The 144179-nt window shown below is 44.7% G+C and overlaps 1 protein-coding gene across 4 annotated transcripts; it reads right to left on the reverse strand.

The window, feature by feature from the left end:
- Positions 1-23146: 23146 nt before the first annotated feature.
- Positions 23147-103697, reverse strand: SERTAD2 (SERTA domain containing 2). Of its 4 annotated transcripts, none has more exons than XM_030447731.1 (2): positions 103250-103697; positions 23147-24949 (listed from the first exon to the last, which is right to left on the reverse strand). In XM_030447731.1, exon 2 carries the CDS (start codon positions 24943-24945, stop codon positions 24001-24003), a length of 945 nt encoding a protein of 314 aa, XP_030303591.1. In that variant the 5' UTR covers positions 24946-24949; positions 103250-103697; the 3' UTR covers positions 23147-24000. The 4 variants fall into 4 exon arrangements, 3 of the variants coding, with proteins under 3 accessions (XP_030303591.1, XP_030303589.1, XP_030303590.1); XM_030447729.1 differs by lacking the exon at positions 103250-103697 and adding an exon at positions 42234-42556; XM_030447730.1 differs by lacking the exon at positions 103250-103697 and adding an exon at positions 42301-42526.
- Positions 103698-144179: the final 40482 nt, after the last annotated feature.

Here is a 144179-nt window from a genome sequence, read left to right on the forward strand (position 1 = left end):
GAAAAAAAAATTAAAAAACAACAAAACAAAAAGCCCCATGAAAACACACAGGTTCATACAAGTGGTTTTGCCCATTTCTTAGCTAGGAATAAAAATGTAGAAGTAACATTCACTTCAGTATCCTAACATGTTAGCTTGTACCATAGCTCTTCCAGCAACCACTCTTCAAAGGATATCAGTGAACTGCCTGCAGGTAAGGCATGCTCTGGGTACTGATATATCTTGTGGGTGCTTTGCATGGGCACAGGCTCTTCTGTATCTGACCTTTACTATGTACACAGCTCTTTAATGTTTGGTGGTCACCACCAGTTCATCACTTCACATCTAGTCATGAGAAATCTCCAATGTGTTTTCTTACTTCTTCTTTGAACCCTTTATCATCTGACAGTGCTTGGGTCAGAAAAGTTAAAATTTGAGTTTGGAGTCATTAGCTGCTGAGCTGAAATGTTGCCCTTGCAAAAGGAAGCTTTTTTTTTTTTTTTTTTTTTTTTTCAAGGGAGTCCTCTTGAAATGTCCTTGAGAGTTAAGAGATGCGTGATGGAGTTCCACTTACGTGAACACAGAAGTTTCAGTGAGCGTTGGCTACTCAGAATTGAGGGAGCTGCTCCTGCAGTTGTGATAAAGCTAATTTGTAAAGCCTAAACTGGCTTCTTTGCCCCCTAATTAGCACTGCAGCATACAATGATGTGGTACAAAACTGCACCGTGTTGTAGCTGAAAAGGTTGATGCAAAAGCCATCTGCTTTACCATATATCCCCAAAACCACTTACTTCTCTTTGCTCCTCCTGCAGATTTTCCTTACAGCACTGACTTAATGCCTGCTTCAAGTCAAAATTAGCTTTACTAATCTTGCAGGTTTAACATGGTATTCTTTCGTGCATGCTTATTGTATCATTCCCTTCTAGCCTTGTGCTGCTGTAGGTTAAAATCAGTTCTTTTGTTTTCAGAAGTGTGGCGTGTCCCTAGGAGCCAGAGTAGCAGTATAGCTGCAGCAGAGAGCTATAGCTATTGTTTCAAGGAGAATATGTTTAGGAGCTGACTCATGATCCCTGTCTGGCAGCAAGTGGACTGGAGTATTAAGGGGGAGGTGGGGGTGGAAGTGCCAGCTGCAAGTTGATCTTTAGTCTCCTCACAATTGCCTCTAGAGGCAGCTGCCCATTTGTCTTCCAGTCTGCAAGTGCAGTACTGGTGGCCTGCCGTGGCTGGGGGAGGGGGGAAGAAATGGCAGGGGGAAAAGGAGATTTCTATTGTGACTGATGTACCAATCTGAAACTTGTGAAACCTGGTACTACCTAGAGTGTGTTTATGGAGTTTTTATGTTCTTTCTGCCAAACAAACAAAAAATTACATCCCACAAACCTTCACGCTGCTGAAAGGCATAAGTTTTCCATCTAAATTCAGCCCTTTGTGGTGGATACCGCTTGCTTTAAAGCATAATGTTCTTGCTTTTTGTCTCCTCACTTAAGCTCTCTTCTTTCTTGCCAGTTGTGTGGACAGACAAGCTCCTCTACCTCTTCCCTCCTGCCTTATACAGGCAGCTTTGTTTTTATGCAGAAAGTTTTGTCAAGCAGCTCTGGCTGCTCTGGGGTTGCCTTTCCATGCTGTTCCCATTGACACAGCATGCCTTATCTAGTTTAATCTTGCCAGTAGGTTTATGGGCAGGATGGTAATTTATACTTTCTGCACATACATGTTGCTGTGCATTGTCATCAGGGATGTCACTGTGCATCACATCCACTTGAGAATGAGTCCTCTTTAACAGTGAGGAGCTTGTGTGCTCATCCGACAGAAGCAGCAGAGGACACTGGGCTCAGATGCAATTGCCTGAGTTGGAACGTGGCCACGAAGCAAAGTCCAAAACTCCCACTGTGAAGCGAGCTGCAGGCCCCTGAAAGACTGCTAAGAAGGGCTGGACTCTGCTTGTATTATCCACAAGACTGCACTCCAATGCTCAGCAGTTCAGCGCTGTCTTAAGGGGAGCATTGCCACCTGCTGCAGGTGTTAGCAGTGCTGTACTGCTTCCCACAGCACTTGAAATGTTTAAGCCACACCAGAATATCATTAGCTTGACAGATTCAGTTTTGAGATGCCAAAAGTGAAGCTTGCAAATAATGTATGTACATGCAGTTAGCGTATGTCGAAGTTACCCCTTCGTCATATCGGATTGTTTTGCAGAATTTTAGCTGGTAATGAAGTCAGCACGTGGAAGGTTCTGTTGTCGGACTGTGGAGCTGCTGCACTTCAGCTGAATATCCAGTAGTGTCTGTAGGGTGCAAGGGATGCTTATCTGAGTGCATGTCAGATGCCTAGATCAGCCTTGGCCCAACCACTTACATCTAGATGCAGACTTTCAGTACCAGTTCTGAGCCTCTACATCTCTGCATGAATCTCTGCATCTGTGTGAACCTTTTAAATCTCAGAGCAGTCTGAAAATACAGGATTGTTGCAAAATACATTTGAATATAATTTATAGAAGCATATGGCATCTAATAATTACGTAGCACCTGTTGGGAGTGTCTAGAAGTTTAGCACCTTCTGTGCTGAGGAGGGCAGACACTTAACAGCAGAAAGCAGCCTGATCTGCTCCCTTAGGTGAACCTGGAGCATGAAAGGAAATGGGGAGAAACAACATATTCAAATTCAGAGCGCTAAAACAAGGGGAAGAGGAGCCGGAATAAAATATAAAGCAAGAGCTCAGGAGAAGCTCTGAATAGGGAAAATAAGGAGGTGAAGCAGGACTCGGGGTGTGGGCAGCTGGGATAGCTATAGGAAGAGCAGGTGGTGGAGAAAGTGGGATACAAGCATGAGGAGCAGGAGCATTTGGAGAGGAGAGAAAGCCTGGGATAGCTTACAGGCTCACACACTGTGCCCACTGGCTGCTTTTCTCCAAAATCTGGAACAGTCTTGGAGACACAAGTCTCTGTGTTACTACACTGCAGAGAAAATGTGTCAAATCCATCGGGTGACTGCGTGCATTGCAACAGCCAGCTATTGCTATCAATTATTTTTGGTAGAGAATTGGGCTGCAGATGCAAGGAGTTTAAAATGCAGCTGCTGGTGCCTCTTCTACCATTGATACAAGCCCAGATGTTAGAAAAATTTTTTTTAAAAAAAATTACTTTTGAATAAGGAGATACATTATAATTCCAGACTGTAGGTATAAAATCAAATCCTCGAAAGCTAAGCCTCGCTGCCATGATTTGGATCTGCAGCTTCAGTTCTGTCATGCATCTACAATGTGACAGTCATTACTTACACATCATCCTGTCTTCACCCCCTCCATGCCTCCTGCCCTGCACGGATTTATTCTCTGAATCAGTGTAGTGTGTTGAAACTCTTCTCTGCAGGGTCCCTGCTTCATATGGCTGAAGAGAAAGGATGGCCTGATGTGGAAACTATGGAGAAGGCAGAGAGGAGTGTGGTGCTGTCCTGGCTTGAAGCAGCTGTCCATGCTGGCTTTTTTGCTGGAGGTCACTTGTGCATTTCTGTCATTTGGTGCCCAGCGTGAGTTGACTTATTGGGATGTGCAGAAATGCTAATTTCTCTGGGATGTAGCTTAAGCAGTCAGGAGCTTTGCTGGTCTGATAGAGGAACAGGGCTCTGTGACACCAAGGGTCAAATGCATGTGCTAAGCACCTGAAAGTGCTTGAGCTCTTGTTTTCATCTTACCAACCTGTTTTTAAACCTGCAATGAAGGCTGTTAGCCCTGCATTACAGCAGGGTTGCAAAGATCAACCCTGAAATGTCGTGTTCCTCTTTGTAGTTTGTCAGCAATACCTGAGAAGGGCTCAGCAGATACAGGTATCACATACATCTGAAAGGCCCAGGGGAATGCTCACTGTATTACATCTGGATTCGCTATATGGTCACAGAAGAAAAATACATTCCTGATTTAGGAGCTCTGAATCCTCCTCTGCAGATATACTGGGTTTGTCAGGGCTATACTCAGTTAACTAACATTAGGAAGTATGTCTGGAGAGGTTCCTAGTACTATACTCCATTGTATTGGTTTTGGATTGGATGATCTCCAGAGGTCCTTTCCAACCCCTAGCACTCTGCGATACAGGAATTGGACTGTGAGTCTTAAATAGGTTTGGGATTACTTGTAGAATGCAAAGGGGCAAATAAAATACTTGTCATTGAATTAGAAGACACTGTGGTCCTGTGGAAACTGTGAGACTCTGTAACTAATGGCTAATTCAAAGGAGAGCCAAATTAGGTTTTGGGTTTTTGTTTGTTTACTTGGTGATCTTTCTGAAATGGTTTTCTATGTACTTAATGATCTTTTTGGTGTAGTTGATGCTCTGCTGGGCTTCCACTTGTGTCTTCACTTTGTGTGACCACAGTGGTGTTAGCTGCTGACCTGCCAATGTTGGCAGTCATGTTGTTGTGACTGATCCTTGCTTGTTACAGCTGGACTACATGCACAGTCCCATGCTGCAGGCATTTGCATGGTTGACACAAGGTCTAGCAAGCAAATCCCCTTGGAATACAAGTAGGTTTCCTGCTGGGATTGTTGTGTGAGCCTCACCTCCCATATTTAAAGCAGTGAAGTTATTAAATGAGGGGGGGGGGAAGCAGGGAGACAGTTTCAGCTCAGCAGCCTTGTCTGTGCTTTTCCAGTGAAATGTGTCCCTATTGTTTTGAAATCTTTAAGTGATAAAACACTTGGTGTTTGTTTCCCTCAGACAGCAAAGAACTGCAGTGGGGGTAGCTTACTGAAGCCAGGTGTGGTTTTCAAGAAGGCCTTAATCTTATAAATGGCAGGAAATGTGGTCTAGCCTGAGCTGGTCTTCAGGAGGCATTACCACAAGCAGAGAAAAGAAAGTTCTTTGGATCAGACCTTAATCAGTTGGCTGGACTCCAGCTGCTCAGGAGGATGCCTGGTAAGGAAAAGGAGTTGCCCAGCAGACCTCAGGTAGCTGCAGCCTCGTGCCATCATGCAGAGAGCACTGCAAACCTTGCTGCAGTACAAACCATAAAGACCACTGGGGTGTTCTGCTCTGTCCTAATGAGCCGAGCTGTCAGAACTGGCCTGGCTCTGCAGATGGTTAGACCTTTTGGACCCGTATCCCGGGTAGAACAAACCCTCCTGTCCCACCTCAGCCACTTTTCATGCCTCTTCAGGGAATTTCTCTAACAGAGACCAGCATTAGTCATAAAAGAAACAGGCAAACTGGCTTCTCCAGTGCTAGTCTCTTGACCTGCTCATATAAATGATCAAAAGAACAACAGGATCTGCCCTGTTGATTGGGATAGCAGTAAGTGCTGGCCACAGAAATACAAACCTGCTGCTTCTGCCACATAACTTCATCCCAGCATGCTTTTCTGAAGTCAGCAGAGATCTGTATGGTCAGAGCAGCAGGTTAATGTGTGGTGGGATGTGCAGAAGATGTTTGTGTGGTCATGGCAGAACTGGCTTTGTCTCGTGTCCCCTTGAGCTGTCACTTAGGTCTGCAGAGCTGTGGTATATCAACTGAATTGTAATTTTTGCTTGTGTGGTTGAAGCTGGTTTTTCAGGTCTCTTTCAACTGGGGAAAAGAAGCTTGGAAAGTACAAGTGGACTCTGGCAGCTGTGTGCAGGCACACCAGGAGTAGTTGGACTGCAGAGATCCAGCAAAACTTGTTGCCTCATCTTCTGTAACTCTTGGGACTGCTTATTTCCTATTCCTTCATGCTCACCAGTCCAAGCAGTTTACAGTAGACAAGGCAACAAGTTTTGCTGGATCTCTGCCTAAGGTCCTTCAGTTTCTCACAGCAGCCTCGGAGCAGCTTCCACAGGAGTTCAGAGCAGAATTATCTAGAAGGCTCTGTCAAACATGTAAAGGCTGGCTCTGGGTCCATTGGGCCTTCCCGTATCACATTTGGGCTTTTAAGCTACAGGGAGCTTTAGCCCAAATACAAAATTGTGTCTGTTTTGGAAACAACCCACACCTTCAAACCCTCTCTTTCCTCTCCCTCCCCAGCCCCAAATCTCATCAAACGTTTCGTCCCAATCTTAGCAACTTGGACTTGAAACCTGTTTGCACAGGAATGCTACTAGCAAGAGGGCTTTTTGTAGTAACACATGTAACAGACGGCTGTGTTATTTTACTGAGTGCAGGGACTGTGTTTTCATTAGGAGCACTAAAGCCTTTTGTCACTCAGTTAATGCTGAAGCGAGTTAAGAATCAACACGCAGCTGGTGACGGGTGTTTTGCAGCTGTTGGGACTGTTGCAGGTTACTTACTCTGCTTTCTCTTGGACTGAGCTGCTTCCCCCTGACAATGGAAAAATGAGCAGTTGTATAGCTGCTTTGTGCTCTTAAAGGTATAATTTTCCCTCCTTTTCCATTCTGAAGGGATGTCTTCTTCTTTTCTCTCTACCCTTGACCACCTAGATGAAGCCTGTTCTGGCAAGTTTCCTGCTCCTTTGGCCAGGGAGGCAGAAGCAGGGTTGAAAGGGAGGGGAAAACAGCTGTCCTTTAGGTTTCAAATCAATGTAGCTCCTTAGCAGGCTGGCAGTGTGAGCTCAGTCATTAGGAAAGCTGCTCTTTCATTCAGGAGGTGGCCTGAGCCAATTCAGGCTCAGGCTGGGACCAAAGAGGTAGGAAGTTCAGTCCTTTCCAGCTTGTAGGATGATTGCAGCTGGCACAGGCTTCTGTTCCCAGTGTTTCATTCATACAGAGCACTGGAGGACCACGTTGGCACTTCAGAGGTTAGCCTGTCTCAGAAAACCAGTGGCATATTTTTCTGTGCGTGCTTGAATTCCCTCCTCTTCGTGAAAGCCACCTTCCCTGGAGATGAGGAGTGCCTGCAGGAAGGAGATCAGGATGCTCAAATTGAGTTAAATGGCTGCATTGAGCAGGTTTTAAGAAAATGAGATGGATGGGGGTCAGCCCTCTGATGCTTTTAGCACCAGAGTACCCCAGTGCTACTACTTCTGTAGCAGCTCCTGCATTCAGTGATGATGAATACCTGAAGCTCTGAGTGATACCTGGAGGACTTGCAGGCCCCACCTCTGTGCTAGCAGGAAAAATGGTATTTGCCTCCTGAAACATGTGCTGATCCCTTTGCTGAAAACTGCATGTGGATTGTGGCTCTGCTAAGCTGCTGTGTTGTATCTTGGGTTGTATTGTGTCATTTATACGTGCTGAAAAACACACTGAACCCCCAGGAAAAAATAGTCAGACCTGAGTTGGAGCGATGCTAGACCCTAACTAGCACTGGTGAGGTGTAGCCCTACCCAGGCCAGCCTGATGTCACCATCAAAGCATTAGGGGAGATAGTTCAGGGTTTGCTGTCAACCATTTTCTGAGAATTCTGATCTCTGAAGTGTGTTTTGATCTTAGGAGATAGCAGTGGGGTGCATAGCAGCTGAAATCTCATTAGCAAATAATAGGCCTTACATGGAGAATCTGCCTCGCTGGCATCTTGATCTTACTCCATCACTTCTGATCAGCAGGGTTGAAAATTCATTCTTGTTTTGCAAGTGTGAACACAGTATCACTGCTCTGGTTTACAAGTGACAGTGTAAAGAGCCCCGGTGTGCAGTGGCAAGGGGGATTTTAGCATGTTTAAAGGAGGAGTTTCACAGATTTCCCAGTGCTGCTGCTAGGGAAGTTCATTTTTTGAGGGATACAGAAAATACTGCCTACAGCTATGGAATTTGAAGGACAAATACCCCCCTAGTAAGGCAGCAGTTCTCGTTTAACTGCAGAAAGATTGGTTAGAAGGAAAAATACTTCTTTCTCAGGTGCTCTGTTGTTTTCTCCATGAATTTGGTTGGCCAATACACTTCTTCCACCTGGCACACTGCAAAGTGGTCCCTAAATCAGTAACAGTCCTCGAATCTGAGAGCTCACAGGGTGATGACATCGCTGGTGGCAACAGGTGAAAAATGAAGTAATGCAATACTATACTAGGGAATAGTTCCACCTTCAACAGAATGGCCCTACTAATTTTAAAGAAACCTTTCAAGTTGCTGTTGTGCCACAGGGAGGGAAGTCTGCAGTGTGCTCAAGCAGCACAAAGCAAGCAAGGAACTCCAGACTATACCTTACTTAGTGTCCCCAGTGCAAAGTGGAAGGAAAAGGTGTCCAGCCATGGGATTGCATCATGCTGCATACAGGCACCTGATTTTCTGGCCTTGCAAGCCTCCTGATCATCTAGGCTTGGAAGAGTTACACTGCTGAAAGGCAGGTACCAATAATGCTGTTAGCTCTGAGTAGGCTTTCCCTTGGGTTTTCAGGATTTTAAGTGAAGGTGGACTCTGCAGGCACTGAGGTTAGCAGGACGGTTTTGATTGCAAAGAACTTCTCTCAGCAGCTGCCCTGAACATTTTTTTTATAAGAAAGAAAAACGACATGCCAAAAAAAAAAAGAAAAGGGGAGCCTGTTGTTTTTTTTTTTTTTTCCTCTGCAAGGGCTGGGTTGGTTCTGCAGTGACAACAGTGTGACAAGCAGAACACAGCAAAGCTGCACTAAGGGTTTCTTTCAGCCTGCTTCCCTGCAGCGAGCTCAGCTCTGACTTCCTTGGAGCCAGAAGCATTAGGGTACAGCTAAAGCATTGGGAGGCTGGGGAGGACTTTGATTTATGCACTGGTAGGGTCTGTTCAGTCTTTGGTCTGCCTTGTTCTCTTATTTTCTGTCTGCGTTGCTTATTTTTGTATCCCTGGGTACCTCTCCCAAGATTTCGTAGCTCGTTTGTGTTTAATCTTCCCGATTTGTCTACAGCCTCAGTTGCTCTCATCTCTGCAGGTCACTGTGCAGTTTGCATGTTTGTTACTCTTTGGCTGTTTGCTGCCATCAGCACATTTGATCATGGCTGAATTTACATCAAAGAAGCACCTGACAAAGAAGCAGGCCTGATAATAGACTCTAGTTTCTTCTCAGCAACCCAGACAGGTAGAGGTGGACGAGGGAACGCTGGCGGGACCACAAGGGAGTTCGTGCTCTACTTTCAGCACCACGTCCTCTTCTCTCCTGCCTGATGGAGCACTGCAGACCCCTCTGCTGCTGTGAGTTCCCCAAAAATAGAGCTGCCACTGGAAAAGAGGCAAACAAGACAGAAGTAGGCCTTGCTCTTCTGCAAAACAAACCCATGAGGGGCTTGAGGGGAAGGAAGAGGCTCTCCTGCAGCTGCTGTTGTAACTGCAGAATTACAAATGCCCTTTTCCTGCAAAGAGTGTTGGCTCAAATGCCAGGGTTGAGAGAGAGGCTATGGTTCCAGTGTGATTCCTGCTTCTCTGTAGCTGGCCAAAGAAGAAGCTAATAAATCCAAGACCCGTAGCAAAAACACTTAACTTAAGTGTCTAAATAGGGATTTTGCATTCGTTTTTCTTTGTGTAATTTATGCTGCCCAGACCATTTTCCCTGTCTAGAGTTTGCTGTTAGAAGCTGATTTTACATAGTCATAAACAGTTATATATGGTTATAAACACACGGAGTGATACATAGAAATAGATGTATGTGACATTTGGTGCAGTTGCTGTGATCCTGTGTGATATCAGATGCTGTTTAGGTTGGTGCCATGGTCCACTACACAGGCACCTCATGAGTGCACTGCTTGGGGGTTTGCAGAACATGGGAGATGCTCAGTTTCAGTGTTGCAGTAGTGTTTGGGGTGCTTACCCCAAACCACAGCCTTCTTCCTCTGCTGAAAGGAAAACCAGTGGCACCACATCACCTTTTCTCCTGTAGATTTTACCTGGTGTGGTGTTCAGAAGGTGGTAGTCTCAAAGCTTGCAATTTTCCAAGATATGAGACAGTCTTGAGGCTCTGGTCAATCCCAGGGGATTGTGTGTGTTTGCCCTGGGCTGGAAACCTCTGACAAGGGGAAACCTCAGCTTCCAAAAGGCTGTGATGAAAGATTTGGAGCCAAGGACATGTCTTTGTTCCTCCAGCACAGCATGCAGCAGCTTTACAATAGGAGTTGTGAAACCAGGAGTAAACGCAAACCTGTCTGAAGGGGCAGAAGTCTTGTGTGCCGGGAGCTTCCTGCAACTTCTCCTGGGACATGGCCAAGGACCGCAGAGATCCCGGTGTGCAGAAACCCCACCTCCTCGTACCCTTCTGTACAGAATCAAGCCTTGTTCTTTCATTTAACTCAAGCTAGGAAGCCACCTGTTTTGGTTTTTTTTTTTTGTGGGTAAACTGGGCAGGGATGAGATCCTGTCTTTGGCTGCAGAAGTGGTAGCTAGAGCTGTGTGGTGCTTGAGCTCCCTGGGCTTCCAGTCTTGAGCGTGCAATGCTAAAAGCAACATCCCCCTGGGAGGGATTTCCAGCTCCTTTCATTCAGAGCAGTGTCAGAGGTGGCTGATTCCTTCCTGCTTCCCAGGAGGGCTGAGGATAGAAGAGCAGAACAGCCCTTGGCACCTCACACACTGGAAATAACATTGCCCAGTGGTCCAGAGGGGCTGTGCTGCCCAGCTGCTTGCCTCTAACCCCGCTGTGCCCCTGTAGTGCTGATAGCAGCCCTTCAAGGGTTAAAGGTGCTAGTTAAAAAATAATAATAATAAATCAAGCCTGCTTGCTGTGTTATGTAGGGGCTGTGGTATTCAAATGAACTCATGATAAATGGAGGTGCTGGCTCATTAGATATTGCGCTGGAGTTTGTCCTTGGAAAGCTACAGTTTCATCGTGTAGTTGTGATTTGAGATGGTCCAAGTTCTGTTTTGTTTTGTTGGGGTTTTTTCTTCCAAGGATTCTCTGGGTTCAAAGCCACTTGCAGTCGCGAGCTGTTAAAAAAATTTCCCAGCAATCTCTTGCTGCCTGTCCTTGTATGCTTATGAAATAGAAAAAACACTTTTATTTTGCTTTTTACTCTTCTAAACCCAGGCTTGGGTGTGACATTTGGAATATCTGCTCTTTGCTTTCTGCCGTTTCCACCAAGGAGCGTGGTGAGGCGCCTGGAAGCTGCAAATTACGAAGGGAGGCTGTGCTGAAGCCTGGCTTAACTTTGAGATAAAGCAGCTAGAAAAACACATCTCCTCACTCCCACTTCTTCCCTGGCATGTGAAGCAGCCGCATGCTGAATGAAAATGGGGATAAATCCCATCTATTTCGTTGGGGCCCCATGGCAGGCACTGTTCCTTCTGTCCCAGCCAGCCAGCCTGAGTCCACCTTTGAGGCATCGGAGCCATGGAGTGGTCTGTATTAATCTCCCAGCAAAAGGCAAAACCCAGGGGGGAGAGGGAGGGAAAGGGACGAGGCCATCCTACTTTCTGGAAAAGTGTATGGATGGATGCCTTTTCTTCCTTTGTTACCCCATGGGTTTAAGTCCTGGCTGCCCCAGGTCCTACCTTTGCCTGCTGCATAGGTAGATGCAACTACAGAGTACAGAGTAGCAGAAGCTTCAAATTAAACAAAGTAGGGAAATGAGAGCCTCGCCGTGGTGTGGCATGAAATCCTTGAATGGCATTAGTCTGGGTGGAAACTTGCATCCCAAGATTAAAAATAACTCCACCTTTATTAGAACAGTGAGAGTGCCCGCTCTAATTGTTGGTTTGCAGGAGAAAAGCAGAAATGCACTGAAAAATTGGCTCACAATAGCAGCTGCTGTATCATAATCTCCTGGTTCCTTTCTTGCCTTGCTAATAAGTAAGACTAATTTAATTTTTACAGCGTCCCAAATCTGTGGCTATATGATTGAGAGACTTAATAAGATTCTTCTGCCAAGCCAAGAAAAAGCTTAGTAGTTTTTAGCTTACTTTCTTCTGGATTTCAATTTTGGGACATTTGTACAGTGGCTGAGACTTTTTTTTTTTTTTTAAATGCCTGTATTTCATCAGGATTAATAGTGTCTCCCTGAGTTATGATAGGTGTAAATTGGTAGTGCTGGAGCTGTGTAAAATCTTGAGGGAAAGAAAAAAAGAGAAATTTCTGGCAAAAGGAAAATACCTTGAGTTGTTTTGATTTGCCAAACTTTTTTTTTTTTTTTCCCCTGAGAAAAAAGGAAAAAAAACCTAGTCAGGTTCAGCATTTTTCCAAATTAAAGGCTTTTGAGTTTTTTCCATCTGAAACAACTTTTCACTTTGAATGATCTTCAGAGCTAACTTTTATAAAGGGCTGAAGAGTCAAAGCGAAACGTTTGTTTCAGCCGACCCCAAGTGATTATTTTTTCTTTAAAAACAAAACAAAACAAAACAACTTTTTTCAGGATTGCCAGTGAACCGAAAAATCAGTTATTCACCCAGCTTTATATCCCATATACTGACAGAAACTTCAGAGCACCCCAGTGACTGTTTATGTAGTGCAGCTGCCGCTAAGCCCCCCATTTGTATGTTGGTAAATTATTCTGCTTCTCGGGGTTGCGTGAGACAGTAAACCCATCAGTAAGCGCCTGGTTTTTCTCCCTAGGGTTAAGAAGGAGGCAACTGTGTTATAAAATACATTCCTAACTTTTTTCTTCTTGCATGGCAGGTATTAGCTTTGCTGGCTGATGTACAGTTGCGGGACCTGTTTTAAGCAGGAAGCACGTGTTAATAATCCCTTTGGAGACTCAGCTGTGTCAGGAGAAGGATTCAGGTTAGGAGCAGTTGTAAAGCAGCAGAGTTGGGTTTGGCTTCAGGGGGTAGCTGTACTTCAAAAAGATGAGGGCAATAATCAAGGAAAAAATCCCCAATTTTAGAGTTAACCACCGTCAAAAACCGCAGTTAAAATATGCTTGTCTTATGGTTACTGTGTGCAATGGATTTTATATAACGTGCAGCTATTTATTTAAAACAGGTTGTTGTAACCCTTTTCAGTAGGGCGCCTTTTCCTTGTGTAAAGAGTTGTCTGCAGATAGCAGATATTGAAGATGGTAGGAAAAAAGTTTAAATTTATTCCTGCAGCAGAGAGATGCACTGTAACCAGAAGCTGTCTACCCTGCTCACCTGGTAGGGATTGCACTGTCTGCAGGAGAGAAAGAAATCACACAGCACATGTTCATTTATCTTAATTGAAGCTCAAATCTTGATGCCTCTCTGGTGAAGGCCTTAAGCATTTAGAGCAGCACAATGCTCCATGTTCCCAGTGCTCCTGAAGCTGCAGTTTCCCCAGTGTGCCACTGTCCCCCAGGGATGTCCCCAGCCAGCTGGGATGCATCCCAGTGCATCCAGCCAAGTGTGCCAGGATGTGGGTGCTGAAGCCTCCATGCAGGCTCTGAACCTGGCAAGCAGGACCAGGAAGGGACCAGTTGGGCTGGGATTAACCAGAAAGGGGTGTTCTTTATTTTTAAATTGAATTTTTTTTTTCAATCCTTGCCTTTGGAGAGCTGATCCTGGCTCGGGGATAGACCTGAAGGTGGTGGGAGCCAAGCAGATCTGCTCCCCCTCCAGGAGCAGCCCATGAACCATGGAAAGGTCACTTTTCCTCCCATTCCTTCTAAGGACAATTCAGTTCAGCAAATCCTGATCCCTTGGAGCCCTTTTCCTTCCCCAGTCTCATTCACTTTATCCCCTGCACCTCCACTCCCCGCAGGGACCTGTTTTCTAGGTTCCAGTTTGATCTCCAGGTGCCAGCTCCTGCCTGGAGGGAGCAGCCGTGCCAGGAGGAAGGTCGTGGCAGGAGCACAGGGCGTGGGAGGAGAGGCAGGAATAAAAGTTTCTGGCAGGAGGGAGCAGGGTGGGACTTGCCACCTTTCCAAATTCGTCCCCAGGGACACATCAGAGAGCCGTCCCTCCTGCCCAGCACGTTTCTCTCCCTTTCTCCTCCACTCTTTTACCAGGGATTACACAGTCCTAGGGTGTCTTTGCTTTCGGGTGTGGGACCTCAGACTGGTTGAACCAATTCGTAGCAGATGATTCACTGAATGCGTTTCGGCCCTCACTTTGTTCCCTTGTCTGTCAGCAGTTTGCAGTTTTTGGAGACGTGCTGCCTCGTCCTCCTGTATCCCTGCTGTCCTGGGAGCCCCTGCCACGCATCAGGGATGTAACAATTGTAGTTGGGCTCCATTCTGCAAGTAATTCTGGGTACCCTGGTGATCTCTGACCTACCAAGTCGAGGCTTTTCAGTAAGCAAATCTCAGTGGTGAGGGTGATTGGGTGATTTATTATTAATTTTTCAGTTTCATTAGTTGTTCACATAGACTGGACAAATGTAACCACCCAGAATTCGGTTTGTTACAAGTAGTGAGACTGGTGAGGCCACACAGGTTTTGAGGAGTGATCTGTAGGGCTGGAAGGATGGAGGTGTTGGTTTAAACTCTGCTTAGGTCTGCTCTCTGAGGCTGTTGCCACAGGGTGGTGGTGTCATCTACACAGGGGTGGCCTCGCTGCCAGCATCACTTCTGCCAGAGCTGTAGCCTGCATCAGAGCTGTCAAAAAAAGAGCAAACTGCAAGCTCAGCTCTTCCCCAGCTCCCCTGCCCTATTGCTTCCCTGAATCCTTTTCCTTGCCAGGGTGGGAGCAACCTGGCTCCCAGAGCAGCAAAATCCGGTCTTCCCTCCCCAGCTAAGGCAGCGGTGAGTCAGTGTGCTTGCAAGGTTTGTCAGCAGGAGGAACTGAGGAACAGTGACCATGATGCTGTTGGAGCACAGCCAGCTCGAGTCTGTGCTGGTGGTGTAGCCTGGGCTTTGCTTTCTCCACGATTAACAGCACTGGAGGGCAGGAGACAGAGCAGCTGCTGCTTGTCAAGGCCACCAGGACCCACAGGTAACCTCCAAAGGCTTTTATGACCCTGGAGTTGAGCTGCTCCTGTCCTAGCACCTACAGCCTTTCTCTAGATGAAATCTCCACAGCTGGGATCAAGTCTTGCTGCTGAAACTGGGTTACCTCTGGCCTGCACTGCTGTGGTTTTTTGGGTATTGCTTTTGTTTCCATTTGTACGTGTTTCCTCCTGGGTGATATGATCCGGGTCCAGACCCTGTTCTTGCTTTCATCCACTGGGGTCTTGCAGCTCAGCTCACCAGACCTTCCTCAAACCCTGATGCCCCCTAAAGCTATGTCCTGGCAGCCATTTTCAGAGGTCAGTGCCCATATCCTGGAGGCAAGGAAGATGTTCTGGTGTACCCACATGAGGTGGTCTGCTGCTTTAAAGATAGTTACATACAGCACAGACGTTCTCCAAACAGAATGGGTGCTCCTCAGCCCTGAAATTACCTACATCATTACCTTGTCTGTCTTCTCTAGCTGAGGGCAGCCATCAGTGACTAAAGTGACCCTCAGTACCATTCAGGGCAGCAGAAGCAGCTCCTTTACATTTTCTGGAAGGGAGAGGTGGGAAACCAAAGGACTGTGCTTAAAAATGTCTGTCTTGAAATTAATAGCCCCCTACATTCACCCTCTGAACCAACTGGAGAACACTTACTGGAGAACACTGCCATCTACTAAACCAATCAGGACTCGAAACCCCCCTCATCCACCACCACCACCACCAGGTCTGTAGCCCCTAATCCTGAAGTTTCCCTCTGGATTTTTCCCAGTGGGATCTCTTGCTTTTTCCCACCCTCTTAATTTAAAGTCATATTAGACAGATCTACTTCCACCAGGCTTTCCCATCAAACAGGACAGGCAGGGGAAGAGATGCAGACCACCAAGTGTCACCATGCTGAGGGATTTCGGAGGAAACCTTTGGCTGAAGCGAGGTGACACCTTGGCTGCAACAGCATTAACCCCTGGCAGACCTGAGGCAGAGAAAAGGCCCTGGTGGCTGATGACATTGCAGAGGAAGGAAGGGGAGGGGCTCATCCCTCTGTGTCTCCCACCCCAGTGCAGATCCCCCGCAGCAGGCAGGAGCAGGCAGCAGGAGCTGGGTGCCTGCACTAGTTCTGCTGAGGGATTGGAAGCAGTGCAGAAAGCTCCATTTGCAGCAGCCCAAATAATCCCTTCCCTGTGCAAGCACTAAGGCAGCTTTCAGGGACAAGAAGACTGGTGTTACCCTGCCCAAGTATTGTCTTCTAGCAAACTTCCAGGGTTTTGTGGCTTTTTCTTGGTTTTGTGGTTGGTTTGTTGGGTTTTTTTGTTGGTTGTTGGGGGTTTTTTTCCCCCTCTCTAATAAATGCAGAGCTTGGCACGAACACAAACCCTGTGTCAATCCTGCTCACACCAGGAAGGGAGATGTAAAGGCAGGGAGTAAGGAAGGGGGGTGTAGGCCACACTGTGCAGGGGAGAGAAAGCAGGGGGAGGAACAGGGGGAGAGGGAGGAAGCCCAGTGAATAGGTGGAAAAGGAGAGGAAATGGGAGAGGAAATAGTTTGGGGAGAGTAGCATGAGGTGGGTAAGGCAGAGCCAGCAGAATGGAAGGAAATCCACGCAGAACTGGCCATTTGAAACCAGTTCCCTCTGTGCCCTGTGATGTGCCTTCTTGTGGCAGATGCTCCAGATCTGGAGATATTAGGGGAGGGATTGGTTGGCTTCTGGGGACATGTTGGTTGTAAAAGGGAGAGGGAAGGAGGATTAGAACAGAATGTCCCTGCCCATCACCCCAGAGCACCTAGGAAACCTGTAGCATCAGTCCCAGAGGATGAGTTTTGGAAGTCAGTAGGTGTGTCCAGCCCACTGCCATGCATGAGGTCTTACGGCTCCTTCCCTGTCCCTGGCCATCTCGTTATTTGGAGGAGAAGGAGGAGTGGGAGGAAAAACCCATGATCTTGCTGGCCTGCTGCCAGTTGCTAAGGCAATTTCTTCAAAAGGGAGAGGAGCTGTGGAAGGAGGGAGATGCCTGGAGAGGAGGGAGATGATGCACGCAGGAACCAGGCGGAGAGAGGAGCCTGCAGCCACCAGTGAGTGATGGAGGCAAGTGGGACTGGGGGCTCGGTGGGAGCAGAGGTGAAGGAGCCCAGAGGAAAGGGGCAAAGTGGAAAGAGGCTGGGGGGACCAGGGAGAAACAGCTCTGTGTGCAGCTCTGCTGTGGAGCCAGCATCCCTACAGACCTGTCTCATCTGATCGATTAGCTGTGGTTCAGAGCAGATCTACGAAGTGTTGCCTGTGGCTGGAGGGATTTTTTTTTTCCCCCAATGGCTTTTCCCTTCTGTGGTTTCTCTGGTGAGTACAGGATCAGTGTGGTCCAGGGAAGCTGGCTCTGCTGTGCAGGCAGGGCTGGGAGCAAATCTCACTCCTGTAGCCAGCAGTGGGAGGGACACGAATCCCCCTGGGCCTGGGTCGGTTGTGTAGGGTAGAGGGGGGGGAGGGAGCATTATCCCTCCTGGGCAAGGACACCAGGAGCATGATGGGATGAGGGTGCCTTTTACTGATCCCTCCTTGTCTCAGTGCTGTATTTGAGTGTGCTTCTGCCAACATGGCATATACTTGAGCGAGGTTTGTGAAACTGGTGACTGCCTGGCCACAACACCCTAGTCTTTCAATTACTTGAGCTTAGTGGCTGTTGTCAGCTGTGATGTTGCTGCTCTGGCTTGTGGTGATATTGAGCAGCAGCAGAGCTGAATTCAGCCCTGGGCCAGCCCTGGGCCACCACTGTCTTCTGCAAAGAGCCTCTGCTCAGTGCTGAGGTGCCTGGAAACCCCACTCCTGGGGTTTGCATGTCAGCAAATGCATCTCCAAGAGGAGGGGACTGTCCTTCAGAGGGCATCCTGGATTCCTGTCACCCCAAGAAAGTGTCTTAGTCCTCTAGTGTGTTGTCAGTGCCAGATAACTCAGACCTGCCCCTGGTCCCCAGCAGGTCCATTCCTGTGCTGAACCCCAAACCTGCTTTCTGCTGCCTTCTGTGTAGGTGAGACCATTGGGGAGGGGGGGATGCTGGTAGTGGGGAAGTGTCTGTCAGATGCCAGGGAGCCCTCTCGAGGGTACAGGCACTAGAGGGAGATGCAGCTCACCAGCTCCCTACACGGGTACCTCGTTTTAAAAGCCCACAGCAGTGGTTTACCCTAAAAATCTAAAAGGCTGGAGTGTGGGGGAAGGGGCTAAAGGTAAGTAGGGCTCTGCACGGAGCCTTGGCCCTTTGGGCTCGAGGCATCTCTTGCCAACAAGTCACCAGTGAGAAGAAAGCGAGCTCTTAAAAGGTGGGTGATGACAAAACCGGAGCAACTTTGGGCATCTCCCCGTGTCCCGCATCAGGGCTGGAAATGCCTGTGCGGGAGCCAGCAGCCCCTTGGAGCCGGGAAGGGAGCGGGAGCCGCTGGGGGTGAGGGAAAGCGTTCGCACCCTCGTCTTGGGTGCGTTTCACCGCTTTGAGCACGGCTCTCGCTGAGCAGACAGAAATTCAATCCCTGGGCTGGCTTTAATTCTTCTATTTCTCCTTTCTTCGCGTTTCCCCTGTCCCCGCAGCCATTTGTCCCCCAGCGAGCGGCAGCTGGTGCGCAGGGCCCGGTGCCCCTTGCTAGGGGGAGGAGGGTGGGGGGGGTTCTGGCTGCCGCCCCGGTAACACGAGCCGGTTCGGTGCAGCTGAGATGCTATGTGCGGCACGTCGGGACGGGGAAAAAACTCCCTGCTTTTCTGTCTGGGTTTTTGGCCCGCTGTAACTCCAAAATGGAGCACGGGTGTTCCTGGGGGTGTAGGAGGCCAGGAGAAGCGTTTGCCGGGGGAAGGGAGGGGAGGGTGTGACTCGTTTGCAGTGCAGCCCAGCCAGGTCCAGCCCAAACGGTGCTTCTGGGCCAGGCTGGTGGCTCTGTGGCCACAAAAGGCTTGAGGCAAAGACGGGGGCGAGCTCTCCCTCCTGGCTGGCCCTGAAAACAAACACCAGGCACCTAACGGGGAGCGGGGGGAGGAGGGCACTGATAAATGAAGCAGTGGATTAAGGTATCAGATGTTTCCCGCTGCGATTTAATGCCCTAAAGGACAGTGCATTATATGTATTAAAACTGAGGGGATTCGGCTGCTGGCTGGCCCGGCTGTGCCCCTGGTAAGCTGCTGGCACTGCAGGGGCCAGCTCAGAGCTGCAGCTCACACCACAGCAGACCTGAGCATCCCTTGGTGCTCACAGTCCGAGAAAAGCCACGGGCACCAAAGGCACCTGTGTTGGAAACAAAAGCCTCGAACAAGGTGACATTTCTCTTGTTCTGCAATGTAGTGGCAGGGTGAGACCGGGCTGTCCCCCCCCTTGTCCCCTGCCACCTCCCTCTGAGGTCCTCTCCCACAGCCCTCGCACGCTGCTGACCTGTGGGGTCTGTCTCCCGCTCACTGTCCTATTTTGTGGAGGGGAAGAACGAAGCCAGAATTTATTTTTAATTGTTTATTGTATAATATAAAACTACAAAAGTAAGACTGCTCATTTCCATGTACATTTGTCCAATTGTTTTTTTTTTTCTTTTTTTGATTACAGCCCATACCTACATGTGAATACAGTAATCTGGTTTCAGATGTATATGTCTGTAATATTGCATAGAAAAGGCACAGCTCTAAGGTCTGTGGGAGGGGAAGGGGAAATACAGCCTTTTTTTTTCTTTTTTTTCTTTTTTCTTTTTTTCTTTTCTTTTTTTTTTTTTTTTTTTTTTTTTTTTGACAATAACAAGCCCTGTTCAAACAACCATGCACTGAACATGTCACACTATTTACACCTTTTCCAGAATCTTGGCCTTTACAGGCCATATGGATTACACTCAGAACTAGATAGGAGTTGGGGTTGGGATTTTTATCTGCAGTTTGTGTTTTTTAAAGAGGTTCCAGAACTTGCATTAGGCTTATTTTCAGAAAAAAAGAAAAAGTGCTTAAAAAAAAGAACTAATTTCTTTTAAAATGTTCAGTCTCATTAATTAATAGAAGCACCGAAAGCAACTTGCACAGAGCAGGATACCGAAAACCTGATGGGGGTGGGGGTAAAACCCTAAAAAGAAACCCTGTAGCAAGAACAAAAATATATTCCCAATACGCTGGAGGAATCAAACCGTTTGTCAGGCAGGACCCATTGTGATTTACTCAATTTAATGGTGATAAAAGTGTAAACTTTAGATCCAAAACACTGGTTTTAAACATCCCAGGCTCTTAACCACACGGCACTGAGTAATAACCAAATTACCTTCCACAAAGTCCAAATTTATTCTTAACAGTGATTGCTCCAGACAGCAGCTTTACTGCCTTGCCCTTCTAGATGGCTGTAAGGAAGGTGCCAGATTGATGCGTTTACACACGGCATGGCTTGACTGTGTTCTCATTAAGAGGGACATCCCCCTTCCTTTGCTTTTAAGGCTGTGTGGTCCCGGTGGGCCCTGGAGGAGAGCTGTGGATCCCAAGGACTCTCTGGTTGGACGCACAAAACAAGGTGGGAAGTCTGAACTTGAGCAAGCAAACCCTCTGCCCCCCGTGCAGCGTGCGGTCCTGACTTCTGGTCTGGCCTTACCTTCTGGCAATGAGGTGATGCCACCTCTGTCACAACTTCTGGGGCTGGAGGTAACATCTGGCCAACCCTCTTTAGTCCTCCAGCCCTGGGGATTTCAGCTGGGCTTCTTGTGTGTGGTTTTCTTTTTTTTAAAAAAAAAAAAAAAAATCACCTTTTTTGAATAACTACCAGGCCAGCACGATGGAGGTGATTGCGTTTGTAGATTCCATCGGAGTGCTGAGGAGGCTGATGGGGTAGGAGCCTGACTAGGACTAATTTTGAACATAAAACTGTCCCTCATCCATATATTTTTTTTGCATATTTCAAACAACCAGACCCATATTAGAAGAGTAGGGGGGGAAAAAAAGTCATGTGAACCATGCATATCCTGACTGGAACTCAATTAATTTTCTCTGAATCTGACTCCCATACCCTTTTTCATACAGATTTACATTCCTACAAAAGAATACATTCCTACCATACATTCTGTACATGTTACAATCCAGATGTTGTTAGCTTCACAATAAAATAAATATATTTACAGAAGGAAAAAAAAAAAAAAAAAAAAAAAAAGAATAAATAATTTATGAAAAACAAAACAAAAAAATCACTTCAAATCCAAAGCTCTTTTATTCTGCTCCCATCTTGTCACTTCATTGCACATTAATGTCAATCTCCATCCCTGGTGTAGGTCTCACCACATGTGGCTGCTCTTAGGACCATGGCAAAGGCCATGCTAGAGACAGCAAGTGACCGTGTGGGGAGGAAGCCACAGCTGAGCCCTTCCCTCCCCGGCCTGCCGTGGTTACAGCGCAGCACCAGCCTTGCCAAACCGTGCCCAGTCCTGCAGGTCAGCTATGTTTCTGTCCTAGGGGTTTCCCATAAGGTCTCTGCCATAGGACGTGCACTTCAGCACCAAGGATACACAGACGTTGTTTTCCGAGTGGTAAAATGGATTTAGAGCTCCCCTCTCCTCTTCTCTGGTTGCAAAAACTAAACTCCCCCCCCCTTCTCCCCCCACTCCCCTTAGACAACAGCACAGCGCTCCAAAAATGGTATCAGTGTGAACTTTTGCCTAGCATATGGTATTTGTTTAATGCATTAATAATCACAAAAATAATTTTTTTTTAAAAAAAGGGCAGCTCTAGCATACTGCATACAGTTTTTAACCATGGTAAGGCAAGTGCTTGCCCAGTTACTGTGTGATACCCACTGTGATAACACGTGTGTGCACACACACACACACACACACACACACCAACCATTGCATGGCTAATGCTTTCCCAGGTACAAAAGGTGCAGAATCCAGCACCAGGGCTGTTTGTTTTCCTACATGGGCCAGGAGTGCAGCTGAACAAGGTCCAGTCACTGCTGGGGTTGATGAGAGTGAGCTGCCCCCCCTCCTCCCCCCTTTGCCTTCCCCCCCGCTTCTGGTGGTCCCTAATGCTGGGCTGGGCTTGGTCAATGGTTTTCTGTTTTGAAGCAGTAACTTTTTCTTTTCTTTTTTTTTTTTTTTTTTTTTTTTTTTTTTTTTTTTTTTTTTTTTTTTTTAATTCCATGTAAGGAAACAACTGCAAATCCATCAGCATCCTGCTGCTTCACTGAGTTCAGCTTGGAAAAAGGAAGAAAGCAAACCCACCCCCTCAGCCAGTTCCTCCCTTCTCCCCTCCCTCTCCCCCCCGCCTCGCTCCCCCATCTCACCCTGGCAGATGAATTAGGAGCCAGAAGCACGTTTCGTAATTGTAAGTGATGCATTTTCATTTTGATTAAAAGTTCCTTCATTGCAAAATGTATTGGCTTTTATACTGTGTCTGTGTGCATATCTCTGTTACATCTACCTATTTATCTATCTATATACTAATAAATATATATGGCCTGTTTTAAAGTGCCAATTTATAAAAAGCCACCTCCTTAAAAGGCAGACAAGACCCAATTTCATCCATGACAAGAAGGGAGCAGAATCGACTGAATATTGCCAAATGACGTAAAACATAATTTAAAATTTCTTAAATAAATATAAAAGTTATTCCTAAAGAAGCCATAGGCATGTCAACAATATAGGTTGTAACCGGCGCTCAACAGCTAAAGTACCATTGAAAAACTAAAATGCCATAGCAACTTCAGCAATAGGCATGATACATTGCAAACATTATTCTTTTTTTTTTTTTAAATTAAATGTACACCACGATGAGCTTTTAAAAAAAAAAAACAAAACGCTATTGGTGCAGTAATGAGAAGACTTCTCAGGTGTTACGGGGAACAGGACCATGCATAGAAAGCTGTGTCTATATTCGTTGTAAAACGGGTCTATAAAGTGTAAAGCAGGTAACGCAGTTGGATAGAAGAAACCAACCCTATACGAGATGCCAAGTGATGTCAGACGACTGGCTCCAGTTTCAACAGCAATGGATATTAAAGCAAGTCCATCCAGTGCAGGTTAAGAGATGAGCTTCACTGCAGTAATACTGAAGTTGCCTTTTTCAGCACTTAGCACAGTGAGGTGGGGAGAGGGAAGGAGAAATGCTCCAAGAAAGGGTGAGCGGAGGCTGCCAACGCCAGTCTTCTGCCCGCTCCGCTCTGCTCCGTCACACCCGCACCCTGTCGGTCAGGAAGGTTGCAGGAAGGTTGCCACCAAAGGTTGGCTTCCAGTGGGCAACGGGCATGTTCCCCCCTCAAAACCATTCCCAGGAGCTTCGGGTGAGGAAACGCTTGATCCGCCGCAGTGTTAAGGCGCTCTGCATCCCATGGGATGGATGGAGGCCCTGGGTGGGGGGGCTCAGGGGCTGCAGCCGCCGTGGTGCTCGGGACCTCTTGGGGTGAAGTTCCACAACTGTTTCCTGCCAACTGCTTCACATACGTGTTGGAAAAGGACATGGCTCTAAGTTTCAGGAATCACAGTAGTGCGCAGTGGGTACAGCAGGGAGCAAACACTTGTGAAACTCCTACGGAAGCAGCTCCCAGCCCTTTCTTAAAGCACTTTTTTTTTTTTTTTTTCTTTGCATTCAGGGAAACCGACTGCAGGCTTATTTGATCCAATTTTCTCTTTGCACCATACACATATAAAACATTACAACTCTGTATAAAAGTACAAGTGGTTCTTGTACATCTGAATTATGCAGGAACTATGTGAGCAAATCCTATCAAAATAGCTATTTTTTTTTGTGTGTGTATAAACAGCATTTGTTTTTTAGAAAAAACAATATCATAAACTGCAGAATCTGTACAAAAATAGAAAATAAATTTGGGCAGCAGTTTCTAAACAGCCATGTAAATGCGACACTTAAAGAGGAGCAGGTTAATGCCTCCAAAAGGCTGAATTGCTAAGTCAACCTATACAGGGCTAAAATGGTATTGAGATTATCTAAATAATAAAATTTTTTACCTCTTGCAATAAAACTTATAGAAAAAATAGACAAATATGCACATGCAATTTACAGCTTTCCCCAACATAATCCTTGTGCTTAGCTTTTACAATTTTTTTTCTTTTTTTTCTTTTTTGTAGTAACATAACATTGTCTACAATACATATTCTTCCCTATACCAGGATATTCGGTCTTTCTTGAGGAACCACTTTAAAAAAAAAATACATTAGAAGTGGTCATACATAGATGAAGGCACTCCAACTCTGCTTGAAGCAAAAAACTAGTGTGATCCTTTTCTTTTCAAAAAAGGCAAGCAAGAACGCATGCACAGTGCTGTGAATCGGGCAGTGGGAGGGACTATGGAAATACTACTGAGTGTATATACTGGTACTTAAAATTTAAAGGAAAAAAAAAAAGAATAAAAGAAAAAAAGAAAAAAAAAAAAGGAAATTTGCTAGATTTTTATAGTTTAAGACCCAACAAGCACCTCCATGATGTGATCCAGTTCTGTGAGGTCCATTTTGAAAGGCTGATTTGGAGTTACTGGTTGACTGCTGTACGGAGCAAGAGTTTTTAGGAGCTCGTCTGCCGAGACAGGAGCCATTTTCGAAGCAGCCCCCGTGGCAGACGTGCAGGGGTCAAAATCATACATGGACGTATCAATGTCAGCAAAGAGGATATCATCCAGGGTCAAGTCTGTGAGGAAACCCGTGGAAGTTGTTATCTCGAAGTTGCCGGGTAGGGAGTCCATGAGTTTCGATTCGGCCGTTCTGCTCTCTGAGAGGCCCTCGGGCTTCTGAGCGCCGGACTCGCTGGGGTGGTCTCTGGAGTCACCGGCTCCTGTTTCGGCTGCTACTGCCTCTGCGGAGGTAGGTGCTGGACAAAGCTCCTCGATTTCGTCCAAGGCTGAGGAGAAGCTGTCCTTTACTGGTTGGAGAGCGGGAGGCGGCGGTTTCGTCGGACCATCGTGCTGGACAGTCGGGGAAGTGCAAAAAGTGTCGTCCTCGAGCAAAGAGGCTGGGGTGAGGCAAGACTCCAGGGGCGTAGTGCTTACCAAGTCTGTGGGGAGAAGGGGCTGGGAGGAGAGGTGGCTGAAGGCTGGCGGGGCCTCGCGGAAGTTGTCGCTGAGAGGGTCGGCGGGCTGTGAAGCGGTCATGAACATGGGCCTCAAGCTGCCTTCTTGCTTGAGTTCTTCCTGGATTCGCCTCAACATGTTGTTAATTAAAACTGTCTTTTGCAAGCTCGGCTCGGTTAATGGCCTGTGGTTATAAAGTTTCATAAGGGAAATGTTGAAGATAGTCTGACGCTGTAAGGTGTAAGACACCTTAGAGGGACCGTCAGTAGGAGACACCACTTTGCCTTCCAACCCATCTTCATGCTCGTCAAACTTCCGCTTTCCTCCTTTCCCCAACATATATCTGAAAGGAAAAAGAAGAGACCGATGAAGGCACCAAAGCTTGAAGCCACCAGAACCAATACCCCAGCCCACCTACTCCCTTGGGGCAGGTGGTGTGGGCAGCCTGGCTGCTCCTCGCTTGCCCCCGAGAGTCACAAGTGGAAATCTGTCCACAAAAATAACTCGCTTGCCGCCCACAGTGGCGCGAGGAGGAAGCAGAAGCCTCCTTAACACCGAGCTCTGGTCCATCATGTTTAAGCACAACCACGCTGGTAAATTCCAAGCAGGAATCCAAAGAGCATCTATAAAATCAAGCCCTTGCGCACTTGGCAGCAAATCTGCCTTTTGCATATGTTAAGCGTATGGTCCCCAAATATCTGTACACAGGTGCACAAGCTACACACACTCTACTGAATGTTAACTTTTAAATTTCCTGACTGGTGCAGTGCTAGGCCTGGGAATACAAACATAACACACCGAGGCTCTTACAATGAATTTCCCTTTTATTTAGAAGTGTGTTCATGTGGTGGGGGGGAGGAGACGAGTGAGGCTCAAGCAATGGTATGCTGAGAGAAACCTTCCCAGTGAAGTCAGGAGAGTCAATCCTTCAGACACCAGGAGATACGCATATCTGACCTCGTGGGTTTGTTTAACTGATCGCGTAAGGGCTAAACTACTAGAGCAGGAAATCCTGTAATTACACTCAGAATTAGATAAATTGCAGATGAGGAAGATGATCTGTCATGTCTCTTATTCTAATCCCCAAGACCATTCTCTGCACTGCACTCTGGGACTGCTGCAGCCAGGCCCTTCAGTTCCAATGGTGCCAGCGTCCCAGTTTGAGGACAGAGCCATCTGCCCCAGACAGCTTTGAAGGGGTTTAATGCCTCCTGAAGTGCTGAGCATACCCCTCCTGGAGCCAGGCCCCTAGGGAGCACCCCCAGTCCCATACTCTGGGCCCAGGTGGGGGGACGTCTCTTGCAGTCAAGGGATGTGCTGTGTCCCCACCTAAGCTCTGACCCGGGGCTGGGGTGGGCTGCACTCTCACCCCCTGCCCGGCTCTTCTGGGCACAGGAGCTTTTCACATGGCAGCACTGGAAATCTTCACAGCTTCTGCCTGGCAACACCAGCAACCTTTGCTTCCTCCAGTAAGCCTTTAAGGCTTGCTAGCCACAGGCAGAATAGCTTCTGCACCAAAGCAAGGATGCATGGCTCCAGATGCACCATTTGTCTTCACTTCTCCCCCATCAAAGCGTGTCCCCCACTCAGGGCTACGTCCATGTCAGGTTTCATTTGAGAACAAAAGAATGCCGTACAGCTTTCTAAAGAACAAAAAATCAGCATAAACGCACGTGCTTTTCTCCTGGTCAGATGGCAGATTTTGAAGAAAAAAACAAAGGGAATTTTACCAAACTTGCCCTGCATCATAAATCATTTCTGAGCTAAGAGTAAGTAGGGCAGTTCATTCCCCAATGCTGTCTCTTCCAGGGTGCTTCAGAGCACCTGGGAACGCTCCTCTATACAGCACAGTCCCAGCCTCATTTTATCACCATTATTTTTGTGACATGAAGATCCCCCCAAACACAGAGGAATGAAGGAACCACTGTGCTTTGACAGGCATGACCTTATGTTATGTGCCTGAAAGTGGAGAGTGTTAGGGTCAGAAACCCTCTGCCTCACACCATCACCCATTTCATAGTGTAGCCAGGGTTTAGTTTAAAGAAAAATCCAAGATTACTTGGGTGAAACAGCACGGTCCCTGTGACAGGCGCTTCTTGCAGTGCTTGTGAGATGGCAAGTTCCCTCTGACTCTCTCCCCCACTACCCGCATGAACCCAGCTTACCAAACAAGCTGTTTTATCATATCTCAAGCTAGAATGAGCAGAGGCTGTCACTAAACTTCACTTGCCTGTCCCATGGGCTGCATCAAATCAGCCAAGAGAAAGTCCTGAGGAGGTGAGGTAGGACTGCAGGCGTTGCAAAGGAGCACCCTGTGCTCCACCTGCTTCCACATCTCAGGGCAAATGTTTTGCTTTCCTCTCATTTTCCTGGGTAGCACGGTGAGGTGCTGGAGCACCAACCCAGCTGCCCTTTTTAGTAGGCTCACAGAAAGCCCTGTCTTCATCCCTTCGTCCATTTCACAGAACACTAACAGAATGGCATGAAGATTTCTGCCTTTTAAAAGGAAAAAAGAAAAAAAAAGATGCTTTCCACCACCCAGAGAGAAGCTGAAACAAGCATGTAAACAGATTTTTTAACCCCAAAACCTGACTCCCCTCATACAAGCTTTATTATGCAGCTATTGCCTAGATATCGTCTAGGAGACAAAACTTGCCTTCCTTATTTGAGTATAATTCCTACTTCCCCCAACGGGATCCACGCCTGCAAAATGACTGCACCAGGCAGATCTAATACCCATTTGATCATCACACACTGGCCCTGCAGTAGCTAAGGACTTGCAAACATCCCCAAGAATGTCTGAAAAACATTTAAAAGCAAAGAGTCCTTGTGAAGAGGGGGGGGGGGGCGAAAGAAGTCAGGGTTTCAATGCAAAAAGAAAAGAGCTTCAGGAAGTGTTTGCTGGATGTTAAATCCAAAATCAGATTGGGTGAAGTGAGCCTCCTCTGGTTAAAAATAAGTCCCAAATCCAGATCATTTTCTAGCATATTATGCAATTAAAAAAAGAAAGGCAGAGGGGGGAGGGAGAGAGCTGAGGAACGGGTAGGCTGCCATCCAAGCTCCTTGGCCAGCTACCAGCGATCCCCGCGCCTGGAATCTCGGGTGAACAAAACCTCTGAAATTTAGCACTACTGCCTAAGTCTGGTTTTTCTCTGCTCCCTAGTGTCATTTCCATGGACTACTCCAGAGCTGTGCACGTGGGCTTGGGGTGTGAGAGGGGGGCTTTCCTGTTCAAATGTTCATGACAGACAAACTTCCTTACACTTTGGACAGGGCAAAAAAAAAAGGGAGGACTGAGCTAGCAAGAATGGAAACCCCTGCCCAATTCCAGCATGGTTTCAAAGCAGTGACGGGCTAGGAGGAGAGCTGGAAGCCTTCTGTCTCTTCCTACTATCTCCTCCCCCAGAAAAAAAGACAGGCTCTGTCTTAAAGACATACTCATGCTCCTTCCACAATGCTCTATTTAAATGAGAAATTTTTAAATGGCTTGGGGATGAGGAGAGTTTTGAAGCTTGTCAAACACTGCCAGGAATATATAAAAATATTCACTGCACAAAGCAAACCTCTTTCCCCAGGATAAAGAAAACAGACCATTTGTGTGGCCATGCTCTGTTCCCCCCACTCAGTTATTAATTACCATTGTCAGGAGACATGGGCAAGCATTTCCAATGAACCCAACTGAGCCCATTTGCATCCAAGACTGAGGTGCTGGTAGTTAAGACTTTTTTTAAGCTGATCAGTAAGAGCTACGGGATTATCATAGTAAACACAACTATAACCTTACTACGTCATTTTCCAGGAAGCTTAGAAATGATTCAAGGTTTCCTGTATGCATGACTGTCAAGCTTTCACATCTCACTTGATCCTCACATAGCTTGGTTCAGAGTGGGTCCTTTTAAAAGAGAAAATTGATCAGGCAATTCCCAATTTCACCTTTTCAGCACAGCTTTCAGTTTCCTTTTCCCCAGAAATGCTCTCTGGAGGGGGCTTAGCCATTAAAGCAGGATGCCAGTCTAAGCAAGAGGGTATGATTCCCCTCAAACAGGGTGCTCAAATGAACACCACTAGTCTCAGCTGTATAACATTTTATTTTATTCTGTTCTCCCCTAGCAAGCAAGTGAGAATTGTAAAAGCATTTTTCTCCAGTTTCCACAAATAATTTTATTCATCCTAAGCAAAGCAAGACAGTGGTATCTTTTTAGACAAAAACTAGACATGCTTTTGGGTTTGCAAGGCTTTCTCTGGATCTCCATAAATTTTTCAGTTTTTGACCACCAGAGCTTAAAACAATGTTGCCTGTTTGTTCTTTAGAGTTGAAACCATCTCTTCCTTCCTTCAACAAAAAGTTTCATGCCTATATTAAAGAGATCAATGCTGTATGTCTTAAGATACTGAACAACATGAGAAATAAAAAAAGTAAAAAAACAAGCCGAACAATGTCAGTATTTGATCTGAAATCAAATCTCAAAAACTTTGCTCCTAGCCTTTCCAGTCAAAGCTCCTGCTGGGAAAATGAAAATGCCAAACTTAGAGATTGGGTTGGCCAAAGATGAGTGCAGAATGAGACACTTGGGACCCACACCCTCCCAAGTGTCAGAGTTGTCCTACCAAGTCATATGGCCATAGTGGCAACAGCCAGACAACAGCAACCCACCAAAATGCAAGACTGGACAAGCAGTGACAAAGGGTCACATCCATGGAGGGTCTTTTGTGCATCTATTTTGGCTGAGCACCAATCCCAGCCAGATGTATTCCTGCTTCATTTCCACCCATCTGCCAGCAAACATAATTCTGGGGCCAAGCATTGAAAGGTTGAGATGGGATGTCGCTTTGTTGTTGCTGTTTTAATAAAGGGTGTTGCAGGGTTTTGGTATTCAAGTTACTTTTCAGTGTTTCTTAGGGTCTAAGGAAGCAGAAAACTAGAGGAAAACAATGGAAAAACTATTTATCCAGGAGTGTCTTGGAGATCTTCCCCAATATTATCCACTAGTTGGCTCCAGCTCTGGAAGACCCAGACCCAAAGCTGAACCACTGTTACTGAGAAAGATTCAACTTTCTTTTCTGCCCACTTAAGGTGATTGCACACACCTATGAGACAGAGAAACCCTAGCATTGTTTGGGAGATGGCTTTTCTTAATTGAAAAACAAAAGTAATATATATTTTTTTTTTTTTCATTTGCATTTCATCTAGCTTCTTTTTATTAGCTCTGCATGCTCTTCAGAATGAGCTGGAAAAAAAGCAGTTGGAGCTCAGTAGAAGAGATAATCAGCGGGTGGTTCTCTGGAGTCAACCATCATCGATTAAACACAGAAAAGCTTATGCAATGCCTGACTATGTCTCTGAGCCCACTTAGTGACGAATCCTTTGCTCTCCAGAGGACAGAGGTACGTGCACATCGTGAGAGAAGTATTTATTGATTGTACTTAGGATGTTATACCTTGTCACTGCTGGACTATTTTCTTTTAATAATTGGGCATTTGGAATAGGGTAGTACTGGACGTATGAAAATGGAGGGGAATGAGTGATTGGGTTATCACACCAATAATAAAAATACCCTTTAATGTTAATTCTCAAAGTCTTTTAACAGTTTAGTTTGAAATGTCTCTCAAGACTGAGGGCTTTTCTTGGAAATCGATTCTACAACCCACTAGTCCCTCCCTGCTCATCAAGGCAGACAGGAAGGAAACACAGAAAGAGGAACTAAACACTAACAGGGAGATGGAGAAGGATCTTTAAGAAGTCACATTGCCACTCATGTATTTATACCAACCTATCAGCTGGGCTAGAGGATGAACAGCTTAATACAATGGGTTCACCTTTGGAACAAACACCACCTTGCCCAAAAAGGTAAAAGCACCAAACCCCAGAGTCCGCAGGCAACCCCATTCCAGCCCAAAGAAATGTGACAGCAGGGGCATGGGCAATAACTGGACCAGTTGCTTTCTGAAATCTTGGGTAATTAGAACAGCAGGGAGTGAAAAAATTACAAAAAATAAAAAAGAGAGAGAGAGAAAAAAAAGGCAAGTTGAGAGAATTAAAACATTACTTCACACATAGATGCGCAGAAAAAAATTTACAAAAGCCCCTCCTATAAAAGCCCCTTGAACCACAAAGATGGAAATGGATTTGCATTTTTCACTCCCAAAACAAAGTTTCCCAGACCTCAGGTGTAAATGAACCTCACTGGGGTTTCTCAGCTACTTTATCCAGTAAAATTATGGAAGCACTTTCTGTGTTGCTTCTGGTGCATGAAATATTATTTTCCTCTCCTCCATCCCTCAGTCCTCATCCTTGAGGGCTTCATTGGCTGTATCCTGGCCCAACGGTATCAATGAGTGTTTGTTACTGACTTCAGCAGGGATCAGGATTGGCATAGATAGCTGGAGGACCCAAAATAAAAAAGGCCTTTTGTGCCAACTGGTTCAACTGGTAAGACGAGGCTCGATCCCTCTGAACCAGCAGAGCAGGCTGAGCTGCACAAGGCATTTCAGGGCTGCCAGATCCAGCCGAGGGACCACCTGAACTTGTAACCAGTCCCCACGACTTCAAAGCATCTGTTCCCTAAAGCTAGGGAGGCAAACAGGTTAAAACTCCCTCTCCTGCTCCCCATTTCCACATCCACAAGGACACCACAGAGAGAGAGAGAGAGGGGAGAGCAGCTGCGTCTCGGGAAGACCCTGCCTCAGGACATGACCACAGGGATCACCCATGGCAAAATGATGTTCCTTCAACTGGAGGGTCCGGGCAAGCAGAGCAAACCTCCCCAGCAGCTGGGAGCCAGCCCACTCTCCAAGAGCACAGGAATCATCCTCCAATTCAAAGCTAGAAAGGAAGGAAAACAGTGGAGGGGAATGCCAGTATAAACCTGGCCCCCTCTCCCAGCCTTGCTAAAAACAAGGAAGAAAGCTGAACAGCCCAGGTGTCGAGGTTTAACTCCAGGACTGGGGCAAATAAGCAAAATGACTTCAGAAGACTTTCAGAGCTGTGTGATGAAAATCATCCCTCCTTGAAGATTTCATCTGTTGACACCAGGGTCTTTAAATCCTGGCACGGCAGCATCCCTGGGAGCTAGTACAGCTTGTACCACACTCAGCTACGTTCAATATGCTGCAGCTGGCTGGCAAGTTGTACACTGAGGGGTAGTGTAGGGGGGGGTTTGTTGTTGTTGGGTGGTTTTTTTTTGTTTGTTTGCTTTTTTGTTTTGGGTTTTTTGTTTGTTGATTGGTTTTGTTGTTGTTTTTATTTTTGGGGTTCTTTTTTTTTTTCTGCAAGGCTGTCCCTCAGGATCTGATGCAGATTTTAGTTGTTTTAGTGTACTGTGTCCATGTTGCCTGGCTAGAAAGAACTCCTGACAACTGCTGCCTGGTAAGAATTGGGTCTCACATCCCCCATGAATTAGAAAACAAAACCCCCAGCTGCAGACAAGAGGTGCAGTGAATGGAGCTGTGCTGGGGTTTCTGTCCTCACTAGACTCAGTGCTCAAACATTCCCCATTTACAAGATTTGGTTTTCCCTGACACTTAAGATTTTACATTAACTCTGGCCATCTTGTTTATTCATTGGTGTTTTTTTGGTTTTGTTGTTGTTTTTTTTTTAAACCGAGTGAGGTTCAATAAACACTTACAAAACTTTCCTTTAGAGCTATATCAAAAATTGTCCTCCTAGGTAGCTCTGTGCTTCCAGAGAGTACAGGGAATTGTTTTTACATCTGCAAGCTTTTGCTGAAAGGCTGTCAGTGCCAGCAGGAACTGTAAGTAGCAGGTATTTTTGATGTGTATTTTATAGGGACCTAGCTTTTCCCATCTCCTGTGGTGGATGGGTGAATCTCAGCTCTTCCAGAAGAAGCAGAGAGGCAAGCAAAGCTGCTCAGCACCCCAGCAAGAAGCATCCCCCCTTCTGCATATAACAAGAAAGGCAGGCCCCTCTCCCTAGAGAAATGCAGCCTTAGCCCTACCCCCAACTTCAGGCACTCAGGAGTGAGGGCAATTAGCAAGATAAGTGACAGTGGTCTTTTCTAGTCTCAAGCTAAAATTGAAGTAGGAAGGAAAACCACAATGGATGACTTTTGCAGACTACTCTAAGCAGGTATTAGCCAGGGACCAGTCGAGGAAACCTCCTGGCAGACAGGAGATGTCAGAGGAAGCTGAGACTGTCACCTGAGGAGCATCTGAAGTCACGCAGCTCTCGTGGGTCTTGACTTCGGTACCCAGAGGCTGGAGGAGCCCCCAGGTCCCCCAAGAGGCGTCCACGTTAATCACAAAGTAAGGTGAAGCCTTCCCCAGCAAATAAGCAATGCAATTATAAAGCCAGTCAATAGTGTAACACCAGCCAACGTGTTCCAGCGATATTTTGAAACTGTAATCTGATCCTACTGTTTCCATCCTCGTGCCTTGCCTGCTCTCCCTTGTTGCATACTGTACTATTTGAGGCCCAGAGGGCAAAGCAAGCTCTTGCTGCTCCTTAATGATCAGAAACTGCGTTTTCAGTGAGAGCTCTCCCTGCGCCGCCCACACGACTTTCTTGGTACTTTCTTAAACTTGCAGCCCATCAAAGCCCGGTGAGAAGGCTCTCTGAAAACTAAAAGCGAGCGCAAGAACCGAAAGCACAGCTACAAAATCCACTCCTGCCTTCAGCCTCCAGCTCCTCTTTAACCAGGCTAAAAAAAGGCAAAGCCACAGACTAAGGCAATCTCCGACTCGAGTGTGTTAAGTCTTGCAGGAAACATATGCTTCTATTAAATTGGAAACAGTTTCTAATGCTGTCAGTTTGCTAAATGTAACATGTTCCCTTGGAAGCAAGGGAGCAGTTTTAATGTTTTTTGACTTAACACACCAAACAGAGCCACGTCTGATAAAGCTGGAATGGGCTCCAATAAATACCGCCTAGAATAAATTACAGCCTCATTAAGTAATTGTTTGGAAAAAGGAGAGCAGGTTTTCTAGATTATAGCCATGTTATTAAGGGTGTTTATAATATTAGGAATTCTATCAGGGTAGCAGAATGCAATGCAACTCTAAATCAGACGAGCCCTTGTTAACTTGTTAAACCATTAAAGACTGCCCTGGCAGAATTAGAAGCTGAACAAGACAGCACAGGTTCTGTGCATGGAAAGCTAGGTAGGTGTATTTCAAACTGGCTGCCAGGCTAAAGTCAAGAGCAAAAGCTCTGAGCAACTTCACAGTACAAAGCAAGAGGAGGGATATAGCTTTGGAACATACATGGGGCTGGAAAACATTTATTCAAAAGAAGTTTTGTTCATGTGCAGGAAGGCACTCGGGAAAAAAAAGAACAGAAATGACTTCTGCTGGGCAGTCCAAACCTATCGCAAACGTCTCACACAGCCAGAATGTCAATTCTCACATGTTGTGATTCAGACAGGACTTCCCATCAGCATCCTTGCAACAGCACCCAGCAGATGCAAACAAGACCCCAGCCTGCCCTTTTTTTCTTGTTAAGTTTCATCATTTTCCTACGATTGCTAATGCTGCCTCAGCCCTTGACAAGCCTGGTGCAGGCACAGCCCCGCTGACCACCAACCTCAACAGTACCTGCTTTGAGCAGGGCAGAGGATTTTCCCCCTCTTCCCACAACAGAAGCTGTTTCGTTAGGGTTAGTCACTGCAGGAAGAGGTATTTTCAGTGAGATGGCAAAGCTGCCCTCTCCTCGGGTCACCTCTGTGTTAAATCCTCTTTACATCCTTCCCCAGGATGGCTGCAAGCACCATCTACTCACAGCATTGCCCGTGCCACTACGGAGGAGCCTCCTGACCAGAGATCAGCTTGGCTGAGACTCGGTGCCCCACAGACCCACCCACCCACCCCAAAGAGCTGCTGGGGCAGAGGTTATTCTGAAATTCGGGTCTCCACCAGGGTGCATTAAGGAAGCAGCCAGGCCTGCCAAGCACAAATCAAATTATCCTGTGCTGCGTACACAGAGGCTGAGCAATGCTGCTGCCAGTATCAAAAGCTCAGGGACTGGGAGCTGTGTTACACACCTGGGCATCAGTTGTAGGAAATCAGAGCTGCAGTAAATAAAACAAGGCACAGCACTAAGCCAGATCCTCTGACTTTACTGTGTGATTAGCTGATTATTCAGCAGGCTCTGCTTGTTGTCACCAGAAAAGTATGTGAGGGCTTCTACACACAAGCTTCCCCAGGATCAGCCAAAAAGCTTCCCCTGCTCCACATCACGGTTTCTTCTCACAAACTCTGGGCCTCCTTGCACGAGAGCAGGAGGTGCTGGTCCCACAGGAGGGACCACGTCACGATGAAATCTCCCCACCAGTGGGCAAGGAGCAACGTTGGAGCCGGTGCAAACAGCCCCGTGCTGGGAGAACCAGAGCCGTAATCTCTTCAAGTGGTGGAGCAGCAGCAATTAAGAGGGCTGTGTACTGCTTCAGGGCCCAATTCTGCCGAGGGCTGACTGCCTTCCATTTCTTCCCACTGCAGAGCCAGCAGGCATCAGTACAGCGAGAGCACTGGCTAAAGAAAAGAGCACCTTACTTGTAAATTAAATTCAAAACAATCTGCGAGAGGTAGCACGGCCACCAGAAAGTGGCACAGGCCAGCAAACACACGCTCCCTTTTCACTGCTAAAATTACATGCCTGTAATGACAAGATGCTCCTGGGTAAGACTCTAAGGGAGCATGATGAAATAGCAAGACTGGCTATACATCCCTCCTCCCTGGCAACATTGCTCTGAACAATAGATTACAGTAACATTGTCTTCAATTGTACAAGACATCTCTATTGGCACAGGCACGCTCCGGCCTAGCTGATATTTTTAGTGTACGTAGGGACTGTGTATTGCAGGCCCATCTTCACTGGATTTGTGTAATTCCTACAAAGGTTAATGAGAATTGTGCGTGCATCCAAGAGAGACGAGACCCCTTTGTGTATAATAAGAGTTTTTTCTCACTTATATATAATTACTTGGATTGAGCCCTGGCTTTCAAGCGTATCGTAGCATCTTTTCCCCAAAGATACCTTGTTTTTCCCCCTTGTAGAAGACCCTTAATAAACACATGGGGGAAATAAAATACTCACACTACTGTGGAAAGAACTGAATGGTTTGCCTAAAAGTAGGTTATTGCTCTGAAAACAGTGTTGAATAAATTATCACAGTCAAACTGAAATGCAGCAAATGGCAGGGGGGGGGCGGGGCGGGGGGGAGAAAAACCCAAACAAAACAAAAACCTGAAGAAATATTTACTGCAAAATGCAACATACATCCTAGCAATGACAAGTCATTTTAGTTTCTGGCCTGCAGGTTTTATTTGCTAACCATTTTCTCGCTACTGAGAGTTAAAAGAGGAGAAGAGAAAGGTGTTTCCCTGGCATTTTTTAAAGCAGCTACAAGGCATACGAGTAGTTTTCAACATTTTTGCTTAAATGAAAGAAACTCGGCTCTACAAACAAGTATTCTCTGTGAAAAAAAAGCACCCACTCAACCCCTGGTTTCTCTTAAAGAGGTGGAAAAGCTCTTGGACATTTCTCTAACACCAGTGAAAACAAACAAGAAAAAAAAAGTAGTTAAAGTTTGACATAAAAGTTTGCTAAGACGGTGTTAAGTGATGTTAGACAAGATGATAATTGTTGGCCTTTCAGTCCGGTGTGCTAAAGCTCTTGCATTTGTTGAAATCCAGCATGTGTTTTTACATCCAATGGAGAAACCTCCTGAGAACTGATAAAGGGAATTCTGGCCAGGCTTCACAATCTGCAACAGGCTACAAATTAGAGACAAAAAGATCCCATTTTCCATGGCACCCCGCTTGATTTGATAATAAAAATTGTTATACCAAAGTAACTCTTTAACAGCCACTACAGAATCCATGTAATTTGCATTTAGAAATTTAAACATTCTCAAATAACTGATTTAAATAATTTATAAGACACCTTTTTAATGATGTATTTTAACAAGATATGTATCGAGCCCATATTTCAAAGCATGCTTAGTACAGGTCAATTAACACAGAACAAACAAACTTAACCACAAACTAAATCTGGAAACAGGAGTGGAAAATACAGAAGAGATCAAGGAAACTGAAACTAAATGGTCCTAAGTTTCATTTCACATTCAGTCAGGCACAACCCATCCACCTCACCCAAGACAGTATTACACTGACTTTCCCCACAATTAGGAAAAAACCTCCATCAGAAACACGTATGTATCACACATGTTCCACTGCCAGCTACAGGAAGGCAGGGCACCAAGAGGAAGCTTTACACCGAACACTACACACACAGAAAATATACTCACTCTCCTATTCATTCGCAAGTTATTTCTGGAATACTTAAGTTAGGGGAGGAAAGGGGAGTGTTGTTTAGAAGAACCACTTTGGCCAAACAGATGGAGTAGGAGGGCAAGGGAGATTGGTGAGCTAGATCACAGGAGGGTAATCCTAAGCAGGTTATTGTACCCCTGGGACAGCCAGCATGGAAATAGTCCTGGTAGAAAATCCCTCCAACTGCAGCACAGACTAATAAAGTACAAGTCTCTCCTCCTACGACAGTGACAGGCAAAGGCACAAGAACTGACTGGCAACAAATCAGGGCTATTAAAAAAAAAAATTGCTTAAAAAGCGTGGCTTCTCTCTCCTGTGCGCACACATTACAGACACACAGAGCAATAACAAAGCAAAAAAGTTGCCACTGTTTAAAAAAACACTGTGGTTTGTGCATGAACGCCAGTCTCCTATCTTGATGAAATGGGTATTTTAAAAACATTCAAACTATATGCATACACGAGTGTGTTTATCTATTAAACACTTCTTCCAAGGGTGAAAGACTGCCTGTAAAAACACGTGAAAAGTAAAGAGTTTGTGGAGGCACCGGAAGATGGTGATGTATTTCTGAATTAGGTTTTAAAACTTCATTTTGCAGCTACCTGAAGTTAAGACAAAGCTGCCTTAAGGCATCTCAAACTAGTCAGACCTGCTGTAGCAGTTGCACAGTCTGCTTCAAATATGCCCTCCACGCTCCTTTCAACCTCCACCCCAACATATATCCGCATAGTTTACCTCCAGTCATGGGTGGTTCTTTCTATAGTGCAGTTCACTCAACTTCATTGCCTGCCTGGCACAACAGGAGTTTTAAAAACACTAATGTTACCAGCTACTAGAAGAAACTGTAAGACAAGAGCTGTGAATTTTATTTCCATTAAAGGTGAGCATGGCTCAAACAGCACAAGGGTTTCCTGGGAGAATTTAAGACCTGGGATCAAGAAAACAGTTTTATTCATTGCAGATCACCTGAGAAAGTTTTGGGGTGAGTTTAGACCTCTCCACCAATTCAGGGTTCCTTTGAAAAGGGAACTTCTACTTCCATATATTCCACTCGGTTTTAAAAATAAAGAAAACAACATGTACTTGCACTTTCCTCTACGGTTTTAAAAATAAAAAGAAAACAACATGTACTTGCACTTTCCTCTTTGTATTCTACTATATTCAGAATACAATTTTTAGTCTAACTTCACTGGAAGCAGAAGCTGTCAGATGAAATCCAATACATCTTACTAGTGTGAAAGCAAAGTAAACAGGCTTTGGTTTCTGATAATTACACAGACTGAGACTCATGTCATTCAACACCACTTAAAACTCAATTCCAGAGTGATATTAGTGAGAAATTCCCCTTTAAGCCCACTGCTCCCCAAAACACTGATGACATTATATAGGTGGGGACTTCAGATGTTACATGGCATCACCTACAGTTTTACAGAGTACCAAACCCATCCCCATAGCTGGAAGAACAATGGTCTGAACCTGCCTAATGCAGGACTGTGAGCATGGTTTTAATATCACTGCAGCAGTCTGAATCCACAGTCACTCTGATGTGGTGGTGGCTGCTGTCTCACTTGAGACAGCTCAGCCTCCTCCCTCAAAGGAGCGACTCGTGAAAACCAAAACTTGCTCTCTGGTGACTTGACAATTTCTTTGGTCCTTTCAAGCCATCTTGCTCCTTTTCACGACTTACAGTCATTTCTGAAGACAAATGTGGCTCTACCACCCAGCTGCCCACTGCCCCTGGAGACGGGCCCTGTTCTCCCTTGGAAATGCCCCTCAAATCAGCTCTTCACCACCCAGGAATTCCCCTTTGTGCCAGAGCAATCTCCCAGCTGCAGGTCCAGTTTGTCTCCACAGCTCCCCCCGGCCACTTTGTAATGACACTGAGCATCTGACACTTTCATTCGTAGCCATCAGTGAAGCAAAGGCTGCTTGTGCAGTTTCTTTTCTGCACAGTGACACCACAGCTGAATACCCCACGCAGATGAAGGTAAGGGTGATGGCTGCTGTTACAGACAAGGACGTACAGGCCTCGTTATTCCACAACATCCCAGAAACACATTTGCTTTGGGACCTGTTTTGCTCAACTTCAGCTGAATACAGTGCAGAACTTCCCAACAGCAGAGTTAGCACTGCATTTACAGGGCTAGCTTTCCCCCACTGTGCTGAACAGCAGCACTGTCATCTTATTTTTGTTACAGTGTTTGCACTGGTAATGCTGAACAAACCTGAAGCCTCAACTACAGCAACACAAAAATTTTAAACTTTGTTTATAAAAGAATTAAAAATCAACACATGTTTGAGGGGTCTCTCCCCATTTACTGAAAACAAGCACTTCATACAGCACCCTTTCTCTGACAAGATTAAAGTTTTGAAATAAAGCAAGTGGCACAAAACATGCAATTGTATCCCCCCCCTCCCCTGAAGAGTCCTGTTCTCGGATTGGCAAATTCAATTTTTTACAAACCATTAATTAGCAAGAGATTCATCTATGCTGAAGATCTGTGCTTACTGCCAACCTGCTTACATTTAAGCTGGACCTTGCTCTCTCCTCTGGAACACTCCTGATCTTTGGACTTAGGAGCTGAAAGCTGCCATTTCTGGCACTGATTTGTGTGCGTGCTAAGGAATCGCTGCAACTGGAGCTGTCTCCTCCCGAGCCAGTTACACATATAAAGCTGAGTTAAAAAAAGGTGTCTCTCTTGCTACCCAGCCTTTACAAAAAAGTAGATCACCAGAAGACTACTCACACTTTCAAAGCACTGCATTCTCCTTGCTTGACAGATTACAGTTTAAGATGTTACATAAAAGCAAAAATAGTCACAAGTATTTTGGATCACCTGTCTAGTGCTAGCATTGCTGGAGATGAACTGTGCCAGGAGTGTTTTATATCAGTGTGAAAAAAGTCAAGAGTACCTAAAAAAATTTTTTTTTTTCCTATGAATTATTTATTGGAAAAATAAAAGCAGCTTGTGTAAATGATAGCATAATCCTTCAAACTAGATGTTGCATAAGATCCGTTGTACTTCGTGGAAGCTAAAGAAAATTTAGAATATGAAATGTGAGGTTTTCCTTGATATTAGGACATTATCTCAAACTCCTTGTTGCCTCTCAGGCAGACAGTTTGAGCATCTGGATTATTTATATTATTATTCCACAACACTGAGAAACTGTCATTATTTCATCTTTCTCATTAAAAAGAGCAGGTGTATAAAGGAAATCAATTACAATTCTTAACTAATCAGTACCTACAGACGTATTTAATGCTCTTTAGGACTGTTTCATCTGCAGAGAGAACCTGAAGCACCTATGGCTAGCAAGTTTCTTTTTTGTTTGTTTTTAATCAGCTTCAGAAAAAAAAAGAAATCAGCTTGACAGAAAAATCAAAGCGATGTTTTAATATGCACAAAGTCTACCTTCATTCTACAGCAGTCCAATCCAGTTCCTGCAGAAAAGGAGTGGGTGGTTTTTGCTAACCAACTTAAATGGAAGTAGATCAGTCAAGAAAGGTTAGGTTAGATGCTGCAATACTTGCCTGGACAATGGAAGTATTCCTTAGGACACGCTCTCAGATACCTGTCAGGCAGAACAAACTGCTAATCCTCCTGCTATCTCTACCACCACCACTAGCTCGCTACGTTAAATCAGATTCCAAAGATACCATCTTATTATGTAAAAATGTATGCATTTTAACTTCAAGCAGAAAGGGCTAGTTTCAATTTAGCCTGCTTAGTCAACTGCTTAATTTCTTAAAGAAATACAGGTACAAGCAGCAGTAACTTCTAAGAAAATGCAATTCATTTCTACAGTTTGTTTTACCACCAGAAAGTTTCCCTTGCACTTAAATGGAAACTGAGGCATCCCTCAATTTTGTACCTTGTGAGAAGACACAGGCACCTTCATTTGTGCAGGTGAATCCTTAAAAAAAAATTTAAAAATCAGAATAAAAAGACAGGAAGCGTCATTTTAACTCACACAAATAGGAATCTGGTTACTCCATTGGAGAGACACAAGCATAACGCTGATGTTAGGGGGCAGCCAAGCCCTCTACCACCATTGTTTGAGCAACAGCATAATCTACGGTGGCCAAACCTAGTACCCACTGAGAGCCACCCTGCTGACTTCACCGGGCATAGCTGAAAAAGCCTGGACTTTCCCGAGCCGGAGAGCTTTGGACTTGTCCGAACACACGCAACAGCTATGGTTTGCAGCACTGAACTTCGGGTAAATGAGCTGACAACCACCCCCCCCCCAGTGGAGATGAAATGGGCAGACTCGCTTTATTTTACACTGCCAGCTGACCCACAGCTGTAAATCAGCCACCAAGGGTCCCGGGAGACGGCACACGAACTCCTCCAGAGATTTGCAACAAAAGTGGCCCTGGGTTTTCCAGCTGTGCTCCACAAAATGTAAAAAAAAAAAAAAAAAAAAAAAAAGGCAGCAGGTAACCGCACTCTTTTTTTTTCACGCTTAAGGAGAACTTCTCTTTCCAGATCCTGACACACTGACATAAGCAAAGCAGGAAACGCTGTAAATGAAAGAGGCATCGCAAAAGGATTTTTTTCAAGCATTCCCCCACCCTGAAGGAAATCCCAATAAACAGGTTTTTCGCCATTGCTTCCCAAAGATTGAACCAGCCTGCCCACAAAAGCCCCCCGGATGCCTGCTTTTCACCGCTGGTAGTGCTCCCAAGGAAGACCCAAGTGCGCTATTGCTCAGGGAAAAGACACACTAATCCCCTGCCCTGCTGCCGCCCTAACATCAGCCCCTGGAAAGGTCCAGCCAGCCGGGTCCTGCCCAGCCATATGTCAGCTTTGCTACAGCGGAGTGAAAGTCCCCCCCCCAGGCCCTTTTCGCTCTCCTGGCACTACATCACGCGTTCCTAGGGCTGGTACCCTTAAGTCCCCGCTCTTATGGGGAACAGGGAGCGAGGCTCAAGGGGCTCCCCAGCGCACACGGGAACTTACCGGGGCAAAGCCGGTTTCTTCAAGTCGGACGAAGCAAACGCCCGCGCTATCGGGGTCGGCACAGCAGCCTCGATTAAAAGTGTATTCCCAACTACACGCACGCACCTGCTCTGGACAGGGATCACCGTGCACCGACGGCGAGGAAGAGGTATTTGAAGAGCAACTCCGTCGCTCTCCCTCCCCTGCTCATCTCAGCACGATCACCCCCGGAGGAGAGGGGAAGGACACCCACTCCGAGGTTCTCCTGCCGGGCTCAAATTTAAAGGTAGCGATAAAACGAACCCCGATGACTCGCAAAGCCGGGGCGGGGGAGTGGGCGAAGTGGCTGTCGCGGCCCCCTCCGCTCCCCCCACGCCGCTGCCCCCCAGCCCCACTCACCACATGCAGCTCCACCTGAGAACTAACGCATGGACGGGGTGGGGGGGGGAGGTCGCAAAACTCTCGCCTTAGAGCAGCTCCATATGTCGCTCCCTCGCCGCTCCGGGGAGGGGCCGGGTGGGATGCGGAGGAGGAGGAGAAGGAGGAGGCAGGCGCAGGCGGCGTGAGGATTTAAGCCTCCGCTCTGCCCCAGAGGCTGCGATCACGCAGCATTATACAATGGAGGAGGAGGAGGAGAGGGAGGAGGCACCAGCCCCAGCTCCAGCACTTGCCGCCAGCACTGACGACAGGGGCGGCTCCGGCGAGCTCCTCGCCCTCTGGCCCGCGTCAAAGCTCCGCCTCAGCCCCGGCCTTCCTCCCCCTCCCCCCAGCACCCCCTTTCTCTTCCTCCCCCCACCCCCGTCCTCCCACGCCGCTCCTCCCCCACGGCTCCGCGGCTCCTGCTCTGCCCACGCCGTCCCCTGCCCGGGGCGGGCGGCGCAGCCCCCGCAGCGCGGCCGCCGCTGCTTCCCCGGGGAGCGCCGGGCCCCGCGCCGGGACAAAGGCGGGAGCCAACGCGCCCCGACCGCAAATATGACAAGTATCCCGGCTATCCGGCGGCCAGGACCCGGCCGGGGGACGAAGGCTCGGCTGCCCCTGGCCAGCTCGGCTCCCCCGCAGGGATGGACACCGGGTCGTCCCGGTCCTTCCCCCCCGCGCTCAGCTCCCGGCAGAGTTGGGGGTGGGCGACTGGAGGAAAGCCGGAGCACCGCCGGCCGCCCCTTGCCCTGAGACATCACCTGGGAGCCGCGGTGTCCCCCCCCCCTCCATGGGATCCTCGCTGCTAATTTGGGCTGTACAGACACCAACGAAGGAAAAAAAAAAAAGAAAAGAGAGAGGCCAAACAGAGATGCTCGAAGACTTTGGGGAAGGGGGGACAGAGCTCGGCCCCAGGCTCTGTCTGGAAAGAAGACGATTTTTTAAAGTTACCTCCATGACTGTGTTTCGAAAGGGACCGAAATCCCAGCCGGCGCTGTAAAAGGCGACTCAAAACACCTCACAGTTCTGGCTGCAGCTCCGGTGGCATCTCGGATCATTCCGGCCTTTCATGTTTAACTAAACCGGTTGTACTTAGGGACAATAAAGCTTTAAGACCTAACATAAAGGCGATTATTAGTCATTAATATCACGACTCGTTCAGGTATTACACTCAAAATGGTCTGTAATGATTTGTGATCAATCAAGCTGATGGGATTGTTAGAAATTTAAGTTCAATTTTCAGCTAGAAAACCAAAAAAGGAAAAGTATACTTTTAGAGGGAAGATTTCTTTAGCCTGGAAATTCTGTCAAAAATCCTCAATGGAAAGAAAACCAACAACAAACCAATTAAAAAAAGTGAGTCTGCCAAAATGGAAGGAAATTAAGTGATGATTTTATAGCTTCTTAACATCATAATTGAAAAGACCCCATCTAATTGAGGTTTAAACACCAAGACTGGAATTTTTGATAATACTCTGCTGAAGTTGTTAAATGGGAAGAAAGAGCTCTGGAGGCCTCAGCACACCTTTCCCCTTCCACTTCTGCTACCGGCCATTCCTTGGAGGAGATTCCCACTCTCTCATCCATGGCTTGTGGCACAGAGGTAGCCCTGACCCAGATCCATGAAGCAGTTCACAAACTGTTTACTGAATTTTGACGAATGACTTGCAAATTGCTTAGGAGCTGGCAAAAATTAAAACCAGAATTTCCCCTGGCTGGCCACTTTCCAGCAGCCTGGCACTGATATTTGGTTCTCTCACTCAAGAAAACAGGCCTCTTCTTGAAATTGCAATAATAACAATAATAATAATAAAAATATTAAATAAAAGGAAAAGCATCATTTTCTTTATGGCATGAATGGATTGGTTTCTACATGTTTGGAGGGCTTTGGTTTGGAGACCACTCAAAACCCAGCCAGAATATTTTGTACATTTTTCAACTGTTTTGTTGGGGTTTTTTTGCATGCCAGATCCACCAAATTTCCAGGCCTCCTTCACACTGGGTTTGTCAAATGGCAGGATCTGGCCTTGCGTAATCCCCCAGTGGATGCACCCAGCTGAGCAGTGCCTGCCTTATGGGGCTCAAAGTCCACAGCAGGTTTACAGTCCCCATGCCTGGGTGTGTGCACGCTATCACCGGCACCATGGGCAGAACCACATGTATTTGCTAAACAAGCAGCTGGGGTCCAGTTTGATACTCATGGCCCTGATCTTGCCATGTTACACTGGGCAGTAAAAAGCCTAAGTCCGTTTTGTGTGTTTTGAACGCTTTTGACTTTGTTAGGTTGCTCCAATTTTACACTAGCATAAGAGAAGTGTCACCGCCCTTCTGCTTCCTACTGTAACTCCCCTGGGCCTTTCTTGGCAGCAGTTTATAGTCACGCTGTAGCTCAGGCTGTTCCTCCGAACACAACTAGTACAACCTGCATCCACACTTGAGAAGCACTCTCAGCTGAGCACAGGTCACGGTATGAATCGATACGAGTACAGCTCCTTCCCACACTTTTTGCCTACAGCAGCGGCTCCGTTGCGGAGGGACTAGATGAGGCTAGGCAAGGAGCACGATCCTACCTCTGACTGCTCCTCACATTCCCTCCTGCCTGATTTAACGAGACCTTTCTGGACAAGAAACTCTGCTCTGCAGCTCCAGAGCAATCTGACCAGAAGGTGTCTGCGAGGCCTGAACGCAGTTTGCCTGAACATGTTGGGAAGCGTGGAGAAACAGCCTGTGACTGAGCCGCCAAATGCTGCGCAAGGAAGTGTCTCAGCACAAGTTTCCAGAGCCTGCAGGAGTGGAGGGATAAATCTGTTTGTCTGCGAGGAGGAGCCACCCAAAACGCATCCCATTTTGGAACAGTGCAGCCAAGGGCTTCCCAAGCAGCAGTAGCATGGATGTAATTGTGCAACCGTAGCTGTGACACAGGCCCTCGAAACGCTCACACAAGGAGATGACATGCTATATGAGAAGGAACAGAGCTGCATTTTTCTGCAGTGGTGCTGACCTGCCCGAAGTCACAGGCATAGTCTAGTCGCAGCCTTGTCTTTGAGCAAGGATGGTCAAAGCTTGTCTCATTGAGTCCAGGTCACCAGATCATTAAAAAACCCTCCTGTGTTGAAGATAAACAAATGAACAAAACAGAAATCAAAGATTGCAAAGATCGGTGCAGGAGGAAACACATGCCGGACTTCAGAAGGCAATTCATTAAAAATACTATGAACTGCTAGATAATCTCTGCCTATCAACACGTGTGCTAATTAGGAAAGATCAGCATCGTCTGGTGTGCTGGAACGCCAGCATCCCTCCCATTTTTCACAAAAAGAGGCAGTGAACTGCTTCCTATGTTTGTAATTGCATCCTTGGCCTTTTTCTTTCTAATTGCAGTTCATGTTGATACGGTGAGATCTCATCAGGTAATTGTACAACACATCTTCATTTTCTCCCCAGATGTTTTTGCTTCAGTGCATGCAGAAACTGACAGGCAAATACCTAGTACTGACCCCAGAGCACACAACTTTTTTTTTCAAAGAAAGACCCTGTCAGCACTGATAACTCGGGAAAAGCTAAACAAAGGGCCTGCCTGTCACCAAGGATGCTCGTTCCACTAGAGCAGCGCACCCCACGGAGCAACGTGGGTCTCGTGGGTAAGAAGCAAGCACACTACTGGCAAAGGTGTGATGAAACACCACTAAGACCTCATGCCATCTCCATTCAGGCCAACTCAGGGGTCCATAATGACCTTCCAGAGCAGGGCCCTTCTCATGCAAGGCTCAGCCACAAATAAAAGCAAGACCCTCAAAAAATATTGGGGGGCTGCATTACTGCGGTCTGCACCTATATGTTAGCAAGGAGAGAGCTGCACCTGAGAGCTGGGCTGCTTTCATGGAGATTTCAACTGCTTTTTTTCCTTTTTTTGCTGTTGCCAACTCTTCCACTGTAACGAGGCTGCCACACATCCCAAGGCACAGAGGAATCGGTTAAAACCAAAGGAAGGAATGCTCCCTCCATCTCACTCCAGTTTTAGCTCTGTTTTCCCTTCATTTTCTGCTTTATTTCATGTTTTTCTGCTTTAATGTTTTCGTGGCAGTAGGAGAAACACCATTCCCTAGAATGCATAATATGCTTAATTATAATTCTCCGTTAGTTCTCTAGGAAAAAAAAAAAAAAAGAAAGAAAAAAAAAGCTACAGGAGAAATCCGTTTAATTAATGAGTATGACCAAACACAGCCCTTGTTCTAATGCAGTATCATATATTATATGTCCATTTGGGCAGTTGATCTTGGGTAAAATGAACAGAGATGCAAAAATACTGAGGAGCTCATGAATCAATATTCTGAGTGCAACTAACCTCTTTTGTACAGTTATTCTAAGCCTTCCTACAGATTTCAGTGCCAACGTCTGTTCCCAAATTCTGCTTTTGGCTTCAGTAATGCAGGATCAGGCCCGTACAGTCTAGTAATAGAAAGCTGTTGCTTGGCAGTACCAAGGGTTGTACCACATGGTAAATTCATTAAGTAATTAAGGGGAATAAGAAAGAAGGAAAAAAAAAAACAAAAAACCAATCTTAACTCCAAGTGAGCACTCAAACAGTCATACTCACTGAAAATCCCTGGTGTTTGTCAAGGACAAGGACGGAAAGGTTTCATCTGAAAGTCAGACCTGGTGATTTAGACGCTTTTCAAAAGGGATACTCTTCACATACTAAATTATTAAGGAAATATTATGGAACAGGATTATCAGGAAAGAAAAAAAAACACAGCGTGCATTAGCTGGCTTAGTCAGAGGAGGTTTTGCTGCATTCCTCGTGCACAGAGATGACTCCCTCCCTCTGTAATTCCCTGTGCACTCCCAGTCCTCTGGAGACTGCTGGTGTGCATCATCCTCTCTCCAGCTGAAACACTCTGTCCTCTGCCAGAGGTTCATGCTGCCTACATTCTCATATCTTTCTGCCTTTTCATAAACATCCCTGTTCTTTCCCAAATCCCATCCAGGCTGAATCACCTGCAAAATGGGCTTCAATTTTGACCCAAGTCAGACTGTTCATACTGATCCTGCCTGTACAGCACACAGGGCTCCTAAAACACTCTCCCCTAACCACTTGTGCTTCTCGAGACACAGTGGATTGTATTTCACATTGAGCTGAGCTTTAAACAATTTTAGGCTGCTTTTCTTTCCCTTTCAGTGCTCACTCTGCAGTGTCTTTCAAAAGCACAAGTCATTCTTTTCTGGAACACTTGGTTACATTTTTTAAAGAGAGACTATGCTGGTGTCCTGATATTCATCTCATGCTGGGGCCAGTGGATTAAGACGGAAAAAAATCTGCAGATAAAAGCAAAGGCTGTTTTACCATCAAGGAGGGAATATTTCCATAAAGAAAAAACACAGAAACAGTGGGGGAAAATACACAGAGATGGCCAGTCTTCAGGCCTAATTAACCACTGGTGTAAACAGATGTCACTGCAATCAAGTCAGAAGACTTTGGCCACCCACCAGTCTTGAGCACAATCCCGACACGAGCCTGAAAATCCTAACAACATGGGGCTGTCAAACATGTGAGCCACACACATGCCACTGTCTTCCTTACGCTGATGGACTACCTGGTCCTGGTTCAGCTGGGGAGAGAAGCTCTACAGAGCTACCTTTTCCAAGTGTGCTGCATATCCTGCAACCCTTTTCTGAAGCCAAGATACTCCAAGAGAGCTCTACACGGAACCTTACATTTCTGGAGCACAGATGCCCCCTGATTCATGAAACCTGGAAGAGACCTGGCTGCATAGGCAAGTTGGAATATGTTTGGCATGGCTGAGATGCCCAAGGCTTGAGAAACCAAACAGGACCAGAAGCAGGGTGACTAGAGGTGGATGTTCCTTCTCAGATTTGTTGAATGAAAGCTTTGTACAACAGCAGCAATGTGTTTGAGGCTGGGAGGGCAAAACCAAAACAGTGTTGTGGCTACAGTGTTGATGTAGGGTGTTACATAGCATTGCAATATGTTATATAACACTTAAAATCATGACACTGGAGTTTAAAGTATTCAGATACCAGAGGTAAAAAAAAGCCATTGCAATCCTTATTTACATGAAGACATCACTTAATACACCAACATCCAAATGAACGCACAACCTCTTGCTGCTTCTGCTCACTGGAATACAACCTGTAAAACATTAAAACTCCTACACCATGTTGGGGGCTAGGACACTAAATTCAAACAATGCTTACCAAGTAACATAGTGGCATTTTCAAGAGAATTTAAATTTGTAATTATAAATCCTTCCCCTGACTGTCTCAGGTGCAAAATTCTTTACAGATGATGTTTATCTGTACTTTTTTTTTTTAGAGACAGTGGTTTCTGAGGGGCTAACTTTAAGTAAACAGTGAGTGAACAGCCACCAAACCCCAATAAAACAGAAGGTGGATCTGAGGGGCCAAATTTAGGAGAGTTTAAAAAAAAAAAATCTGGCAAAAAACCTAGCACAAGAACATCAAATGTAGCATAAACTCCCACTGCCGTTCTGTTCTACTACATATAAATGAAGATCATATAGAACTGAACTCATTGAGTCAATGAGGTGAATGCACAAGCCTTCCCATTTTAACTCTTCACGAAATGTGTGATTTCTTAGATTATGTGCAAAGAAGGGATTAAAGAGTGAATGAGTACATCAGCTGCTTTTACTGACTATGCCTGTGGCAATGATTCATTTTGGCTCTCTACATTCTCTTGTGCTAGCACAGCTAAGAGTCAGCAAAAGCTCATACAGAATATGCAGGTAAACAGACTGTGGATGGAGTATGTATTTCTTAACCTAAAACCTCCCCTGTAACTGACAACAATCCATTTTAGCTTTCTGAAGGAAAAGGGAACTGCACAAATTATTTTAGACTCTCCTCTAATCTTTTTTTGTGCTTTCTCACTTTAAAGGAAGCTGTTCATTGATAGTGACCATTAGCTAAAGGCTAAAAGAAGTTTACACCTCATTAGCAAAGATGAAACACCCAATCACTGCAAACCCACCCACTACTTAGGATCTACCTCCAGGAAAAAGAACGAAGCTGAGAATCCTCATTTATTATCACAGTTCATCTTACCCTTCCTTTCACACTTCTTATCCTATCTTTCTTCCTCCCACGGTGTTTTTGGGGTGCTAATGGTGACCTTGAAATGTGGCAGGGGGTCTGGAAGAGGGGAGAGGGAGCTCTCCTATCTGGTCACCCCCATCTCACACAGCATATGCCAGAATTCACAGCAAAAAAAAACCCCAAAAAACAAAACCCAAAACGGAGATTGTGGGCAGGGTTGCACATACGGCATGCATTATACTGCTCCCTAAAGCCAGTAGTGGGTTTCTGAGGCAGTCATAAGCAGTAATAATTCTCCCTTTTTAAAATTTTAGCCTTGGTGGGGGATTAAAGTGGAGACATCATGAGAGTACAGAGGGGAACAAGCTAAGGTGACAACATAGACCGAAGAACCAAGATCTGCACCCCCATCGAAGGTGCTGGTACTGTGTCCAGGGCATCCCCTGGTTTGACCTCTGGACAGCAGCAGGAGAAAATACCACAAGGAATATCACTGAGGCTCTCCCTGCTTCTTCAACCACGGACTTCCCCAGCACAAAGAGGTGGGCAGAAGGCTCTCAAACCCTTCTCTCTTTCACAGAGATCGATCACCTTTCCTGCACGGATTCAGGTTGTACCAGCTTTATCTGTAGAAGGAAAGATGAGAATGGCTGTCCTGAGCCATAACTGTTTCACAACCTGCCTGCAAGAGCAGCCAGGTACTTCACAGAAAGGCAGCAGCCTGCTTGCAATAGCTGGGCAGAAACAGGAACCCCTTGGGAGTGGCTCACAGCCACGGCTGGTCAAGTCAAGGACTGATGATTGTCCATCTGCTATAACTCATGCCCCAGGATATTTTCTAATCGTCCACATCTAAGGGACATTCCCAGTGTAATTCCTGCTAAATAAAAAAGTAATTTTAAAAAAACAGTTGCACTCCTTGCTTTCCCACATCTTGTGTCCAGTTGTGTTAGCTTTCAAGTGATTTTTTTTTTCTTTACCCTACCCAACATAATCTTCTAACTTTTAACTGGATGTTCAGCTCCTGCTGTAACAGCAAAAGAGTTGTTAAGCAGATGTCAAACTGCTGACAATGTGACTCAATACACATACACAAATACTATCCCCATGCAGGTTAGCAGACAGAAATCTCCTTTTGCTGGCAGGGCTCTTCAAAAGAAACCTTTTCTCATCTGAGCATCTGGGAAAGTGCAAGTGACCACTCCTACTCTAGTTGTGAAAGATCTGCCCCCCTCCAAACACCAGTGTGTTACCCTTACTAGTGAGAAGAGAGAACTGGAATCTGATGGATTTGCTTTCATTTTAAAACAAGAACAACCTAAAAAAACACACCTCATTGTTTTCCCCTGAGATGTTCAGGTGAAAGACTTCAGCCTTCCAACATATTTTTGCTAGCCATCAGGGCTGATGTGGGCAAAACAATGAGAAGGAAATACATTTGTTGGTTTGAACTTTTTTTTTTCTTTCTTTCATTTAGCAAAGATTCCCCTTAAATAAATGGAAGTGAGGAGATCTTGAAATAAGCCTTCTCAAGTTTTAATCACACTTTTTCTTCTTGCAAGCAAGCCGTCATTCAGTAGCTAGGTGGTTCTAAATAAAGAACTCTAGTCAACAACAGGAAATAACTCCCACAGAAAAAAAAAGGCAGAATACAAACTCTCAGCAACTCTTGTACATAGCTCACAACGGCCTTTTGTTCCATGTTCCATGCACATTAAGTCTAAAATCTTTACTTTTCAGAACATGTTCTTGCTCTAAGTAATTAAAACTATTTTGTTGTCACAAGTGCGGATCCCTTCCTTGCCTTTCTTCCAAAACAGTCACATCTAAGAGTCAGAAAAAACACAAACTATTCCCATTTCATTTAATAAGTAAGGATGTTCTAGGAACACCATGTATTACCAGGATTTTTAAAAGTTTTTGATGGTGGGGTGGGTTGATTTGGTTTGTTTTTGTATTTTTGTGGGGGGGGAGTTTTGGTTTGGTTTGGTTTGGCTTTTTTCAGGGTTGAGGTACACCGTTGTATCCTCAGCTGTGAACAGTTTACATCCTTCTTAACGTTCAGAAACCACTTTGTCTTCAGAAAGTTCAGAGCACCTGGCCTGTGGGGATGGGGAATAAAGGAGAAACCACACATCTCTAGCCACTTAAAAAAAAAAAAAAAATTCAAGCTAGTGTCTACAATCACCAGCTTCTAAATTATACAAGATGTCATAGGTCAGTGCCTGCAAAGCATTACCAGCAAAGACCACCTGTCTTCTTCTGCACATATCTTCCCAAATTCAGCAGAACAGCCTGGCACTGGGATCTGACCCTGCTGTAAGACAAGTGGCACACACGGGAAGCACCAGCCATGCTTTGCAGAAGAAACATTTTTAAGCAGGACCTCAGGATTTCTGGAGTTTTGACAGTTCAGATTAACCTGCCTGGGTTGACGGGCTACTCCTGCCTTCACTGCACAGGTTAGGAGGATAGGACCACAGCATTCTCTTTCTCCTCATAGCCTATGTTTCATCTTCTCAGTAGGAAAATGGCAATAATCCCTGTTTATGGAAGAGAGCTGAGCTGTTAGCAAAGCTGGTTGGAGCTGAATCTATTCAGCCTCTCCAGGCTGCACTTCATTCAGCTCAAGACAAGGCGCTTTGACACACTCTAGAAGGAAATATTATCTAGTATGGATTCAGGCAGAAGGGTGTGTAGGATGAAAGCCTTTTGGAAAAACTGGAAGGCAGACTGGGGACAAAAGCAGCACAGACAAACCTAGAACAGAACATGAAACTCCAATTAACAAGATCCTTAGCCCCAAACCAGCACTGATGGATGAGAAATCCAGAGAATATAAACAGGAGGAGAAAACAAAACAAAGCAAAAAACCCCAAAAACACAAAAGCCTGGTCTGGTTAAACTTCAGGCCATGAAATGGCACCTAAAACTGCCTCTCTGGTCTCTAATACCCCCAATAGCTACACAAACAATTCTATATTCTTTTAACACAGTATTCAGGCAAAACAGCATTAACATTAACAATCTGTTGGTTTTGTTGGCTTTTTGGTTTGTTTACTTTTAAAAATTCCTTAAAGTTTTCACTTGTATTCTGGTACTATCAACAACCAAGCTCTTCTATGAGGGGTCATTTGGGAACATAGCTTAGTCCTACCAAAGCTTCTAGTTTATGCTGAGCAAAGATGATCCCAGGTTTCAGGAAAGGGGATAAATTTCCCTTTCACCCTCAAAGAAACTTAATTTGCAGTCCCTCTTAGAGAGGTAAGAATGCCCCCTCACTGGAGAAAACATGCATATCACATACTTCAGACTTGGGCCAGATTCTCTTATCCCTGCTTGGATGCAGCAGCCACACCTTAGTTTGTAAGAAAAAGGAGAAGATTATTTCCAAACAAAACTGGCAGTATCAGACCATAAGACAGAAACACCTAGCAATCTGTCTTCAAATGAGTCTCTGCTTTGCTAGAGAAGTAACCAGGTTAAGGCTACATAGAAAAAATAATAATAATTAAAAAAGCAGACTGCAGGACTGAGCACAACACACAAAAATGCACAACCAAAGAATACGCTGGTTGACTCCATCTGGCTTCAAAAAAGTGTAGGTTTGGTGTGCAGGGAGGAGTTAAGTGCTGTTTGTTAGCTGCTATGGATAGGTCTCTACAGGAGGTGGAAGAGCTTCCTTAGGAACCTTGCTGTCATTTGTTGCAAGTATCTTCTGGAGTACAAACATGTATATAGCACATGCTAGTGATCGGCTGATTCCAGCATCTCTCCACCAAATCACCTAATGTGGCTTTGTCACATTACAACCTAATTGTAAAACAAATTTCCATTTTAGAAATAAGTCCCAGTTTAACTATACAGTTGCAGGAACCAAGGTTACAGATCTAGACTGGATTTTTGCAGCTGAAATAGGTGAAGTAGCTCAGTGTGCACGTGTGCATACCCGTGTGTTTGTGTGCACATGCACCATCAAATGTTTATAGGAAGAGCAAATCAAATTTGCTTCCTAATGCAAAATGAACACACAGGCTGAAGCAACTCCACACTCAAATCTAGCCCAGAATAAGTTCTGGCTGTTGTATAATAAAGCCCTTGAATCCAAACCTGAAAAAAATCGATATAGCAAAGTACCCTAGAGCAGCTGTCCCCCCATTTCCCAGCTCTCACCCATTAGCTAAATACTGCAACATTTTCAGTGGGACCAGCACACTTCAAAAGATGCAGTCTCTCTGTCTTTTTCTCTCTCTCACTGAATGATATTTCTGCCCACATGCACTGACACATACAGTGTCTAACAAGGCTGTGATTCATTTTCAGTTCTAGTCATGCTCACAAGTGATGTAGCACACTCGCTGTGCCTTCAGGATCTGCGTAATTTAAGCTTCATTTTCTCTGCCCCCACCCTGAATTAAGTGAAGTTCCAACAAAGCCAAGTCATCTCCCACCAACTCACCCTCCCACCTGCTTGGGGATGTGTACAGCAGGACTCTGAATAATAACAATAATAATAACAACATTAAATCAATTTTTAAAAGAGAGAGACGAGGATGAGAGCTTGAGAGATAGCGTGATTTGTTAGAAAGCTTTCTAACATCTAGAGGGAGTGAATAATAATAATAATAATAGTGGGATGCATACTGCCAGATCACTGAAGCTGTATCAATCCTGAATCATCTCCCCTAACTTGTTAAAAGCTTCAATGTGTCTTGTGTTGTATCATGCACATTCATGTTAATAAATGATTGGCTGCAAATCAGAATTCCTGATTTACAGAGGCAAACACCTCTCTTTTCCACCTCAGTGGTAACCTCAGTGACCATTCGCTTGTCCTCTGTCCTGTGGCAGTGACTTTGACCAAGAACAAATGTCAGCAAAAGCTGTTAGTATGTCCCAAACATCTTGTATCCAGTGGCTACCACTCATCATTGTGGTTTTGTGATACAAATTACAAGCTGCTTCAGAGCTAAACTCCATGTATTTGAGGCACGAGGCCACGCTTGAAACAAAGTGAAAGATGCGCATTTTATTTGATAAATCTCATTTTCTCACTGGCATTCAAAATTCATCTTAGACACAGACATGCATCACAAAATAGTTCTCTAGTTACTTGGGAGAGCCAAGATGCTTTAACATGTAACTTAAAAGGTGTTTACACCCCCATCACACTAATGTTTCTAGCCCTCCCCCACCCTCAACCTGGAACTATGTTTTGATGGAAGAGAAATCTTGACTTTCAAAAGAAAAACAAGTCAACTGCATTTCTTAAGCAAAGGTCCCTAGACAAAAGTGAGTCACTGCAGACTCCTTTAAGCAGATCTCAGTGATCTGCATGATTTCCTTAATCCCTAACCAAAGACACACAGAAAGAAAAATAGCACCAGAAGCTAGAAGGTCCTTCAACATTACAGTTTCTATCTGTACTGAGAGGGTTACTGTCACCACAGAGCTACAGAGAACTAAGGGGACTCATGCAGTCTTTCTTCTTTTACATTAAATGTTTGCAAGACTCCCCATCTCATAAGACACATACATCCCCAGCTATGCAGCCTCTCCTACTGCTGATCCACACCCTTGACCAAGCCAGAGCAGAAATTAAACTCCCTGTTTTCTGTAGGGATTCATCTACACCTGCTCCCCACTCAGTAAATGCTCACTCAGTTTGGCCAAGCAGCTCACCAACTCACTCACTATCATGTCCCTGGCTTGGGCATATTTAACCATCCTGCAAAGGCAGAGCACAAGAGGACACCAGAGTTTTGGGCCATGCCTGGCCTACCCAAGCCTAATGGTTGGAGGAAATGGAGTTCCAATCTCTGCCTTCTCACCATCCTCCTCTTTTCAAACAGGACAAGCCTGGGCTGACCAGAAGCTGAAAAAATACACTGAAATTTCCTGATGGTTATTTGTTCCTGATCCCTTCTTCTCCTCAGAAGCTCTCAACTCTATGAAAAAAGAAGGAAGAGTGACAACAGACAGAAAGGGGTTGATGTACCTTTCTGAGGTATACTGTGTATATACTAGGAAAGAACTGGATCATCCAATGAGGCAGATATCATGAAGGGCTCTAGGAGCTCTGAAACATCTGGAGGAGGATAGTTTCTGGGGCTGGATACTCCCCTTAGAGTAACGGGTCAGACAAAGAAAGCAGCGGACTGTCATTTCAGCAGACAGGCTACTGCCTCATTTTGCAAATTGAAGAAATGAAGCACAAGGAAACTACAGGATGGCTTATTGTGGAAATGAAAGTCAAGCCCGTGTGTTTTGATTTCCAGAGCACTCAACACAAGTCCAGCCTTCCTCATCCACGAAGTCACTTTGTAAACATCCTCGGGGCAGGGCCTGCACCTCTCATTTGCTTTACGTCTGTGGCTTCCAATATTTCCTGGTTTGCAGATCCCTTCACGCTTTCCAATAGGGCTGAGCATTTAAACCTGCTGACAACAGGCTTGCTTTCCCTGGCTTTCCTGCACATCTTACACGTAGCCTGTGGATCCCTCTGAGACAAAAACCACAGTCTGTTTACCCTCGCTGTGTGTCCCTCTCTTCCCACCGACCCTGGCACATTGCAAGAGTCAGCAGCATGAATTTTCAAAGTAGCCCTAACTCAGTCTAGTTGCCCTAATTCAAGACCAAAGTGCAGATCTTCACTGTCGTTTCAGTGTTTCCCATCTCAAGGTATGGGAGCTGTTGATCTCCCACATGAAAATGCATTATGCTGTCAGCCCAGCCTAAGGGCTGTTATTTAATTTACTTGAGGAGGTAAGTGAAAGCCCCTTCATGCAAATGCTTACAATGTGATCTGGAAAACAGCAGGCGTAATTAGATAAAATGGCAGCAAAGCCCACCAGGGAAATAATGTTAATTCATGAGGATTTTCCTCTCTACCTCCCTCTTAGCAAGACTTGAAGCCAAGGAGGAAAAAAAACAAAAAAACAAGAAAAAAAAATCTGAATGCACTTCAATGATGTATATCTTGGAGAAGTAGAAAAACAGAACAGCAACCAGTGGGGTCATCTAGAAGATGCCTCAACATAGCACCTCTGGTAGGACTGGCAGCCCAAGCTCCCAAGCAATGGAGCACTGAAAGCAAAAATTGCTCTGTCCTAAGTTACTCTGTGTAGCGACATAATGAGCCAAGATCCCTAAACTTCACACCATCTCCTGACAGAGGCCTAACCAAGCAGTAGAGAAGATTTGTCACGTGGTAACATCATCACTGCAACCCCCTGCTCCCAGTAGTAATAATAAAACCAGAGCTCTTTCACAAGTCTTGAGAGCAGATCTGGCATTTCCAACCCACTGACAAATTCTTACCCTCAGAAGCATCCAGGAAAGGGTTTGGACCAACCTATGTCACAGCATCATGGGATAAAGGAGAGCTCTAAGGCACGATGCTCTCAGCACCCTGGATTCAGCAGCAAAGCTCTCAAACAGCAGCAATGCTCTCGCAGGGGCCTTGGGAAGCCATAGCTCTAAGCTTCTGTAGGCTTTTCCTGGATCCCACCCAGAAGTCAGCCAGGGAAGTCACCTCCTGATTGCTGACCTGCCACTACCAAAATGGATTCCAATTAGCCAACTCACTCACAGCTATTAGGAAAGAGGCATTTTTTGTTGTTGAGTAATTACTCCTCATGAAATGGTTTACATCCCTAGTTGATTAGGTCACAACACACTGTGAACAAACTGATGTAACAGAGATATCTTTAACCTGCTAAATTAAGGCATACTTCCTTGATATAGACAGCTTAATTGAAGCCATGCATAGGGTACTTAACACAGGCATCTAGACACCGAATTGTAACATTCAGAAGCAACAGTTCAGACTGAAAGACAACCCATACACATCCAACTTCCCTATTAATTGGGGGAGGAGGGCGGAGAGCTGGTTTGTTTGGTTACTCTGAGAATAGTAAAAGACTCAAAGTGAACAGTAGTTTGACATCAGCAGTTAAATATGTAATGGCGATATTCAGGTGGCAAATATGGAAGAAAATAAGATTTTTGTTTCCCTATAAAACTTTCCTGCAACTAACAGGAAGCAAGCCTCTCTCTCCCGTCAGGGATTCACTTGTTAAAGCAAACAGAAATATGCAAAGTTATTTTTCATACAGAGCCCAAATAACCACAAAGTGCCATCCCTGCCACGGCAAAGATTCCCAAAACACAGTCCATGAAGCCCCTCAGAAGAATCTTTAACCACAGTCAGCCTGTGTTCCATTGCAAATAAGTTTGAATACATTTTCTCCCCTTTCACAAAATCCCAACCTTCAGTGTCTCTCCACAAATAAACCTTCAGTTGCCTGGAGAAAAGCAGCTCTACCATCATATCTATCAAGTCATCCATCGCAGTACACTGTTTTACTTAAAACCAAACCCAGCTCCCCAAGCTTGTAAATGCCAGTGGCTTCCTGATTTTGGGACTTGCCCATCCATTAAAAAGAAAGCTGTTCACTTCACAGATTGTGGCCCTAATCTTTCAAACAGTTATGCCTGTGCTTAGCAGGAGCACACGAGCACTTCAGTCCAATGTAAGCATTTGTTGAAGAGAGGCCAATATTTCCTGTTGCAGTTAAAAACACATTATACAGTTAGGATGGAAAAATATGACTGTGACACAAAATCAACCCTTCTCTTCCCATTTCAGGGTGGGGGGAGTCGGGGAAGCATGGGCAATGTAAATATATGTGAGAAGGGCCTGCACAGAGCGAGTGCCATGAACAGCTTTATACCGTGCTGGCTTTCTAAGTCGGGAAACCGACTGGGTGTCATTTAATCTCCTAGATTAAAATCACTTAGAGAATATTGTATTGTTTCACTGTTCTTGCTGTCATTTCAGCGTCCAGGGCCTCACTGGAGCTCTGCTGTTGGCTAACGCGCCGCTAATGAAACCTCGCACAGGAGCAGCTGCCGGAATCTGTGTCAAACTGCATCTGGCACCCATCTATCTTCCAGCCATCTAAATTCACCTCTGAAATCATACAAAAGCAGCCGCAGAGCTCCCTGCAGCCACTCCAACACACTAGTCTTTGTCTCATCAAGCCTGTTAAGCAATTTAAAGCAATTTATTTTTTTAATTTGCCGTGTATTTTACAGCAGCAGCTTTTTTCAAAATAAGAGAAGAAGTTAAGAAAAAAAAATTGGGGTGGGGGGGAGAAGAGAAGAAAGTGCCCTCCCCCCCCCCCCCCCCTTTTTTTTTTTTTTTAAAGCCTGTCAAGCTCTCAGTAGACTATCATTAAACCAGTTTTGGCTGAAACTGTATGTTTAGGGGTTTTCCAATGGAGACACTCTGGTGCCTACACCACTCAGACAGGGAGGGGAGGCTGCTATACAATTGTTGAATTGTTGTCATGGCTATTAAATATGCTGTAGCACAAATACCCAACAGGGCTGAAGGTTTGCCGTGTATTGGCTCTGGAGAGGTATCAAAAATACTGGTATTAACTAGCAGATAACTGAGTTATACAAACACTGAATAAAAGATTAAGTCAAAAGTTGTAAAAGGTTTATTAACTTCACTCCAATCCTTTACCCCCTCTCTCCCCCTCGTCCCCCACTTGGGGTTTAAAGTTTTCCATAAATTAAAAATATTTGACATTTACCGTAGTGTTAATTTGACCAAGGCTCCTCTAAGGTTTGGGGTAAAACTGCCTCTTCTCTCTTTGCATTTTCTGCAGAGGACAGGAGTTTTGCTCCACCATCTCGTGAGGCTCACAAGTGGCAGCTTGAAAGAGTGGCAACAGTAAAGCCAGGACTTGCTGACTAAAACAGGTTAATGAAAAACAGGCTAGTGACCGAAATTGAAACTTCTCATTTCTCTCAAGAAAATGGTGTACTGTCAAGATAAAGCAGAGTCTAGCGTGCCTATGAAGCAACTTTCAGAGTGAAGTGCTGCTCAAAACAGCAGCTCCACAGTGTGAGAGGAGGGGACACAGCCCCCGGCGCCAGCGCCCAGCCAGACCTTGCCGAAAGAGACGCCCTACCTCTCCCCACCAAACCCCAGCCAGGTGCTGGGAAGAAGCATTGAAGCTTTGAAGAACATGGTGTGTGGAGGGCACGGGATGTGCTGGGCTCCCCTCCCAGGGCGAGGTTGTCCATCCAGACAAACAGGTCACGAGCCGGGTCGTGGTGACATCCAGCGGAGGGCTCTGGGTGAGTGTGCCAGGCACTGGTGGGCGAATTCAGGAGGCGTTTCCTAGACTGAACGCTGCTAAGTGTGGAAGGAGCAGGAGAAACAGGATCCGTCACCCCACCTAATTACGGTGCATTTTCCTTGCACAGACTCATACACGTCTCTCCAGGCTATAGGGCCCTCATTTCTTGCTTCAGCCCAAAACAGACTGAACGTATTTTGCATTGCCATGATAATTTGTTCTCAGCAAGAAGAAGCTCGACATACATGTCCTACAAATCATAAACACAGAATTTTAGAGGTTGGAAGGGACCTCTGGAGATCATCTAGTCCAACCTCCTGCCAGGGCAGGTTCAAAATGAGCGTTTGCATGCTCACACATCCCTTTGTCTCTGCTACTAATGGTGTTGTGTCCATCCCGTTTGCAGCAAATCTGTTGCAGCAAGTGCCCCTGTTACTCTGCACTAGCCCCACTTGGTAAAAACCTGAAAGTGTGCTTCTCCCCTGCATGCTTTCCAGAGTAACCATGCAAATGAGAAAGCACATTCTTGTGCTACAAGCCGACTCTAAGTACAGCTGCTGGCATTGCTGCTCTTCTACCCACTAAGTAAAAAGGAGATTTATGTCCTGTGTTGGGTCTTCTTGTAAGGATGCTTAAAATGAAATCATCAGCGCTGAGAGGCTAAGTGAGTACGCCAGGTGGTTTCCCTCCAGCCCCCATCTGAGCTCTGCAGCAGGACTGACGATGGTCCCTGTACCGTGGCCACTAGGAAAAGCAACACAGATCAACAACTAATTTTTTACAGGCCAGCTGGCTGACCTCTGGGCAGCATTGGAACAAGTCAGCATAAAGGTGACAAAGCTCCATATACCATTATAAATCACCCAAACCTGCCAGCAGAAAATCTGTGCGCTGATGGAGTTAGCTTGAACTTTTTTTTTTTTTTTTCTTTGTAAACAGAGTTCTCCCTTCCCATCATCTCTGAACACCCATATGGCAGGTATCACGAGGAGTGCTGTCACATTCCACTCTCTGAGGAAGCCAGTCCTGCTCACCCAGCACTCGCACTGCGTGCCCTGCGTCCCGCCAGACGTCACACCAACAGATGACGCAAGCAGTGCCTGTTGCCCAGGTGGTGGTGTGTGACCTATTTCTGGGTTACAGAAGTTTGGTTTGGGAGGAATGTACAACCGAGTGACAGAGAGGGGAGGAACCTTAAGTCCTCTGTGCTGTCTCTGCGTTTTCAGAGGCCAAAATGCATGCACACAAAGTCGCAGCTTCAGGACCTCACCATCAATCTCGAATGGAAATAAGGAGGAGAAAGCACTCCCACCATGGCACGAGAAACTTTTGCTACTTCCAGCACCAATATTCCCAGCATATGATTTCCTTAAGAGCACATGGAATCACAAAGGAGAAATACTTCAAACAAACAGGAAATTCCCTCCTCCCCTGCCTTCCAAGGAGCCCACTCATCCAAAAACTATCTTGCTTCCCCACCTGGCCATTAGCAGACAGTACCTGCTCAGCATCACAGCCAGATGTCTCAGGTTTTATGCAAATACACACTGTCCTATAATGGTCACTGCTCATTTATCAGGTGGAATATTTCTTCTGTCATTCCTCTCTCACGTTATATACAACCAATGAAGTAAATTTCCATAACTAACTCTCCCTCTTGCAGGATTTTCTTTGGCATGGGCTTACACCATTGGTTTTCTTGTCACTTGATGATTTTGCCTTATTTTAGGGAAAGTCCTCTGACCCATAAGGAAGCCAGCACTGTCCTACACATACAAACAGTATTTCAAAATTTCCACCACTCAAGTTGCAATCCAGAGGGCATCCCACAGAGGTATTAAAGAAAAGGGAAACAAAAGATGTTGATTTACACAAGGCATAGTACTCCTTTAATTAAAGGAGTCTGTCAGTTGGTCTGCATGCAATTTCTTGAAATCTTTAGGGACTTCCAACCCTCCCAACCTGCAGATCTCCTCAGACATAGGGAAGACTGCAGATCCCTGTAGATAAGCTGTCCTGGCACTTCTATCTGCATACAAAAACCCTACAGAGCTGCGGTTGGTCTGTGTCATGTGGCATGTGCACACTGCCTATTCAGAAAAAAATAATACAACAAACAAACAGACAAACTCTCTCCAAAGTACCCCATATCCTCTGTTGATTATGGAAATCTCCCCATTTCCAGTTTCCAGAAACTCCTGGAAAAGCAGGCAAGCCTTTGTGCCTGCATCCCTTACAATATAATTTGAGAGAAAATACTGTTTAAATAATAAAGGGAAGCTTTTTTTTTTTCTTTAATGGGAAAAAACAGAAAACTGAATGGAGCTGGTTTTGTATCAAGTGATGTGTTCATTTAATGAGTTTGTCTGTAGTGTAACACTTTTCAAAACAGGGCAGCCAAGAATTCCCTTCTCCAGTTATCTGTAAATCAGGGCTGGAGGGAGAAGAAACAGTCCCAGAGTGTGGCATGCATCAGTCTGAGCAATGGCTCCATTAAGTCATGCAGGTAAACAGCTACACAGCTCCCGTTAGCAAAAAAAATGCCATTTACAAACCAAATGAAATAAAAAAAAAGTTTACAACTCCATCAACCAGCCATGGTTATCTCTGCCTAAAGATAGGGAAAGACAGCTACCTCCTTGACTCCAGGAGACATGGCCTAAGACAGGCTGAGAGACCAGGTTCCACTCTGAGGAGTTTAAACCATGGAAAGAGCACCAGACACGGGGACAAAACCATTTAGAAAGGCAGGCATCATGTCCTGACTGCACTCCTCCATTAGCTCCACAAGTGACCTGTGTGGATGCTCTGGCTGACAGGCAGAGGGGCAGTCACAAGGACAGCAGCTTAATGGTACACTTGAGCCGTGCCTCAAATTGTGGGGATCACCAGAAGGCACTAAGATCAGAGCACAGAGCAGTATGGACAGAGCAAGGGAGGAAAGTAGCTGAATAGAGAGAGAAATAAGGGCTAGAAAATGGGCAGGGGGCTTGCAGAGTAAAATACGAGATAAAACAAATACATATATTCACAGCTGGAAAGTGGCACGGGAAGAGGTCCAAAGCAAGGAGGTGGAGAGGGAAAGGTAAAGGGGAGAGGGGGATCTAGACTTGACTGTGGTAGCAGGGAACAGTTTTGGGGGGGGTGTGTGTATCCCACATTTGCATAAAAATAATAAGGACTGAGGTGTGAGTCCTAGAGGCCAAGGAGGGGAAAATTTGCTACATAGAAGAAAAAGCTGACCGATTTTGGAGAAGAGGTTTAAGCAGAGAGAAACCAAGAGAAGAGAAGGAAGTTTGGAAACTTGCATAGAGGAGATAACAGCAGGATTCAGCAACCATAAGGAATAGGGAGGGGGATGGGTAAGAAGAGGGGAGTTAAACACAACTGAGTTGCAAACTATGTTTCATGGCACTAATTCAGCAAAGAAACAGCTTCAAATGAATGTAAACAATGGAGTATTCATTAGGAGTTTCATTCCCTGCAACCCAGCAAACTATTGTCTGCAAGTTTTAAGTACTCCCTTCACACACACACACACACACACACTAAATTACAGAAAATGTGAAACATCAGATAATCTCAACAACTTGCCTTAAAATCATGGCCCTAAAGAATGCACCATACTCAGCAGGCTCCTCTTCTGACCATCTGCCAACACGTGTAGGAAAGTAAGTGATTAGGACCCAAAGCAGCAGTTCTGTAGGGGTCTGAAACCGCTCTACAAACATCTGAACAATGCACATAATGTTTGGGAAGCTTAAAATGCAATTCCACTCTTGCCTGCTCCTGCCCATCTCTCCCTCACGTTTAAAGAAAGAGGTGGCTGTTCTGTGTGCCCTATCTGATGGTCACACCACAGCCAGCAATCTTGGCAGGATTATAGCTGGTCAGCTTCTCACAGCTGTGCCCCATGCACCCTCATGCCATCTCCAGCACAGCTGATCAGTCTCCAAAGTGCCATATAGAGCTTTAACATTGCCTGAGACACTGGGGCCAAGGGAGAAACAAAACCTGTCCTGCTGAGCCTGTGAGCCAGGCTCAGGGCTAGAGAAAGACACTGCTGTGCTTAGGCAGCTGATGGTTGCTTGCAGCAGCAGACACGTCCTAAGTAGTTAGTATCAGGGTTTTAAGCTTGTAAGCCAAGTACTGCTGGTGCAGAAATCATCAAGATGTAGCACAGAGGAAATCTGATGGTGCTACTTCCATTTGGCTGTGACAAGGCAAGCCTTGCACATCTGGGGCCAAACTGTGAGCCACAGCAGCCAGCCTGGAACACACGCAGCTTTATATGAGTAAAGGACAGGCAGTGACCAACAGCAGAGGAGGATGACCTCTGTGGAGCCTTTTTAAGCTGTCCCACCCCACGCATCCTTTCTACCTTGCAACAGGAGCCTCCCATGCTGATAGAAGGTGATGTGTGCTGGTACCCCACACTACCCATCTGACACAGGTGCTGGTTTGGGGCTACATTTTCAGTTGCAGAAGGTAAAGATGCACATTTCCTTCTGTCGCCCCTATTACAGTCAGGGGCAGCTTGAATAACTAGAAAATACATTTGATATCTGTATTTGCTCAGCTGAGCTTTGTCTGTTAGAGCTCTTCAGTAATATCCTTTCCTGAGCACCAGGGTGCATGACAGGGCATGCCAGTATCATCCCTATATCCTCCATTTTGTTCTCAAAGGTGACTTAGCTCTTGAGGCTGCCCTAGTGCAAGCAGTCACTGCCTCCGATCCAGTCCCAGAGGGAAGGGTCTTGTGCTTCCCTGCAATGAGCTGGCAACTGTGGGAGATACTTGTAGGGCAGGATGGAAGAACAGGCAGGTTCCTTCGGCTTCCTTTTTCTTCACCTATACGAAAGGTGCACCTTTATGCACCTCCTGCATGAAGGACCTTTCATAGTCCTTCTTTCCTGTATTTCTGGTCAAGGGCTTAAAAGATCTATCTAGTCTGCAGACCTGCAGAGCACAGGCTGTACAGCTTCACTCAGTGTCTCTCATGTCTGGCAGGATATGACCTGTCTTTCAGGAATACAGCCAGCCTGTCTGGAGGGCAGCAGGGAAAAGCTCCTGACAAGAGGCTGTCTCACAGCATTTCTTCCTCTCGTCCAGGTCCAAAGTTGCACAAGCACAGTGTCTCTGCTCAGTCTTACGTCACATTTGCCCTCGCCATGAATTACAGAGATGCAAGAACCATGTTGCCTCCCTTGAGCCTTTCACTCAACTTCTTCAAACTCCTTGTGCTTAAGGTCTGTGGAGAAGAGGGAGTGAAGAGAAGTCTTTTCTTATCCTTAGACTTGGGCATATGGGTAACAACAAAGCACCTAATTCCGTTTTGTCTGCTATCCAGAAGTGCTGCACGTTTCATTGAGCCTTGGAAGCACACAAGCAACACAGCCCACACAGGAAAAAAATCAGCCTGGAAAAGTGGCAGGAGGAGCTTCACAGTTTTAATTCAATTTTTGCCTTCAATTTTGCATCAACACTCTTTGTTCACGTTACACAGTGCACAAGTGGCAAACAAAATAAATCACTGGGAAAAATAAAGACAGATAGGCTGAAAATAAACAGATTAATTTATGTTTCCCCTCTCATCTCGGCATGCTTTTTACACACTTGAGTCACATTTAGAGTTCACAGAGTACCTCAGTGTAGCAAGGACACAGTAACAACTACTACAGCTTAGGGACCCCTTCAAAACTGCCACATAAGCAGCAGAAAGCAAAGCGCTTGTGTTCAAAGACTGAAATTCCCTTTTTCAGCTCTCTGAAAAGCCCCCAAGTTGAGGGGGCCTCTGGGTTCGTAGATGAGTCCCAGAGCTTCTGCAGCTCTGTACGTGTTTGATTTTAACCAAAGCTTTCTGTGTGAAAGGGAGTATAATTTCTACCTCTTTTCATGGTGAAGATGGCCATCAGAATGTGAACTGAAGGTTGAAGAGAAAAACTGAGGAAGCACAGGGAGTGGGCGTTTTAAGTCACACGTGGTCTCCAGCATACGGGTAACAGTCACACCTAAATAAGGAAATCAGATTTCAGCCCTATTACTACCCTTTCCAAAATGAAGCTTTCTACTGACCCCAAGAATATCCAGCTTCAAAGACTGAGTTCCTCACAGGGACAGGCAGACAGTAGAAAATACACACAGGAAAAGAACTTGAATTTGTTCTTGTCTTCTCTCAGCCTACGTCCTTTTCATTAAGCATTTTTCACTGACAAATACAAGAAAGAGAAGCAGGAGTTGAAGGGGGTGGTAGGAGGATGAAGGGGGGAAATGCGGCATTTCCCATCAGCTCTACTGGAGGAAGGGCACAGTGGGGAAGTTCTAGAGGAGCTGGCTGCAGATTGCTTCCAGCCAGGCAAGTGCAACTAACAAATAAAAAGCAGTAAGACATGGAGAACAAGGGAAGGAAAACCAGCACTCAGGGGAAAGACCAAGAGAATACATAGGAAAGGAAAAGAGGGTGAGTAGGCTCTGTGTTTTGGTGGGACAAGCTGCTGAGGAAACAGCCAAACACATACACTGGTTTAAGAAACAAAAGAGAAGGTGAAGGTTTGAAAAATGTATCTAAATACAGAAGAGAATAGGCTCTGTCTGAGGAATAACCATAGTCTGGAAAACACCTACAATAAAATAAATGCTAGCAAATAGGTGGAAAACAGGTAATGAGAAGGGAAAAAACAGAATACAGGGGTTTGGCTTTCTTTTACATGCTGAAATCTTCACTCAAGTATGTGTCTAATTTCAAGAGTCTCAGATCTCAATTTCAGCAGTAAAGACCCAAGTTTGAATCATTCATCCTATAAAGGATATTTCACCACTACCTCTAAACAGCCTCCTGTCACAACCAAGGACATGCCAAATATCTGAAGTAGTCTTGTTTTAAGAAGCTAAACGAGTACCAGTAATAGTAACAATTCCTGGCTGAGTCACATTTTCATTTTAAGATATACACACTACCCATTCAAAGGATTTAATTTGAGAATTGTTATTGTTGAAACTTGCTGGGTTTGGTTTTTTTTTTAGTAGCTCAGGTGAGTAGGAACATTTCCTGTACAATGGATGAGATGCTTTCCTGAACATAACAGAGTTTTTTCTTCCTCCTCTTCCCAGTCTTCACATACCTCTATTGGTGGGAACTTCCCTTGCAGACACTGTCCTTCTCAAGGACAGACTTGGGGAAAAGATGTTGTCTCTTACACAGTTTTAATATTGACTTGGAAGCTGATGAAAATGGTCACTTGGGTACACTGTGTGAGCTGATGAAGCTGCAACCAAATGTCTCCACTCTTTCTCTTGTAATTTGACACCTGGCTTTAGCGATCCCTCCAGCTCTTGAATTAGGAATGGAAAATATGAGAGCTCTGTTTCACAGCAAAGGTTTAGAGACAGGGAAGAAAAAAAAAAAAAAAAAAAGACATCTGAGGGCTACTTGCAAATGCTATTTACTTTATATTGGACTTAAACACCTGACAGAAACAACCCATGCAGGCTGTATACCTACACATACATACCAATGTCCATGTTACAAAGCCCTGTCAGAGTTGCTAGCTTGAAGCCTAAACCTGAATAAGGCCCAAAGCCTAATTTTTAAAATCATTCCCTTTACTTTGTACCTTTCGATTCCAACTTCTGTAGGTGCAAATAATGACATTTAAAAGCAAACAGCTACTACTAGCTGCTGAGGGAATGAGACATTAAAGTGCCAATAGCTGCTTTCTGCAGAACAGCAGCTTTTTGCAAGAGGAAAGCAGGATGCCGAACTGAAGACTTTATAAAAACGCTGCTCCTAACCATGAGGCTCATCTAGGTTCCTTGAAAAAATATTTTTAAAGCGTCCCTCCAGTTACATGTCTTGTTTCATGTTGTCAGCCGGCAAATTCCAAATTCAAATTTCAATCCAGAGTTATAAGAACCCCCCCCACAAACTGGTGGCAGAGCTTGCAGCAGAACTGGGGCTCCCTGACTGCCCTCCTGCACCAGGGAAGGGCACAGTGCATTCGCAGGCTCACAAGGCAAAACCTTCTCCCTGAGCATTGTGGCTCAGCCATTCCAGCGACACAATTACAGCATTTGCCAAGTAGCTTGCATCATGTAACATGCTGTGAGGCTTTTCATGGCAACACGACTCACAAGCTTTCCTTCAGGGGCCCATCCCCAAAAGCCCTGCTGCAAAACGCTGTAACTCCCGACACCCGTAAGCTTCCCCCCTCCTCGGAGTAAACAGAAGCAGGAATTCTGCACCTCTTTTGCTCCTTTTTGTAGGAGGGTCAGCTCTGCCAAGCTCAGTTTAACACTGGCTTCCAGTGTTTACAGGGAAAGATAACTCTGTCACCTTTCAGAATATCACCAGACTCATCCCCCCAAAAAGATTTTGATGTAAACCAGGTGGGAAAGCAACAGGGAACCAGTGAAAATACTTCTGCATCCTCAGGAATATGAGCTTGTGGTACCACTGGTTGTTTGACAGAGGTCAAGTTTTAGTTAATACTGTGCTTAGAGCTATATGATGATATTGGCAGGTAACGCTGAAGATCCAGGTAGAAACAAAAATTAACTTTTCCTTCTTCCACTATAGCATAAAGAGCTATATTCCACATACAGCATAAAGAGCAGTTGCTCTTACAGACTGGCTAGAAGATTCTGAAAACGGTGTGCTATAGCTGTGAGATGCCAGATATCAATAAAGCCATAGCTTTGTCTGGATGGTGAGAAACAGGCAGTGTGCAGTGCAAACTAAATAAACCAAAAACACAGCGAATGAAGCAGTTGGTTCCTGAGCTGAGGTTTGTAGAGATCTGGTGAGCTGCAGGATATTGGCTCTCCATCTTGCTTCCAGCTGCTTCTACAGATGTCTGGGCTCCTCATTGCCAAGAAGAGCTAGGAGGCTAGTGAAAGCAGCTGGAAGAGAGGGACGCGGAGGAGGAGTCAGGGTGGCTGCCTCTGCAGGGCATGAAGAGGAGGGGAGGGAAGCAGGCACTGCCTACATATGCTCCACAACTTTGGATGAAGGTGCAGACCACTAAGAAAAAGGCATAATATCCAGAGAGAGAGGAATGAGTCACTGGGCACTTTAGTGTGCTTCTTCCTTTTCTCATTTTTTTTTCCTTTCTTTTCTTTTTCCCTTTTTTTTCAAGGGAGTTAGGGGAGGGAATCAGGTAATTGAGTAGCATCTTCACAAGAAACTGGGAGCAAGGAGAGCTGAGACTCAAGAAAGAACCAACAACGAGAGGGAGTGCGACAGAGAAAATGACAGAGAGAGGAAATAAAAGGATCAAATATTAGTGGTGTATGCAAGAGCAAGAGAATCACTGAGCAGATGGGAGGAGGGAAGAAGAAATGATTAATAGAGTATGTGAAGCCCTTCCCCCTTCCTCAAGCAGGACTAATCACGTGGAAGACAGCTAAAATGTTACTTCCTAATATTGCTTTGCTGCAGAAGCTGCCACATAGGGTAGGAGAGAGAGCCTGTCCCCAAGACAAAAATCTCCCTAAAAGATGGGAAGAAACCCCTCGCAGCAATGTGATTGCCACCTTTTGCCTGCTGGTGCCAAAGGATCATCTGTCAGGACACATCTGTCATATCCTGAGAGTTTGTATCTCTGTGCTGTTACCACCAAGTCCTGCAGCAAGTTTAAAGCAGCATTCTTGCTTTCCCCCTGGTCACCTCCCCTGCCTTCAGAATTCGGAGAAAAACAACTGGCCTTCTTCTGCAAGCCAAACCCAAACATCCAACTGCCCTGCATCAGAAGCCGAAAATCTCATTGCTTGATGTCAGAGCACACCTCTGACCAAGTGTTTGGGGAGCTGCACCTGGATACTGACCCGCTGCCTTCTCAGCATGAAAGCAGAGGGTGAGCTTTGCCATTACCCGCATTGATCAGAGGTGCAGGTCAGCTCTGCAGCTGGACTGCCCTCCTCATCTTGCAGGCTCAGAGACAGCTCTCCTGGGCACCAGGGAGGCACCAGCTTCCCTGCCACTGCGTGTTTCTCAGGCTGCCACCACCAAACACGAGAGATGAAGGGATGCTGCCACGGGAACACAGGCTCAGACAAACACCTTTGATTTAAATACTACAAAACCGAGAGGCTCCCATGGTTGTCTGAGGGCAACTGCCACCAAGACTGCCCTGCACTCAGCTCCTACAAGACACAAGTATGCAGTCCTGTTCCCAAAAGTGCCGAACAGTATATTCCTCCCTACATTTTGACAGGTGCCATTATGTCCGTCCATCCATCCATGCATCTCCTCTGTTTTTTCTTTCATCAACTGAACAACCCAAATACCTTCATTTTCTCCTTATAGGTCATGTCTGCTAAGTCACCCATTTATTATTTTCCTCTAGATTTTTTCATTCTGGCCCACTTTGAGTTGTTTTGCTGTTTTCGAATGCAGTGAGCAGAAAACTGGTTGAAAATTCCACCTGGGACCTCACCGAGCTGAGCTGAGAGGAAGGATTGCTGCACTCTTAAACCCCAGCTTGCCCTTTTCACAACTGTACGAGGCCACTGACTCACAGTCAGCCTGGAATACACCATCAGCTCCAGACCCTTTCTGCAGAGCTGCTGCTCAGCCAGCCATCTCTGGTTTTCTATCTGGGATGCCCATCAGTCTTACCTAAGTTTACAGCTTCATGCTCCTGAATTTTCTGAATTGACTCTTATTTTTTCTAGGTGGTATCTCTACTTGGTCAACATTTTGAATCCTAACCCTGCTCTTCAGAAAGCTCAGAGGTCCTCACATGTCAGTATAATTTGCAAGTGCAGTTAGCATCCACAGCAGAAAAATCCCCTCTGCATGTCACTTCTGGGAAGGACATGCAGAAATTGACCACTGTGGATGCAGACTGGTCCTATAGCATTTGTGACACTGCACCCCACAACAGCCAGTCCCTGGAAGTTCCTCTGGAAGTAACATGAGAGACATGATCAAGAATGGAAGATGAAGGTGCCAAGGATATCATGCAAACATGCTCTGCTCACGAGAGACCACAGTGCCCTGCCACATGACACAATACAAATCATTCAGATCAAGTGCCATGTTGCAATTCCACCCAGTGTGAGGGAGATAACCACAGTAGACTGGGAAAAAAAAAAAAAAAAAAAAAGGCATAAGAGCTTGAACAGGACAAAAAGTGGAGTATTTGCTTGATCATGATAGTAGAGTATCCAGAAGAACTAACTTGTGATGTCCCCTGCCAAGAAACAGACAGCATCCTCTAAAAGTTCTCACCAGCAAGCATCATTACTTCTATACTAATCAATTTAAATCCACACAAGACATCTTTTCTACCAGGCACTGTTTCTTTGTAGGGCTTTGACACTACACTGTGAAGGAAGGTATCCTTAAACTGATAAAAAGTGAGCAAAAATTCAACTGTGGCTACATGCAAGGAGGCAGAGGTAGGAAGGGGTGACTAGTTTTGCATCAGATAACTGGTATGGAAGAAAGGACCTCAGGGCATTTTACACACAAGTTATCCCACTCAGCCTTCTTCTCCTTCCTGTGAAGGAACAGAAAATTTGCCCCAGGCTGCAAGAGCATCTGGTCACCATCCATAGCTCATGGCAGAAGGGTGCTTTGATCCCAAGCAGTGTTTTGGGGCAGCAAATTGTAGGCATCCTAAAGGACACTACTTATTAATCCTGTAGCACATCGTGCTGGGCTATAAATTCCATCAGTTGCCCACTGTTTAAGTAAATTAGTTCTCTTACAAACAGGAGTGTGCTGGGACCAGTTATAAACACATCTGACTCAAATATATCTGATCCCTCTCCCACTTACGCAGGTGAAAAGACCTTGACTTTACACTGGGAAAACCAATGCTCAAAATTTGATATGTCCTTTTACCCCGGTGTCCACTGGGGGACACAATGGGGAAACAAAACTTTTATGATTTGAATTAGCAGACACATTGGATGAGCCCAAATGCCAGGCAAGTAAGGAATTCCTGCATCTCAGCGATCTCCAGCAGAAAAGGAGCTTCTCATAATGCCAGCAGGGTCTCCAATTTTTTCCTTATGAAGAAAAAACCCCTGTCATTTAGCCTGGTATATGTCTGTAAGAATGCCAAGAGAGTACCCTAATCGCTGGCCTTGCAAACCTTTGCACCTTGGGCTGTTTCAGCCCCTGAATGACCAATTCCTCCCTCAGAGGCTCATGGCATTTCTTACAATGATGATGACAGTCTAGAAGAGCACCATGAGTGGACCACTTATAGCAGTAAGAATGTATTTATTGCTTTATGCCAGATCATTTAATAATTGCTGCAGAAGAGTACAGACAAACTAAGATTTTTGGGTTTGGTTTGTACTTTGGGCAGAACAGCCTCACCAAACAAAGTTTACACAGTATAGGGAAAAAAAAAAAAAAAGACAAAAGGGAAAAAATAGAGTTCAATGCTTTTAATAACTTTATTAGGCTTTCTATCCTAAGCTCAACAAAGCTTTGTAGTTTTTCTTGCTCCTTACACTGTATGAGTGCCCCGATCAGCAAGATTTACTGCATTCGGAAGTTCTGGGTGGAGTGCTCCAGAACTGGACCACTGCTACAGAAGGATTTAAAATAAAAGTGATGTCAGGAAATGGGTGGGGGCAGGGAAGGGGAGCATAGCAAATGACATAGCCTACAATCAGGAAACTCACTTGGCAAGATGTGTGGAAAACCGGAGGTATACAGGAGTAAAGCCCCATAAAGCAGTGCTCCGGCTGCTCCCACCACTAATCTGTTCCCCTTATCAGAGCTCAAAGAAAAAAGGACAGTTGCCAGCTCTGGAGAATTGGGAAGGGTGCCAGCTGACGACACGCTGTGATAGGCAGTCGCTTGGATCTGGGTGAGGCCTGTTATCATGTGATATGCACTTGATAGCAAGGGAACAGGAGGAAAGCACCAACTAGAGAAAGCACCTACTCTCTAGTTGTTGAATAAAGAAAGGCAAGAAGGATGCAGTAGGAAGAAAATAATTAAAGAAATGGGGGAAAAAAACCAAACAAAACCAAGTAGTCTGCAGCTGTAAATCAGATAAAGCAGACCTACTATTACAGAGGTAGTTTGTCCAGAGATGGCAAAAGCCAGGAGGCTTCACGGCAGCAGATGAGGCAACGCCACCCTGAGCCAGATGCAGCTGCGGTGCTACAATTTATTCAGGGGGATATCTACTGGGACAGAGAAGTGAAGTAGCAAGGCTTTTTACACCAGCAGAGAGGCCAGCAAATGCCCTAAACCTCATCAGAAGAGGGGTGACAACAAAGTCACCCTGCTGGGCCTGTTTAATGGAGTTCGAGGTTCCTGGATAACCAGCAGAGCATGTCCTCGGAGGACAAGTGTAGCATGGGGAAAGAGAGGACTGGATGTGGCAGGATGCTCCTGGTTATATGTGTTGCAGTAACTTGCAGAGGAGTATGTTTTTCTTGTTCCTACACTGAGGAGATACCTGGAGACAAGCAACCTCAAATACAGGAGCTCCCAAGATGGGAATATAATCACAGCAGATGCAGGATATGGTAATATTGTCACTGCTGTCTTCTCCCTGAGCTGGGGGATTCACTGGGGTCTTGCTCTGCATATACATCATGCCTGGACACACAGATCAGTGGCACACATCTTAATAGCTAGCCATAATACGCCAGAGGGGTGGGAAAAAGAACTATAATAACCAGGAATAAAACAGAGCAAAAATAAAAAGCAAATGCAATACAGCAAAGGAAATGCTTCAGGGCTGGGCACTCGACTCAGGTCTCCTGCATTGCCTTCCCATCCTGCACACCCCTCGTTCTCCTCTCTGGTATTCCAGTCAACTGGAAAACACCTGTTTGAGGAGAATTAAAAAATATTCTGCAAAGCACCTACACTAGCAGGTAGGTTAAGTATTAACAAAAAATTTTCCTCTTCAAAAAAAAAAACAGTAAACCCAAAGTGAAAAAGCAACATAAGTCAGCTGTGAAAGCCAAAAAACCAAAAGGTATTAACATAGCATAATCATGACAAATTTGAGGCAGCAGAGAAAAGACAGAAGTACATATAACACAGGCAAGAGTTAAAGCACATACATGCAAAAAGAGAATAATTCAAAGGGACAAAAGTCTCTAAAGTCAATCGATATTCTCACACCAGTTTGCAGTCATAAAACATAAGTTGCCAAACAATTAAAATTAGGTGTTTAATTTAAGAGCACCTCAGCCTTACAAGATAATTCTGTCAGCACCAACTGTTTTATGATGAACGAACAGGAGTGACCAAAAAAAAAAAAATTACATTGATCATATTGCACATGCACAGTACCCCCCAAAACTGAATGCTTTCATTACTTCATTTCCCTACCAAGTAGTTATTCACTAAAAACATAGGGCTGAGCCTCCTAATGTTATTTCCTCCATTATACTCACACAGAGAACTGGAAGGTTTGCTTTCCATAGCTGTTTTTTCTCATACACTCACACAGACATGCACATCCAAGAAGTGAGGGCCCAATTAACACTTTGGTCCAAGTACTTGTTGATAAGCCATAGAAATTTCTCCTTCCAAGCCAGCCATGCTAGGCAGCCATCCAGCTTGCTAACAGGACAGCCCAGTCCTGCACACTCATGGCAGATACCACTTAAAGCTTGGTGGTCCCATGTGAGGCAGGCATGATTTTACACCATGGATCTGACTTTCCAAGAGACAGAAAAATACTTGGATATGGTCAGTGAAAACTCAGCTAATGCTGGGATTGTGTTCTCTTTAAGAGTGTTTAATTAGGTCATGAGTCACACATGATACAGCTCCCAATGCACTTTGGAGAGAACCAGGCTTTATTTGCAACTGCAAGACAGTGGGGTTTGGTCCCTTAGCCTTGAAGAGTCTGTTTTTTGCACTGATCAAAAGAAATCAAAATTAGAGAAGAAAAATCAATCAATTGTGGCTGTCTATGTGGTACTTGGAAAGCTATTGTTGGCACTATAACCCACCACTCCTTGTGTACACTGTCTCTTCCATGCAAAAACAGTACAGTCACTACTTGAAACTAGAATCACCAGTTTGGTTTAATTTTGTATGTCTAGTTATTGGTAATTCTCTTTCTCTCTTTAGGTGTCCGTGCTTCTGCTTAATTACCCCAAGTCTACGCCTCTGGGCAGTGGCAGCTTTCCTAGTCACACACCCATATCTTCAGTTACAGGAAGGAAAGTATCTTGCACCCCCTTTACACACCAAGTTTAAACCCTTTTAAAGAAAGGGTCAGCAGGTGACACTGACTCCATTATAGTCAGTAGCAGCTGACTTCCCAGGGTCCAAGTTTCATACCAACTGTTCAGCTGACTCCTCAAACCACGATCATCTCCTTGGAGTAATCAGCTTGGTTTAATGGCTAGCAGCTTAAAGAGCTGCTGTAACTTCAGCAGCATCAGAAGAACTAGACTTTCTTTTTGCTTTGCTTTGCAACTTGACCTGTCTTCAGATCTGGAAATAAATCTTCTTACCTCTGTTTAGCTTTAGTTTTTAAATCATGCGCAGACACTAAATTTTGTGACGTTCATGTCTAACTTCTGTCCCTGGCTCATTTAAAAAAAACGGCTGAATTTTGCCCACTTCACCCCAGGAAATGTTAAGGTAACAGAAAATTTATGGACAAGAAAACCTAAAGTCAAACAGTGTTTAACCAGGCAGTTTCTAGAACACAAATAGAAAAACAGAAGACGAAGCATTTTTAGCATATACAAAAAACCAAACACAATGCTTTAAGAAGAACATTCACCTCTCAAGTGGGAACACTTGCCACTAAACATATTTTTGTGCTTATACATACATAAACACAAAGGATCACATTATACCTTGACTTATATCCCAAAATTAGCCCATCAGCACTGTCTAATCATAAGGAAAAAATCAAACCCATCACACAAAATCAAATCAACTGGAAAAAAAAAAGCTGAAATGTGAATTTACTGTCACAGAGTGGCAGCTCAAAGGATCAGACTGAAACTACACACCAGAACCCTAACAGAAATAACCAAAATCCAAAGGCATCCTCTTCTTGGAACCTACACACACAGCTTCCCTTTGGTAGATTCTGGGAAACTTTTGTCCCTGCAAGCTTTTTTGGTACATCACACACTGAAAATCTTGCTAACAGCAGAGAAATCAGCAGCAGCCATGGCAAGAAATTACTCAGAGCCTGAGCTCCTTGCATCCCTCCAGAATGCAGTCACTTCATTTTAAGGCTGAATGACACTGTCAGAAAACCATGAGGGTATTCTGCCCAAGTTCACATCCATCCTGAATGCTTTGGAAATGGTTTGATTAGGGAGTTTTGGCCTTTCTTTAAATCAGGTAATTTCCAACAACTGTTAAATATGATCTACTGATAACAGATGAAAAGAGAACTTTGTGAATGTTTTGGCTTCAGCAGTCATTAAGAATAGGTAGAGCAGTATAAGGCTTCCTGCTCATTGATACAATCAGTGTCAGAACTTACACTTTGGTGCCTACAGCTGTGCCTTTAGCTGTGATCTAGGCAGTTCCTGCAAGGCAAGCAGGGTCAGGTTGGGTCAATACACAAAGGAGGGGCCCCCAGGGAAAAATTCAAGCGCTGCAGATACTAGAACTGGTAGTGATGTAGCAGCACTTCTCTCTCATGCACTGCCTACCCCCAGGGAAGCTGCTCTACAGTCACCCTGGCTTGGTATCTGCAGCAGGGTAGCTTACAGCCTAACAACTCTCTGTGTAGATATCAAAGGAGGCATAAGATGCTCTTATGCAGCACCTAACTCCACTTTCAAAGCAGTTACCACAGTATCCATACAGGAAGGGATAAGGCAGAGCACCTTGTGCATCACCTTGCATCCCCTGTGCCTTGGCTCACTAACTGCCCTATCACCAAACCTGGAGTAAGCAAAGTTGAACCAAACAATAAGCAGGTTTTCATACCTCAGGGGTGGGGGGAAACAAACCAACAGTATACACTTTGCAGAGAAATGAAACTTCTCAATCAGCCAGTGTTAAACCCTCATGTCCTGCTGGTCAGCTTCCATTCTGGGTTACCTTAAATTCTTCATAGTTTCTACAGGACACAGTGGTGTTCTCCTACTTCTCATCCCAATGCCTCATGTGCTGTTGTGCTGTCAAACAGCTGCTGCGTTCCACCCCACGCCAGGCTGTGTGTCAGAGGAGAGAGGAAAAGTTCCCATGTTCAAGTATGTATCATTTGCAAAGTCTGTTAAGTTCTTCTGTGATCAAGTCTAATAGACATATGCATTACTGAATTACTTTTGGTAGCATTACTAATGCAGCATGGGGAAAAAGGTGTCAGGAAAGCACAGAAAAGCATTTCTTTGTGAATAAGCTCTAAAATCCATTGGAAAAACTTCAAGAGAATGTTTATCATCAGTTTGTAACATGATAGGGATTTATACGCCTAGAATACATCTGTTAATTCCTGCCACTCCAGTCAATTTAGTTTTATTGAAGAGGATATAAACTCTGAGGGACATGTTTTGCAAAGAACTTTGCAATTAAAGGAGACCGTAAGAGTCAGATGAGGAAAATCCCCAGAACTCTCCAACACCTACCCCTCAGAGTCAAGGTGATTTCATAGTCATACAGCTTTAATAATGGGACTCTCTCAGGGACACAGTATAATACATTTAGAGAAAGCATCTGAAAGAGAAACTGTATTATCAACTTGATTTCTAATTTCTTCACTTTCAGCTATTAGAGGTACTTGAGGGTTACTCCTAAATGATGAAAAGTGACTACGTGTGGGGAGCAGGGTTAGGGGGGCAGACATACTCGTCCTCTCTCTCAGTAATATTTCCTACAGATAAAAGTTCAGATTTCCATTTTTATTGACTGACATTTTTAATTTTTCAGTCCACTGCGTTGTTTTTAATATTAAGAACAGTGCATTTGATAGAGTGATGCAATACGAAAACCAAAAGGATTAACAAAGTGCCCCAAAACACTGTTTCACTTTCCACTGACACTGCAATAAGTAGTCCATCAGAAATGCAGCCTTCTAAAAAACATATATGAAAATGGAGGGGACAGGAAGAGAAAGCAAAAGCAAACCACAAAAGTCCTTTTCTCCTGCAGCTGCCTGCAGGCACCAGGATCATTGCTGCACACAGTCAGGGTGTACTTAGGAGGGAGAAACAACTGGATTATTGTATAAGGCTGATTTGAGTGAAGTATAGGCTAGTAAAACTTCAATCGGCCTCTTGATCTTGTTAGAAGAAAATCTTCTGATAAATCATTACAAGAGTCTTAAAAATTTATCTCATCAGGAAATTACACATAAAATAATCTCAGAAACTCCCCGCCCTCCCCCTTCCAAAATGTATCTGAAGCACAGTATCACATATTTGCCTCTTTTTTTACTTTGTATATCACTGGCTCCGTACAACCTGAGACCTAGTAAGATCACAACTTACTGGGAGTTGACAAGCCTGCAATAAATTTTACTCCTGGATGCACATCACCTTTTTTCATCTACTTCATATGTGACATAAAATAGACCAACTCTCCATATATTCCTTTAGTTTGTTGTTTGTTTTTTTTTTTTTTAATTACATGAAGAAATTAAAAGTAAACAACTAACCAGTCTTAGGAGGCAACAGAGAAACCTATGCCTTACTTTCAAAATGCAAAACAAACCAAAATACTTTTTGTCCCTTCCATCCGAAGGGAAACCTAGCCAACTCCAGAGCAAACAACTACAAAATAAATAAAGCAGGGTCTGCATGTGTTTTTGCAGCACGCTAATTTTCTTGTAACTTTACAAATGCCATGTCCCTGTTAAAATATATACAGATACACTTTCCTTTTTAATTGCTGTGGAAAATAGTGCCACCATCACGGAAAGCTGGCAGAGCAAAGAAAGTAAAAAAACTAGTGACCTGATAAAACATTTTTGGAAGACAGAAACAAGATAAAGAATGGACTGTGAGTGAAAAGTGTTCTCTGTAATGTCTGTCATTTGTAGTCACTCCCTAAGTCAAAACTACTAGAAAATGCTTTCAGATTCACATGTTGATCTGTTTATCCCCCTTGGCTCTTTTGCTCAAAATAACATTCATTATTTAAAAAAGGAAAGAAAGAAACCAAACGACCAAAACCAACAACCTGCCACTTGTTAAAAGTTAGGGCCCAAGAAACTTCCAGGAGATAAGCAGAGCCCTGCCAGTCACACCAAGTCTCCACTGCTGCTATTGCAGACACAGTTCTGCTGAAGGCTTTGGTTGGCAAAGACACGCTGGGTGCCTGGCGCTGGGTGCTTGGCACAGGGTGCCCACAACTCCTGGCTCCTGCTGCAGGAGGAAGCAAGCTTGGGCCAGCAGATATTACCAGCACTTACATCTGTCACTAACAGAAAGGACAACAAAAATCTTGAAGAGGCAGCAGCATGTTTTCCTCATCAAGAAAGGGGAGATGAGACTGGGGAAAGGAGCAGGATGGCACCCCTCAGGACCACTACTTATTCAAAGCTGTCTCTGTCAGCATGCCATTGCTTGACTATTATTGCTATTAAAGCAAAAAATTAAAAAAAAAATAATTAAAAATCAGTATTATAATTAAGGTCTTCAGCAGTTTTAATTCAGCATAATGTTGTAGTAATGAGAAAATTTAGTTTTTAGTGGTAGAAACAGGCACTACAACTCCATGACTTTGCATTTGCATAGGTGAAACTGGGGGGCCTCAACAGGGAGCAGCAGTATAGAGAGCTGCATACTCTACCTGACCAAATAGCACACAAATCCCTGGTTTTCTGTATGTAGGTCCATAAGAGTCCAATTCCTCCTGCTCATCAGTTTTCTCCACTCTCTCCCATTGGTTGCTTGATTTCTTCTTCCCTGTTGGGCCCTCAAGCATTGCAAAAAGAATAAATCAATAATTTTAGTGTGCTTCATACAACCCTTAAAGAGGCCAAATATGAAGGACAATCTTTTGAGTCTAACAAAAAGGCTGTGGGGAACTTTGGGATCCCTCTGGTTGGGGCTCATTTCTGTTCAGTGACACATGAGCATGGGGCATCACATGCTCTCTACGACCTGCACCCACTGAAGGAAAAAAAACCATAAGGAAAAAGAAAAACAAGGAAAAAAAAAAAAAGGAAGGAGCAGGCCATGGTGGCTATCGTTAAGTCTTTAAGCTATGAAACAAGATGACTGTGGCTTCTTTCCTTTTTGTTCTTGCTGGTCTCCTTTGGTTGGACACCAGCCTTTATACCAATAAGTTGTGAGGACCTGGACCAATGGAACCAAGATACAGAGTTACTCTGCTCCTTCACTTTTTTTTTTTTTTTTTTTTTTTTTTTTTTTTTTTTTTTTTGTCTTAAAACAAACAAGAAAACCCAAAATTCTCAACATCTACTTGGGAATGTTTTCCATCTCATTAAACTTGCTGATGTTCATACTGCAGCAGACACAGACAACAGGTCAGGAAGCAACTCTTGCCTTATAAAGTAGCAAAGCTCCAGTGGTAAATGTTGGTTAAAAAACCCTCCCTCGGTCTTGCCCAGAGCCGTTTGTGCAGTCTGCTCCCATCTCACACTGTGATCAAGTATGGAAGGAGGTCATCTCTGTGATGATTCTTTACTACTCAGAAAAGCTGTAACCATTGCAGAAGCACAGAAGGGGCAAAGCCAGGAGCATGAAGTGTTGCCAAGTACTCCAAAGTAATTAAATAAGAACCTGTGTTTCACTTTCTTTTGTGTTTTAGCTGCTTATGCTACACAGAAATCTTGAAAGTATCAATCTGCAAAGACCAAAAAATTATCAGGGAGCAAAGAGGAGTAACCAGCAAAATTTCCTTAAAAGTCTTGCAATATTACATCAAAGGGGCTGCCCACAAGATTGTGCTGAATCTTTGAGAAAGGAGAGTTCCTCTCATGATGCATGACAAAATCATACCAGAATTACACCTTGATAACAGACCAGCCTATTTGGGACCCTTTTCAGGACTATCTCCGTAAAATCAACAGCAAATTCAAGATTTTTTGCAACTGGTAAAATTCCATATTATTGGATTCCTTGCCACATTAAAGCTCAAGGTAATGTTTTGCTCAATACAAAGTGAACCATAACCTCAGCAGCCATCCGGTAAACTTTGTTACGTGGAAAAAAGAGCCAAGCAGGGCTGGCTATCCAAAAGGCCACTCTGCAGGTTCCCAACAAGAAGAAACATGCTGCAACCTGCCTCTGACTTGTGGTTTAGGTCAAAACTAGTGTGAGCAGTTCTGGCTGCAAATGCAAATGTTACTCACTTGGAGGGAGAGGCAAAGTGCAGAGGCCTTTCCCACCAGTTCATCTACCTATTTAGAGCAGTAGCAGGCTGGTTGGATAAGATTAGAGACAGGACAAAAGGGAAAAAAAAAAGAAGAAGAAGAAGAAGAAAAAAAAGACCACAAACAAAAAAACAAGGAACATAAAGGAACTTTTCTACTGCATGTCTCCTCCTACTCATGGCGTAACATCTTCAGTGAGGCTGCAGCTGAGAGAGTGACTGCTTCTGCTAGTTGCTGGTACAGTTTTTGGAAGGAGAAGTTCTGCTGGGGGTTGTGACAAGCCCTGTGCAAAGCACAGTTCTGCTTGAAGTGACCTAGGACTTCATGCCTACCCAGCTAAGTCTGCTGTAGGAGTTTTGCAGTCCTACAAGTCACAATTTCACATTCCCAGAAAAGGCAGGAGGGTGTCAGGAACGCACTGACAGTCTAGCAGCTTGCCAGAAGACCATGGAGAAGGAGAGATAATAAAGAGACCTATGCCAACCTGCTCCAAACTTTGTACACAGGTAACACTGCCCAGCTGATATCATACCAGCCTGGGAAGGACAAGGGAAGAGGACTCTCTCCTACACATGGGCAAGTTCTGGTCGTGATGCTGGAATTGTCAGCAGACCCTGAGGTGTAAGAAGTCTGCAGGTGAGGAAAGGTCACCTCACCATGCTGATGCAGCTTCAGGGATCTCACTGCCTACCTTGCATGTCTCCAGCACCACAAAAGAGCTCCAGTTCTGCCCACAGCCAGCCATCAGCTTATCTGTGGGCACCCTGTCTACTTAAGCCTGAGATTTTGGAAAGTTTGTTGTTTGTTTGTTTTTTAAAGTTTTGCTCTAGCTAATTACCCTTGAACAAATTCCTCACCTGAGCTGTCAGCTTACTGCAAGCTCTCCAGCTTAAGCTTTCTGGTGATTTGGCTCCTGGTGTCTTCTAAAATAGTCCTGGGCTTTTATCACAAAAAAAAAAAAAAAGAATGGTCAGGCCCTGCTACAGGTGAGCTCCTCTGGGAAGAAGGATGTCAAGCAAGCTACACGAGTCTCCAAAGATGGACAGACTCAAAGCAAGGCAGGACTTCCCCAGTTCTGAAGGGGCTCTTGGTCACACTTTCCTTCCCCTCTGTGAGATCAGCAATCCCAGTTGAATCATTCGCTTAACAAGATGCACAGATCTGTGCCACACTTGCTTTTGATTTCTATGAATTAAGAGAGAATTAAGGGCTCAGACAGATCCTAACTTTCTTGCCCACTTTCACAGAAGTTGTGAAACTCTGAGGCATGTACATCTCCATCAGATTTGGTGAAAAGGCTCAAAAGCTACTGACAGGATAGACACCATTCTAGAAAAAGTCTAATTTTTCTTTCCCCCTCTTACATTCTTGTTCTTCCCTACTAAGGCAGATTTTATGATTAGCCCAGTCTGAATATACCCTAAAAGCAGATGTAAAAACTTGTACGTTAGAAAATGTTAATATTGGCAGTTATGCACATTCCCTTCCAGGATTTCACAAAACTATAAATCCCTTGTGACAGGACCTAGATGGAATAGGAACTTTTTGCTATCTTTGTAGCAGTACAAGAAACAAAGCAGAAGTCAATACACTGTTCTTTATGTCCTTGAAATACTTGTTTGGAAGTGTCATTGATTCAAGAATAGCCCATAAAATAGTTATTTTGGTATGCTTATCAACTTTTCTTACTTTAATATTCTGATTTTCTGTCACACAACACAATGATTTTCGTGTTTGTTTTGTCTTGTTACCAGAGCAAACCATTCATTTTTAACTGTTGGTTTTGGCATAAGAGTACTGTAAGTTCATAATGGAAATGTGTTTTCAGTGGTAGTAGTGAACAATAGAAAAGTCTCTTTCAACTGTCGGGTTATGAGGAGAACCATCTGTTATTAAATTTAAGTCACAGTGGCTCTGTTTCAAAAACACAACAGAGGCTTTGCTAACTTTGCAGTCAAGCATTTGTAGAATTGCAGGAAAACAGCCACTTTATTCTGAAGGCTGTATCTGAAACCAGCACCACAAAACACTGCCTTTATTCCAGCCTAATTTGTTAATGATGAGTAACCAAGTATCCTCCACACAGGCCTTTTCTGGGTGTTGTGGTTGCAATTTGGGGCCTCAATAACTTACATACTTACATCCCAGTAACAGAGACCAAATACAGAGAAACTAGTAAAAAGCCTAGGATTGCCAGGCTCCGTTCTTTCAGCTATATCTACAACTGAATAAAGCAAACATCAGGAACTAAAACCATCGTGAAAGTGCTTAATTCAACACAATAGAAAAGTCAAATTTCATCATCTGCTTGGTTGACTGTTACAAGGTACTTTAATTGTTGTCTGGCTTCCAACACAGAACAAATGTGAATTCTACAGAGCAGCCAGGATCTCAGAAACCTGGAATAACACTGGAAAGAACGACTACAGCTGACGAGGAGGGAATCAAAACTCCCTTTGGCGCAGGACTTAAAAATCACCTCTCCAGCCCGTATGAAGTTATCAGGAATTACTCTATTAGTTCTGTCATTAACTAACCGTGCTTCCCCCCCACCTTTCCACCGATTCCTCTCAAGTGCAGCCAGAGATTTATCAGACCCGGCGATAGCCTTTCAACAGCTTGGCCAGTTGAAAAATCTCTCGAGTTATACCGCTATCACCGCCGCATGAGCTGACGTCAGGCTGTTGTTTACTGGGGGTGGGATGGTGCCAATTTCCACTGAGCTGAAGACAGCAGCGTCCGGCCTCTCTTGGCTGTGCACAAGCAAGAACAAACTCCTCGTGTCTGTTTGCATGCATATGTGCACACGTGGGAGAGAACGAGCGTGCGTGGTCGTGGGCACACACAGCGGTGGAGGGGAAGAGCGACTGGCTTTTATTTTTTCACTCAGATACCAGAAATAAAAACCAGGCTCCGGCTTCTCTGAGAAACTGAAAACCAGAAACTGAAAAACACTGAGAGTTTTCTTGCAAGGACTGCCACAGAGGGGATTACAATACCAGTGAAAACAAAACAGAGTAAAAGAAAGCATGGGATACCCCTGAAATCTCTGCAGTAAAGCTTACACAATTAAATCACATAAAACCCAATGCCTATCTATCAATAAAAGGACTGAGGTGAAAATTTGAATACTTGACAGGATAGAAGAAATAACTAAGTTTTATAAGACTATTTAAACTTTCAGAGTAACTGCAATGCCTTCCTCTTCTAAGACTAGGAAAGCCCCAGGTCAGTGTTAAGTAAAACTACTTAATTAAAATTTCCTGTGTGAAGTATGCTAAAGCATATTAACAGTCCACAGGAAAAAAAAAAAAAAAAAAAAAGAAAAGAAACCATATGAAGTCTGACTTTCCCATAACATTTGTTAATTTTCTTTATTCCCTGTAAAGGGCAGACTTCATTTCTGAGTGAACATGTGCAGGTGGGAAACAACAGAAGATACATGATAGCATCCAGTCTTGTTTTCACACACAACTTTTATACTTTACAAATGTAATTATCTCAATAGCTGTAAGGATCCATTTGAAGTTTTAAGTGCTAAACTACCATTTCTGCCTGGAAGAACACTCCAGTGTATTTGAATTACAGGAATACAAAATGCAATTAATTGCACCTCAAGTGAAATTTTCAGTATTCACACCCAAGCATTGGCTGCCCCTGTCATCTGAGTGAAAGGAGTAACTGTACTGAAGATTTTTGGTTCCACTTACTGCCTTCTGTCCCCTCAGCACCTAAACACACACTGCCCTGATTTCCTGCTTCCCATGAATGCATCACAAGAAGATCTTCATATGCACACACCAACTCACTCTTCTGATGATTTTAACTCCATCTTATCCCATCTTCTCACGAAAGTTCTTTTTCAAGATTAAGTATTTTCTCAGAAGTTTCTGTTGAGCAAACTAACTGAAGAGGTTTTACAGACCATTAATACTGCTCTGTAGGTTAACCACAAACAACATAAAAAATGGTTTTCCACCTCATTTAGGGAACTGCTGAGTTTGAGATCCTACCCTTTCAACATCAGTAGCACAGTGCACATAGAACATATGCAAATCAGAGGGAACTTAATTTGAACTATGAGAATAATGAACTTAGCTCCTTAAGTTCTATATTTACATTGATCAAGTCACCTATCAAAAAAACTGGGAATCAGCACATCCTTCCCAATCCTCAAAACAGCTAAAACACGAAAGAAGTCAAGATTATAACCCTTATCTTAAAATTAATTAAGAAGGCACTTGGGCTAAGCATGCAAGTTGGTCAAGACCTTGCAAACTGCCTTCACAGGAACACAATCCATCACTGCTGTGCGGTGGTGCTATTAAATTGATACTCTACCAGACAATAAAATACATTCTACCTTTCTCATCTGTGACAAAATCTGAGGTGACAATTTTCACTACGAAAAAATTGGAAACTTTTACTCTGAAATGATAGATGGAATCTCCTTATGTTACTGCTTCCCTCTCTCAGTCAATTATTTCTCCTCCATAGAGGTATCAGACAGGATATCACCTAAAACAAAACTAAGAACTCGCATTTTGAAGTCTAGACATGATTTCCTCTTCTGGAAGTCTTCTCATCTCTGTACCTTCCTCATGTGACCACAATGGGGTAAAGAGTTCTCAAGGTGGCCTCATTTGGATCTTCTGAATACAAACAGTTCAAAATAGCATTTATTTCCTTAAAACAGAACCCTAAGCTAATAACCTGGTCAATTACTATGTTGAATCAGCAACGTCTCTTTTTAACACTTTCACCTTTTTCTTCATGTCTCAGGAACAAGGAGGACTCAGCATGGATCACACACACCGTTGGGATGCAAGGACCTACATCAATATCTCACACAATTTCTTTAATCCACTATTCCTTGGAATTCCGCTTGGATTCTTTAAAAATACTGCTCAGCACACACACGTTTGTCAAGGGTTGCATTTGCAGAGGGTTCCAGTCAGGCTCATGAGACTTTCTGTTCCATAGCAAAGCACTACTGAATGGTTTTGAACTTTATATAGACATACCAACACAGGCTTTGCCACATGGGCTGATCTTTTGCCCAGCGGGTGAATCTGAGGGGGCTTGTTTTTTTGCTTTTATAAAGCTGGCATCAATTCTTTCTGCAATCATGCACTTTAAATTTCACTGTACCTAGCTCCAGCACCTACTTGGAAATTCACTTTCTGTGAATTTGCTTGCTAGTGCATTGTAGAGCCTTAAAAGGTTGCTTTAAACAAAGTGACCCCCCAAGAAACACTGTTTCTGTGGTTATCTTGGTATTATGTTCCCAAGCTATGGCTTTTTGAACTCCTGTGTGTTCTGTGCTTTGCAATTTGTTCTGATGACAGGCTTTCAGAATATATGATTGCATATATTATCTACATATATATGTATTATCTATGAATGGTAATAGTCCTTGGGCTGGCCACCTTCATTTGATACTGCACTCTATGTTATTGCAAATAGGTTTGGCCTCTATCTGCATTCAGTTTACATCCTTTGACCTTTGTTTAGCTGTTAACTCTTAACTCTTTTATTGCTTTTTCATTAGGGTACAATTTTCACTTGCCTTCCACAAGAGAACAAAAAATAAAATAAAATAAAATACCAAAATAATAATAATAATAAAAAAACCCACCAACCAAACAGCTCTATTTCTCATTGTGACTGACCTGCAGTTTTATCTGTCTGTTAGAGGTGTTGGGAAGTTTTTTGGTCTGCAGAACTATTTCAAGGGTGCAGCACTGTTCTGAATAAGGGAGCTGAGCAGTTGTGATCACACTCCCATGACAGAGGAGAGATTTTGTCTGTTAGTGCTGTGAGCAGCTGCAGGGCTGACAGCTCTCTATCACTCTGCAGGTGAATCTGTCCCATGTTATTGTTCAGCAAAATGTAGATTCAAGAGGACTGAAATCAAGCTGAATTCAATGAGCAGCCTTAAGATTCCTGTTTCTCTAAAACTAGAAAACTGTTCTCAGTCACTCTTTAACCTAAAGGAGTTCGGACAATCCAAAACACTTGGCTTCAAGAATACTGAAAAACCTTGATTTTTCACATTAGCAGGAGAAATTTTTCATCTTTCAGTTCAACCTACATTTTTGGTTAAGCCACAAAATCAAAAGCAACACAGTTAATCACAGCTTTAATTGCTTCTATCAGTACTCTCCAATTTGCTAACTTTCAAAAATAAAAATCTCATGACTGTTTTACACTAGAGCTAGAGCAAATGGTCTCAGCTGATCTCTAGTTCCTTCTAAAGTAGTAATACCTCTTTTCCCAGGAGGTATTCCTCACACAAGTACACACAGCATTCAAACAACCTTCTGGGAATTTGCAGTCTTCTCCATTTCTCCCACTGGAGCCTCGATTATCACATATGCCAGATTCAGAACTATCATAGAGGATTTCAGCTTCTCCAATTTCCTGACACAACATCACTTAGGCCAGGAAGATATGCAATGCTGCAGCCAGCACCTCCTTTGCCAGGCTCTGTTCCACACACTAAACAAGTCTAGTGGCTTCATTTACTCAGTTTATTTTTTCCTGGTCTAAGACGCAGTTTGCTCCCAGCTCCAGCCATTGAATGTCAGTCCCCTAGATGCTCTTGTAGGAGGCTGTTTCCAGCATCCTGCCACCTGACATACTATTTCCTCCTCTTCATGTAAACAGAAGACTAAAAGGCAAGCCAGCAGCAAACAGAAAATCCACACCGGTACAACGTGTGAATGTCACAGCAATTGGCTGTGATCTAAGACCTGCAATCATAAGGTCAAGTTAATGAAGTTGTTGGTTGCGTATTCCCTTTTTCAATGAATCCAACTTGATATCTTTCCTTTATTTTTTTTCCTCTTCTCTCTTTTGTTCAGTAGTTGGCAACCTTTAGCATAAGAAGAGAAATCCAGCCCCAGATCTCCAAAGTCTCAGGAGATATGGATCACTGTTGTGATCTCCTGTGTGAGAGAGCCTTGGTGCTGCCAGAGGTACAATTTACCTACTCGGTCTTCTTCAAGATTCCAAGGTTTTGAGATTCACAGGTTTCCTTTTGTTTTGTCTGGCAGAATGTATTTCAGAATGGCTTCTACCAATATCAGAGAAGCAAAAGAAACACTTCCAGTGAGTGAGTATACCAGCTGTATCCACTGATACGAAGTCAGCACACAAGAGCACGGGGCCCTAAGTGATGGGTGACAATACAGTACATCAAAGTCTATACTACTGCCCCACATAGAGCTATATAAAAATTGATAGCTAAGTGAGCCTGAGAATGCAGGGCCTCAGATCTCAGCTGCTGACCTCTGATTTCAACCAGGATATCCCAGGTTAGGTTAGATTCTACTTTGATACCAAAGAAACCTCTTTCCAAAGACACAAGGCATGGGAGAGAGACCACTGGCTGCATTGTCCAGCCCGCACACAGCCTTGGTGTCATTTCAGGTCAGGAAAGCTAAGCTGACTTTTTTTTTTTCTTTTCAGTCAGCAACACAAGCCAGAAAATTACTCCCACTGCCAACTTTTCTTTTCACAGGCATCAAAACACCAAAGGGACTCTATGGACTTGTTGACTACTTAGGCAGAAGCTTGTCAGGGCTTCCTGGAACAGGGAGGACACAAAGTGGCTTTGCACCTTCAGTGATTCTTGGTTAAATCAGAAAAACACATCATGAAGACACTGTGGTGGAGTTGCACAACAAAACGAAACATTGTACGGAATACCCAGTCTCCTCCCTATCATGCCCTCTCTGGGCACACACACACACAGAGTGGAAAAACCAAATCCAACCAGAGATCCCTCACGAACCCAAGTCTTTGGTTCTCCACTAAGAAGGAAAGGCTTTTATCTTCAGGGACAAGAGGCTCAAGGTCAGTGCAGGCCAGAAGGCCTGAAGTCAGAACAGCAAAACTTGTCCTTCCACAGGCCACTCAGCTTGGTGCACTGTGCCCAGGCTGGAGGGAGACAGAGGCAGAGCCGGGGAGGCTGTAGGGAGCAGACACAGCACTGGCCCCACACACAGTTTCTGCTGCTTGTGCTCGTAAAAGGCGCCAGGGCTGGGTACTGTCAAATACCCCAGGGTGGGAGAAAGCCTCAGGGATTTTCAAGCCACAGCTGCTACACCATTTGTACAGTGGAGAAAAGCCTTAGTGGGTGGGGAGGTGCAGAAGGAGCTGGTGCAGGGTTGCAGGTTTTCCTTTGCTCTCCCTTTTCTAGGCGGCCGTGCGTGATTTTGCTGTGGAGTCTCAGGTGTGCTGAACAATAGGAGGGGAGCCAGTGCTTATTTTGGTGATAAAAAAGAAACTGGGGTTCTGGGCAGAGACAGGGACAAGTCAGGCCAGTTCCAGACTGTCATTTTCCCTACTGGCTCATGCTGCTCAAATCACAAGCTGGAAAAACTGGAAAGGTAAGCAGTCAAAATTAATGGGAACATTGAGTGAACTGTTTTTTATATTGGTTTAACTGGAATAGGGAGCACAACTCCAGCTTTGGGCACCAGCATTCCCTTGCTTTACCTCCTACCTGAGAAAGCTATGTGTAGGCCTGAACTATTCCTGGTCTGTCCTCAAAACACATCCCAGTCCCTTGAAGCTTCATGCTTGCAGGGCATCCATGACTACAACTTTTATTATGGGATGGCAACATTCATATCCTACCAGCTCATTCTTCCAACTCCGTGTCATCAGGAAGGAAAAAAAAAAAAGACAAAAACCAAAGCATCAGGAACAACACAGAGCAGGAAGCTGTCATTTTCCTCACACCATTCCTCATGCATTATTGCGGCCACATCTCATCCATAGCACAGCATTTGCTCACCAAACTGGTATTTTTTCTTACGGAAGGAGAAAATGCAGTTTTTAGGAGTCCTACAACTGACAGGAAATAATAAATTTAAACCCAATGATTAAAAAATCCCCAGATATATATTTATAGTCAATTTCTACCATAGAGCAGACTTCACCAGATGCTCAAGTGTGTTTCATTCTTAAGAGCAAACCAGGGCTCCTGCAGATTAGACCTTTCCAGCAGAGATGCTGCAGATGGGCAGACTGCAGTGTCCTGCTAACTATCACCGAGACCACAGTGCTACAATGCTTCTACTTACTAAAAGCAGTAAGTTAAAAATAAACACCACAAGGAAAGTGGCATGGATCTTGTACATCATTCCTCTTAAAAGTCCTTATAAACTGCAGGACAGACCTATGGTATGCAGACAGGAAAATTTGAGCTTAGTAGCTTTGTCACAAAACTCAGTGGAAGAGCGAGTGCCCTGTGCATCAGGATGGGCCACCCATACAATCAGCAGTTCCAGAAACTACCTTCTTCTGTGAGCACATTAAGACCTGAATAAATGAGTCTCGCACAGTTTAAAACTACAGCATGGCATAACTACAAGTCATTGCCATTAAATGGAGACCAAAAAAGAGAGAAAGAGAGAGAGAGAGAGAGAGAGAGAAAAAAAAAGTCTACCATCTGCCAAATATAGCTCCATTGTCCACTGCTGAGTTTTAATGACAACTGCTGCATCTTGGATAGGTATTGAATAATAAAACACCACATTTCCCCTCCAGGACCAGGAGTCATGTACTGTCACTTATCTACATAAAAGGCACACAGAGCAAATATCCCACAGCCATGTGGCTTGCACTGCAATAAAAATCTTGGACATCCTCTGCACACAGAAAATTGTTCTTATTACAATATATTCCAGTTGGCCATCATGCTAAAAATCTCCACTCAAGATTTCTGGCTTTTGTAATTAACCTTCTAGACAAAATGTTGTTTTTTTTTTTTTCCTTGACATTGCCATTTCTTGCAAAGCTATGATGAGTTCTTATCTCATTGTGGTGCCCCATGATAACCCATTACCCACTGAACTTCCGCTTTTGATGTATGAGAAACATCAACATATACTTAAATAGCCCTATTTAAACTGGCCCTATAGTTGAAACAAGTCATTCCATGAACAGCACCACATTACAGTCAGAACTGCTCCAAAACTTAGGATATGATCTTCAGAATTCACAAAGCTTAATATCTTCAAACAGAAATTACTCAAGCTGATGTATCTCCCATTATTATTAAGTCAAAGTTCTTCCAAATGAGAAGAGAATGATTGATTGGCAGAGATTACCAGGGCCAACATAGTGAGAAGATCATATTCTTTATGGCCACAAGCAAGGCTGAGAGGGATCATTTTCCCACAGCCAAGTGCACTGGGAACACCACAAGCACCCTCAGCACCCCTTGTCCAGGAGCCCAAGCATCTCCTTCATTCAACACCAGATCTGTCTGGTGCTGATGTGTAACAGAAGATTGCCAAGCCCTTTTAGGCCAAAGGAAGCCACAAAAAACAACAACAAAAAAAAACCCCACACCCAGAAAACAACATATGCACCAGCACAGTCTCCAGGACTCTTCCCCACTCACCAGTTACAGAGAAATGATAAATGCTGTGAGATATCAGAACAAGAGGTAATGGAACACAAACCTGAACACAAAGTTCCACCTAAACATGAGGATGAACGTTGCTACTTTGAGCATCTTCGAGCACTGGAACAGATTGGCCAGAGAGGTGGTGAAGCCTCCATCTCTGGAGACATTCAAAACCCACCTGGGCACCATCATTTGCAATCTGCTCCAGGTGAACCTGCTCTGTCAGGAGGGTTGGACTAGATAATTTCCAGAGGTCCCTTCCAACCACTAACACTCTGTGATTGGGTTACCTTTCCAGGAATAAGTAGCACTGTTTGGATCATGTCCTTTGCTCTGCCTAACACTGATGGGATAAGAATTCAAATTGGGACTGGTTTAGAGGTGAGAACTCCAGTTTTATTATGTCCAGGAACACTTTGGAAAATGAAAATAAGGTCATTGGCCTGGTCTGTTCACTATTAGCTTCCTACATGAGATGCTTATAGCACACTGGTATTGCAGGAGAGAAAACAGATTCACACGCCCTAAGTTGCACCTATGTCCCTATATCTTTTATTTACTTCCAGCTGACTCCAGGCCTTCAAACACAGAGCCTTACATGAAATGTAAGCCATAAAAACCCACTCTTCAGTCTCTCAGCAAGTGGAAATACCCACAGCTGACTTTGACTTGTTACATAAAGAAAAGAAGAGCTTTATTTATATGCATGGAGCATATTGCAACTGGACATAGAAGATGAAATGTACTATGTGAACAACCTTTGTCTGCTGACCATGCTCTGCAGGATCCAGAAGCTTGTTTTCCAAAGATGTACACATCATCCCTCATCCCTATCACCGCTGTACTGCTTACCAAAGTCAAGCTACCAAAATGTTTCCAAGACCATGGAGAGCACTATTTCCTTTTCCAGAGCTGTTGTGTATCAGGAAAGATCACAAGCAGGCATAATCTCAGGCACATGTAAGAAAGACGGCAGAGTTAGCATATCGAAATCTTTTTCACACGCAAGCCTGAAATAAACCAAAAATGCTAATCAGGTTTATTATGCTATAGCATAAACAACAGTCTTGAAGCTAAAGAAAGTAACAAAGCATCCTGGCCTGAAGGGTCTTCTCCAGGTTATTATGTATCAGAGAAAGATAAAAGCAGAAACTTGAGGCATAGAAGTCCAGCACTGAGCCCTAATGTTCAGGAGAATTTCAGGGTTCAGGGCAGAGTGCCTGCCTACAACATTGTTTCACATCCCAGCTCCAGAGCACCCTCCCCAGGGGGGTATAGAGGGGTATATAGGGGGGTATAGAGGCAGCATTCACCTTCAGCTTTCAGCCACACAGGAAGGTTTCACAGTCCCTGCCTCCTCTCCCAACAGCTCCAAAGAAAAGAGCCGCAACTGTTCTCACCTCAGAACAGGAACTCAACTGCAGAAAGCCTACAGATCCCATCAGCCACCTCCTTCTCCTCCTAAACCAAAGGATGCTACGGAACAGGATAGTACTTCACACCCCAGAGCTCATCATTTTGCTGCCTGGAGTCAGCTATAAGAGACGTTAAGATATCGGCTGTATCTTGAACCCCCCCATCACAGAAAAACAGAAAGAAGCTTCCTGCAGCCACACACTTAGACAGGAACCTGTTCTTCAGAAAGCCCAAGTTCCTCACTTCATGTACACACGAGGAACTAGCAGCAGTGGTCACAACTCTGTATCCTTCAAGCAGCAGAGCAGGACTTAGGTCCCTCAGTTGAGCTACACTGAAGATTTCCTCACTGCCATTCCCACACCCCTATCAAAGTTAGCCAGAGTCTTGCAGAAGCAGTGCCCTAAGTCTCTGGACTATACTGTGCAAGAGATAGCTTTCAGCTCCTGCAGCAGAAATGAACCTGCCTGGCAGAACAGACACTGCTTAAAATGCAGAGCAGGAATGGAGAGCAGAGAGGCTCTTCCTGTTTGCACAGGCACTCTCCAGGAAGAAAGAATCACTGGTCCCAGCTCTGAGAACAACTGGTCCAAACACCAGCTCATTAAATGCACCACAAGCCCTGAGGCCAGGCAGCATATCCTGGACTCTCCTCTACCTCATCTCCAGCTGTCCTTCAAAAGAAGGAAGCTGTGAAGACAGGCCCAATCACATAAACCTGTGTTGGGTGAGTTTCAAGAGTGCCTCAAGGAGCTTCAGCAGAACATCCAGCTTCTACACAGAGAAATGTTTGAACTGCATATTCAGATGGTCACTGTTGCAAGATGAGGATGTTACTAATCATGCTCAGCAACAGAGAATGATAGCAATAGATTTATTAAAGCACACTACAGAGATTAAGGGGCCCTTCTTCTTACTGCCTATTCTGACACCACGTCTGACACCTCTATGTAAAGTTGGCCAATAAAATTATTTCTTGACATCACAGGAACAACTGAGACTCAGTCAATCGAGTCAGGACCTTGGTCTTCTTGCAGATCAAGAGAAGGACAGAACATATACAGAGTAGAAAGTTTGCATGAGTGTAATTTTTTTTAAAAAAATCAGACATTTTTTCCTTGTGCATTCAATACTACTAAATCTTGCCCAATACTGCTTGCCTTGTCCACTGCAACACATACAAGGTTAGAAGCAAAACAAGGTGTTCTCCCATGTATGATGTTACGCTAGCAGTGCTAGATGCTCATCTGCTCACGTTTGGAGATGTTCCATGAGTACCCCACTGTTTCGAGTCACTCCATGTCACACTCTAATAAAGAAAACCAGCTCATCACTTGTTACTCCCACTTCCCAGTTCTTGGGCTTCTAAGGAGGCACCACAAAAAAAAGTGAACATGCTACTCTTCGGTTCGTGTGTCCTGAGGACTGGAGTTGCACATTGGTGCCTGAAGAACAAGCACACTGCAAAAGCATTGTGTTTCCAGTGGCAAGATGGATGGGAAAAGTGCCAGCCACTAGCTGTAACCCTTTTGTCATGCCAATTGCTGGCTGCTATAAGGATGAACATTAGATACCTCTTTAGAAAAAGTCCTGCATCTCATAATTCCAGATGGAGGAGGAATGATTCATACCCACATAAGCAATGCTAGAATGATGACTGAAGAGAAAACATTTTCTTTTTGTTTTGTTTTCTGTTTCAGACATGCTCAGGGGGCCCTAAGCACAGCAAAAATTGAAGACCATATGCCCCAAGGTTTTGCATGTGCAAAACCCCAATGCTAATTCTCACCGGCCCTGTCAAGCCTCATGTTGAATTCACACACACCACATGCCTCATTCCCCTGCTTTCTCATTTTCACAGCATTTCTCCACACAGAACATGACAGAATAACCCCACTTACACCACATCACACAATGACAAATACAGGGGAAAGCATCCAAGAGACGGATCAGGTGTCAGGAGCTCCAAACTGACCAGGGACTGACTTGTAATGCAGAAGCAAAGCAAAGGATCTCTTTTCTTTCCAGACACACCAGGGACCAAACCTCACACATTTACTAGGCCTAGATGGCTGATAAATGCAGAACAGACAGAAGGCTCAGCAGTCAGAGCACTTGTCTGCATGGTGCCCATTTCTTTCATGGAAGCCACTGCACACATCCTTCTCCCCAGCTCACCTGTACATATCTTCACCACACACTAGCACTCCTCTCAAGGGCCCTGCACCCTGGGAATCTCATCCTGTTTCTCAGTGCTAACCTGTAAATTCCCACCTATTTACTGTCCTTTGGCCTGTCTCATTTCTGAATCTTTGGAGCAGAGATTATCCATAACCATCTGGAAAGTACCTGGAATATCCTGAATCCTAATGAAAGTAAATAAACAGCAATACATAAGCATGCAATACATATTCAGCCAAGCATATAGCAGTCATCTGACAACAAAAGCAAGGGCAGTACCTTCTTCCTACAGATAGAGGTAGGAAAATCTACACTTTGGTTTACATTCACTGCCTAGGAAAACATTCAGATTTGCCTTTCCTGCCACCTACTTCCCACCTTCCCCCATCACATTATCCATTTCTGAAATCCATGCCCCACTTTTTATTGTAAATTATTCTCATTAGTTATGTAGCATGGCAGAAAACCTTTAGAAACATGCAGGCACACACTGCCTATGTAGCTTCTTCATTTCATAGGAGCCTTTCACAACAGCCTGGTGCAGAGGCTGGGAGAATCTGGTAACCTTTCTTAGCAGGACTCCCATGGTGGTGACCCTTTCCTAAAGGGTGCAAGATGCATTCACCTAATGCTACTTCCTCTCTTTGTAAAAGAAGGATTTTTTTCCTTTATCTCTCATTAAAGCCAGGAAAAAGTCTGTAAGTGGGAATTCTTCCTCTGCCATTTTCCAGCCTGAAGAAATGTGACTTGGGGGTGGTGAAGGGGCTTGAGGGAGCATCTGCAGCCCAATGCAGACTTTCTTTCCCACCCTGTTAAGATGTAATATAGGCTGGTAATTGCCCCAGCTTCTTCAGAATCAAGGTTCAAGTGAGGAAGAAAGGGAAAGGAAAAAGAAAATAATAAAACATACAATATAGACAAGCCCCAGATATAGTAAGGTTTCTTAACTTTTCTTGGGTAAGGAGCACAGGTTGCTTTTGTAGCTCTTGCAAGTCAAGTCCTACATGGTTTGTTCACTCATGCTGCAACAGCTCCAAGAAGGAATCTGGATCTGTGGCTTTGCCATAAAACTAGTAAGGTCTGAACTCCACACTGGGGTGGGAGAATAAAAACAAAACCAAAAAAACCCCAATGCAACAACAAGCAATTTAAACATGGAGTACTACCATCTTGTTAAATAGTATGTTAAGAACTCATCTGGAAGTCTGTCATGGCCAGTGAGGGAAATAAATCAGGAAGATACAGTAATACTCACTAGCATGCAATTAGTCACTGCTGTAAGCACTTTAGCTCTGGATTTTTTGGATTATAACATTTCAAACACTGTTGTTTTATAGGAATGATATGACAGTTGTCCAAACACCACAATCAAATTATGCTGCCAGGACATTTGGGCAATGGATTATCACAGCAAAGGAAATGGATTATCACAGTTTTTATTCTTAACAAAGGAAGACTATCTCATATTGAATATGGCAGGGGGGAGAGTAAAAGATTATACCTGAGATTTTTGTTTTTTTCCTTTGCTTTTGGACTTTCTAAGATAGGAAACGCCACAAAAATCTGCCAATCAAAAGGACAAATTGCCTTTCCCTGGAATTTGAACAGAAATATCTAAAAACAGGGAATGAATTAAAAATATTGCAAATCAAAGGGCAGTTAAAACAGCCACCTTGTGTTGGCTGAATGCTGGAAGGATGTCCTATTCCTGGTCATTCTCTCACTGCATATCTGGCTGCTCTCTCTTTCACTCGATGTCAGGAAACAACCATCATTGCCACCAGGCCTAGAGAACTCAGCTCTTTACTATCAGGTATGTTATATTCCCTCTGACAGGAAGGGTGACTGCTTATCTTCCATAACCTTCAAATTAGTAGGTTCAGCAAAGGATTGTTGTGTTCACCTTAAGGTTTTCCTTTAAAGGGGTTTAACAGTTTAAAGATTCTCTTAAAAAGGCTGCATCTTTTACCTGTACATCACCACAGAAAACCTATCTCATTTTATACCTTTGTTCTCACATTGCATCACTAACCAAATATTAGCTTTTTTAACAAATCTTGTTTGGTTGGGTTTTTTTTTTGTTTGTTTGATTGGGATTTTTTAGGGAGTATTTTGGTACCTTCAACACATACATACATTTAGTGAATAGTACTCAGGAGACGCCAATTCTGACCTCATTTTCTTCAACAATTACTAAATATTCCAGCACAGGATGAGGGAAAACCCACTAAGTCTTAATAATATCCCTGCAATGTAGTCTGAGGGGCTGTTTGTAGCCATGACATATTAAAGATACGAAAAGACTAAAGGAGAGAAGACAGATGAATAAATAGAATCAGAAGAACCAAAAAAAATTATAAAACCAAGCTCTACAAAGCAAAGCAGAAGCAAAAAACCTGCTTTGCTACAGGAGAGGGAATGCATCTGTAGCTGGTCACACCTAAGTATTACTCCTGGCTGTGGTCCTGACTCCAGGATGACAGCACCAACTTGTGTCACACCTCCAACTAGCTCACCCTTCATGTTTTTCTTTCAGACTATGGGTCAGTGGTGGTGAACCTTTTCCTTGCCAAGGGCAGAGGACACTAAATATTACTGGCATCAAATACCTCAACATGTGCCTTAGCACTGCAGGACAGCAGCACAGCCACTCACCATACCAAATCCAAAAGTATGGGTCACAAAAACCAGGAGATGTATGCCTGTCCTCCAGATTTCACATTCCCACTATAAGGCTTTTAAGGAAGTTATGACAGTGAATTATGAAATTATGAAAGAAATTATGACAGAGAAGGAATTCAATAGGATAGAACAAAGAAAAGTAAATAATAAAAAAGATATTTAGAAGAAAGGAAATAAAAGAGACAAAAAGTGAAAAAAGCATTCACAGGAATACCTGATGTCTTTTTTTTTAAATAAGAATGTTGAATTTGGATAATCAAACAAGCAGTATCTTCTTTTGCCCCACAGCAAGTATATTAATATAGACTTGTAAAGAGGAAGATTCCAAGCTCTCAATGCACTTGTTCACAGAACTAATGCTTTAATCATATTAGTAACAGCTTATGAAAAGACAGCAAAAGGACTACAATTCCTTCTCCATCTAGAAGCTACTTCTAGATAGTCACCATCACTACTATAATTTTACAGTTATGAAAGACTTTATCCTTGTTATTTCTTAGGACTTTCTTCCTTATTTCACACAGTAGGAGCTAAAAAGGTTTTGTTCAAGTTCAGATGAGACCTCTTCATCCCTGTTGGTTTGCTTTTTTATTTTCATTTCTGTGTTCTTGAAGTGTCCTTAACTGGATATCCATGGCAATGCCAGAGATACAAAGTACTGTGTAACTCTACAGCTACAGGCAAATATGTTAGAGAATCAGGAATTTACTTGCATACTACATTACTCCAACTCCCCCACCCTTCCTGTGACTTCACCTGCTCATAATCATTAGGAAAGCAGAGTGTCATTTCTAAGCTGTAGCTTAGCACTAGAAGCACCACGCTGGCCCTCGCTGGCTCAATTTAATGAGAGATTAGCAGAAACAATAAAGCATAGGGAGAACATAAACATAATGTTGCCAGTTTCTCTGTTAAAAAAGGTTTGGGTTACCAAAGAGATAAGAGGAAGGCTGCCTATTTTATCTGTGCAGCCGGACAGACAAGTTTACATTCGCTGGAACCACGCCCCCATCAGAATTCCCTCTGAAATGTCAACACGAACCATATTATTAATTTTCCAAGTTGCTGACCTTTACTGTTGCCAGCATCATAAATCTGGCATTTTGAACTGTTTCTATTCATACAAGAACATGCTCCGCACGCCTCACCACATCCAAACTCTGTACAAACGCTGCTCACATGTCACAAAACAGATGCTTGCTGCAGCGTCCCTGAAGAGCTGCTGAGTTGGACCTTCCTAGTTCCAGAAAGTCCACCAGATTACCATCACTTATGCTATCCACCACAAAAGCAGGCAGGCCTCCTAGGTTTCCCCAAAGCCCTTAACGTATCTTTGTTTTTCAGAGTATTTTATCAAGGGTCATAGAAGGCAGATATTTTGAAAGAAAATAAATTGATTATGAAGTTTACTCTCAAACAAGAGGGGAAAATACCCAACAAACATAAAGTCCTTGGATTAGAAGACAGCAGTTCCCATGATTAGAAGACAGCAGTTCCCATTTACTGTTCCTCCCAATTAAAATGTTTTTTTACAGACCATCAGAACTTAATGCATCATACATGATACACAAGTAATCGAGATAAGGCTGTCGATCTGCCATTTCTCTGTAAGCACTTAATGTGATGAATGATCTGGTTACTTGTCTTTCTGGTATAACAGTAGGAGAAGCTTTGAGACAAAGAAATAAAGGCCAATGCATATTACAAATCTTACAGTGATTAATATTAGCCCTCCTGACTCACATCTCTAAAAACAGTTAAGGTCACTATTTCGTTTTTATTTTTACTGTGGATTGCAGCACATCTCCTCAGAACCCTGCAAACAGTTGAGATAATTTAATTAAGAGCAGAAAAGAGCATGTCAGGAACATACAGCGTGTAGGTGACAACAAACAATGCCACACTACCATGTCATAAGAAAAATAAATGACCTTCACTCTTGCCTCTGCTGAGAAACCGACACACTTGAAGCCACATGCAGGCCAGGACACCAGTGTGATTTCTGAAAGACAATCTAATAAATAAAGATTTAAAAGAGTTTTTAAAAAAATTAAATCTGACTACTTATTGTCTGAACTGAAAAATCTGCCTTTCCAAATCAAGTAATGGTTTGGCAAGCTTGCACAAAAAGCAGACAAACAAAAAGCATCTTTTCCTTTAAACATGGAATCTGCAATAAGAAATCAGCATTTTATTGATTTCCATAATACCATCTCCACAGCTTAACAAACTCACTCAGCTGCTAATGCTAATTCACTGATGCTATGGAGCCTCCCCATATAATTACATACCCTCCACTTTGCTGAGCCCCAGGGCACTGTTTCCAACTTTCCAGAGGACCACTGCACCCAAAGTAGAAACAAAAACCCTTCTTTTATTACCAAAAGCAAACTGCAAACAAAATTTTGCTTTTCTCCACGGGAAATTAGAGAGACTTCATTTTAAAGACTAATCTGCCAGTCTGGATATATTTTCAGATTTTATATTATGACAACAAACTCTCATTTGAACATTTCTCTCCATCCCTTTTTTTGCCTCCCAGGGAGTACACAACATATAAATATTTCAACAATTACAATTTCTAGGGAGAGACTCTACAGTCCTCAGCTCAGAGTTTTTCATTGGGGTGATTCAGAATCAGACATCGAGACTTTTGTGAATGTCACTATAATTAACATTATTTAAAAATCGTAGAATGTTGTCAATACTGAAGAGAATGTTTTATAAATTAATGTATATTTCAAAGATATTTCAGTAAGTTTTGCTTTAAAAAAACAACAACAAACAAAACACTGGTACACCTTCTAAACCAAACTAAAGAAGGATACATTCTCTGAATCTAAAATCCAAAATATCCTAAATAATTAAGTGAACTTTGCCATTTTTCTCCATCTCTAGAACAAATTCAGCAATCCCCAACCAACCAGACAACTCCAGTATACTTCAGTGAGAGTTTTGCTCAATTACGGACTGCAGAATTTAGCCCAATTAATCTAATACTGTCTCTGGGGAAAGAATGTGGTGGAATTCTGCAGTGTAAATACTCTCCCCCCAATGGCTGTCCCTAGTCCACTTTTTTGCTCTCCCTTTTCAATCTGATATTTCAGATCTAACTGTACTGTATTCACCATCTCCGTGAAGATCCAATGTGCCATTTAAGCTAAAATAGCTTGATTTTGTTATAGCTTCCCATGCACATATTAATTTGGAACTGGTGAATGTCTTTTCTCTGAGAATGGTGAAATGTGTGGATTTTTGTTCAACAAACAAGTTGACAGTATCAATACAGAGTTGGAGAGCCTCTAAAAACAATCTAGTTTGCATAATTAATGTTAATTACAATGACATCTCAATCAGTGACAAAAGCTTAGCAATGAACACAGTCATATGAGGAAGTGAAAACATGAAACAAACATGAAAGCATTGTGTGTTGTTCTGAAAGAATATCAAGCAAACTTTCAAGAGATTTATAAATAAGAACATAAAGGCAGAAGACAGTTCTGCTTTGTTAGACATGTTTTCTTTACAGGCTGCTCAGTACGGAGCTTTCTTTTGAGATTGTAGTAAGACAGTGGATCTGAGCTGTGGACATACCAGATAATACTATCTTTCTACAACATCACATCCAAGCCATTACCAACTTCTTTAAAGAAAAACAACTGAGGGCCCGATCCTGCTGCCAGTGATTTCAATAGCAAACATTTAAACAATGCAGCGTGAATGTCTGAAGGGGGGGGGGGGAAGGGGAGGGTATCTGGAGAAGGAGGGGAAGAAAAAAAACAACCCCAACTTGAACACCGCATGTAAGCATAGAGGAATTTCAGGACAAGATAATGAATTCTTCAACAATCTTTTCCCTGCTTTCCATAGCAACAAGGGAAAGCTAAACAAACAGAAAACTTACCTGCCTGGTAGCACAGAAGTCTTAAGGTTTGTTTTTGGTTTTTTTTTTTTTTGGTAAGGTGGCTTAACAGAGCAGCTTTACATTTAATCCTCAGAAGTTTCCCCGGAAAAAATAGTTATCCAATATATTCTTATTTCAAAGGAAGGGGGAAAAAAAAAAGAAAAAAAAAAAAAGAGATAAGTGCCACTCTACCTCACCCAGATTGGTACTGTAGTACACAAGTAGTCATACAAGCATCGCAGGGAGTACTTGCGCAGTAAAGTACCACTCAGCGTTGAGTCAGGGTGGTGTAATTGGGTCTGATGAGAGAAGGAATCGGAGCTTCTCACGTCACTTCTATTGGGGCCTTTCTGAAAACACGAGTTTCTTGATTACTTCTCACATTAATGCAGATCTGCTTCGTTAAAGTTAATGAAGTCAGACGGGTGCTAAACTAGTACCAGAGGAGAAGCTGGCACACTTCGTATTGATTTAAGAGATGATAACTCAAAGACCTCTCACAAAGGAAAAATAATAGACATTTAGGAAGTTTTTGGGTTATGCTGAGAGAGTTACTCCTTGGGATAAGGACCAATCTATCTATTTGGTATCAATCTCAGGGCTGATTGTTTGTTTGTTTGTTTCCCCTACCTCTCTTTATAGACAGAAGCAAGACAAGACTTGTTAATGGCTTCATTTCCTCTAGAAATTTAATGATTTTAAAGCATACTTAAGGCTACATTTAACTAGTAGCTGACTATAATCATAGTTTACTACCTCTTATTTACAAGAGTGCTTGCCTTAAAAAAAGAAACTTCACACGGAGGATTCTCAGAATGATGCTGGCCTTTCCTCTTTACAAAAGTTCAGTAGATTTATTTTTCAGATGCCTGAGAAAGATGATTTTGGAGTGCTATGAGGTTTGGTAAGCCTTCAGTTCAGCAATTAAGTTTCCATATGATATGAATTACAAAGATCGAGCAATTAATATTGATAACTAAACCCAGCAAATTACTAAGGCTTCAGACACCCTGTGTATGGAAATGCTACTGTACTTGCTGGGGTTTTCCATGTACCTGTTTTATTTTAGCTGCTCTGAACGTACAGCACACAAGAATGTACACCACATTCTCGTTTCTAAAAATACATTAAGGAAGAAAAAGAGAGAAAAAAAATCAATACCAATGAAACAGACATAACCATTTTACATTAAGTACTCCCAGCATCATTCTAAGCCACCAGAACTCCCCACTGCGGCTTCACCCTACGATACACCCATTTTCCTGCCTCGCCAAGTCGAGCCTCGGTAATACCGAAACATCCAGGCACGACAGGGTGGGGAGGAGGCTGGTGCACCTGGAAATAAAAAAAGAAAGGATGGGTTTCCCTGCTTTTCCAAGAAGGACAGCAGCCAGAACTCGGACGGGAGGGGTCTCGACCCCGGGCGGCTTTCGGGAGCCCCCTGCCCCCTCATCAACCTTTGCTCAACCTCAACCGCGGTCTCAATCGAGGCGGGGGAGGGGGGTTGGGGGGGGGGGAATAAAATAAAATAAAAATTACAATGCAATGTGTCATCGGCAGCATGACACACATTTGTAGCTGGCAACGAAGACGGGCTTTTTAATATAATTTTATTTCTCTCCCTACCCCCCTCCCCCCCCGACTTCTTTTCCAGTCCGAGGGGGAAAGTACCTCCCCGGCCGGTGCCAGCCTGCGCTGCGAGGCGAATGCCCCCAACTTTCTAATAGTTGGCAGCCAGCGGAGGCGCCCGCACCGACGGACAACCGGGGGCTGCCCCTGCACAGCACCCCCCCACACACACAAAATTCCTCCCTCCTCCCCCAACACCTCCCACCCACCCCCCCAAGCCCCGGCAAGGCAGAAAGGAGCGAGCCCGGGAGGGCCGTGCAGGGACTCACCCGCTCCGGGGGTCTCCGCGGCGAGGGCCGTTGAGAATCGTTGCGGGGAAGCGCTGAGGGGAGCGAGGGGCAGCCAAATTTGGGGAGGGGGGGGGAGGAGGAGTTGTCCACGGAAAGATGGGACGCGGCGGCGGGGGGCTAAGAGACAGCGGAGGGGCACACACGGGTAAAGAATTTAAACCGGAGAGGGAGAGCGAGGGGGAAAACGAATTTAAAATGAGCGTGCGGCGAGGCGCCGGGATGCGCGACGGAGGCGGCGGCCGGGCGCTGAGGCGGCTGTGCTCTATCCCATGCCGCTGCGGTGGCCCCGGGCGGCGGCGGCAGCCGAGCTGGTGGGGAAGTTGGGGCCGCAGCCGGCGGGGAGGATGTGACACCGTGACAAGTACGGCCCGCCAGCCATGTACCGGGGGAGGAGGCGGGGGAGGCGGCCGCCCGCGCGTAGGGGGCCGGGGCAGCCCAGGCAGCGCCGCCCGCCCGCACACGGCATTTAACGGCGCTGACGGGCCGCGCCGTGACTCACACACGGGAGTTAGTCACAGGGCGGGACCGGGGAGAGGTGGTGGTGGTGGTGGCGGTGGTGGCGGTGGGGAGGCCGCCCCGCCCCCCGGGCGCCCCGCCAGCCTACGGGATGCCGCGTCCCGAGTGACTGACGCGTCGGGCGGCCAATGAGCGCGCGTGCTTGCCGCCAGCGCTGGAGCGGCCCCCTTCGGCCCAGTGAGTCTTCTGAGGACACTGCCGCGAAGTGTTAGGGAGGGCTGGAGGAACCCCCGCGGGGCGGGAGCTGCGCCCTGAGCCTGCTGCGGCGGCCAACCGGGATTGGGGATTGGGTTGATGGGCGGTCCGGTTCGGTCCAATCAGAAGGGTGCGGGAGAAGGAGAAGGAGAGGGAATGGGGGGGGGGGGGGGGGGGGGGAAGAGGTGCCTTCTCCCGCCCCCTCCCCGGGAGATGGTCACGCAGGGAGCGGAGGGCGGGGGAGGGAGCGTGACTCGAGCCGGCGGGCGTCCCGGCCCGGGGGAGGGGCGAGGGCCGGGGGCTGAGGGCGCCCAGCCGGCCCGGAGGGCGATGGGTGGGAGCGCCGAGGCGACTCCGGTGTGAGGGCGTGGGTTACCCCAGTGAGCGGTGGGGGTGGTCACTGAGCGTACCGAGATGTGGGTTACCTCAGCGAGATGGGGGGGACCGAGCTGTCCGGGTGGGGGTTACCTCAATCAGCGAGGTGGGGTCGGAGTGGGCGGGGGCGGAAAGAGCGGGCTCGGAGCCTCTGAGACCCCGGGGGAGGGGAAGAGTTCGCCCCCCGGGGCTGCCTGTGGAGCGGGGCGGGCGGGCGGGAGACGTTCGGGGCGGAAAATGGGCTCGGCCCCCGGGGCAGCGCGGCGCAGCCAAGGTCGTTTCTCGCGGGAGGAAGGAGCCGTGAGCCGGGGCCTGCTCCGGGGGAAGCCGGTGCAGCCCCGCTGGGCGTGGAAGGACTGGCTGGGCATCGGGTGGGAGGTAAAAAGCCTGAGGTGGTGCGGGGCTCTGACTGCTGTGAAAGCCTCAGCTTCCCTCGCCCCAAGGGACCCCGGCGTTTGGAAGCGGCTCGGCTTGTGTTTGACAGGTGTCACAGCTCAAGGGATGAGTATTTCCCCCTTGCCTCCCCCATGTTTCCAGCTTATTTAGTTCTGGCGTTTTTAGGTAACTAAGTGCATGTCGGTTTCTGCTGTGATGTCAAAAATTTGACCAGATGAAAAATCATAGCATTGGCGGCTGTGTTACAAAGTGCAGTTCCTCTTGTGCTGTGGAGGGCAATTGACAGGAGCAGTACCAGTGGTGTAAAAGAGTGGTGTAAGAAAAGCAGCGCTGTTCTCACAAATGATTAATATTGGGGGAATTTTATCTTGTGTAGAGTGAGGAAGTAATGCCCGCTAGGAGTTTCCAACAAATACTGGAGCCTTACCAAAATTTAATCCCGTGAAGGAAATGAAGATACTCAAATTGTATTACTCAAATTGTGTTTCAGCTCTTCATCTGTACAAACTAAGACCTGTTTTGTGGAGTAAAGGAGTAAAATATCTGATAGACTTCCGTAAGATGATGAGATAGCGCTATCAGAATAAGGGACTACATTGGCATCTTCCCAGGCTGCAAAAATACACAGTTCTGTTTGCTTTAAAAACTCATTCCCTGGGGAGAATGCTATAAATACAGATTTTTTTTTTTTTTTCCTTATTTTGGCATCCTCAGCAATTGAAGAGCTGAAAAACTTTAACCTGCACTTTTTTTTTTTTTTTTCTCACTTTAGAAATAATGGGACTAATTACTGGGGTTTCTTCCTACTTGCTTTTATTGAGATACAAGGGAGCTGGACTAAAGATTTCACAGCTCTGCATTTGAAGCAGCAATGTTAAATCGCACGACAAAAAAAATGGCCCTCAGAGTCATCTCTGAGCATCTAAGGTCTCATCCTGCCAGCTCTGCTATAGTCCATTCCATGTTGTGAGAAATCCAGGATGGACAGTACTCAAATTGCTTTGATATGAAGGCTGAAGAAAAATAAGACCTGTAGGGTCAGCATGTCAGGGGAAAAAAAAAAAAAAAGGTGTCATACTGACTGAGGAGGGTTTGAATGGGATTTTTAATTTATCGAGGAAAAAGCAGAAGTGAGGTCCTGTGCATTCCTGAGCATCTAGTGTTGTCACACAATAAATTTGGAGAAATTAGCTATAATATTTTATCTTACAGTTTTACCCCCCAAATGCTGTGATTCATACCTGGCTCTTTAGTGCCAGGTATGCCTCTTCCAACACCATCCACATCATCCTGAAGGTCCCAGGAGTTTCTTACATGTGGAATCGGTAGTGGCACTGCTCTGCTCATCAGCTGCACAAAGCCTGCATATGTCTTTCATTTCTAACATAATATTGGGAAAATAACATTGTTCCATAACTACCCCATCTTGGTTGAGGGATTAATTTCAGCTAATCATTGGGAATAAAGGATTTTTATAAATGACTCTCATAATTTGGTAGCAAAATCTGAGAATTGAAGATCTGTGAGGGTTTTGGTTGTTTTCTCCCTGCCATAGGAAGAGGTTAAAGTACTTGCAGGGTTCTGCAACCTTCAGCACTGTTCACACACTGATTCAATGCACAGTGGCTTCCAAACACTGCACAGAAAGAGGGCTTTGCATGAGATTCTGTGCAAGTTGACAAGTAAAGTGAAGAGCAGAGCCTTTACCATTCAGTGGTAGAGAGATAAATACATATCTACACGTGAAACACACCCCCCCCCCTTCAGAGACCCAAAAGGGGTGGAAATTTCAGGGTAGATTGTCTTTTTTTTTTTTTTTTTTTTTTTTTTTTGTAGTTGCATCTTCTTCAACAGCAATATTCTGACAGAACTGAGACAGAAATTGAGCTCGTGAATATGGGCACGATTGCTTCTGGAGGGTGAAAGTCTGTAAGCAATCATCCCGTTCTGCTGCTACAACCTTCTACGGGGGCTCCGCGCGTGCGCAGTGCCAGAGACAGTCACCGAGGTAATATTTCATATAATCCTGGTGCTGCAGTTTTTCTTCAGGGCCAGTGCTGGCGAGGAAGCAATTATATGAAGATCTCAGCTTTGACTTTTAAAATCTCAATTTCACAGTTACAGAGAAAAGTCTGAAAACATGTCCTGCTGCCGAAGGTGGTTTCAGTTTGAGGTGGGTTTTTTTATTTTTTTTTTATGAGTTTGGTTCTTTGGAGTCACTTTAGGAGCTCGTTTGCTTCAGCTGAACTGAGGTGAGCTACTCTGCAGTTAGACTGGGTTTAGAAATTACAGTGTTTCTTCAAGCTGCTTACAATTAAACTGGTGCCTCTTGGACACGGATCAGCTCAGCAGGGAGAGTTGTCCCTGGCCTGGAAATTCGGTATCTTACCCTCCATAATTTGTGTGTGGTGCAAAACTCTGGAGGAAGGTCCGTGCGTCTTGTGTTTGGCTCTGGCTTTACCTGGAAGTTTCCACAGCTACTGCTACAGAAGTCATTAGAGAGAAAAAAAATGAGCCACAAAACTCAAAGTAAAAGGAACTCTGTCAACTAGGTCTGCTCAAGGTGCACAGTGTGCCTGTATCCAGGGTGGGTCCTGAAAGCTTGGTGCAGCTCTCCCACTCCTGTGAATGGGAAGGTAATTCCTCTGATGACCATGAATTTGAGGTTTCAAAGCCCAATATGAATTGGGGTCTGTCAGGAGGGGCCTGGTTCCTCTCCACTTGCATCCATGCACATCTCAAGCAGTCAGGAATCTCTGATCCCCATGCAGGTGCCCTGGTGACATAAACTTCACTTTCAGCTCCATCACTCAGGTAGTCTCAGGAAGCATGTATCGTATTCAAAGGAACAGTTGCTAAAAATATTTGTTCTTCAGAGTGTAACTGAGATGGTTTGGTAGATGGTTTCGCACAATGACCCCAGAGGCTGGATTTTCTACTGCATGATAGCTGTTTACAAAATATGGTTGTTTAGTTAGTTGTTTGCCTCAGGGAATACCTTTAAAAACCTTCAAATATGCACTTATAGGTGAATAAAAGCAGTGAATTTCCTTCAGCTGTGTTTTCTTTTTGAAAACATTCCAGTCAGTTAGATTAGCAGCGAGAAATGTTTATGGAAAGAATTTTAAGCCCATTTTAGAGGGTATTCATGGAAAGCAAAATTTTATCTCAAAAACACAGTCATCTTACTCGGTGTTAATTTATGTTCATCAACTCAGGAAATAAAAAAACCAGTATTATATGTCTGATTTGTTCAGGATGTGTAGCTCTCCTGTTTATCCTGTCTCGTCTCTTTTTCTGCCGTGCTGCTGCCTATTCCTCTGTTGTGCCAGGGATGGAAAACTTAACATTTTATTTGTTCGCTTCACACCTTCTGCATTTCCCTCTGAACACAGGGCTCCTTTCTTGAGCAGCAGTGAAAGAAAATTGCTATCACAAAGCAAACTTGGGGCCCTGGAATATAAAACCACTCCCTGCAATATTTGGATTCCTTTGAAAACCATCTTCTGCCATATGTCTATAAACACTGTCCAGCTGCAACGGGCTTATAGAATCTCAGAGACCATCTGAATTTAGCAAAGAAATAACAATACTGTGTGTGCTGAGATACAGGCGATTTCTGTTTTAAACAATTCACTTAGATCTTCAGATACTACTTCTAATTCTTTCTCTGTCAGCGATTGTTCGGTAGAACTGGGAACAAAGGTGCACCAGTATAATACACCTGCATTCTTAAATGTAGTTAATCTTTCTAAATAGTTACATGCAAATTATTTGGTTTAATAGAGGACATACAGTGGTGTCATTTAAAAGACTGAGATTTAAGTTTAATGTCATTACTACCAACATAATCAGGCTAATGTGTAGGCTTCAGCAGTTTAGCATCACATTCCCGATCCCCTTACTTAGCAAAGAACCAAGAGAGAAGACCCAGAGCTCTTGTTGCAAGAAGACAATCCTTCCTTCATCTAAAGGAAAAAAGATCTGTAATGTTTTTTCTCCTGCAAAGCATGCCATCTACATGCCTGTTTGTAAACTGCTCCTATACCTTATTGCCTCTGTTGGTTAATGCTTTTGTCTGTCTAGTGTCTCCATGTCCCCACACAACACTGTCAAACACCAACTTTTTAGGTAGTTTTCAAACTCTGATTACTTTTCTAATAGCTTGTAAGCACTTCTGCTCAAACAGCTTTATTGCCTGGTTTACAAACATTTCTTGTGTAATACCTGAATGCATAATGCTCTGAGTTGCTTGTATTTTTCCACTACCAGAAATCACGTGACATTTATTATATTGAATTACAATTCTGAACACTTCGCTTTTAAGTCCAAAGTCCAAACCACAGTTTAAATATAGTCTTAGCAGCTAGAAGAACTTTTACCTGGGCCTCTGAAATGCCTAATGGGTAATTGTTTGCAGGCTTCCACAGCCAAGTGTGCTGGAAGCACGAGGATTACCTGTAGAACACTGGTATTGCTGGTTGTCATCTGACTGCAGCCTGTGTAAGGCAAAGCCCATATGGTTTTTTCTGGAGTGGTAGAACTGGAACACTAGCAAAAATACCATCAGTAATAACAATGAACCAAGCACAATTCCTCCATCAAATGCCAAGTACCTGCAGGAGGGATGCTTTGACCCATGAGAGCAAGATTTGATTGTAGCAAATACCTGGTGAGAAAATTCTAAACATTAAAGAAAACTAAGCTGCACATGGCCAAGCATGCTGAATTCAATTTATTGTTAGCCACCACCACCATTCCTTACATGTTGGTGCTGGCAAAAAGTGGGGTGTAAATGAAAGGAACGATTTTGGTCATATGGTAATCTGGCAAAGCACTTTTGAATTTTAATTATGCTGCAGATAGGTCAAAGCTGGATCCACATCAGTGAAGGGGTGTCCTGGTTTGAGGTGAGTGGTATCCAGTAACTTTCTTGAGGTAGATATCTGTAATCTGGAGCCTATGGATGTGAACTTTCATACCTGACTGAGAGACTGCTATGAAAGATGGAAATCTGCACTCTTGAAATTGATGAACTTTTGTGCAGGAAGATGGACTAAGAATCTGTCTGTCTATCTATAGATTTGGAGACAAAAAGCATGACCTGAACATGTCAGAAATGGTATGGTGTGAGGGGTAGAGTGTCCTGGTTTGAGGCAGGACAGAACCAATATTCTTTTTAGAAATTTCACTTTCCCATTAAGTCTCTTTTAAGTGAATGCACTTTCTGAAATCAACAGCACGTTTTCCAGTCAGTGTCTGCTTCTAGCACTGATAATACTCAATATTTACAGTTACTACGAGGGAATGGTATGCAGAACCAAGGTCACTTCTTGGGTCTGCTAAACTTCTTATGTGCCAGAAACAAAAGGGCAGGGTAGACAAGTGACACAGAATTCACCAAATGTGAGATTCCATCCCATCTGCATCATACAAAGCTGAAGAGCCATAAAGGTCAAGCTCTCTTCATCCATGGCCAGCATCCTGGGAGAGCTCCATCAGTTCTGCTTTTCACCCCAATCCATGCATTCCTGAAGGTGTGTGTTCCTGAATCCAGTTCCCATCTGCTGGTGAGTCCAGGAGTCAAGTCTGGGACTTTATCAAGGCCTCAAGTGTTGATGTCAGTGTTATCGGGGGGGGAGTGTTATATTGGATTTGTATATATTGGTAGATATTTCATTATTTTATTGTACATCATTACCATTTCGGTAAAGCTGTGTGGCTTAGTTCCAAGCCCCTAAGTCTCTCTCCCTTATTCTCTTTCCCTTTCTGGGAAGAGAGAGGGGTTAAAAGTATCTGTCATTCATTTAATTGCCAGCCCAGTGTTAAACCTTGACAAGGGATAATTTGTTTTCATGGTTTATGAATGTGCCTCTCCAAAACTGGAGTGCTAGAAATTGGAGAATAAACCAAAATATTCCTGTCTGTTCTGATCTACTTTTAAAACAGCCTTCCAGAGGCATCCTGAAATATTACTGGCTTATCCCACATTTCCAGGGTGACCATGCAGTTCTCCAGGCAGGGCTGGAGCACGGCCAAGTTGAGAAGGATGCAAAACCCAAATGTCCTGGCTGCCAGTTGTGGCACAGTATGCAGCGTGCCAAGAAGAATCTGGATGTGCAGGAGGGAAACCAAGGGGAATCCGTATGTGCTGATCTGCCTCTGGAGAAGGGTCTGTAGGTTTCCAGCTATGCAGAAGAGTGGTGTGAGGAGGAAGGATGGCGGGTTACGTGGCTTTTCAGTATCACACCATACAGCCTCTGGCATGGTCAGATGAGAAGGGCTGCTTTCCTTCTGCCAGCACACTTCTCATCCCCATCTCAGCAACTTGTTTTTAACCAGTGGCAGCCTGCTCACCTTAGCAGGGACAGCAAACACTATTTTGTGAGGCTTCTAAAGCAGCTGCATATCAATAAGAATTTTGAATAAGAACTCAGTTGTCTGACTTACAGAGCCCATAAGGTAGGGTGATGACACTGCTCCCGGACAGTTGTCTTTAGCACGAGCCTCGTGCACATCAAGGTTTAAAAACAATATCAGAAAATTGTGAAGGGATGGGCTTGTCAAGAGAAGGTGACATGCTTTTGTTTTGAGGCCAAATGTTAAGCACCATCCCTAAGTGCAGCTATAGATCTTGAATTATTGGTATCCTTTTCCAGGGAGGTACTTTCTAAAAATAAAAATAACTATAAAAGAGCATAATACATTAGCTGTGGGACTATCTGTTTGCAGTTGGGCATGCAGTTCCTCTCTAAGGAGAAAGGCCCAGGCCTTGTTTGTTTGCTTGCATCCCTGCAAGCCTCAAATTCCCCAGGAGATACGGCTGGGGTTGGGGCTGTACACCCCTCCCCAGCAGCAGTCAGAGACAGCTGTGGAGCTTGCAAGTTGAACTAGATAAGCGTAAGCACAGTGCCATACAAAAACAGAGAGGTGAAGCGATTTACTTAAAGATAAGACCCATCTCTGCTGAGAAGGCACCTCCACCCATTGATTGCCTTATGTCTGTGGTGCTGATAGAGCTGCAAGGAACTCCAGTCTGTCAGGTATGGTAATGGTTAATTCAGCGAGAAAGCAGAAGGAAAATGGCTTGCTACAGATTTAATTCCCACAGTTGTCTTTTCCTACCTCTGCTGTAAACTGAGGGCCTGCATGCAGGCAGGAGTATTTCTGTTAGAAATGCTTCTGACAATAAATATTGTGAAAATCAGCATTGTTTTTTTAAAAAAATAAAGAAAGAATGGATGTACGCCTCCGGTGACCTCTATTTTTCACTTCACTGAACTGATTACAAATGGCTTTACTTGTCCATCAATACCTTTGCTGTGCACACATTTTATTGTTTTTACCTCACTACCTGTATCCTGGTGTACTGAATTTTTTCCTTCACATTTCCAAATGCTGCCTTTGACCCAAGCTGTGCTCCTGCAACAACAGATTCAAAATTTATTGCTGTGGTTATCCATGCTTGAAAGACCACCCAGGTTCGAAGCACAGGTACCTCTTCCATCTGCAGCTCAGCTTGGTCCTCATCAACTCATCCAACAACCCAGGAACAGGGTAGGGGCTGGAGACACACGTGAGGCTGACAAGGCTGCTGGACTGGTATGTGTCTGTCCTTCAGACAGGGTGCGGGACTGGTGTGTCTGTCTGTCCTTCAGACAGGGAGCGTGGGAGCTGGAGCCTGGCCCTGCTGCAGTCAGGAGAGCATCTGAAGATACTGTGGGCAGAAATAAGGGTCAGGGCACAGCTTGGGGATTGGGAAGAGACGTGGGGACGGGCGTGGTAGGAAGGGGGGAAAATCTAAGCTCAATAGACAGGTCTCCCCTTCTCTGGATTTTATCCAGCCCTGCCGAGGAATAGTCGAGCCAATGCCAGGAACTGGGAAGTGAAACTGCACGGAGACAGAGTAGGAAGAAAAAAAAAAAAATCCAAGCTGAAAAGCTGAGAGGAAAGAACACCAGAGCAGTACTGATACTATTTTGTTCAGACTGGATCTGGTGGGTGATTTCGATAGCAGAGGGGCTGAAACTTTGCTGTGCACGGGAACATCAAGCGTGGACCCCCGGGTTTATTTACAGCATTTCTGCTCCCCCTCCTGCTCTGAGCTCAAGCCAGTGAGCGAGAAGGAGGAAAGAGGGGCCGAGAGCCTTCTGCGGTCGGCAGGGCCCTATAAATAGCTGGTGAAGTCTTCTAATACCAATAGGGTGCGTCACGATGGCCTCCCCGTCTGGGTTCGGCAGCAGCAGCCGTGCCGGCGGGAGCGGGAGCTGCAGCAGCACCCGGAGCCGAGCAGCTGGGCTTGGCCGGGAGGGAGCCCGGAGGCTGGGAGAGGGGGGCCGGGAGGTGGAAGGGGGGATGCATGTTGTCTGCCGCAGGCTGTCTCGGGAGGAAGGGAGGGGGAAAATGAGCCACACATCACATCCCTGCGAGCCGCCACGCCTGGGCGTTGGAAAAGTGTATTCCAATCCCTGCTCTCTCCGCTGCCCAGCTGGCACCGCTGAAACGCCTCTTCCCAGAATAAATGGCTTGTCCGAGGTCTGCGTCTCTGCCTGACCTGGGTGCTGGGGGGGTTTCTGAAGTTCTGCCGTGCCGTCTGCTCCCCCACCTCTCTCCTCCTCGGGTCAGAGGAAGAAGAAGATGTGACAGGGTAAGTTCGGCAACACAGGCAGGCTGATTCAGTGCCACCAGCCAGTGATCCCATCTGCACAGATTTAAATATTGCTCTCAAAGGTGACTAAAGGCAAAAAGTGTGAGAGATGCTGCAGGGGCCTGCCAGCCCAGATTTCCCCTCCTTGCTACCACCACCCCACACTACTGGATATAACCCTCTTATTAATAAGGCTGCTGTTCCTGACAGGTTTTTTTAAACCATTGCTGTCTAATCCTGATTTCAGGGCTGGAGTGCTAGAGGACCTGGTGCCTTCACTTTCTGAGCACCCGCTATCAGCTGCATAGCAGCAAGCTATAGTAAAGCACTTCTTGCAAATAATACTTCTGGTATTTGAGACTGCAGGAAAAGCTCATATATATATAGGGAAAGCTTTTTATGCTAATTAAAATAAGACATCAGTCAGTTTCCCTTTTTTTGCAACACTGCTATATTTCTTTGAGCATCCTGATCTGCTTTATTTCAGCTACTTCTCTTCTCCATCTGCTTTTTACTCCTTCATTACTTTTTGGAAGGTTTTGAAAATTCAGATGCGATTTGATGTATATTTCCAGGAGTGAAGTTAATGAAGATCTCCTTATCAGGCACCAGTTTCAATGGCTTCTGATACCACTGATAAAAGGATGAGGACAGACTCAGCAAATCTCACTGGTTTTAACCACCTTCCAAAAGAAATTTTTCATTGTGGAAACTGCTCACATCAACCTGACAGAAAGAAATCTACTTGTTAAACAAAAAGATGCCAGGCTGACACAGGCAGGTCTCTCTGCCAAGCCAGTGCCATGAGAAATGCTCCTTTCCAGCTAAGATGGTAAGTTCTCCTAGATTTGGGGCTTTCTGTGGTTTCCACCAGTGCCACAATGTCGAGCAGAGGAACCATCTCTCCTCAAAATCACACCACATCCAGCAACTGGAGGCTCCTCCAGGCAGCCTAATTTCCCAAATTTCCTGAAGAAGTTGATGCTCTGGAGCAGCTTTCAGTTGGCCAGGAGCAGCCCTTGCAACAGGAGGCACAGCACTCTGTGGATATTTGAACACCTGATGAGCTTATCAGTACGAAACCCAGCAAAGAGAGAGGGGGATGAGGGTGGTGATTGATCTGTTTGAGTATTGATGGAGGTCAGTGGCACTAAAGGAACAACATGTGGCTCTACTGTGTCAGGGGAGACTGCAGTGCTTGCAACAAGTGATAAAATGCCACCGAGGGAGGAAAAGACAATCCCCATGAAGGAACAACCTGATTCCAAGCATCACTTAGTTTTTCTCAGTGTCTGAAAAGTTTAAGCTTCTAAACATTTGGGTTTTTTGAGCATTTCAAAAGCACAGATGCAGAAAGAACTGGCTATCCTGCCTTCTCCAAAAAAGCCACTCTAAAATACAGTGAATAAAATTCTTGATGTGAAACTTCTGTCTAGGCTGACTTTTAAGAGAAGAGAGTGGATTTGGGAATAATCAATAAATTACTAAAATATAATAACATTATATGGTTATTATAAACTGAGCTCTGAATGTGGGAGCCAGGCTCATCCTTGGAGATGTGGTCTTCTGCATCCCTTTGCACTCAAACCAAGGTCTATATAGGTTGCAGGAGGCTGAGATGGAGCCAGTTGTTCCCTTCCTTCTGATCTCCACACAAAACAAACCCCATTTCTGAGGACATGGAGTCTCAGATGCCAATGCCCCACTGTCCACTTGCATTTTTTCATCATGCTGGAAATGTCTTCATCCCACTGATTTGATTCCCAGCTTTGTACTCAGCAAAACACAACAGGAGCAAGAGCAGCATCCTCTGGGACTCTTCAGTCCAAGGGAAACATCAAACCCTTTTTTTCCATCTCACAGCAGCCTCCTCCATGTCCTTGTTAGTCTAAAATTGAGTGTGCACATCTTTTCACAGAGAAAAATAAAATGTGTGACTTAAAAGAGATTCAAAACATTTTTTTTTCCTATCAATGAGGTCTACACTGGCAACAGGCTTGATACCAGCTGTGATCTACCTTTCTGGAATGAAATAATGAGGATTACTCACAAGTTTAAAAATAAGCCCTTGTTGAAATTCTCTTGTTGGATTAAGACCTGTAATTGCCACTTTTCCCATAGGAGGAAAGTGCCAGTGGCTTAACTAAACACACCATCCACATCATGGCCTGCCTTTTCTAAGTTGTTTCTCTTTCCCATTTTACTGGAATTCCTCCACATTTCTGAAAGTTTATTTAACTTTTTGGTAGGTTGGCTATTTTTTTTTTCACTAATTCATCACTTTCCTGCTACATCCCCTTTCCCTGAGCCACATGTGATCTCTCATCCTGTCCTGTCTTCCTCCATCTTTCTCTGGCTGTTTGCCACCAGCAAACCCCAACTAGAAGTGGTGGACAAAATACAGCCAAATTCACCCCAGATTTGTGTCTCTTCTGTGTATGCACACAGAAGATTTGTGTCTCTTCTTATATGCAGGTGCTGACAAAAAAATTTTCCAGTGTTGGGCAATGTGCTGTTAGGGATTCTCTGCTGTCTAATAAGGGTTGTGCTGACATGCAGCCATTTCCAGGACCAGTCACTGAGATGGAAAAAAACAGGGTTGCGATTTTGCCATATGCAAAGAAAAAATTAGGAGCAAAAAACAGGAAAAGTTTTACTGTGTTTGTTTTGCTTTGAAATGAAAAATATTAATGAGCAACATTTTAAGCATTTTTTTGTTTATTCACCTGGTCTGGCCTCTTTCCCCTTCTGCAGTTTTCCTTGCTGGCAAAGAAAAGAAGATGCTAAGTAAATAAAACCAAAACTTTTTTTTTGAAAGGAGGATAATTGATTATTTTTGAGAAAAGCTTCGTAGCAAACTGGAATACTTCCATTAAATCAGAAGCATAGCAAGGACCAGCCCCCCTGCTTCCCATATAGTGATGACACTCCTTTCAGATGTCATTTCCAGGCACAAGCTGAATGCCCACAGGGTGTGCTTTGCCTGTGGACTTGTTCAGGGACCTGGCTAGACCCAGAAGCTTAGCTCTGGCCCTCACCATCCATGGGAGGTGCTCAATTAGGAGCATCACCAAAGGCAGCTTTTGCCTTGGATGCCAGCCAGCCCTCAGCTTGTTAGTCCGAATTCAAGGAGCTTGGGGAGCTCACAGGCTCTCTGGATCCCAGGGACCTCCCTCAAATGCTGCTCTGCTGGTTGAACCAAGGCTGCCCATGCACCCACCACTTCTGCTCTGCTGTTGCTTGGGTTGCAATGGTGCCAAAAATGCAGAAAAAGAAGCATGCAGCATTTTGCTGATTACCTAAACATCTGCCACAGGAAAAAACCCAGCCATGCCCGAGTCACTCCAGACACAGGCACAACTCCATGGCACTCCCCTAAGAGACAGGAAGATGCAGGCTCATTAGCTTTCTGGCCTTCTACCCAGAACCCTGGGGGAAAAGCCTTTTCTGTGCATTTGTCTTATATATTGCTAAAGAAGAGAGCCTGAGAGCAGCCTCCATCCCCAAAGCCAAACACCAGGCTGGCTGCATGCTCCCCATGCAGCACCCCATGAAGTGCAAAGCCATTCTTGCTATTTTTCGAGTGCTTTTTTTCCCAGTATTTAAAGCATTGTGAGCTCCCTGTTGCAGACTGCTAGCAAAAGGTTTTCATGGCATCATCCGAAAGGTGATTTTGCAAATCCCCAGGGGTAGCGTGAGGGTGTTCAGGATGCAGTACTTCACTGAGATAATATGGGAGGATGAGGGCCAGAGGTGCAAGGGATGAGCTCGTCCCTGGTCCTGCTGTGGAGAGCATCCACAGCATCTGAGCAGGGGAGGCAGCTGTGACCCAGGTAGTGCTGTCAGGCAGTCATCTCATCACTGTTCCTCTTTTATTTTGTGGCATAGGCACAGCTGCTGAATGCAGTTTCTGCTGGGGAGGTAGGACTGAGGGAAGAGAGGGAGATGTCAGGAGAGAGATGTACACTTGAAGACCTTTGCCTTTCTCTAGAAAAATTTCCTGAAAAAGCTCAATAATTACCAAGGTAGTTGACACCAAAGGTGGCTGGCAGTTTTTCAGATTAATTTATCACCTTATTTTACAAGACATGTCCTTCCTTAACACACTCACCCACCCCACATGTCTGAATTAACCCCATAGTGTTACTAAAAATAGCCTCTCTTTACTTACTTACTAGTACTAGTTTGCTGATCACTAGCAATGTTATGCTTCTCCTCAACTCCCACTAATTCCCAGCTGCAGCTCTCCCAGCATGTCCCTCTCCATCCAACAGTATTGCAGTCCAGGATAGAGCAGGGTACAGCCCAGAGCTTGCACATCACTCAAACATTACTGACCACACTGAAGCTAGATCCATCCTACACCCTGAAGAGTTGATTTTACCCGTGCTACTTCAAAGACATTTCCCACCGTACTGCTATTTATTTTTGCCAAAACCAAGGGGTCACAGGAGTTCCTGACAATTCCCTTAGAACCTGCATTCTCAGCCCCCCAGAACTGCTTTCTACAAAGCAAGGGAGTCTTTGTGTTAACAACCCTCATGTGCTGGTAGCTCAGTAAATATTTTGGTAGCTTTAGACAGCACCCTTACATTTTGACAAGTGTCCTGATGTGATAGGCCCCTCTCCCCAGCTGCTGAGAGCCAGCTGATGAGATAAGGTGAGGCTCCATACTTTTCTGACCATCTCTTTCCACAGTCCACTTGCAAGGTCTTAATTTTTTCATCATCACAGCCCAGTTGCCCACTGGGACAGTATGGCAATGACTGGGATTTGATTGCTTCTCTGTTTCTGTGGTGTTAGCTTCATTAAGAACCCAGAATTTAAGAGCATATCCGCATGCAAGGATGATGTCAAATGCTCTCGAAGTGTGATTACTTCTACAGGCACCTTGCCTGGGTGCAAACCCTGGTCTTGGATAGGAAAAGTCAAGACACAAAGATAATTTATCATAGTGCAACCAAAGCTGCCCCAATCTCTGTTTACAATAAATAGCTCTCTCTTGCCAGGAGGAAATAATTTTCCCTCTCTGAGCTGCTTTTTTCCCTTCCTGGCCTTCCTGGCCACTGCATTGATCGGTGTCTCAAAGAGGCCTTATTTTGAGTATTTCCTAACACACAATGTGTGAGAGATTAAGCTCTTTTCCCCAAGAATTTGCTGATACAAAAGAAATGTGTTTCACAACGAGGAGAACAATTGCCATTATAAATATCAAAGCATGATGATACCCACTTTCTAGTTACATTCCAAAGGACACTTTTAATTCAAATTCCCTCTTTTTAGGAGCTTCCCCTTCTTAAATTTCTTGCTGTTGTTAAGTAGCCCAAAGGGAGAGTTTTTTTCTTTGTGTGTGTGTGTGTGTATGAGAAGTTGGGCATAATTCATTCAGGATATGGTGGTAATGGGGTTATTCGAAGCATGAAACAAGATAATTTTCTTGCCTTTTGGAAGCCATTCTCCCATTTGCCTAATTTCAAATGGTTTCCTTCTTGACGTGTTACTCCTGTACATTGTGGCTGATGCAATCCATGTGTCCCAGACACCCTGTCAATGTGTCTGAACAGCTGGGACTGATTCAGACATGGGCACCAGGCTCTTCTCCATCACCTGGGATAAGCCCCATCAGTGTGAGGCAGAGTCATGTATAGGGCCAAGGGGAAACTGGCCTCTGATCTTGTTCGCTCCTCTCAGCAAGCCTATTCCATCACCTGGAGGTCTGGGATTACCCCCAAAATAGGTAGGGATATTGTGCAAATTTAGGAGGTGCTGGAAGAAATCTTTCTGAGCTTGCTTCCTCACCAGGCTGGAAGAGATATGATTTTATGGAGTATACTCAGATCCTTGTCTTCTTGCCAGAAAGAGAAGGCAAGCAGACAGTGCCTGCTCTTCCTAGGGACATATTCTCCACTCCATCCCATCCCCCTTATGTTAGCCCCTGTTAATCACAGGTTAGATGCTTTGATTCTATTTAGGGGCCTAGTGGTGCAAATAGATGCCTAAAATTCCACTGACAGCATGGGGAGTGAGATGCTGAACTCTTAGATACTTTTGGACCTTCCAATTCCTCTGTGAACTGCTGAGCTCCTTGCTGCATCTTTAGGGATGAAATAGCCTTGGGAATTTGACTCAGGAGCACACAGATCATGCATATGTGCTTTGCTGAATTAGAGCCTAGGGGTCTAAGCCTTTGAAATGCCTTCGTTCCGTTTGATAAGACAACAATTAACAACTGATTTTTGCCGTGTCTCAGAACTTCTCCCCATTATCCTGGAAGGATAATAGCAGTGTGCGTGCGTCTGATGATGGTGATTTGTAAGACTTGCAAACGCTGCCGTTGGTGCAGCTAAACCCTTCATCTCTCCCCTCGGTACATATGATGCTGTTATTACAGATATATAAAACACACATGGCAAGTGAAACTCAGTGATTTTGGGAGTCCAGACCCCCCCCATGCTCCAGCGTGATGGCACTGCCCGTTGTGCCAGGCAGAGGAGGGATGCAGGCTTGCCAATGAAGGCTTTATATCATCCCAGGGCTGCCCCCATGCTGCAGCTGGCAGGGGACCAGCGTGGCTCCTGGCACCCTTTTTCACCATCTCAGGGTGCCTCTGATTTATGCCTGGCTCTGATGGCCCTCCAGGGGCTGTTCCAGCCAAGACATCGAGCACTTCCCTTATCTCCCAGCCATCTCCCGTGATTTTTACCCCAGTCCTGGTTCTGAGCAGAGAGGTAAGGATTGCTATGCTTATGCATACATCAGGCTGTAATCTTTATGGCAGACAAAATACTTGTGTGAAGCACAGATTAATCAATAAAAAGGTTTTCTGGTGCTCAAACTGAGCGTGTCTTTGCTTGCCATAGAAGAAAGGGGCATTCTCAGCCACTGAAGCTTACAAGTAACATACTACTGAAATTTTAACACCGAGCTGTGAAATGACAACTAGAAGAAAGGCTTTTGTTGTCCCTCTCCTTTTTTCTTGAGCTGAACAGTACCTAACTGTTTAACTTGCGGCTAAGGATTATTTATGTAGGGCTCTTGTGTAGGTAAAGCACCACGTCCTTGGCCCTCTGCCCACCTAGCACAGCGCAGGATCTCTCATTACAAATTGCAGCTGTATAACATAACAGGAAACGTGGGGCTTTAAGTTATTCCACTGGAAAGATTAATTATTTGGAAAATAGTTATGCAGCAGCTTTGTGTATTTTTGGAGCAAAGGTGACTAGCACCATCTTAAATTTGAAGAAAGAAAGTCACTGGGAAGGAGGGGGAAAAAGGCTCTTTAGAGAGTGGAATTATTATGGAACAATCTTTCTATTTTTTATTTTTCATAATGTTTGAATCATCTGCTGTCATGGGAGGAGCAAAGCCAAGTTCCACAAAGCACTGGCAGGTTGAGGGTGGTAGAGGAACAAGAACCACTGAATTCAGCTGGGTCTTGACTCTTCTCATCCAAAATGCCATCCACCTGCTTGAGGGGAAGATGCAGTCAGGCCTGGCAATAAAGCAGAAAAACACGGTGTCTGGAGGCAATCTTTTCCCATCAGACAGAGGATGGGGTGACAAGTGATACCTCCTTTTCATGTCAGTCCATCCAGCCTTGTCCACTCAGCCATGAGCTTCTTTATATAGCCAAGCTCATGGGATTTTAATTTGCTCCTCCTCATCCAATCACCCCAATTAAAGGAAACCACTAAAGCAGCAAACTCACTGCTGCAGTGCATAGGCATGGGTGACAGCCAACTTCTCCCATCGCCTCTGCAGATGCTTCCCAGAGAGGTCTGTGGCCAAAGCAAAATGTCTCACTGATTAGGATTCCTCTAAGCATCCAAATGTGCTTAAATACTCTGGAGCTCTCTGGAGAGATGTGGTTTGGATAAAGGAGCAGTGGTTATTTTTAGGCAGCACAATGTGCCTTTTAGTACAGTTTTTCTACTCAGATATTTAACCCGTGGCCATTTGGAGAGAGCAGCTCTCCCACATCTAGTTTTGCACTATCTTGGTCTCCTGGGGTTTTTGCTGTGACAGGGACCCTGTGATCCCTCTCTGCTCATCTAGAGCTGCATAAATGATAGCCCTGAGAGAGAAACCCTCCTGCATGAGACTTGGTGGCTTTTGGGAGGAACCCAGCGTAGCCTCTGATTTCTGGTCTGGCAGTCATGCTCCTGCAGGCAGGTGGGTCAAGCAGGAGGTATCCCAGGGGACAACAAGATTTAGACCCCAGCAAACCATGTCTTCCTCTCATCAATACACAGGGGAAGCCTGTTTTCAAAACAGCCCAGTCTTCCTGATCCATACTGGGAAAATGATGATTAATAGTAGCAACAGGCTGCATTCAGGGTGGAAATGTCTCATAATTGATGCAGGACATCTCATAATTGATGTAAAAATTTTCAATTTTTACATTGCAACTCTGGGTGAAGAACGTAGCAGATAAAGGAGAGGTGTAAAGAACATTTCTTATAAAATCAAGAATGGATAATCAAGAATTAAGAATGCCTCCTACATAAGCAGCAAACCAAACAGAGAGAGTAGTCTCTTAACTTTCCAAGTTTTTTATTTCTGCTTCATTTGCTGCTACCTCAGACTAACAAAACTCCATGTTTGTCTAATATAAAGCAAGTAATTTCACAAAACTCTTCAAGCCACAGTAGTTTAGCTCTACCACAATAATTCACCAGAGGAGGAAATTATTTAATTTAATTCAATGCCTCTAATTTTCGGTGCATTTGGTAGAAGACAGAAGGCATACTTTTCATCAGACAAAAAATAACATTAGTGGATAGCTACTTCCTTTGCTGCATCACACCCCACGTTTCTGTTGTCTCTCAAGCTGAGCCCCACATGTACCACTAAACTGAGTGGAATTTTATACCCACAATACTTCCCACAAGCAGATATTCACAGCATCCTTTTGGAGTGGGGCTTGGGGAAACCCTACCCTATCCTATAGCCTAGCTCTTAGTTCCTGTCATTTTGCATACCTGTGTGTTTCCTGGCCAAGGTCTGGACAAAGCATCCCTTGTGTTATCACATCACTAGGCTGATCAAGGAAGGACTACAGTCAAGGCCTCATCTAGACTCAGTGAAAAGGGGGACCCTGTAGAGGAAAATCTTGCCTAGCTATAACTCCTGTTGGGAGAAATCTCTCTTGCATCTTCTGGGCCTCCCAGGACAACAAAACTCCCTATTTGTTTTGTTTTTTGGTTTTGTTTCTAGAGAACTGCTTGGTATTGGGTGAGGCGAATACAAGGCAAATGGGAGGCATATGGGGAAAAATCAGTAAATCTCGGTGTCATACATAATATAAAACTTTTACAAGGAAAGAAGAGGCCACTTTAAATAGCAAAAGGGTGGTTAGGTCTGATGCTAGCAGAAAAGTTCAGCTGAGAAACAAGGATAGTGTTGATAATCTGAGCTTCCGAGAAACCAGGGCTCCTGGGCAAAGCAATGGATATATATGCAAAAACCACCTGAAGACAGAAGATGCCTGGAAGAGCAAAATTTTACTGCCAGCTCATGTACAACCCCCATGTACAACCAAAAGCAAAGCTGGAGAGGTTGGCCAGCATGATGGTCTTTCGAGTTTGCCAAAGAGCCAGATGTTCCTTGCCATGGGGAAATTATCTTCCTCACCTTGGCATCTGGTTCCTATAGCTGCCAGTAAAAGAACAGGACAGGCATGTTGTGTGGAGGGGCAGGTGGCATATTGCAACAGCTTTTTCAAATAATTACCGAGGAGAAGTATTACGACAATTTTTGGCTGAAGTGATACAGACAAATGCTGTGAACAAGCTCTGTGAATGCGGCTTGGGGAATCGCTGAAATTAGCATTCATCTCTTGATATTTCAGAGTGCTGGGGTAGAGCGTTTCAAGAATGAAGGATTATTTGGCAATAAAACCCTTTTCCTGGTGCTATGTGCACCAGCAAGCAGATCTTGAAGCCAACAGCCAGGCAGGCAGGCGATGGGATATCATCTCCTCACTCACCTGTACTCCAGGGAGTGAACTCCAAGACCTTGCTAACCTTCCTGCAGGGTTGGGTATTTCCAAAACTAATCTAAGAGCAAGCAATGAGCTTGAAAAATAAGGTAGAAAAATAGCACTTCTCTTTATGCTTTGCTCAAGAGATGAACAAAATGCTTCGGAGGCTTTTGCAAATCCATCATCTCAGTTGTCTGCTGGGGCTGGACTAATGCCTTTATAAAGCTCTGTGAGGACCTTCTCTCAAAGGAGGTATTCTCCAGGTGAGAAAAGTGGTATGAGCACAGGAACAATGGCTCCAGGAGCAAATCCTCTGCTTATGGGAGAGGGTTTTCCATTGCAGACCTCCTCTGGGCCAAAGTTACACCAGCTTCAGTACTCCTCATCCTGGGCCCAGCCATTCCCTCCTACCTTTCTCTGGACGCTGCTCTGCCACCACCCCACTTTGGATGATATCCGTGAGGCTAAAGAAAAGGTCATGGCAAGGTCTGAAGAAGAGAATTCTGGAAAAATCGGGAATGCTTTCTAAAATCCTGGCTTGTGTGACATCCATCTGCTCAGAGTACACATTAGCAGGTTGTTTCTTCTAAATTAAAAACTGTGATAAACTCAGCTGCTCCCAGATCCGTCACCATCTTTATCCTCTGAGATAATTTCATGCTCCCACCTCCTAGATAACTACTTGCTTGAGTTGCCTGCATGCTGATGCAGACCTCTGCATCCCACTGTAGCAGATTGTGTGTCTTTTTTGCTTGTCCCAGAGCTGCCAATGGTACAGGGTGGTGGTGCAAGTGGCAATCTGCATCTTCAGGATGCAGCTTGGACCATGCGCAGTGGACTTGCTCAGCTCTGAGCGCCGTCACTGTAATCATGGTGGAGCCTGGCAGACATCTGAGCCACCAACACTACCAATTAAGTGTAATTATCTAAGGGGGGGAAGTGCATGTGATATGGAAACACAGCCCTGCTACGAGTGCTCATGTTAAGAGGTAAACATGGAGCTGAATGGAGAAATATAAGTAAACTCTGAATTTTTACAGATTTTTTTTACAGAGCCGAGACTTCGTGGTTGGTTTTTTTTCCTTTTTTAAAAGAAACCCCTTCAGCTGGATGAACACCGTGCTCCTCCCCAAATACCACAGAGGGATGAGGACCTGGACACATCCTCCTTGCAGAATTACTGCACAGATCCTACCCATAGGGGGCATCCATGAGACAGTGCCATGAGGGAGCAAGTAATCTTGTGAGCTCTCAGCCTGATGGGAAATAGGATGGAGAAGGTGAGGTGAAGATGTTCTCCCAAACTGGGATCTCCTGGTCTTATTGCTTATATGTGTTTTTGGGTTACCTTGAGTGGGGCTGAGCAAGAAAAGCGGAACAATGACCCAGATAACATTCTTGGTCAAAACAAAGGAGGTGGTGTTTACTGGGGAGTAGATCCTGATGGCTCCTGCTGGGTGGTGAAGAGTTTACTCTTCTACATGTTATACCTGAGATCAAAAGGAAGACCTCAATTATAAGAGGACCCTGGGCCCCAGCCAGGACTTGGGGAGAAGGGGAATGGAGAAGCTATGGAGCCTTGCCCGCTGCCAGTGGCAGAGGAGAGCAGACACATCTTTAAAATAATTAAAAATGGACTGGGCCAGTTGATCAACCGGCTGGACGGGCTTGCAAGCCTCCAGACCAAAGCAGGCACAAAATCCTAGGCAGATGTGCCATGGCCCCCTGGGAGGGCTGTCCCCCTGATTTGGGAGACCAGTAGACCACCTCACTTTGGCTTTCATGTGGCTGACAACGTGCAACATCTTGAGAAGATGGTAGCACCTCCCTGCCCCAAAAAAGGACATCCTCAAGAAGAAAAACACATATTTCAAGGAAAAAACAACTTTGCAGAACATCTTTCTTTGGGCCAAGGATCCTTGAGTGGTATCAGGAAAGATTTTTTTAAAAAGCAGTTTATAATTACAAAACAAGAAGCCGTGGGTCTGTGCTGAATTCTGAAGATAGTGTGGTGACCTTGCATCTGGCACAATGGGAGTTCAAGGGGATAGTATCTTATATCCCCTCAACTTTAAATAACAAATGCCTGAGGACAGCAGGGCTTTTTCACATAGCGTGCAGAGTACTTGATAAGAGGCTTTGAGGTAGTAATGGCAGCCTTTTTTTTTTTTTTTGAGCACCCCAGAAATGTATCAAGGCCAGAGGGAATGTTAATATATTTTATTGGACAAGCCACTAGAGCTGGAAACAGCTTGTCAGCTGTTGGGCACACAACAGCTTCCAGAATAAAAATAAAAACACCTTGAAAGATTTTTAGAAGTGCCCAGAAATACCTCATGTGGTAACAACACCTTTAATAATATGTCAAAAGCAGCCAGTCAAAAACTAGAAATATCCCCAGAAACCAAAGAGGTGAATGTGGATCAGTTTGGGGGAAATTATAGCTAGTTTGATTGAAAGACAAAATTTTTTCCTCCAAAATTCTCCTAGAGAGTGTACTCAGTCCTGCTCTCTTTTCTTTCAAAACTGGAAAATTTAATGAAAAGATTGATTAAAAACAAGCCAGGCTTTTCACAAATGGAACACTGGCCTAAGTGTTTTTTCTTCTATTCTTAGTCTTTTAAATTTTTTTCTAAAAATAGTTCCATAGGAAATCCCTGTGTATTGGCAAGATAGTCTTGTGGTTGCTGGGAGAGCCTCAGCAACCCAGGCATCTTGAACGATCAAGACCTGAGGGCAGGAAAAATATTAATATTATGAATGAACCTGAACTAGAGAATTCTGGTGCTGGAACCTCATCCCATTTTTGTGTTTAATCCTATTCAGTGTCCAGGACCAGGTAGCTCGTGAGGCTGAAGCTCTCCCAGTCACTGGGGTAGTTCAAGATTTGGATTTCAGAGAAATTCAGTTGAAGAGGCAAGATGAAAGTCAAGACAAAATGGAGTATTTCTTATTCTCTGTATTCTTTTGTGCTTCTTGCTTTCCTACTTCCCTTGTTTTATGAGTTAGTAGGAAGATTTTAAAAAGATTAAAAAAAACCAACAGTGGTTTTGCTCAACTAAGAGCCTGAATAACGCTTTGACATTACTTATTAATATTCAAAATCTGTCATGTTGGGTCAAGCTGGGGAGTTTATCCTTGAATCCTTTCTCCCTCTGAGCACTTCTCCGCCCGAAAAAAAGGGAGAATGTTACAAGCAAAGTCCACCGGGGGTGTTTCTTCTATTGCTATGCAAAAGGCACTTGAAGGGAGGTTGACATCAAAGCACCACCAAGCATAATAAGCGCCAAGGAAGCACTGCCACGGTTCATACATCAGGAGAGAAGCAGTGACTGCAGGACAGCATTTCCCTCTCTTTGGGCTCCTTATTGTGGTGAGGTTCTTGTCAAAGGCACAAAAAACCCAGCCCCTTGCAGTATCAGACATTTGTTTAAGTCGTGGTGGCTGCCAGAAGATAATAGCCGTCAGTGTAAAATTACAAATCACTCTGCATAATGCTGCACTGATTACCATGAAAGCAATGGCAGTATTTGAATTTTATTCCATTTCCTTTTTTTTTTTGTTGCCTGGCTGTGTTGCCATGCTTAGCTGAAGAGCTTGAGGCAGCAGCCTCACGAAGGCAGCATTTTGTACTCAGGTCTGCACAGCCGGCCCAACATTTGCTGCTTTGCCACCCAACAAAAAGGTTCAGCAGGTACCTTAGGGCAGGTGGAGGATACTAATTGCATGGCATCCTTGCAGAGAGACTCCGTGGGCTCCTCCTTGGGTCTCTTTCAGCATCCTCATCGTATTGGCTCTCCTGGGACAGGGAAAGTGATTTTCTCCTTCCTTTCCAATCTGAAGGAGAGCACAAAAGGCTGATGTCGTTTGCCTGTGTTCACAATGCAAGTGGCAAAAAATGGGTTTTGCACCTGGATGTCTGGAGGAATGACTTACCCAGCTGCTTGCCCAGGCATCCTTCCAGTGCCTCTAGCAGCACCAATACCAGAGTGCTGCCATGAAACATCTCAGCTAAACATTTTCCCAACTCCACCTTGAATATTTACCCTGATTGTTTCTCTCTGTAGCTGTGGCTATGCTTCCCACAAAACCTGAGCTATGTTGTTTAAGATGAGCTCGGGTTAGCATGACATCAGTGTCACAGTGTTTTGCAGTAGGAAGGTCCTGGCTGTCTTGATCAGGGGGATAATTAATGAGAGATGCTTGGGAAGGTACTATTTTGTGATGAGTCATTATCCAGAGGGAATCCTCTGCTGAGAGAGGAGAATGTTTTGTAGCCATGGCAAAAGCTGGCACTTAGTTCTGTGTGATGTGAAGAAAGAAAAGATCATCATCAACATTTCTCTGTGCTCCTGGATGAGGAAATTCTTGATTCAGGGATGTTGCTACAGGGAGTCTAGTGGAGTAAAAAAATTATTAATTAAAAGAGATGTAGGAATAAAGTAGTGCAAGGAGGATAATCATGAAACAAGGAGCAGAAGAAGGGCTGATGTTTTCACCTTAGAAATCAGGAAATCAAATCATGGCAGCTGTTTGCAGCCAGGTGTTTCTGTGCCCTGCCTTGGCCAGAAAAGGTTTGCCAAGACGTTGCAGAGATGGAGGTGCCACACTTCGCCCATTCATGCAGCCAGACTCTCACACAGATTAATTAATTAATAATTAGATACATGTTCCACTTCATAAAATATAGGTGTCTCCTTCCTTCTGTCCTGTAGCTCTTCAGCTGGTAAAATTGCAAGTCATGTGGCCTGTACTTGAGTATCAGGCTCTGCTGCATCCAGTTCTGTTCATCCAGGGCTGTGTCTGAAGGGGGTGCATGTAAATGAGGTTTAGGGTGATGCTCTGGTGCTTTCCTGTGCCCCACTCCCACCACTTCCTCACAAAGGAGTCTGAAGGGTTTTTATGAGGAGCTTGTGGATGGGATTTTGGGGCTGTGAGAGGGATTATGGGTCACAAAAGCACGTGGAAAACATGTCCTCTGAAGCATGGGGTCCTATCAGAAAACAAAACAAAACAAAACAAAAAAAAGGTATCATACCGTCAGAGGAGCCAACATTTTCCTTTCCATGCAAAACCTTGCTCCTCTTACAGCTGAATCCACATTTAGTTCACAGTCAGGCTTTCCAAAGCTCAAGAAATCACTTTAAATGAGGCTTTCCACCTTTTAACCCACCTTTGAAAAAGCTGTTTCCCCTCTTCCTGGCATCACAAAATTGCCAGCAGTACAATTTCAGAGAACAGGGAAGAGTTGTTCATCTTCTTTAACACCTTCAGTTTTTGCTTAGGTCAAGACATGTTCATTTTCTGGTGATTCACAAGCCAGAAAAAAAGATGCACGAAGCCCTCAGTCACTGTGAGTCACTTCTCTGCCAAATACTTATTTTGCATCAGAAGCATGTTTTACTGGTATTTTGGGAGGACTTTTAAAATTGCTTTTTATTGTGGTTTTTTTCCTTTTTTCTTCTCAGTTCTGTCATTTGAGGATGCACCCTACCTGGCAGGTCATGAGCGCCCAAAAATCCTGGGAAACTTGTGGGTGCCAGAGCCTCTTAAGCAGTATTTTGGACTAGAGCTTCTAGGGATGTTAATTACTGTAGACCTCCTGATTTTGGAGAAGCAACTTTATCAACTGCATAGTCAGCATGGTGGTCTAATTAGAAAAATGAAGCTTCACAGAGGGTCCTGCAGGAGGAAGATTCCTTAGATCTTTTGTTCCTTTTTTGGTCTATTTGCTGCCATCATACTTAATAAACTGTATTACTCAATGGTAGAAATAGGGAAGTCTGTTGGACATTTTCAGGGCTTTTTCTCTCTAACTATCTGTGTCTTTGATCTTTAGTTATGTCATTCTCCCTTTCTTTTCCTTAATTTTATCATGTCAAATCATTTGGTTATTAGCTGCCATGGTAAATGTAATGATGCAATGACAACGATCCTGAGTTAAGAGGAAATAGAGCAGTTGTTACTATTGTGTGCTTCCCTTCTTGTTGCAGACAAAACGTGGTAGGTCTTGTTGGATACACAGATGCTGTCACCTTGCAGTGTTCAAACAGTGGCCTTTGGTGGCCAGAGCCTCAGTATTTTTCAGCGAAGATGGAGCTTGCAAAGGACATCCCTCCTCAGTAATGAAGTCAGTGAGGATGCTGGAGATTTAAGTCTCTATTCCCCAGAAAACATGGTCCAGGCTGTCCTGCAAGAAACCACATGGAAGTTTCTTGGTTTTCTTCCTTTTCCATTTAACTGAAGGTCAGAGGTTTCTACCTAATCAAATGTTAGAGTAGAGGCCACAGATAGATGACAACCCGCAGAGCTGTGATCTGAGATGTCCTTGCTTGGCTGGGTAGAGTTGCTCTGCAGAAGCAGACACTGGGGCCAAGATGAGAAGAGGTAGACAGGAAAAAGAAGGAAGAGAGAAAGCAGAAGCTGGAAAATTCCTTTCTGATCCCCTTCCCACCCCATGCGTAATCACTGTGCCAGTGAAACAGTCTGAAGTACCAAAAAAACACAGGCCATAGCCCAGAAGCAGTAGAAAGACTAAAGAAAGCCAAACATTAGCTATCCTCTAGGAGATCTGGGATTTCAGGGAAATGCAGGGAAAACTGCTCTGTCTTGTGTGATATATGCCCAAGCAACATCTTCAGGGCTTGTATCTGAATGAGGGCTTCTGGTTATTTATCACATCTGCAATTGTCTCTGCTTGATGTTCATACATCTGTGTGTACTGTTGATGCTCACTAGTGAGGGATGGGAAAGCCCTATTAAATCATTAAGCTTCTTCCCTGAAGTGTGAGCTGCATGCCCTCAATCTGATAGAAAGAGATACTGCTGTTTATCTCTGTCAGAAGTGCTGTGAACACTTAGTGTCTGTCTCTTAATCTCATCCTTTTCTTAAAATGCCACATCATTGGGCTCTGCTGTTATTTCAGCAGAAAAAGGGAAATGTGAAGGGGAGAGTGTGATTAACCAACCTGGCCACCTTCTGCAAGTAGGTGACAGGGTGGGTATTGGGAGAGGTTCCAGTGGATGCTGTTTACCACAACTTTAGCTAGACTTTTGCCAGTATCTCCAATAGCATCCTCATAAACCAGGTGACAATGTACAAGTTAGATGAGTGGATGGTGCAGGGACCACAGATCCAGCCGGCTATAGCTAGTGGCAGAAAATCCTCCTGGAGCCAAGTGGTGTACCCCAGGGGTTGACATTGTGGCTAATGCCATTCCATATCTTCGTTAATTACCTCAATGATGGAACAGGATGCATCCACAGTTAATTTACAGACAGTACAAAACTAGGAGGATTGGCTGATACACCAAGTGGTTGGGCTGCCATCCAGAGGGACTCCAATTGGCTGGAGAACCGAGCTGTCATGAAGTTCAACATAGGAAATGCAAAGTGCTGCCCCTGGGGAGGAATAATCCCAGGCACCCGTACACACTGGGTTCTGACTGGCTGGAAAGCACCTCTGCACAGCAGAACCTGGGGGTCCAGGTTCAAGTTGCACACGAGTCAGCAATGCATCTTTGTGTCAAATAAGGCCAACAAATTGGACAGGAGGAGGCAACCCTTCATCTGGAGAGGTGTTCCCAGACAGTGGAGGGAGGTGGATGCTTCCCTACTGTTCAGCATTGGTGAGGCACCCTCTGGGAGTACTGGGTGTGGTTCTGGGCTTCTCAGGATGAGAGGTATGGACATACCAGCAGGAGTCCAGTGAAGGGCCAGTAAAATGAGGAAGGGACCGGAGCATCTTTCATATGAAGAAGGGCTGAGAGAGCTAGGACTGTGTAGCCTGGAGAAGAAAAGTCTCAGGGAGGATCTTGTCAGTGTGTGCGAATACTGGAAGGGAAGGTGTAGAGAAGTCAGAGCCAGGCTCTTTGCAGTGGTGTCCTGTGACAGTATCAGAGGCAATGAGCACAAACTGAAACACAGAGGATTCCTCCTTAGCAGGGGGAAACACTTTTTCACTGTGAGGGTGACTGAGCACAAGTACAGCTTTCCCAGGAAGGTTGTGGAGTCTCCATCTCTGGGAATATTCAAAGGGTGCTCCCCTGGGCAGCCATCTTTAGGTGGTCCTACTTGAGCAGGAAGGCTGGACCAGATGATCTCTGGAGGTCTCTTCCAACCTCAACCATTCTGTGACTCTCCCATTCCCTTTCTGATTGGTTTTTTTCCCAACTGAGGAAGCCTTCTCTGCATCACATTGCCACTATTTTTCTAGGCATCAGTCAAGATTTCCAGTATGGGGAAAATGAATCCTATTCCTGGGAGTTCAAAGATAGATATTAAGCAACAAAAGTTGACTTTCATCCCAAATTTCACTGTTCTTCTCCAGGGGATGGTAACATAATCATAACCCCCAGTGGATATCAGCAGCTATGGGATTTTTTTAATCCAGCAAACCAGGGCTGTGTTACAGCACTGTGATATTAGCAGAATATTCCTCCATTATTTCTTGCCTGCAAGTTATATTTCAACAGGGGAAACAATTTGTACACTGCCATCTCCTGAGCTGGCCAAACATCCACAAGCCTATTGCTAGTCTGCTTTCTCTAATGAAAGCATCAATTCCTAGCAGTTATAGTTGTCATTAAATCAATAAGACACGTAACCTGTTCTTCTGCTGCCTCACACAAACACTTGAGCATCTTGTTAAAGAGATTTGCTTATGCTGAGGTCCCTCAGCCCAGATGTTTCTCACCCATGCTGCAAAACAATGGTATTTGTCTTATGGAAGAAATTTCACAATTTTTTGTTGTTCTCCTAAATACTTTAGCCCTGTTTTCCCTCTGATTTTTCAGTATTTGAAACCTGTGGAGTAATTTTGCTTGGGTGGAGTCAGTTCAGGGTTGAACAAAGCACTAACAGCAAACGTCAGACATCATTTTCTGCAGGTAGTCAGACACTGCCACAGGGACAGTCAGTTCTTGGTTTGCTCAGCACTTTATTTTTCCCCAAGGGAAGCACTAAGATAACTCCAAGTCACCTCTCAAGATTTTCCTTCTTTGGGATTTATTGGGATTTATCTATGGGACTTATTCCTGATTTTATTTTTTTTAAATGGTGGCCTCTTATAGTCTCCAAACATTCTTCTGGCTGTTAAAAAAACCACAACCTGTTCCTGGAAATCTGTTTTAAAGATGAAGAGCTGACCACGAGGCTGGCACCTTTGCCTCCAAAATATTCTCTGATGTTAAAGTGTAGCTGATGTGGCTTTTCTCTCAATCACCAGGAGCAGACTGTGCTGACAAGGGAGTGCTTCTATGCTGTGAACCAGCCTTTTAAAAATGTTTTTACAGGCTTTTGGTCGCTGGGTCTGACCATCTTCCCAAAAGACCTTCACTCTTTCTCCACGCAAGTTTGTGCATGCATTGATAGAGAGTGGGACTGAGGGTCTCAAGAATAAGGATCACAGAGCTGACTGCTGGCTCATAGACTGTAGTTAGTTTGTGTCTAAGAAGCACAGCAGAAGCAAAGTGTTTCATGTGTGTCTGCTCAGAGGGACAGCAGGGAGGCAAGGAGGGTGATGATGCTAGAGGAAGAGAAGAAGAAATATAAAAGGAATGAACAATCTAGCAAAGAGAAGGCCAGAGGTGCTCAAGGATGGAGATGCAAGAAGTCAAGTTGATTATGAGAAGAAGAGGCTGTGTTTCCAAACACAAAGGGGAGCTGCACAGCGAGAGGTGAAAAAGCAGTAATAGCAGGGAGATGGATCGGATGGGCGAGCCTTGGATTGAAGGTGAAGGCACAAAAGGGCAAAGACAGACACGTACGGCTTTGCAATTAGTGGCTGTGATTTATGTTTGCTTCTTTGTCTTACCATCCTCCCCTGACAGGTGTCCTGCAAGAGTAGCAGTCAGGGGGTATCTGGGGAGGGGAAAGAGAGGGGATTTTAAATAGCCAGACTAACTCTGAGGTATGGAAGGGACTTTATAGTAGTCTGTACAACCTACCCAGACAATTCTCATGAGAAATATATTTCAAATTAAGTAGTAGCTGTCCATTTTCCAATAATTTTAAGAGATCCCTTCAGCCTTTACCCCAACACCTGTGCTTCTCATGGCAGCTTTCTGTTCCCTCAGACAGATTCTGATCTCCCAAAGCTGTTTTGGGGCTCAGCTGGTGGCTTGCAAGGGGTTGGGAGGAGGGAAGCAAAACTTTCATTAATGGAACAAATCTGCTGTACTGCTCACCTTTCTCTGCACCTTTCCTCTGTATTCACACATACAAGAAAAGGGTTTTTTCCCATTCATTGTGCCAAAACTTGCAGCAACATTTTTAATGGAAAACCATTAGCCTGTGAGGCTAATGGAGAAGCTTTAAATCAGGAATAAAGGGCTTAGGTATATAACTTATATTTATTTATTTTTTCAGTGATTTTTTTTCCCAGAGCTGCTCACATAGCCAGATTTATTGCAGGAGTAAGGAGCAATGGGCTAAATGTAACCCAGGGACAATGGAGTAGGGAGCTCCATCATCTCCAGTCCTGGCCAAGAAGGCGGCAACTGAAGGATGAACTGCAGCTGCATGGGAAGAGAAGCTGGGTGCAACTAGGGTGAATTTGGGAAAGGAGGGGTGCATTCCCTTGGGAGCAGAGGTCAGAGAAGCTTGGCTCTTTGTTGGAGCTGCAGCCACAGCAAAGGCAAGTAGCAGGGCAGGAGGGATGTGCCGATGACCGCGAGCTCCTCTCCCGGGTGTCCCTCAAGGAGTGAGTCAGGACATGTGGGCTCACCCTTTCCTATAATAGTTGGGGCTAAGGGTGTTTACTCTGTCTGCTTGGGCAGCCTGAGCACAGGCACCCTTTGTCGTCCTCCCACCTCCAATGAAAACCACCTGCAGCTCCAGGCTGATGGGCTTTGTGCCCAGGGCACCTCAGAACTCATGTTCCTCCCAGGGGAATCGAGGAGGAAAACCTTCTGGGATCAACTGTGCTAATAATAACACAATAAACCCCTATATAAATGCAACTACATTAAAGTGTTAACCTTAAAAAAAGCTGACGTTTGCAGTGAGCACACCCAGTAAGTCACCTTAAATAGTTAATTTGTTGGCTTGGCAGGCCTCACACCATGACAGCCTGGAAATTAAACTGTAAATATATTCCTTCCCCACTCCCCCTGCCCCCCCCAGCCACTATATTTTTCTTTTGAAATGTCTTTTGCTGCTTTTGTCTCATCCGTAAGTCCTTCCAGTGAGTATCTGGTAACTGCTGGCCCAGCTCGGCTGCTTTTTTGTGATATCCCAGACTTTTCCTGGTCTTCCTTGCAGGCTGTGGCAGCTTCTCTGCCTTTAGTGGAGCTCAGGAGGAGCTTTGCCCAGGAAAGGGGGTTTGCTGTCTCTTATGCCAAGCAAGAGCACATACTGGTGGTAGTAAAGCATTGAATCTCCTCTGGTGGTACACACAGGAGGTGCAAGTCCCTGGTTTTCTGTCTGGGAGGGGGAATGGGCATTCCTGGTTTTCCTCTAAGGGAGTCTGGGAACAGCAATTGAGAAACACAAGCCAAGTAAAATACAAGGATCCCCATTTCCACTGTTGACTTTTAAGGGAGTCTGTATGCCCTAAAAAGGCTGGAAAGAGCCATGGGGAAGAGTGGCCCCCAAACTTTTTCCCTGTGCTTGGAGGTGACTTTCCTCCCAGCTATCTCCTGCTTTCCCCTGGAACCAACCCCCTGCAGCAAGCTCTTGTAAAAGGTGCTTTGTTAAAGTTGGCTTAGTCGAGCATCTGTGGATCCCAAATAAAAGGATAAAGTGGAATCACTTTAAGAAGTGAATCCATTTCTATCCTGGAAAGCAAAGGTTACTGCCCCAGCCTGCCTTGATAGGGTGCTTCAGGTTCTCCAGTGGAGAGCTGAGGTTTCCCCCTTCCTTGATTAGAGCAGCTTCTGGGAGGGAGGGAAGCAGTGGGAAAGGATAGAAATTAATAAAATAAAGCCAGGGGAGAGAGAACTTTCTAATATTAATATTCACTGCCCCCTTGCACAAAGGGAAAAAAAAAGCTTGGACATTCCTTTCACTTCCAAAACCAAATAGAAGTGAAAGCACATAAACTGTTTAAAACCAACAAGCATTAAGTAGCATTTACCTGCCAAAACTGAAGGGGGGAAAAAAAAAGACATCAGCTGGAGGAAGAGTAGAAAGTATCTTGATTGAGAAATGTCAACAAGCTCTCCTAGAAGCAACAACAAGCAACAGTGATTGTGTTTGTATAAAACAAGCCTTTCTTCCCTACGTAGAAATTGCTTTTATATTTTCAGTTTCAGATCACCTGCATTTCCCATAAAAAAAAGCTGAATAACCCTCCTCAGACATCCCAACTCCCTCTGTTGAACTCTCCAGAAAGCTTTGAGTAACAGAGAGGGAAAAAGAAAAAAAAAAAAAAAAAAAAAAGACCTCAGAAACCAAACATCTGAGAGCAAAATCCAGTCCTCAAATACCTAAAAATAGCTCTGAGGACTGGGTTCTGCGTTGGCAATGTTTCAGTGGAGAAGCTCTCCCTGCACAATTCTGGCTCTGAGCCCAAATCCGGGCATGGGAAGGGATTTTCTAGGTGTTTGGGTTGTTGCAGGTTTAGTGGCTCGCCAATGACTTCTAGGGTTTTTTTATTCCCTAATCCTACGTGAGTGTGGTGGGCTGAGAGAGACATAATCCAGGCTCCTTGAATGAATCTCACAGAGTTTTGTTCTTAGACAGAAAATGAATTAGGTTAAGCAGGGATTAGAAGAGACACACCACATGCCCACTTGGCCCCATGCAGTCACAATTGTTTACATGTGAGCTGGGGGAAAAAAAAAAAAAAAGGTTTGGGAGAAAATAGTTGTAAAAATTAGAGGGTTTTCCAACGTGAAAGAAAGTAATAACAAAATGGAACCTTGGAGGGTTGGGGAGAATTTTCAAAATGGAAATGCCATGGTGCTGAACAGCCCTGGGGGTGCAGGGAAGAAATATCATCTAGAATGGAGCTGCATCCATGGAAAGATGGAAGTACAATGTCTGTGGGTGGGTCTAAGAATACCGAGGCAAAGCTTTGTTGAGCAAAGAAGGGCTGGTAGGGAGAGGGTTCCTTTAGACTGCAAAGATCATGAAGATTCAGGAGGTGTTTTAAAAACTGCAGTCACAGTGGGTGGGCGATGATGGCCCCTGGGTTGTCCTCCTTATCCCCAGCATTTCTCCATCCCCTGGAGGACAGATCCTGCCCTGCCTGGTGTGCTGGAGCCAGGCTTGCAAAGCAGAGAGCCTGATGCCCGTTTTGTGGATATTCTATTTTTGGCAGCTTCCGTCAGAGGTGAGGAGTTGAAAGTTGCCATGCCGACAAGGAAATTTCAGGCCCTAAAATAGTCAAAACTTGCTCCTGCATCATGCAAACGTGCGTATGCTTCCTGCGAGGGAGGTGAGGACCAAGCAAGGAGGATGTGGGGAGGTTCTAAGCATCCTCCCTATTCAGGGGCAAAATGACTCCCTGGAGAAAGCATCTATCAGATGTTTTCAGACTCCTTCACTGGGTAAGTTAGGCAGCAACAGGCAACAAACAGCAGCAGCAATGGGGGGATCCCAGTGTTCATGGCATTAAAAAAAGACCTGATTTAAAAAAAAACCCAGTTTTACTATTATATTCAGTGCTAGAGATCTTAGCTTCCTGACCCTAATAAGGAATCCAGTACTCAGTGTAAGGCTTCGAGAGCAGAGGAAAAGAAACCAGGTGGTTTAGGAGGGAATATGAATTTCTCAAAGAGGTCTTGCACTATGCTCATGGAGCTATAGTGATCCATGGCAGTGTAAAAGATTTACAGCTACATGATGGAGATGCCTGAGGGCTGCACCAAACTGTGTCCTGCTGATCACGGACCTGAAGCCTCCCAAAGTGCAGGACTGAATGGGCTTGATTTTGTGTTTTCCCATGCTTTTCAATACAATTTGACCAAAGATCACAAAATACGGGTTTCTTGGTTAGTTTTTTAAAGTTCTTTTAAACTGAGGTAGGCCCTGCAGAGAGGCCCAAACCACTCAAGCCAGTGACACAGATCTGCTGGAGGTAAAGTTTTGCCTCCTGTGCGTGCTCGGGTGAAGTTATCCTCCAGCCTCACAGAAGCACAAATGCCATTTAACCATCCCTGAGTGAGAAGAAAATCAATTTGCTTCATATACTCAGATCCAGCTGTGCTCCTGACTCCAACAAGCACTGGAGTATCTCTGTGGCCACCAGGAATCATCCCATGCAGAGCCCGGCTATCTCCCTGCTGCAGTGAGATTCAACGTGCATTTTGGCAGGGGAAATCACAGCTCACCTTTTGTTTCCCAGATTCTGCCTTTTTTCCCCCTCCCTCTCTCCTATATGATTCTGTTGTTTTTCCTCACTTGCCCCTCCAGCCTGTTGTCACTCTGAAATCCACGTTTACGAATGTAGTTTCTTCTGATGCATGAATATTTCACAAGTGCTCCCTCCCCAGGGATGGTGCCTGCCGAGGAGGAGGCAGCCTCTGCAGGGATGGGAATGGTAGCAAATGTCAGTTTTAATGAAAGATCACTGAGGGCATCTCTGCAAAAGAGTACACCACACTGCAAGAGCTTCCAGCTCTTGAGTACACCCTGTTGTCTGACTGTTTGACTTGCCTTTGGCCACGGGTGGTGGATGTATAAAAAAATACAATATGGTCTGCTCTCAAGGTACTCCATTTCACAGATTTGGAGATCCATCAAGATGATCTGGTTTGAGCTCTTCTTAAGACTATTGGAAATATCATCCCTACAACAGAATAGACCAGAATGTGACATAATGCTTCAGGTGAATTTTTTTTCCACCTGATATCCAGACAGAGGAAATTTATTACATAATTCCCTCCATCCTGACACCTGTAAGTAGCTGATAATCAAAGCACATATCAGATCCAAACAACAAACTAAGCATCTTCTCCAAAGAAACATGCTCATGGGCTATTGTTTCCCTGTACCTCCATATCTCAATCCCCTCCCAATCTCCTTGCTTGTCTCTTCTACATCTGCAAGCCACCTGCTGACACCCAAAGAACATGTTCTCCCAGGTTTCCAGGACCCTCAGACCCACCGAAAGCTTTTCCAGCAAGGCCTCCTCCCTGATGGATCCCCTTTGCTCTATAACACTTCAGCTTTCTCTGCCCCATCCCAACTCAGGATGGCCATACGCATGAGTATTTGCATCAGCCTAACCCCAGCAGTACCTATATCGCTGTGTGTATATATCCCAGTGTATGTATAGAGCTGCCTTATGGCGATCCTAGCTGTCTTAGGCATCTGATTGATTTATCTCAGTTATTTATCCATTCAGCAAGCACAGTCCACACTTTAGCAGCGGCTGTGGTGCTGTCTGTCCCTCCGACAGTGGGTGGCACTATGCAATCAGAATAGCTTTGTTTCCCCTTATTCCACTAATCCTTTTTTCTTTTTGTAAGTGTGGGGAAGAGTTTGAGCCCTGCAGTTTCAGAGGGGCCAGGAGTGTGTCTTCCACACTCACAGCATCTTGAAGCCGAGGTTCATCAAAAGAACTCATACCTCAACCTGAGGGCTTCCTGGAGGGTTCTTCCCTAGGAAAAGCAGAAATTACAAAGTTGTTCTAAAGGCTGAGCCTGGTTTGAGCCATGCTCTTCATCACCTGTTTTTGGAAAAATTGAGTGGGATTGCTACTTCATTGTCTTTTTCTTTTCTTGTAAAACACAGTGGATAGTTGTGGATCCACGTTTCCATGATGGTGTTAAGTTGTGACACTCTCTCTTCTAAACTGAACTAAAATATTGAAACTCAGTGTTATGACTTGCTCTTGATAACAAGACCTGTGGAACTTGATTTGTATCTGTTGCAATAATTTGTGTTTCTCTTCTGGTACAGATGCAAGGGAGATACTTGGATCAGGCTTTTTTATCTGCCCTAGGACTTTTTCATGAGCTGTCTCTCCCTAATTATTTCCCATTGCAAAGCTACTGCTGTATTGAACTGACAACAAGTGAATGGCAGCAAAATGTGCAGTCTCTGTGTCCATGAACGACAGGTTCATCACCAAGAGAGAGGACACAGAAATGCTTGCCCAGATTGTTAGGCTTGGCAGGAGGGAAAATTCCTCAAATCTGTATGAAAAATATGTTCTCAAATAAATTAATAATGTTTATGTGGTATTAGCAAACACTGAGATTTATGACAAACTGTAGTAAAGAGTTGAATGTTTCTCTTGATAGGGGAAAAATGGGATGCTAAAGAAATAATGCGAAAAGCCCCACGTGTTCATTATAAAAATGCAGAACCTCCTGACATCTCAAAACCAGACTCAGGGTCAATCAAGGTGGACTAAGCATCAGAGCAAAATCCAGTGTGCTCTTTCTCCCAAACCGGAGTTTCTTAGGTGACGTCTGGTGAATCATTTCCAAGTGACACATTCTACCAGGAGGTGTCAGTGTCTCCTGCCTCTGCTCTGTGGTCTTGCGAAGCGTTCAAGGTAGGAGCTGCTCAGAATTTGCAGCTGGGTCTCCTGCTGGTGCCTTGATTTATGCCATAGAAAGTTGCCCCATCCTCAAGCAGAGGAATAGGACTGGCCCTGCTTGGTCCATGAAGAAAAGCAGCCGTGTTTAAAGAGGTCAGGAAGGGCATTATGACTTCTCTTTGCCTCTTCAAATAGGACAGGGGTATATCCAGCTTGGTACAAATCCTTGTTTCACACTGCATGAAAATAACCCCTAGACAGGGTGCTAGGAGCTAAACCGTGTTCACATTTGGCTCAGGCAGCCCAAGCCCAAGTGGTACCCGGCTGAAGTCAGGGGGGTGGAGAGTCTGTAAAATGACAACACAGCATCTCCCTGGAGGGTTCTTTATCCAAGTGTCCTCCACTCTGTCACATCTTAGCCCAACTTCCCTGAGACAGATGAAGACCTAAGTGAGGAAACTGGAAGACAAACATCTTCAGGGCCAAAAGCACTGTGTGACCCTGGGAGCTGCTGGTTGTGCCTGCAGCACCTCAGGTTCAGTTTGGAGGACAAAGCACACTGACTGGGTGGACAGACCCATCAGCAGGGACAGAAGTAATATCTGGGAAATAAAATGCAAACCAAGCAAAACTGTGAACTGGAAATGCTCAATGTCACACGATAGGATCTGCGCTGGCAACCTGGAGGGCTTAGGGTGACCCTCCTTATGGTGGTGACATTGGGACCAAGCTTCCCTCTATAAAGAGCATTCCCAAGACCTCAGAAAGGTGTAATTTACCTTGGAATTGTGCAGGAGGTAATCCTTCATTCTCTTAGATGTTTGGAGAAAGTTTCTGGGAGAATAATTATAACTATTTTGCAGGCCCAGACTAGAAAAAAAGGCCTTTGCAGCACTCAGAAATCTCGTCCCTACAAGCAGGGAGAGTAGTGATGGGCATGAAATCCCCACAAAGCGCAGTGAGAGGCTGGCCAAGTGTACATGGGGCTCATGTAACATGGTGGACAACCACTGCAGATCACAAAAGTTACACCAGCAAAGGACACAACCATTTTAGGGGCCTTCTTCCACTTCCAGAGGATACCTCTTTGGCAATTACAAAGCACACTCCAGTTTCACAGAATGGGTGATTGGTGTGTCTGGGCACCACTATGTCCAGCTCAGGGGATGATGACTCCTATGGCACCGGTCCATGAACAATTCCAAACAAATTGTGCTAACAGTATATATGTGTGTGTATATTTAGTGTAGCTCCAGCAAGGTTCATCTTACTGGGACCAGACAGGAAAACAAGGGGGTCTTATCCCAGGGGAGATGTCTGAGTATGAAAAAACACCAACTTCCCTGGACCAGGCTGCCATTGTACACCTCAGCACCTGAACCAGCAGAAGACATCCATGTGTCAGCCTCCCTGATTCCTTTTTGCAGGGGACCTGGGGGCTCAGGGGTACCAAATACATGGGCTAGACCTTCACAACCTCCTTCACAGCATCTGCTTCTGCTCTGCGTTTTTGGGGCAGTGCTCAGTAGCAGGGGGGCACAAAATTGCAGTGTCTATTGCTGTGGGAGTTGATGCTGGAGTGGTGTGAAGCTTCCTGTTTTCTGGTATAAAAGCCCAGAGTCTTCCCTAGCAGTGAAATCTGTGTGGTTTTATGGAAAATCAGTGTCATGGTTTGGGCTAGGTTAGAGTTAATTTTCTGTCTTGTAATCTTGCTTTCAGATAAGTCTTTTGTAAGTAGCTGCACTTGCTGAAATTAACATCAAGTTTCTCCGTCAGTGTCTGGTCCTAGGACTGATAACGCTCAATGTTTATAGCTACTGCTAGAGAAGGGTATGCAGAACCAAGGACGCTGCTCAGATCTGAGGAACATTTTGTGCTCTGGAAAGAGAAAAGGAGTAAAGAGGACACCTGCAACCCTCCTTTAGGGAGGAGCAGACAAGATAAATGACCGAAAATTGACCAAACTGAGTATTCCACCCCATACGCGTCATACTCAGTATAAATTTGAGGGATCAAGAGGGTCAGACCTCTTCCCCTTCTTCTTTTGCCCTCTTCCTTCTTCCTTCCTTCATCTTTTTGCCTTCCCCTATCCCTGTTTGCTTCAGCATCCTGGGAGGATTCCATCTGCCTCTGGTCCTGATCCGTGCCAGCTTGAGTCTGTGTTGTCTTTAAGGACTTAGCATCAACAAGATGACCTTTGTGAAACAATTTCTGCCAGGGTCATTTAATAAGTGTTTTGCCATGTTTTATCTTGGTTGGATGCTTCAGTGGGACTGGTGGGAGACTTGCTTCAGTCAGACTAGAGTCTCCTTGCCCATGACCTCAGAGCCTCTCAGGAGTGGCTTTGGCTTTTCTCAAGTTACGCTGCTTGTGTCTCACAAACTTGTGTCTTGCTTTCCGATGAGAGGGAGAGATAGAGGACAGATGGGTAAATGGGCAGACTGGTGCAGGCTTCATCTCAGGCTCTGCAAATTGCTTCAGCTAAATCAGAGATGTTGCTAGTGGCTTTTCCTCAAGCAACTCCTGCCTGCTCCTCAGTTAACCCTCCCCTGGGGGCAGAAAAAGAGGGAATCAAATTTCCTCACCAGGCCCAAAGCACGGTGCTAAAAAGGTGAATGGACCCCTTCCTACTTGTGTGCAGTGAGGGCCTGACAAGCAGCACGACCACATTTTGTGTCCAGGGCTCCATCATGGCTCTCCATGTGGCTAGGGGACCTCTGGGTTCCTCCAGAAACTCTTCACCAAAATCTGTAACCTTTACAACCACCCATCCTGCCTGCCTGAAGTCTGGAGGAGGAAGCTCTTCATAGAGTTACTAAGCCCATTGAGGGCAAAGGAAGGAACCAGCAAGATGAAGCTGGGTAAAATTGTCCCCTTCATGCTGGAAAACTGCTTCACACACATGATGGGTGATAAGCTCCCAGGCAATTGTTTCTGAGCATGCACAAGGCTAAATGGGAATTGCTGCAATCCTGCTGGCTACGAGAGGGCCAAGAGGACAGCTGCATACCTGGTTGCAAAAGTTAAATTATTAGAAACTTGAATTTCACCAGATGTATTCAGAAATAAAAGCTCCATTTGTTGGTGCAGCTTCTGGCATGGAGATAAAAGGAGCTCCTAAGATAATTAGTGGGGGTTTCACTTTTTGTATTCAGTTTATCTGGTGTTAGTGAAACTCTAGGCAAGCATTTAGGAGTTCTTCTTCTGTCAGTCAGAATTGCTTTCTGGGTCCTGGGGAAGGGCTCAGAGTCCTGAATACAGTATTTCCCTGTTTGTGTTGGAGCTGTGTACCCTAAGTGTGTGTGTGTGCCCTCACACAAACTAACACAGCTCTTCTTATTTACCCAGTTCAGTCTCTTGTGAAATACTTCTACCAGATTCTGTACGTTTTCAGCTCAATTGCTCTAAATGTAATTACCCAATCTTGCTAAAACTGTTTAAATGTGATTAGCCAATGCAATTATCCAATAATAGAGCTGATCCAAAAATTAAAATAGCAGAAGAAAAAATGGAGAGGAGAGAAAAAGGAAAATGGAGGCATTTGCAACAGATTTCTTTTTAGTTATTTTTCTTATTTGACAGTATGGAAGGAATAACAAAAAGAAGCTAAAGCAAGCTGTTTTGAAGTGGGAAAAAAAAAGCCCTGCCTTATCATCAGAATTCATTCCTCAAAAATATTTTTCTGTCTAAAAATGCTGACCCAGGGAAAATTTTTTTCTGCCTTCTCTGGGGTCCTCTTTGGTCACCTGGAGGCACATGAGAAATGGTGTTGCCTTGTTCTACATGAGCAGAATCAACAGTGATCAATGTCCCGTGAAGAAAATTGTGTCTCTGGAACCTTCTGGAGCTCGCTGGTGATGCTCTCCTGTGAAAGATGCTAAACCCCTGTGACTTCCTAGTGTTCCTGGGGGAATTGTACAGGGCTGAAGTGGGAATCTTGCTCTGGTTCTGCAGGCAAATGCTGTGTTGTGCACAGCAGCATCTCAAAAGCTCACATTTTTCTTTGCCCAAAATAATCCTTTCAAGAACATCCTGTCATCACTGCTGAGAGGCCCTGAGGTTGAAGGCTATTGAAAAACTCAGTCCTTTCCTTTGTGTTAGGTTCTTTTTCGTTTTCTGTCCCATGTGAACAAGCATATTAAGCCTTCAGACATCAAATCCACACAACTCCCCCAGCTCAGTAATGGAGGTTATAAGCCAGCTGAACAAGTCAAGACTTACTTTGATGCATTCACTTTTCATTAGTCATCTGAATAATTAAGCAAGAAACCTGGGTACTAAATTAATATGATTAAAACAAATGAAGCAGCATAGAGTACACCTTTAACTGTGCAGATCATAGGTCACTCCAACTGTATTTGCT

Source organism: Calypte anna, chromosome 3 (genome assembly GCF_003957555.1).
Source record: "Calypte anna isolate BGI_N300 chromosome 3, bCalAnn1_v1.p, whole genome shotgun sequence".
NCBI classification, from domain to species: Eukaryota; Metazoa; Chordata; class Aves; order Apodiformes; family Trochilidae; genus Calypte; species Calypte anna.

Excerpts from the sequence above, each read along its gene's own strand:
- SERTAD2 (XM_030447731.1), bottom strand. The coding sequence starts at position 24,945 with ATGTTGGGGAAAGGAGGAAAGCGGAAGTTTGACGAGCATGAAGATGGG.